This window comes from Rhinolophus sinicus, linkage group LG01, assembly GCF_036562045.2.
Source record: "Rhinolophus sinicus isolate RSC01 linkage group LG01, ASM3656204v1, whole genome shotgun sequence".
Taxonomy (NCBI): Eukaryota; Metazoa; Chordata; class Mammalia; order Chiroptera; family Rhinolophidae; genus Rhinolophus; species Rhinolophus sinicus.
Window position 1 is genome coordinate 44,300,248 of NC_133751.1, and position 144,179 is coordinate 44,444,426.

A 144,179-nucleotide genomic window follows, 5' to 3' on the forward strand; every position below is an offset into this window, starting at 1 on the left:
TCAGAAAAAGCAGTGGACGTGGATAAAAAGACACGGATTACAGCCCTGATTATCCGAGTCACCGTGGGCAGGTGATAATCCCAAGTAAACGGGAGTCATTCATTCACTTAATCTCTTTTTTTACAAAAAAGAGTAAAACCTTGTCTTCAGCCCCTCACAAACTCACTTCTCTAATATGTAAATTGGGACTAACAACCTCAATTCGTTGTCAAAAAGATTAAACATATGACCACTCTTGAATTTTCATTTCTGAAACCGTGCCCACCGTTTGTTTGTGCTTCTTTATACATTTAATCCTTTCTACATCTGCTCATAGAAACTCAAGGTCGGAAAAGGAATTAAACCATCTAATCCAATCCCATATAATTTCACATTAATTCCGCCAAGATTTCTTGAGTCAAGGAATCCAGCTGAAGCCTAATAATGACTCACGATGTTCAAGAGTCCGCCCTCCTGCCCGGTGGACTGCATCCCAGCCCTGCGTGGTTCTTTGGCGAACGTCAGTAAAACCATGACGCGGTTGTTGCCCTTTTAGTTGTCCCCAGCAGGCTGCTGCCACTCGTTAAGGTCTGAAATGCCATCAGCCTGGCCCAGCCCTGCAAGACCGTTCTCGCACGTCCCCTGAAGGAGCGGGGTGGGAAAGCGGCTGTTGGCGCGAGCGCTTCTCCCCCTTCTTCGGGGCAGGAGAAGGGCTGCGAGCGGGCGGGGTAAATTCCCAGCGCGGCCCCGCCTGGAGCGGTTCTAGGGCTGGAATCACCCGCTGGTCGCGGGAGGAGCGTTACCCAGCGCGGAAAGGGCCTGCGGCGGCGCAGAGGTGCCGGCAGGGGGCGCGGGCTGCCGGACCACCCCCGGGGTTAAAGGCCGGTGGTCCCTCCCAGGCCTGGTGTGAGGCCCGGCCTCGCTGTCAGGTCCCCTGCCCCCACTCTCACCTCGTCACCTCCCCGCCCTCCCAGCGGGACCCTGAGGTGCGCGGCGCAGGCGCAGAGCGAGGCGGTGAGTGCGGCCGCGGAGCCTGGGCTTGGGGCCTGGCGGGCAAGGCGTGGGGCGCGCGGGAGGGAGCGGGGCCTGCCCGGCCGAGTGCTCGCGAGCGCGAGGGCCGGAGCTGCCGCACGCCGCCCGCCGCCCTGAGCCCGCGGGTAGGGCGGCGCGGCCCCTCCGCCCGCGCTCGGCCGCCGCCGCCTTGGAGCTACGCCTGGGCTGGCCCGGCGGCCCCGGGGGACCTGGTGAGTGTGACGGAGGGGCGGGCCAGCGGGGCGCTGGGCTGCTGCAGGAGACGCGGGCGTGCGGGCGCAGCTTCCAGCGGGAGAAGGCAGGAAAGACCGGATGGCGTCTTTTAAACCGAAACGCTGCCTTCGTGTTCTGGCGGGATTGCGGTCGCCCTCCCCCATCGCGAAGGCTGTTCCACCCCCTGCTGAGGACGCTGCCACCCTGGCTTTCCTCGGCCCCCTACGGCTTCTTTCCTTAAGCGCTTTAATGTCGGTGCTTGGGAGTCCCCGCTAGTCGCTGGGCCTAGGTGTGGCGCTGCGAGGCGCGAGGGTGGAGGGCTGAGGCCCGGTGGCTCCTCCTGCCCGGCCCCACCGACGGGCACGTCCTGCGACGTCTGGGCTCCAGACGCCCGTCGGTGCCACGCTGGCCCGCGGGCCCCTCCAGGTGGCATGGTGACCCTCCGGCGGCGCATCCGCGTGCTCGTGCCCCGAGCCTCAGCCGCAGCAGGAAGCCGTCGGTACAGGCGCTCAGGACTCCAAACTCTAGTCTAAGCAAGCCGCTCTTTAGGGTGCTTATACACCCCTTTTGGTTTTGTTTTTTAGTACAATTTAGGGAGACGAGGAATTTGAAGCCGTTTATCTCTTTGTGAAGAGCTAAAGAGTGGTACTTCAGCAAAGACAATAAGTTGGACATAAAAGTGGGTTCTAGTTCAAGCTCTCCTGCAACATTTTTGTGTTTATATTTTTCTAAAATCTGGAAAACATGCTTATTTTAAAATGAGGGTGTAAAGAACGTGCTTTCAAAACTCTTTAATATAAAAATGTAGCTTTTTATTGTAAATGCTTGTCTTATTTTTAAGAGAATATTTACATTGCAAGAAAGTCCTTAAAAAAAGATTGTTCTATTTCATGTCAGTGCTGACTGCCTATTATGTGTAGTCTGTTTTGTACACAGACATTCTTATTGTTGAAAAAGAAACAAGTGGAAAGTTGCTGACATGAGTTTTGTAAATTTTTTTTTAAATTAATGTTTTGTGTGGCATGATCTCATTTTTGTAAATGTAAAATGTATATTCATATCTTAGCATACGATAATGTCTAGTAGTCTGTACTTCAAAATGTTAACTCTGATTTTTCAGGGTGAATAGATTCTACATGATTTAATTTATTTATTTTTCTAATTTTCTAATAGTTTTTTCTTATAGTTTGCTTTTAAGTGGGGAAGGAGGAGTGAATGATAAGCTGCATGGGATTCAGAATCTTCCCCAAGAGAGGAGAACTAGTGAACAAATGCTTAGATGACATCTCTAAGTAAAAAGTCAAACTTCTTCATCGCGGTATTTATGCATCCAAAAGCACATAAAAACATTTGCTGAAATGAAGTGTGGGTAGCACTTTTGGTCTTGAGGAGGCATTTTCCCATCTTGTTGAAAGGAGGTCTAATAAGCCTTGGGGATTGTTCAGCCCTAAATAGGAGTCAAATCTTGACTGATCAAGGTGATCCTATTCCTTTCACCTGACAGTCTGAATCCTGGCCAGCTTGCAACATTAATTTTAATGCCATGCTTGGTTTCCTTTTCTTACTTTTTTATTCTTCATGTTTGAAAGAATTTGAAATGTCTTCTGAAATAACAAGAGGCTACTTTAACATGCTCAGCTGCCAGTTTTCAGTATTCTCCCTGAAACTTGTAGAGCATTTAAAACGTGAAGTGTAAAGTTTTTAGCTATATAAATTCTGGAAGTGTACAAAAGAAGGATTAGGAATAAGTCTTGAAATTTTAGTTTATTACATAAAATATGAAAACAGCTTTTGTTTTTTGTTTTTAATTTTTGAATGCACTTGATTGGGATGGGCTCAAGAAATGCTATTTGTTTTGTTAAGTAAGGCATTATTTATGTTGATATCATTTCCGTAAATCTCCTGGTTTTCAGTTCTTTGGATGGTTCCCTTCTCCTCCTCCCAATTAGTGGCTGAGTAAGAAGTGGAAGCAAGATGTAACTTGCTTGTAGCAGTGATTAGCGATAAAGGTTTACTCACAGTTGTTCAAAATCCAGGAGTCAGAAACATGCTTTTTCATCTCTGGTTCTGGCACTTAGTTGATCTGACTTTCACTGACTCTCTTTCCTCATCAGTAAAATTGGGGCACGTTTGATAGTAGCCCTTCTGTGTACCTCACATGATTGTTATGATAGTAGCCTCACTATATACGTCACAAAATAGTTGTGAAGACCAAATAAAATAAGGGTTAAAAAGATGTTCAATAAACTAAAAAAGATCTATCTTAGTACCATATGATCACATCACCTGTAGTGCTGATATACCCAAAACTTAATGAAGCAGCAAAAATAGTATGTGCACCTCAAATTCCTCACCACTAGAAATGAGATGGTCTTAGTAATGATGCCAAGTTTTATCTGCTTTGTATATCACCTTATTGGTAAGAAAAGCAGCATATAAAACTGATGGAGAAAACCACTTTTTCTAACATTCCTTCTGACATTCCTCACTGCTACAGAGGAAAGAACACTAACTGAAATGGAAGAGGTAGTTCTGATTCTGACAATCTGTTACTTGAACTGGGGTGATCACTTTATCTCCCTGTTTGTTTCCAAAACTTGGGCTTTAAAATTGATTAGATATTTGTTCAAATCCCAACCCTACCACTTATTAAGTTTCCCCTTGACTTTATTATGCCTCAGTTTCTGTGTCAATAACAAAATATTTTGAGGGTTGTGGATTTTGTATATCATAGGATTAAATAAGATAATGTGCACAGCCTAGTACATAACTGGTGATCAATAAGTGATCGTTTTTATTATTCTACTGTTAAATAGTCTATAAGGACTTAAACAGTTAAAAGTCTGTGGGTTGGTGTTTGCTTTCATTATATTGGCTTTCATCATGACTGAATAAATTAATGTAGATTTATATACTTTGGTGTTAAGATACAGCTTTAGAAAGTAAATTCATTTCAAAGAAATATGACATATTTACATATACTCACATATTTGTCAATATAAGTAATTTTTAGTATTTAATACAGTGTGTTCAAAAGAATATTATACGTGAATTAATTTTTGTATAACTTTCTAATTGAGTAAAGATCTTGGTAACATTGTATTCTTGAATCTCAGAAATGAACTACATTTTTGCTGATAGGACTTCTGTCATGTTTTTCCTGTAGGCATTTTTTACCACCTATGAAAACTTCAGTGTAATTCATTTTTCCTCACTGCCATATTAAGAATTTATACCAAGTAAGTAGAATGTGGTAAAACGAATGAGTCAATTTTATAACAGTCCATGAGAATTTAATTGTACAATGGTTGCCGTACCTGTTTTGTTCTCAGTAGAATGTTGAATGTGACCTAATAAGTAAGAAAGTGATTTTTTTCTTGAAAATTGTATTTTGATGCAATTTGGTAAGTATCTATGTGATAGGTATCTGTGTGATAAGTATTTTTTCTGGAAGCCAGGGGATCGATACAGATTTGCAAAAATACTTTTTTAAGGGATCATATCCACCTTTTGCTTGAAAACTATCAAAATACTCCCAATTATAAGAAATGTAACTATTTTATTCTTAATATGTTGCCATAGGCTCAATTTACTTTTTATAAAAAAAATAATTTAAGCATAAGGCTTATTGTAATTATCCAGTTCTCACAATTACATCAACATTTGAAAAAGAGTTCTTAATATCACTAAGAAAGAAAACAGAAATTGGTGCCCTGCCTTTAAACTTGATCAGAAAAATCCAAAATATAAACAGAAGCTTTTTTTTTAACATTTTAACATTTCTCTTATGAAGTAGATTTTCACGTGACACACAAATTTCTTATTGCCTATAAATTCTTAGGTTAGAAGGAATTTTTTATAACAGTATTAACAACAGTTATTTGCGACATATTTTAAATTTTTTTTCATTTTTAGATTGAAAAGATATGAATGAATATCCTAAAAAGAGAAAAAGGAAGACTTTACACCCTTCTCGTTATTCAGGTCAGTGAATGATTTTAAAGTTGGGCTGTGGATTAATTTCCATGCAATTGTATTCCCATCTGTTTTCTCATAAATGATCAGATAAGAGTTAAATACCTGGGTCAATTATTAGGTATAAGAAAACTTTAAATAAATTCTCTGAATATGTATTTTTCATTATCTACCATGTGCTGGGCACACATCAGAACTGACAGACATTATTTAATTCCATACAACTTCATGGTTTATAGATACTTGAAAGTAGATATCCAAGGCTGCATACTTACACAACGTAATTGGGATTTGCCTATGTGCTTCCCAAGCTTGTGCTTAATGCACAACCATAACCTTGTTGGAAGATATTTTGCATCATTGTGGAAAAATATCTTTATCCTATACATTACTTTCAGGAATAAAAACTTTTATTTTGATTGTGTGATTTTATATCTTTTGGTTGAGGTTGTCTGTGCTATCTTGGCAGTACTAAGAAGAGAGGTCTCTCTGGCTATCTCTAACTCATATACCTCTCATACATAGACTTGGGATGGTCCCAGTCATACCTACTAGCCCAGCCAACCTACACATGCTTCACATTTGAGGAAATTAAGCCTGGCTTACTGCTTACTGGCCCCTACCAGGCAAGACTTGAAATGACTATGTTCAGAAGCTCTAACTGGCCCTCAGACCACTGTCCCTGTGCATTATGCTTTCTCTGCATCACGTGGCATATCTTCTTGGTAGTTAATTCAGTGTTTTTTGCAGTTAACACATTTATATTTTGTGGTATTCTGACAGTAAGTGAAATGTATCTGTGTGTATCGCAGTTTTAAAGTTTATATTGTATAATTTGCGATTCTTTCAAAGCTCTATGTTAATATCATCTGAAATATAAAAGCTATCAGAATTGAGGGAAATATTAATACTTTATTGCAAATACTATGAAAATTTATATGTTAGATAAAGGAGTGATTGTCATTTAATGTATGTATGTATGTTTACTGTGCTTGAAAATTCTTAAATTTTGTTTTATGTTCAGATTCCTCTGGAATAAGCAGAATTGCAGATGGATTCAATGGAATTTTTTCTGACCATTGTTATAGTGTCTGTTCTATGAGACAACCAGATTTAAAATATTTTGACAACAAAGGTATATCTTATATTTTCCAAGATATTTTTCTTTAAATTGCTTTTATATATTATCATTTCTTCCGTATTTGAAAATGTGGGTGAGTTACAATTTCAAAATGGGCAAGTGTTTAAATTTGTTTAAATGCAAGAAAACAAGAATTTTTTTTGTAAGAAAGCAACTAAGTGAATTTTAATTTTTAGAGTTATTTCAGATATATAAATAAAAAGTACATTTTCCTAAATACATTTTAGTTGGCTAGGAATTGATGGCAAAGCAGAAGTGACCCAGAATTGGGAGCATTTATAATGAAAAGTTAAGAATGTTACACACAGTTCATCCACTCAGCTATATCTTTCACCTTGCAGTCTGGAGCGCTAATGGAAAGAAAGAATAGAGGATGAAGGATTTGGTCTTTTTCAATCGTTCATTTTGTACTGACTTCTCTTTTCTCCAGTATTGGGTGAATGATAACAACTTGCATTTGTTTTCTTCTCCTCTGAAATCATCAAAATTCCCATTTCCCTTGAGCTCCTGTTACAGATACAGAAACAGAAATTATTTTTTTTAAAAGAGAGAGACATCAGTATGAACTCATGTTTGGCCTAATATAGACACATATGGTTACATACAAAAATATTTGTAGGTATGTCTATCAATACATGGCAGTGTACACAAGTATTTTTTGCTCTGTTACCTGAAAAAAATGACACCCCTAAAAAAAAAAAGACATCCAGTAGCAGTGAGCACATCTAGTGCCCAGATCTTGGTTTCTAATACCATTCTCCAATAAAAGGAACTAGGGCTTCTTGGAGAAATGACTGGTTCTAGTTCTGGGGCAGAAAATATACAAGATGAGCCTGAAGCATCCTATAGTGCCAGAAAATAAGGAAGTACTCAAAACTCTCACACACAAACACTACAGATATGCCAAAGGAGCACAGGAGCCAACTAAAAGAACTCCCAATAGCCAAAGCTGAAACAATTTGAGGAGAAAAAAATTGAGTTATAACCCAAAACATAAAATAAATAGCCATGAGTCCATACTGATATAAATAAATGATTGAATAAATAAATGAGAAAAAACAAATCTCTTGTACAGAAGAATCCCAAATTATAAGTCTATTAAAACAACAACGACATGATGTTGAAGCCCAGTTTTCTATACGGACCTTATTTCAGCTTCTCCATGCTAACTTGACAATACTGTGTCTGGGCTGAGAGAATAAAGGCTCATTCAAATTCAATAATTTAAACTTAAAATTCCTAAGTAATTTTGAAAAGTGTGTTCTAGTCCAACTGGGGCATGAAAGCAAAAACAGTTACTTGTTTGGACAGATTTTCTGTGTCTGTGATATATGTAACCTCTTTTCATGGCTAAATCTAAGTCCTTAGTTCCTGTTGAAATTCAAAATTATACTTAAAATACTTGGTGCTTTGTGTTATAACAATTAATGTTTAATGCTTTGATATAAATGTTTTTCAAAATCCCTTTTTACAGATGATGATTCTGATACAGAGACATCGAATGACTTGCCAAAATTTACAGATGGAATCAAGACCAGAAACAGAAATCAGAACTATCTGGTTCCCAGTCCCGTACTTAGAATTCTAGATCACACTGCCTTTTCTACAGGTTAGGGAAACTAAGTAATAGCATTTGCATATTTTGTATAGATCAATCAAGAAATAATGCATAAAGTAATTTTTTTTGCCAGTTATTTAATAGGTCTTAACAATAATAGGCTTGTTTTATTTTTCAGAAAAATCTACTGATATTGAAATTTGTGATGAAGAATGTGATTCACCTGAATCAGTCCACCAACAAACTCAAGAAAGCCCTATAGAAGTTCACACTGCTGAAGATGTTCCAATTGCTGCAGAAGTGCATGCAATTTCTGAAGATTATGATATAGAGACAGAAAACAATTCCTCTGAGAGTCTCCAAGACCAAACTGAGGAAGAGCCGCCAGCTAAACTTTGCAAGATCCTTGACAAGAGCCAAGCTTTGAATGTGACTGCCCAGCAGAAATGGCCCTTACTGAGAGCTAATAGCAGTGGCCTCTACAAATGTGAACTTTGCGAGTTCAACAGCAAATATTTTTCAGATTTAAAGCAGCATATGATCCTGAAGCATAAGCGTACTGATTCAAATGTGTGTCGAGTATGCAAGGAAAGTTTCTCTACCAACATGCTTCTGATCGAACACGCCAAACTGCATGAAGAGGATCCCTACATTTGTAAATACTGTGATTATAAGACAGTAATTTTTGAGAACCTCAGCCAGCACATTGCAGACACCCATTTTAGTGATCACCTTTATTGGTGTGAGCAGTGTGATGTGCAGTTCTCCTCAAGCAGTGAACTCTATCTACATTTCCAGGAGCACAGCTGTGATGAGCAGTACTTGTGTCAGTTCTGTGAACATGAGACTAATGACCCAGAAGACTTGCATAGCCATGTGGTAAATGAACACGCATGTAAACTAATAGAGTTAAGTGACAAGTATAACAATGGAGAACATGGACAGTACAGCCTCTTGAGCAAAATTACCTTTGACAAATGTAAAAACTTCTTTGTGTGCCAAGTATGTGGTTTTCGGAGTAGACTTCACACAAATGTTAACAGGCATGTTGCTATTGAACATACTAAAATTTTTCCTCATGTTTGTGATGACTGTGGGAAAGGCTTTTCAAGTATGCTGGAATATTGCAAGCATTTAAATTCACATTTATCTGAAGGGATTTATTTATGTCAATACTGTGAATATTCAACAGGACAAATAGAAGATCTTAAAATTCATCTAGACTTCAAGCATTCAGCTGACTTACCTCATAAATGTAGTGACTGCTTGATGAGGTTTGGAAATGAAAGGGAATTATTAAGTCACCTTCCAGTCCATGAGACAACTTGATTATTCTCTTTAACTTCCATAATGTTAATGTAAAATAATAAATATGACTTTTTTTGGAGATGTTAAAATGAATTATTTTAAACACAATTTATGAGAATTGCCTTAAACAAAATTCTTTAATTGTCCAATTTTCTTGGCATTGCTACATTTTTCAGTATATAATTGTATACTAAATGTGGTGTTTTCAGTGTATAGTAGTTCATAGTTTTAACCCCTCTTGGTGACTGTCATCCTGTTTCTTGCATGTGCTCTGATTTAATGAATTGATAGGAAACAGATGTACTAAAAAAATGACTAGTTTTCCTTTTGTAACCATAGGTGCTATTAACTTTTTTAAACTCAAAACAAGCTCAGTTTTTCATATAGAAAGTCATTAAACTGCTGCACTACCAGCACTAAAGTGCAGTATAATGTACAATTAAGTCCACTGATACTCCCATTAATAACCCAGACCCTCCTTTTGCATTCCCCATCAGTAATTATCCCCAAGTCAATCACTGGACTCTCCATCTGTGTGATTCTTTTAATAACACTAGAAGGTCAGTGTAATAGTAGAAAAGATCTGGTTTTGGTTTTCTTGGTAGTCTTATTTTTTTATTTTTTTTACTCATCACTTTATTTTAGCCCCGATATATGTTAAGTAATGTAAGATGTGGGTGGCGAGGAACTGGTAAGGGATTAGACAATGAGAAAGCAACATTTCATAACTCAACCTGTTCACGTTTCATTTCCAGTTATGTAACTACAAAGTCATGCCCAAACTGTTGGTGTCAAATCATTTATTGACCTGAAGTATTAATACTGAATTGGGAAGATGTGGGAGCTAAGGGGTTGCTGGCGTGATAATGTATAAATTACATTTGATCATGGTAAAATCATCTTAGCTTCTATATTAATGTGCTGTGGCTGCCATAAAGTACCACAAACTGAGTGGCTTAAACAACAGAAATTTATTGTCTCACGGTTCTGGAGGTTAGAAGTTCAAAACCAAAATGTTGGCACAGTTTGTTCCTACTGACGGTTGAGAGACAAGGATCTGTTCCCTGCCTTCCTCCTCGGCTGATATACATGGCCGTCTTCATGTCCATGTGGTGGTGGTCCCTCTGTATGCAAGTCGGGCTCCATATTTCCCTTTTTACAAGGAACCAGTCATATGGAGTAGGACTCCCCCCAGTGACCCCATTTTAACTTAGTGAAGACAACATCCCCAAATAAGGTCACATTTTGAGGTACGGGGGCCCAGGACTTCAATATATGTATTGGGAGGGAAAGAGAGACAACCACAAAAAGCAGCTTCTAAATAGCAGCCTCAAAAAAATAAAACTTTGTGTATCAGCGGCCTCAAACTTAAAAAACACTACAGCTCACAAAAATATTGTTCGGGAATATTGATAAAGTTGAAACCAATTTATGACCTATGATTTTCCCACTTCAAAAACCATGGGAATATAGGCTATTTTGAGAATGGCAGAAAAAAAGTTTTTACCACCAATCACTTTTATCTACTATTTTGTCATACTTGTATATGCATACCTGTATTCCTAGAAACTACCATTCCATCTGATTGTAACTCCAGGTAGGGAGGGCTATCTGATACAAATGTTTCCTAGAAGACTTAAAATTACAATTGTTTAAATTAGAAGAAAACCTTAGAAACCATCTGGTCTAAAACTAGTTTTCTAAGTTTCTTGTAGAAATAGAAACTTAGGTTGTTTTTAGGTCAAGGTCACAAAACCACTGTAGCAGACAGAAGTGAATCCAAGTTATTTGGCTTCCTGTCTAGTGATGTTTCCATTACGCCATGTTACATAAATATGTAAGTGTCGTCCTTGAGATATTTTTCATGACTACTTAACCTAGCCCTCCAGCTGCTTTTTTGGTAATTGTTACACTTTTTTGATATACATCCATCTCCAGGAACTTGATTTTCAGCAAACAAACCTTAAGTAATGCCTTGGTGTTTTGTTTTTTAATTCTGTATTTTATTGCTTTACATTTGATTAGGTGTTGGTAATTAAATTAACAGTACTATAATGAAACTAAAAAGATACTAAATCCAAGTTTTAGAAACATAATTTTGTATTTTTTGAAGAATCTGCAGCTTGAGGCAACATCCCACTGACAGCTTGTTCAATAAAAACTTGTGACTGACTCAGCTTTCAAATGTCTGACTGACCAAATTGCTGAGGTAACTGGTCTATTTTTAGCTTAATGAACTTCTTTGGAGAAACAAACCTACCTAGAGAGAAATTTTCTAATTCTTTTTTTCTCTCAAAGACAGGCATTTCCACTATATTCTTTGTGACTTGAACCACAATTCAAGTGTGAGAAAACATAAGTGATAAAGAGGTTTATTAGCACTACAATAGAATTCTTGGCAGCAGTAAACGTAGTGACAGGTCATTTTTTTCTTGCTATTTTTGTCTTCACCTTGGAATGAGTTACTGCTTTTGAAATTCCAAAGCATTTCCCCTGCACTCCATCATTTCAAAGTGATTGTGCACTACTCAAAAGCCTTTCCTCTTCCTACTTGTTCATTTGCCAGCTTTACCATTTTAAATCACTTTTCTTAGATTTCTCTGAATGTATGATATCACACATTAACCAGTTCCTTAGTTTCACTGGACCTATAGTGTGTTGGTAGGTGATTGCTGAATTGTTGGCAGATAAAGTATATAGGCTTTTTTTTCCCAATAGCTTACACTATTCCTAATTTTTGAATCCGACTTACAAAGCATTGAATTACTTAATTCCTGGCACTTTACCATTAACCTTAACTTTCCTTGTTTTGCCAATCATACTATCTTTTGCAACTAGTTTAATATAATGCCCCAACTATTGTGATTAATTTTTAATAGAATTGTAATGCCTTAAAAGCACTATGTTATGTAAATTTGAGAAAGCTAATAAAAATCAAATGGCTATAATCCTCTTGGGAAGCAGATTGGCTCACCAAAAAAAATCAGTACTCATTAAGAATTTAAGTGAAAATAAATAGTTAAGGCTAATGTTAATCCCAATGGAGAAGCAAATTTGGTTAGGTTACCCTACAACTGAGCCTCATCGTTATAAATTAAAAATAAAATTTTGCCTCTCACTTTCAGTTCTGATGACTGAAGATGCAGAGGATCTAAAGAGAATTTTCATTAATGGCATTGAGTTTATTGATCGACAAAAACGCTTTATATTGGTTTAGCTTTCCAAAAAATTCTTTTAAGACATTAAAATCTAAGAAAAAATTATGTACGTTTGTGGTGTAAAATATAAATTCACAAAGCTAAAAGTCACGTAGTTTTCATGTTTATATGAAGTTAAATGTTCAATTTGGAAGTTGAAAAACTAAAAATTTTAAGAGCCTATCAGAATTGTTTGGAGTCTACTTCATACTAGTGATTTAAAAAATTTTTTCTAGATAAAGACTTTCCATATTAAAGCATGAATCACCACAACTTCCTTGTTAAGTTCATTCTCCTTAGTAACACTGGTAATTACCTGAACCCAAAACAAATCACATTTGTGAAAAGCAATTCACTCATTTTAAAAAGAAACAATTTTCTCACACTGCTAAATAGGAATATTGTATTATCTACTAGTCTTATTCCATACTTGAAGAGAAATGATTATTTAGACAGCTTTGAAAAGGAATTTTTGTTATCACAACCATTAAAAGTTTGTTGTTTATTTGTGGCTTTAAATAGGCAAATGAATATAACCTGCATAACCTTGCTAAAAATATTGAGCTGAATGAATTATATCCTGAAAATTTTAATGAAAAGTATGTTTTGAATGAAAACTCAAAAATTCGGTATTTTTAATATCTGATCCAGATAATGTCCACTACTGAAAAACATTACAGTTGGAAATAATTGAAACTTTTGCCCTTACTCTTCAGAATAAGCTGATATCAGGAATTGGAAACATACCCATCAAAAGTAATTTCTGGTGGGTAATTCCTTTTTTCTCTTTTTCAATCCTCTGCCTACTGGGCATTCACCATGCTGTTCTGAATTTTGGTTGGCTGAAACTGAGAAGATTGAATTCTCTTTTCCTATCTACCTGGTTCACTTTATTCAGGTTTACTTCTTTACGGCATTCTTCATGTTTCTAAAACATAGGCCTCAAACTATATTCTATGGCTAATTGCCCTCATCTTTGCAACTCTTCCTCACCTCATGTGGGTTTTCAGAAAGTCTCAAGAGATTAAAGGTTTTCCAATTAACAAGGTGAGAGTAGATTTTCAATAAAAATTCTTCCCTCTATGAACTGTGTTACGTGATTCCCTTTATACCATATACCATATCACTTGCTTTTATAGCCTATAAATATGTATTCCTGTCTAACAACAATTTGGTTGTGCTGAATTTATAGATTTCAATGCGTCTTTTAAGCAGAATATCATGGCACATCTTACTAAGCAGTTCTTTATGGTTACAAGAGGATGGTTAAGTTCTTTATGGCACTGATCCAATGGTCTTTGGTGAACAACTAAAATGCTGAAGTAAAACTAACCTAGAATGACAGAATGTTAGTTTGGGAGCTACCGCAGAGATCATCTAATCCAGATTCATTAAACTACACAACATATAAAAATAATTGTATATAGTACCTAGTTTTATTTTCATGGTTGTAAATTGTATGTTGTAAAATACAACTAGCACCTCAAATATGATTCATGTATCATTTTACTCAGGACAAAACTAATTTATTAAGAAAAAAGCAAATTGATTTAAAGAAAAACAAAGTAAATAATGATACATGGACATGGAAAAAAATTGGGTAGGTGATACATGAATGACTGAAATTTGAGAAAACAAAATTCTGATCTAAACTTTTTTATAGTTTAGAAAAATGGTTCTATAACATCATTAGTCAAATACTTTTTAAACTAGAATAAACACCTCCCCACCACTTTTCAAAGAATTTTCTTTAGAAAAAAGTTAAAATGTGCCCTATTTTGTTTTCATGGAATGTCCTACCAGACACCTGAAGGGTAAATGATGTATTAGAGAGTACTGGACCAAAGCATATATGACTTTGATTTCTAATCCCTGTTTGTTAATTGTGTGACTGTACCCAAGGACAATGGGTGTAATGTCACTAAATTCTTCTCCAATAGTCCATGGATTCTTTGCAACTCTTTAAAAACTTCTATTACACTACTCTTCAATTTAACAGCTATGGGATATCTACTGTCAAGCCATATATTTAGAGATACAAGGATAAAATAAACTATGGTTCTTGTCCTCAAGGAGATTTACCATATAAGGCAGGAAACCTCCCTGTCACCTTTCTGAACTCCAATTCAGAATTGAGTGCCTTTTTCTGTTTCTAAGTATTTGCTAGTGTACAATGCTACCATAAACATTTCTGTATGTGTTGAAATATTTTGGGGTTTTGGTTGTTTTCTTGGGGAGAGGGGAATTTTTTTTTTGTATACTTGTGATTAAATACTTCCAAATTATTATCCAATACAGCTAAAGTTTATACTCCTACCGCAGATCACGTTTTCCTACATCTTCATCAACAATGTCATACAATTTAATTTTCTGGAAATCTGGGAGGCATAAAATAGTATATTAGTGTTTAAATTTGCATTATCTGATTACTAACAACCATGTTTCCCCAAAAATAAGACCAGGTCTTATATTAATCTTTGCTCCAAAAGACACATTAGGGCTTATGTTCAGGGGGTGTCTTATTTTTTCATGTGCAACAATCTACATTTATTCAAATACAGTCATGTCATCTTCTGGAACATCATCATAATGTACTAAATGCGTCCATCTGGCTGACGATCTTAACTGGGGATTATTTTCGGGGTAGGTCTTATTTTAGGGGAAACACAGAAGGTTGAAAATAGCTTGATATGTTTATGAATCATTTTGGTTTCTCACTTTGTGAAGTGCGTCTCCATATCATTTGTTTACTTTTCTATTGGGTTTTCTGGTTAGTTTTCAGAAGTTCTTCACAAATTTTAAATGTTGCTCCTTTGTTGATTATATACACTGCAAAAAATAGTTTCTCATATTGTCATCTACCTGTTACTGATGTTTTTGGTTGAGCAGAAATCTTTTAATTTTAATGTAGAAAAATCATCATATTTTTCCTTTACAAGTTGTGCTTTCCGCATCTTATTTACAGAATCCTCTCTAACCCCAATGTCACAAATTATTTTCCTACATTTTCTCCCAATAAGTTTCTGGTTGTAACTTTCATGTTTAGGTCTGAGTTTTTTTTTTGTTGTTGTTTTTTTTTATTACATTTATTGGGGGTGACATTGGTTAGTAAAATTATATAAGTTTCAAGTGTATAATTCTATAATATATCATCTATCCATTGCATTGTGTGATCACCACCCAGTCAGTTCTCCTTCCCTCACCATATATTTCACCCCCTTTTCCCTCTTTTACAACCCTTTCTCCCCCGTTTCCTTTGGTATTAACTAAACTGTTGTCTGGGTGTATGAGTTTTGTTTTGTTCATTTGTTGCTTTCAGTTTTATATCCCACATGAGTGAAATCATATGGTTCTCGACTTTTTCTGACTTGTATTTTGCTTAGCATGATAATCTCAAGATCCATCCATCCATGTTGTAGGTCTGGATTTCTTTGTGTGTTGGTATGATTCAAGTTTTATTTTTATTCTTTCAAGTGAGCCAGTTTCCCCCAGTACTCTTTGTTAAATAATGCATCTTTACCCAGTGATTCATACTAATTTTATGACATATCAACCTTCCCCGGGCATAATTGGGATATGGGTCTCTATCTGTACCCATAGGCTCGTCTGTTCCTGCAACGGTATCACATGCTTTGACAATAACATTATGCTTTGAATATTATGGTTTTGCAATTGTCTTAATATCAGGTTGTGTGAATTTATCCTCTCTGCTCTTCTTTTTGAGAACTGTTTTAGCTATAGGTGGACTTTTTCTTCCATGCTAATTTAGAATTAGTTCCAATTCCATCTAAAGTCTTATTGGAATTACATTAAAATTATTGGTAATTTTAGAGGTAATTGACATCTTTACAATGTTTCATCTTTCCTTTTATAAACACTGTATATTTCTCCATTTACTGAGGTCTCTTGTTAATGTTTTAAATTTTTTCCATAAAAGTCATATGCAATTTTTAAGTTAATTCCTAGATTCTTTAGAATTTTGGTTGCTTTGGCGTGCTATCTTCTTTTCTAATTGGTTATTATAGGTATATAGGAAGGCTTCTGATTTTTTTAAAACATTGCTTTTGTGTACAGAAATCTTGTTCAGATTTTAGCCTTTTTAGTTCAAATATCTTTGTTCAATTTTTAATGTAAATAATCATATGATCTGCCATAAATGACATATTTGTCTCTACTTCCATTTACCAGTCCTTAATAGCTCTTTTTCTTTCTACAGAATTTGTCAGTATTTTCACTAATATAATGAGCAGAAGTAGCAAGAGCAGGCATTCCTTTTTTGTTCTTAGTCTTAGATATAAGACTCCTAAAGTTTCCCCAATAAGTGTATTTACTGCAGGTTTTGGTAGATAGCCTTTGTCACGTTTCTTAGTATTCTAAGAATTTTTATTATATGTAGGTAGTAAACTTGAGCAATGAGTATTTCAGCACCTATTGAGATAAACATGTGAATTTTCTCCTTTAGTCTACTAATATTATAAATTACATTGAATGATTTTTATGTTATTTTTGTATCCCTAGGAAAACCCTATTTGGACAAAAAAAAAGTTTTTTAATACAATGTTGGCTTCAATTAGCCAATATTTCATAAAGGATGTTTGCCTCTATATTCATAAGTGTGATTTTCTTTATTTACAGCTCCTATCCAATGTAGAATCAAGGTTATTCTAGTCTTATAAATGAGTTGGGGTGTTTCTTCTCTTATTCTATACTCAGCAAAAACCTGTGTGAGATAAGATTAATCTTTTCTTTAAAGATTTGATAAAAAGTTACTTTTAAAATCATCTAGGCTTGGCTTTTCTTTTTCTTTTTCTTTCTTCGTTCTTCTTTTTTTGTATATGTGGGAAATTGCCATTTCAATTTTTTAAATACTTAATAGCTGTTTTTTCTTGGGCTAATTTTGGTATTTGATGGTTTCTCAGAAATTTTACACTTCATAAAAGTTTTCATATGTATTGGCATCTATATTATATGTCTAGTTATTTCCCCCTTGGTTTGTATCTCCCTTATTTTTGACATTCAAGAACAGAGTTGGAAGTAATATGTCAAATATATAAGTTTTTAAAATAAATTTTAGTTTTTGTTAACTTCTATTTGTTCCAGCTTTTATATTTTAATTTTTTTCTTCTTTCTTTGTTTACTTTGCTAGTTTTTGCCTATGAGTCTATTCCATAAAAAGAAAAGCAGTGGATTAATTACTTATATCAAAACACTTATTTTTATAATTCATAACATGCAATGTCACCTTTACTTTAAAACACAGTAATTATATCAAACATTATTATTTACAGAACTAATAAAGGGATACCATCATGATTTTCAAAATTCAAACAATGTAAATAAAACAAGAGATCCCTTTGAGATCCCCTATGCTCAAAACTGATATAAGTAGTTAAGGGTTTCACATAGCTCTTAAGTGGCATAGTATAGAGTTAAACTCAGGTCTTCAGATTTCAAGTTCTGTAGTTTTCCATTAAAATGTTTCTTCTTCAATATATTTGTTGAACAGACCTGTGAATGATCTCAAGGGTGGTGAATGCTTTCACCTTCTACATGCTGGTTGATGCTTGAAATTCATCCTTAAAATCTGATTTCTTTTTGCTAAATGCCTTAACTCCATTGTAAATTATAGTGCTTATCAAATATATTATTGTTATTAGTTTTATATATATATGTTTTATTAAGCATTAAAAATATAAACTATTAGATTTTTCTCATTATAGGAATACATGCCCAATGCAGAAAACAAACAAGTACAAAGAAAAAAACAGTAATGTATCACCACCCAGAAATAAAATATATGTATTACATATGATTTAGAAAAATATCTTATTTTTATATACTGTGGCAATATGGTGAACATTTCTCTATGTCATGTACTTTTTCAAAACAAACTTTAATGATTACATCATATTCCATCCTATGCATGTACCATAATTTATTTAACCCATTTCCTACAGGGGAACACTTGGATTGTTTCCAATTTTTCATGATTTTAAATAATATTTTGATTATTATATATTTATTTGTATTTTTGAATATATTGCATTTTGAATTTATTTGATTATGTATTTACAGCTAAAGCGATTCTTTTCCTAAGGTTGCTGAGTCAAAAGGCCTACACATTATAAATTTTGCCAAATAGCTCATAACAATGTGACAATTTTATGTGTCATCTTGGAGAGTCTGTAGTACCTAGTTATTCAACCAAACACTACTCTAGGTGTTGCTGGGAAAGTATTTGTGATTAATATCTACAATCAGTTGACTTTATGTAAAGGATATTATTTTGGGTAATCTGGGTGGGCTGATCCAATCAGTTAACAGGCTTTAAGAGCAGAACTGAGGTGCCCACTAAAAAGGAATGCTGCCTATAGGTTGCAGTGTGAGCTCCTGCCCAAGAATTTCCATTCTGCCCTTAATGGGATGGCAAGCCCTACATACATATTTTGCCTAGCCAGCCCTCACAATCCCATAAGCCAATTTCTTCCAGTAAGTTTCTTACCCTATAAAACCTGACTGATACACACTGTAACCCTCCTGCCAGCAAAGTATGAGACTGCCCTGGGTCATTGGCATCACAATGTTTTTAGATAAATACACACATTTTGATAATTATAATTCCAAGAATTCCTAGCAGAAATGATTAGCATACTGTGCTTATGTATGTGTTTTTATGGAGAGGGTAGGGAAAGGAGATAAGGGATTAAAAAACATAAAATAATTGTGAAGTCAAATGATTCCAGCTTATTTTGCAATTATGCTCAGGGACTTCGTATATTGCTAATATTAAAAGCCATTTTCTTTTAATGGAATGCCTGCAATTCCAGCCAATGGACTGGGCCCTTTAATAAACATTGTATGGAATATCTGTACAGTCCAACACCCACAGAGCAACCAAAAAGACCTTTTAAAACGTAAATTAGATCATATTACTCCCCAAGCTTAAAACAGCAAGCCATTGCACTTAGAATAAAATGTAAATTTCTGATCTTGGCCTATATGATTTTACACCTGCCTACCTCTCTAAACTTATTTCCCCCAATCTCTGTTTCTCTCCCTTCATCCTAGACATATTGGTCGTCTTTCTTTTCATTCACCATAACACTTTTTCCTGTGGACCTCTGGACTTCCCTGTTTCCCATTTTGGGCACTCTTCCTCCAGTTATTCCAAGGACTGGCTTCCTGGGAAAAGCAAGTTAATATTACCTCCTTAGAAAGGACCATCCTGTGAGGCTCACTCTTTCTTATTTTCCTTCAGATAGTCTATCCCATTGCCATTTTTCTTCTTCAGAATACCTGATTTATTGCATTTGCTTATTGATATTCACCTGTTGCAACAGAACAATATTTATCCAGCTCTTACTATGTGTGAAGCAGTGATCTAAGCACTTTACATGCTATCAACCCATTTCATTTTCAGAACAATCCACAAGGTAGGTACTACTAGTACTCCAATTTTATAGATGAAGTACCTCAGGCTCAGGAAGATGAAGTGGCTTCACTTGCAAAACTGCATCTCACTTGCCAGCTCTAGAAAGAAATCCCAGGACATTTTGTTGAGCCATGTACAAACCAGCTGCAGCAGCTTCCCAAGCATGTTAGAAATTCACACTCTCAGGCCTCATCTCTAACCCAATGAATCAGAATGGGCAATTTAACAAGTTTCCCAGATGACGCCTAAGTACAAAGTTTGAGAAAAACTAGTCAAAGATGATACATCAATTTCCTAATTTCTTCTCACCTCTAAAGTAATTCAACACACACACACATACACTCACTGCTCCAAGTCCAGAAAGCCAATCTTACAGAACAGAGTAGTGGAGAGGTCAAATGGGTTTTCCATTATTGCTGCTGGCCCAGCAAGTCCGCACCCTCCTGTCTGGTAGCCCCAACCCCCACCTCACCCCACCTCCTTTTAGCTCTCCCTGACTAAACTAGCCATTGGCACCTACCTATGACTAGGCTGGTCAGAGCTTTGGAAACATTGCAAGGAGAAGGGAGGGGAAGCAGAAGTTGGCAGGGGGTGGGGAGTGAACAGCAAAACATTCCCTTGCTGCATTCCCTGCCCGCACAAACCTTGCCTTCTGCCCTTAACAAAAATGGCGCTCGACATAAGTGCACTTCCGGCCACTGAGCCAAACAAAATCGGGCACAGCAAGAGACCGGAAGTGACCGCCCTTTTGGCACGCCTCCCACCTCTTCCCAGCTTGCCAGCCTCCCTTAAGAGGATGAAGCGGCCTGAGGGCTGCGGCTGACCTGTGAATGCTGAGTGACAAGTCGGAACCAGGACAGTGTGAGTGCCCTCTGTCTTGGCCGCTGGCCGTTTTACTTCTCTAGGGGTGACCTTCGTGCGGCCCGGGACGAAGTCGGAGAGTCGTGCGCCGGGTGCTCTGTGTCGAGACGCCGCCACAGCCCTGCGAGAAAGGAGCGAGCGAGCCGGGCTGGCGGCCGGGTCCGGCCCGCGGAGCTCGCGAGGCCGGAACCTGGGCGAGGGGAACTGGGTCTGGGCCGGCGCACGCGGGGCGGCGGTGGGGTCTGGCCCCTGCCCTGCGGGCGGGGCTCCCGTGCCTGGTGTGGAAGGCCTGGATTTCCCGAGGTAGGTGATTCTCACCGGCTGAACCGGGTCGTTGCCGTCACCCCGCCTTTCCCACGGAGCTCCTTCGCCCCGATGATTCCTGACCCTCTGGTATGCTCGCCTTCCTTATGGCCACTCTGCTACATTCCACACATACACCCCAGGATTTGATTGGTGTTTAATTGTTTTTGTTTGGTGTCTTTTTCATGAGAAGCTGCCCCCCCCCAGTTTTTTTTGTTTTTTTTTTTCTGTTCCTTGAAAGTCTTGGTACTTTGGCTGGAAAACTCAATGCTCACTTTAAGCCTTGCCTCCTTACTTGTTGTGATGAGAATTCCTTCTTTACATAATTCAAAACGTCAGTATTGAATTATGATCTTGGAATTGTATTTCCTCACTTTGCACATCCACTGCCATCCACCTAGAGCTCCAGGTTGAGAAACTTAATCACTTACTGTTTGTGAACTTGGCTTCTCACTAATTCTGTTCCGTGATATATATACTTAAGAGTCACATGTAGTCACAATTTAGCCACAGTTAGTTTCATCTTCACCAAAGGGAAATAAATTAGAAATTGTAACTAAGATTTTGGCTAGTGGAGTTCACTTATTTTAGTGGAGTATCACTCAAAAGAAGGCTTTGTCTGACTAAAACTTCTCCCCCCAAAATAATTATCTAAAAGCATTTTGACAGTTTAATTTATTTCATTGGGGAGTTAGTGTCGCTGGAAAGTATCATTAATTTGCAGGTGATTGTGATCCAATTTAATCTGTGCATTTCTAACTTTTTGTTTTCATCTCCCAGTAGCATAATGGCAGAAACTGCTTCTCCGCTGAAGCACTTTGTGCTGGCGAAGAAGGCAATTACTGAAATCTTTGACCAGTTACTGGAGTTTGTTACTGAAGGATCACATTTTGTTGAAGGTGAGTTTCTCTATAAAGTTTTTAAAATAATTACTGTTGAAAATATACAAAGGTGCATTATTCTTTCAACCTTAGTTACTGAAAACTTATATAGGGCATTGTGCTATATGAGTGATGAGTGATGATATTACAAATAAAACCCATTTCTGCCCTCCAAAGGAAGATTAAATAGTAGTAATAAGAACTAAGAAATAAGTGTTTGTACTATTCTAAGTATATTGTTATATTAATAACTCATTTAAAAACCATTAACTCATTTATTATACATGATATAAATTAAATCTAAGCGTTTAATTATAATTAAATTGAATAAATTTCATTTGAATTATATAATTAACTTGAATGAATTTCATTTGAATTATATAATTAACTGTGAAGTGAATTATGTATTAACTCATTTCAGTAATAGTTATAGCTCATTTAATCCTCATCAACATTGAGGCACAATTTTAATCACTCCTTTTAAAAATAACACCAATGTACAGAAAAGTCAAGCAGCTTGCCCAGGATCACAGAGCTAGTGAATGCCCAGACTAAAAATGAGGCAGCGCACATTTAGCCATTATACTTATCTCCTCCCCAACTCAGCTGTTAAGCCAAGATCTCAGACCTATTTTATGCTTTCAAATGAGGCTGGTATGCTGTGGGAAAGGGCAAGAACAGTTTTCCTAAAATGAGTGTAACTGTTTAAACAAAGGTGGTGAGGAATGTCTTACTAGGGAATACTGCTTTGGAGATAACTGTTGAAAACTTTTCTGTTTCTTAAGATTATCTGGCCTTCAGGGGTCCAATGAAAAGGGAGGGATTCTGTAAACTTTCTACAGTGACAGTGGGGAAACATTTGGTAGGTTGGTAGAATCAAACTTTTCCTTGTCCCGCCTTACCCTTCCTCACTTAAGGGTAAGGATCATGCCTTATTATTGTGTCTCTATCACTAAATCTGACACAATTCAAGTCTTGTTGGAGTGAGAATAAAAATACTGGTGTAGAATCTTTATGTTTCCAATTTGGAAAGAACTTGAGCTGGCACAGTGACTGAATAGTATTTTATTCTAAAAGAGTTGATAGGAAGTGAAAATGAAGTTAAATATAACATCTTTTGTGTATTGAGCCAGTTATAGATTGAGCGTTATGCTTTAGAATCGGTATTTGATTTTATTAGTTGTAGAACCTCAGAAAAAATGTTGCAGGAAAACCCAAAAAAAACAAATAAATCAGGAAGACCAAGAATAAAATGAAAAACAAAGGTGAATGTAATGATACTTAAGCCAGTCTTAACTTTTTTTTACCAAGTTACACATATTTTATTAATTCACTTGAAAAGTATGATGAGCTATGTAAAGCTTAATTGAATTAGATGACCACTGGGTAAGCTGTATCAGTGTTTGTGTCTTAATTAGAACCACTCAGATAACCAAATGAATCACTATATTTTTACCTGCAGAATCAGATGATAAAAATATAACTGCGCATGTGTATTCCTGAAATAGAAACAAAGCTGAAAGGCTTTTCTACTTTTCAAACTCAGGCTTTCGCAGTTATCCCTGTCCTTGGAAGAGGGGAGTTTGGAGCTGGGGTGGGATTCAGTCTGCAAGTTCTCTTTTTATGTGAAATGAGCTGTTTAGCTCCATCCCTGTGGGAAGCAGACAAGAGGCGATTAAGGTAGCAAAGTCTTACTTAGCTTGGAGACCTTGAATCATAGCTTTACTTTGGAGGGCCCCATTCAAACTCCACTCTTTCTTGCCATGTGGATCTTCTCAGCTCAAGATTTGACAATCCAATCAGGATGAGGACAATAATAGGTGAATATTAGGCTCTAGTTTCTCTGTTCAGAAACATTTTTGTCTTAGTTGGATATTTTGTATTTTTGAAACCAGATGAAAAATAAATACCTTTTGAGTGGGCTCCTGAAATTCTTAATAATTTTGAAATTCTTTTGGGCAGGATTCTTATGACCCATTGGCAAGGGGCACTCACCTTTTACCAAATATTCAAATGCTATGGGCATTTTTACTTTTCAGATGGCATGTTAATATAGAACAAAGCCAAAATATATGCGCATCGTAGGTATCCCATTGTATAATTAACTTAGTATTCACTTATATCATTTTTTTCTAATACCATTTCAATGTTGTAGCAACATACAAGAATCCAGAACTTAATCAAATAGCTACTGAGGATGATCTGGTAGAAATCCATGGGTATAAAAACAAGCTTTCCATCATTGGCGAGGTGCTGTCTCGGAGACTCATGAAAGTGGCCTTTTTTGGCAGGTAATTCTTTATTATTTCTTCTCGAGGGTAGTTTCCAGAAATCAGTTTTCCCTGTCATTTCTCCATCTTTGTTTCTGATGTTTCAACAAGTGCTGCTCCTCCCCCTTCTCTCCACAACAGTTTCTGCCTGTGTTAATTGTTAAAGTCATTAGCATGTAAGAGAATTTGTTCATTTTAGCTCCTGGTATGAAATGAGTCTTTATGAAGGTCAATCATATTTTTATTTTTTAAGGATGCTCATCTCTAAGAATTGGCTTCTTAGCTAGTTATAAGAGTATAAATACAGATAATACGCATAATATGTCACTTAAACTCCTTTAAGCTTCTGTTGATTATCAGGTGTGTCTTACAAAAGATTCTCAGCCTCATGATTCCCAGGGGGACAGTAGGAAGTGCCATTCGTTAATGTTACTGTTTGGAGTGACAGAGTGATCTCTGCCACAGCTTCTCCATACGTTTAAGGATCATTTGTTAACTACCTATGTACCATGCACTTTCAGGCAATACGGATGCAAAGACAGAATACTAGGCTCATACTTGGTCGCTCAGGTATCATGTGCTATGTACCAATAGAGGTATTTATTTACTCACTAAACTGACCTGATTGGCCTTCTAAGCTGTTTTCCTACTTAGGGCTTTAGCACTTGCAATTTCGTATGCCTAGAATTCTCTTTGCCTTGTTCTGTCTGGCTGGCTCCTTTTCAGTCTTCAGATCTCATCCTAAGTGTTACTACCTCAGAAACCTTCCCTTATCACTCACTCTATTTAAGTATTCCTTCTCAGTTATTCTGTACTAAAGTACCTGTTTATGACTTTAAAACATTTTCACAGAGTTCTGTTGTTTTGTTTCTGTTTTTATTGTCTGCTTCTCCCACTTGACCATATACTCAGGGCCTTAGAATCTAGTATGAGGTAAGTCTATTAAAGAGCCCCTGCCTCAGATTAGGGTGGAGTAGGAGTGGGAGGGAAGAGGCCTCCTGGAAAGGTGATGACTCAGTTGTCCTACTTGAGAAGGAGAAATAGGTATTTAGCTGTGGATGTGCAAAAGGTCCAGCCTAGATTTAAGAAGATGGAACATTAGACCACATCTTGTGATTGGTCAAGTAGCACAGAATTTGGGGTTGTGTTTTCAAATTGCCCCAAAAAGAAAGTTACAAAAGGCAACAATAGCTTTATGGAAAAGGTAGGATTTGCTTTCTGCTATTTTCTGAAGTGTATATTGCTAATATTTGTGTAAATTAAGTTGTCATCTCTTTCATGAAAAACTCAGTCTGATGAAATTTTAACAAAATTTCAATTCTAGAAAAGTCAGCCTTAGACCCAGTGAAAAAAGAAAGTTTTTTACTGTTGTATTTTGTTTTTCATGATTTTGTATGTTCATTCTTCAGGACAAGCAGTGGGAAGAGCTCTGTTATCAATGCAATGTTGTGGGATAAAGTCCTCCCTAGTGGGATTGGCCATACAACCAATTGCTTACTGAGTGTTGAAGGAACTGATGGAGATAAAGCTTACCTTATGACAGAAGGATCAGATGAAAAAAAGAGTGTGAAGGTATTATATTTGACCTTAGCAATATAATGTATCTGAAACAGTGTCCTATTCTTTAAAAAATATGTAAGATATTTGCAGTCCTGGAGATGGAAGACCCATTAATATGTAGTCATAGTTTTTTAAGCCATTACTTATATTTTTAATTCTCTAAAATTCTTTTGCTTCAGAGCTAAATTACTAGGTGACAAAATCCTGTCCTTAACTTAAAATATAAGTAAATTATAGTTAAAAGCGTATTACATTTTAAAAATAAACTTTCCAATGAAAACATTGAGGTTTCCCAATGAAAACATTGAAGTGTGTTATTTCTATTTAATCTCAAATCTTGCCTTTTCAAAGAAAACTGTGTAAAAAATTGGGCCCTTGGAATCTGTTTTTGACACATTTGTGCCTTTAGAAACTGTTTTACCTTTGGAGTACTCAGTAAGTATATTTATGAATAAACGTTATGTTATACCTTTATCAGTTAAGGGCCAATGACAGTTCTCTACCTTTCATAAATGTCTTAAGGAATTCAGTGCCACCAAACTCCTTCAGCAAAAAAAAAAAAGAAATATTAGATGTAAGATGTTGACTGGAATGAAAGCAATTGGTAAAGACACTGTTTCTCACTATGGTCACTTTCTCTTAAGTCTTAACTTCTCTCCCACAAATACAGAAGATCAATGTTTGAAGTTCCATGCCATTTTAGTTTTTGGTAAACTAGCTGAATGCATGGATCCGGCTCTTGTGTTGTGAGTTTGCTTTTTGATCTAGATCAGGTAACAATCTGTGTAATATACCCTTCAGTTTAGTTATGAGGAATAAATTAGATGATGTGTATGAAAATATATTTCACACTTTTAACCCATACAAATGAAGGAATCACTTATTTTGTAATAAAAAATTTTAGCAAATTACAATTCAACCTATGGCATTAGATCCTCAAAGTCAAGTGTGCTGTGGTATTTTAAGGAAATCATTCATTTTTTCTGATCTGTGCTCTCTACTTCCAGTCCTCTTCCTTCTTGCTCTTTTATTCCTCTCCCCTACTCCAGAATTTACATTTGTTTACCTCAATTGGTGGCTTGCTTTAAGGTGTAAACAGACTTTGAATCTTGTGCTCTAATAGTTTACTTAGTGAAAGAAATGTAACAGTAACAGCTAATATTTCATTACATATTTGCTATGTACCAGGCACTGTTCTAAATACTTGTAATAACTCAAACCTCACCACAGTTCTGCCTGATAGGTGCTTTTGTTAAAATCTTAATTTTATAGGTGAGGCATCAAGATTTTAGTACGAGTTTATGATTCCATCATAAAGTTTATGAAAGCAAGCCAAAAAAAAAAAAAAAAAACCTACTTAACATGGTCATTATGAAGATTCACTTCAACCCTGATCAGGAGTATTGTGCTCATTTGAAAATAGATATTTCTCTTTAAAATCTGATACACATCAAATGAACTGTAGAGGTATGCGTGCTGATGCCCTTTCCTTGATTGATGTTTCTTCTATTCCCTTTTATTGCTAAGCAATACATATTCATTTTAGAAGAGACAGAAAGTACAAATAGATAAAAAGAAAAACTCCAAAACTCACATACTTCCCCTGTCCAATGGAAACCCTTTGGTATAGAATTAAATTTGTATTTCTCTGTATTTTTTAAACAAAGTGGTTTTATATCATGTGCTATATTCTGATTTGCTTTTTTTCTCTTGATATATTACACATTTCTTTTCCTACATACATTATCAATTTTAGGGGTTACATAGGACTCCATTGCCACCGTTCCATTTTGGGGGGCATTTAGAATGTAGCCCTGATTATTTTTGCAGAATGATATGAGTAAACTGTTTTAAGAGTACCAGTTATTTTTTCTAGTTGATAATTTTAAAACTGAAGTTTCTCAAGATTGCTCAAATGGTTTTATTTTAAATTATTTAAAGTTCTGCTTTTTGTACATGTTTTACAAAAATAAATGTTGCACCAAACCATAGTATTTTACGTCTTTATTAAATTTTATTACAAGTAGAGTTCTGTTTTTTCTTTTCCATGCTTTAGACAGTTAATCAGCTGGCCCACGCCCTTCATATGGACAAAGACTTGAAAGCTGGCTCTCTCGTGCATGTGTTTTGGCCAAAGGCAAAATGTGCCCTCTTGAGAGATGACCTGGTTTTAGTGGACAGGTAAAATTACGTATGAATTGCGTTTTGTCCTTGTAAAGGTGTTTTTAATAATATAATGCTGCTTGCTTTAGCGTGTAGTACATACAAATTTTAAATGTTCAATTGCTGCTTTACTTTCATTTTCTATATTGTTAAGGAACAGTTAAGGTGTTGGTTTTTGTATTTTAATGATATTATAAAAGTGCTAATTTATCAGTCTAGTTCTATTACAAGAGATTTCAAGGGTGGCCACTTTTGTTTCTCTGTTTATCTAGACTGTTTCTTTGTTTATCTGATTTTGTAGTTTGTGTGAGTAGCTGGGCCTTAGAGAATGTCTAATTCTAGATACCTAAGTAAGTAATTCTAAATAGGTAATTTTTTAAACTAGTAATGAATTTATTCTTGAGAGGAAGTTTCCCAAAATAATTTTGCTGGACAGTTTATATAGCTTTTCATTGTTCAAGAATTAATCCAGTACTCTTGGAATTTGTTTTCCAACTCTTCTACTTAATCTGCATTTATTATGTATCTTTAAAATCATCCTGCTACACTGGTGCTTAATAAAATGGTAATGCATACCTATTAAGCAATGTCGTTAACCAAAAAAGGTAGTTAAATGACTTTTTTTTGTTTTTGTTTTTAATTTTGGTGTGTTCATTTTCTTCAGTTAAAATTTCAGTGTTCTATGGAAACTATTTTGTTTTTTGATGCTGGGCTCTCCATTTAATTGGAAGAGTGTTTCAAGTAATCAACAGAAATAGATCAGATGAGAGGGAAATTGCTTGTGAAATAAAAATATTTGGTTTAACTATAAGCTAATTAATTTTGCTTTATTTCCTGGCCAGACTGTGTCCATGGCACCAACCTTTCAACTTGCCACAGGATACATCAAACCAACCTGTAGATAATTGCACTATAATTTTTATAACAGATTATATGTTAAATTTATGTCTAGCAGACAGTCTTATTTTTCATTACTTATAAGCACTTAGTCTTTTCTGAACTGTACTGGACATAGCTGCTTATACCTTCATTTTTGATTGTGTATTAGCCTAGTTTAGGGTTTTTGTACTTATATTTTAGTCTTCCAAAGCATTAAGACTTAAAAGGTTAAAATATTGACCATATTACTTGCTTTGTTAAAAGCCATGAGGTTATTTGTTTTTAGTAAATAAACCTTTTTTTAGCATTTATTGTCAACTGGGTAGGCTCTGGGAGTTCCTTGTCAGCAAAATAAATATATAGAATTATATAAAGCACACACTCTAAACTTGCCACAACGACTGTCTTATAGGTGAGAAAATAATTTAAATCTCCTAGGCTTCATACTGATGATTGGTAGAAATCTGTCCTTAAACATTAAACAATTTATAAAAGTTTAAAAAATTGTCTTTCTGTAATCGAAATTTTCTTTTTAAAAAATATTATATAATTTTTATTTTGTTTCCATTAGTCCAGGTACAGATGTCACTACAGAGCTGGATAGCTGGATTGATAAGTTTTGCTTAGATGCTGATGTCTTCGTTTTGGTTGCAAACTCTGAATCAACACTAATGAACACGGTAGGACTTAATCATATTATTATGTTTGAGTGGTAGGAAATGAAATGGTATGTGTTTTAATTCCAAAAAGTGAGAGAAATCCAAATTTCGACTAGAAAGAACTTCTGATATCAAGGATGAATGAAGGGGTTTGTGTTTCCATGGGACCTGAAGTGCTGATTCTGGTCTTGCGTGTTCCCAGGGTTTGAATAGCAATCTAGGGTTTGATGGCAGTAGCTTCTTGTGAATCTTGGAGTTCAAGGTATGATACGTGTGTGTTGTTGACATTCACTGTGGTTATTTGCCTGTTTCAGAAGGAATGGGCACCAGAATTGTTAGGATGCTGACTTAAGTCTCTCTTGAATAAAATATAACACCAACACCTCACATCCCTGTATGACAGGCAAGACTTCTGTTTTGAGTTTTGTCAACATTTTCCAGCCTTCCCTGTGTACACTCTAAACCACTGTCAAGCTTAGAAGTTTATTTATCCAGAATGTCTAGAACCAGACTCATCTCAAATAAACTTTCCAGATTTTAGATAATCTTGTATCTCAAACTATACTGCAATATTTTCAAATTGTTATTTATCAAAAGCATATAAATGGCCAAACACCTATGTAACCTTGGTGTTATCAGCAGTCACTGTGTTATTGGTGTTTGTATGATCCAGTGGCCCCATCCATATCATGTACCCAGGCTGCTTTGACAACACTGATAGTTGTTTATAACCTGATGCTATAACAGATGATCAGTGTTTAAAATCTGTTAGAATAGCTTCATTATTTGGATGTTGGATAAACAAACTTTGATATACATTCTGATTTTGATGCCTTTGTTTATGCTGTGCATTGCCCACAATTCTTTCCCCCTCCCAACTTTTCATCATGTTAAAAAGCCCTGTTATCTATACTTTCAAGCTCATCTTTATCACTACTTCCTTCTTTGTGGAGCTTTTCATAATTTCAACTAGATATGGTGTCTTCTTCCTTTGAATAGTTCCAGCATTTATTTATAGTATTTATGGCACATACCTTTCTCTGTTGTTTATTATGATTTGTTGTACATATGTCTTACATTGTTACTAATTTACTTAGTCTAAATCTTAAAAACAATTTGAGGTAGCTTTTTGAAAATATGGATGGTTATAGCCAGCAGTTCCTTTTATGTCCTTCATATAGCAGAAACAGATAAAATATTTTTAAAATTCAGTTTCAAAAAAGACACATGGCAGGAGCAGGAATAGCTCCACTTTTCCCTTTCTTTTATTTTAATTTTCTCATATTTGAAAAGTTTAATGCTCAGAGTGCTTTGGGATACTTTATCAACGAGAGTTAATCACTGTTATCTAAATGGTACAAATTTTTATGTTAAAGTAAAGCTTTATATAAAAATGTAAATATAGCTTTTAAAAATGAACATATTGTTGGGCATTTGATGTTTTTCAGGAAAAACATTTTTTTCACAAGGTAAATGAGCGACTTTCCAAGCCTAATATTTTCATTCTGAATAATCGTTGGGATGCCTCTGCCTCAGAGCCAGAATATATGGAAGACGTAAGTTATTTTTTTCCTGTAAGTTTTGAAATATACTCAGGTACATTGTTATTCAAGAAAACTACCTATAGACTAGAACATCATAAGCAGCTATTCTCTTACTTGAGAAAAGAGTATAATTACAGAAAATCTGAAGTCAATATGTGATAGACAAGTATTAAGCTACTGTGAAGGAAAATTGTGTTATAAAAGCGTTATTCATTTTCGATCTTGACACTTCATTTTTGTTTGTTTTGTTTTAATTTTTTATTGAAGTATAACAGAAAAGTGTACAAATCATAAGTGTCCAGCTCAGTGCTGTTTATAAATTTAACACACTTTTGTCAGGATCCACATCAAGAAGCAGAGCATTCCCAGCAGCCCAGGATCCCCCTGTTCCATCCTCTATTCTCCCTCCCAAGGATAACCACTTACCATGACTTCTAACATCCTAGATTAATTTTTCAAGTTGTTAACCTTTGTGTAATAGAATCATTTTGCATCTACTTTTTTGTGTCAAGTTTCTCTTGCTCACCATTACGTTTGGGATAGGCATCCATACTTTTGTGCTTAGTTGAAGTGCATTTCTCACTATTGCATAATATTACATCCTGCGATTAACTGCAGTTGATTTATTTGTACTGTTAGTGATGTGCATATGGGTGATTTTCCTGTATTTAGTTATTAGGAATTATGGTGCTATCACTATTCTTACATGTCTTTTGGTGACCATAGGAATGTATTTCTGTCAGATATATATACCAGTATTCTCAGTACGAGGGGTTGGACAGCTTTAACCCCAGGGAATACTTGGCCATGTCTGAAGATGTTTTTGTTGTCACTACTGGGGGAATGTGCTACTGGCATCTAGTGGGTAGAGGCCAGAGAAATGGTAAACATCCTATATCACAGAACAGCCCGTCCCCCAATGATTTATCTGACTCAATATCAATAATGCAGAGATCAGTAATCTATAGGTATATATCTAGAATTGCTAGATTGCAGGTTAAGGATATGCTGTTTTCGTAAACAGCCCAAGAATTTTCTAAAGTGCTTGAACCAGTTTATATTCCCACCAGCTGATTGAAAGTTTCAGGTGATTTATATCCTCGCCAACACTTGGTATTATTGTTTTTTATATTAATCATACTGGTGACTTTAGAAACTTCTTTTTAAAAAGAATAGAATATCTGGCATTTGGTCTATAAATAATGTTAGCTTGGTACTACTTTTATGATTTTAATAGTAGTATCTGTTTATTGTAAAAAAAAATTTAGAAAATGCATTAAAAAATTAAAATTCACACTATCCCATCACTGTTCACATGTTAGATTATTTGCTTTCATTGTTCCCCCCACACTCAAAATTAGAATTTTGCTTACTATGAAGCTTTATATCTTGCTATTATTAACTCTTGTTTTATAATCATACCCTTTCAAATTGGGGTCTCATTTAGCCATCAGATAATTAGGAAGTGTCACCCATAAATGGTTCTTCCCCATTCTTATTTTGCTTAATTGTATTAAGTGTTAACATAGAGATTTCTTTTTTTTTTTTTTAATTTTATTTTATTAAATTTATTGGGGTGACAATTGTTAGTAAAATTACATAGATTTCAGGTGTACAATTCTGTATTACATCATCTATAAATCCCATTGTGTGTTCATCACTCAGAGTCAGTTCTCCTTCCATCACCATATATTCGATCTCCCTTACCCTCATCTCCCACCCCCCACCCCACACCCCCCTTACCCTCTGGCAACCACTAAACTATTATCTGTGTCTATAAGTTTACATAGAGATTTCTTATCATGCCCTAATGCTAAAGGCGAGTACTAAACCCTAACTAATTTTAACCCTAATTTTAATACCCATGTGCTCATCTTAAACCTAACATTGCACCTCTAATCCCTGGCTAGTGCATTCTCCCCAACTTTAATTTCAGTGTTTTAAAGAAGAGAAATATATTATTTATGTCCTGATTTCAAAATAAAAATAGCTTCATTGTAGAAAATTTGGAAAATAAAAGCATAAAGATATAAAAATGCGACCCATTTTTGTGGGTGTTGCTTGCATACCACCTATTAACTTACATAAATACACACACACACACATACACACACACACACACACACACTTCATTTCTTTGTTGTTATATAATTATGTACGTCCTTAATACAGAATTAGCAACCTCTTCCCATGCCATTAAGTCCTAATATTTGTCTACAATATGTTTTATGACTGTAGTATTTTTGGTCCATAAGAATTTTAAATTAAGTGTTCAAAGAAGAATCACTACTTTAAGTTAAGAGACAGGTTTTCTGTCAGCAAGTATCAAAGTTTTTATATTTGAATTATAATTAGGATTTGTTAAGTATATGGGAGCTATTGTTATGATATCACTGTAAATGGAGTTTAGTGTAGGCCTGGAGTTTAGCTGTCTGTTGTAATTATATTTGTTTAACTATTAAAATTCTTTTAATATCCTGTTTTTCTCTAGGTACGCAGACAGCACATGGAAAGATGCCTACATTTCTTGGTGGAAGAGCTCAAAGTTGTGGATCGTTTAGAAGCACGGAATCGTATCTTCTTTATTTCTGCAAAGGAAGTTCTTAATGCTAGAATGCACAAAGCACAGGGGATGCCAGAAGGTGGTATGTATTTATTAAACATTTCCTTTTGACACACAAGTGTAGGTTATAAAAACGGCTAGAAATCCTACTTTGCTATATTATACTAGGTTTTTAAATCTTCACCTAACTATTACAGGTGGGGCACTTGCAGAAGGATTTCAGTCAAGATTACAAGAGTTTCAGAATTTTGAACAAATCTTTGAGGTAGGGATTTTGTGAATGTATTGGCTAATGTAAAACCCTAGCATTGGTTGGAGAGTGATCATAATGTTCTATTTTCACTATTTATCTTTGTCAATAACTTTACTGTTATTTAGTGTAGTTACTGACACAGCAAGTGAAGCAAGGAAAGTTTGAAGAAAGGAAGTCCCTGCAAAATGGATGATCCGTAAGAATTGAGAATTAAAGATTGTAATTTCTTTCTTAATCATTTTCCTTACGTATTTGTATTTAAATGAGAAGTTACTTTCTAATATTGCTTGTGTTTTGCATTGAGGGAAGTTCTATATGTAATTTGGGGCAAGACTAAACAAATGTAATGGCTGTTGGGTTGGAATAGAGCAAAGTGAAGATTATCTTTTTTTCTTTTGTACCATAGTATTTATAGAGAGAAACATAACATAGTTAATGTCATTTGACAAAAGTTTATTACATTTCTAAAACTGTTGTTACCTGTTACTCTCCACATTTTATGCCAAATGTCCTGAACACATGAGTGAATACAAAAATAACTAAGAAACAGGTCCTGTACTTTAGGGATCTGGTAGGAATTACTGAGGCATAGGAATAGCTAATGTTTGTGAAGCATTGGGGAGGGAGGATACTTCTTTATGTTTTGATATAGGTGTTTTATTTAAAGACATTAAAACTCATCCTTCATTTGACTGGAAAGTTTTTCAGATGTTAAAAGACATCTGAATTCTTACTTAGCCTTATTTAATCTAGGTCTGCTTAGATTGCATATCCTCTTCTCACCCACAAGTGAACACAAAGATTGCAGACCTGAAAAAACTTCCACCTATAATTATTCTTCCTTATAAACAGTAACTGCTTTAATAGTAAGGACATGAATGTTGAATGTACTAGGCAGAATTTTTTAAAATTAAACATTTGTTCACTATCCCCTGTCTTTAATTTGGTGAGAGGCAGAAAGATTGTTAGGTAGGTGAAGACAAAGTGTTTAAGAAAGAAAATCCACTACCAGCTATCTTGGTAAGATCTCTAATTATTTAGAGGCAGATGTTCTCTCTAGCTAGGCTATAGGATACATGAAGTCCCAGTTACTCAAAGATCATTTTGTTTATTTTCTTTCCCTTTTGTTTTGACAAGGGATTTAATTCTCTCCTCTCTCTCATCAGTTATTTCATCCATGGGGAAAATATTGGGGAAAGGATCTATTGTTCTGTTTCCTTTGTCTTTCCTTACTTACTGACCTTTTCTTCCTTCTTTTCCTTCTTTTCTCCCTCCCCTTCCCTTCCCTCACTTTCTCTTTCCCTCCCTGTTTGCCATTGATTTCTCCTACCAAATAATAATACTATTTTGTTATACCCTTCTTCATATTGGTTCCTGGTGCAGCTTTTTCTTTCCCAGAATATCTCCTTGAAGAGGTAGGAATGAAAAGAATAAACTACGTGCCTGTGGAGCACTGGTTCCCAAACCTGGCTGGTCTTGGAAAACCCATGAGGTGCTTTAGAGATCTGCAGATTCCTGACCTGTGCCAGGGACAGATGCAGTTGGGCTACGATGGACCTAGGAATCTGTACATATTCAAAGCTTTCCAAGTGATTGCAGTAATCAGGCAGACTTAGGAACTATTCTTTTTAATGTTTGTAGAAGAGAATTGGCAGTTTACTTTTTTTATTGTCAACGTTCATTTTGGGAATCTAAAAGTTATATATGGAAAAAAACTTTATGAGCAAGAGCTTTTAAATAAACTCATAGAGAATGTCAGGATTTAGAATTTGGAACTTTTAATTGAAACTATTATAGATCTAAGATGAGAGTCAGCTAAAATTATTTGAATTTACCTAAAGAAATAATCAGCTAGGCCAAAAGTTCTGTCTGAATGTCCAAAGCATTTTCAGTGGAATTGCTTTTTGTTGTTTAAGGAAGAATTTAGGGCTATGAATTTGTCTTTGAATGTAGCTTTGGACGTATTTCGTGGGTTTTAGTATCTAGCTTAGTTTTCATTGTTTATTTTTAATTGTAGTTTTGGAATTGCCCATTCCAGTAGTTCAAATTCAGGTGTTTTGATCCTTTTCATCCAACTTTTGGTTATTTCTTGAACTTTTTGTATTGTGATCACAGAATACGGACTTTATACACATTTTCTTTTCATTTTTAGAATTCTCTTTTTTTGTAGTCTCATAAAATGATTTTTGCGAAAATAAAAACTATACCAAGTTCATTATTATCAAACAGTCTGATTTTTGCCGTGGGCTTCTTTAAGAATCATTTGTTCAAAAGAATTAAATATTAATGAACAGAATAGAGTACAAAGTCCAAAGCTTGGAAATTAAATCAAGTAAAATCAATCAAGAAAATCAACATTAATATGTTTTCTTGTTGTTTTCAACCTGTATGTGGACAGGTATATATTCTAAAGGCCATTTACAAATGTAAATTTCTTTGCTCAAATGTTTGGCCATTAACTATTTTTAATAGTTTTGGTTATGTGATGGAAAAGAGATATAAAGTAACTCTTTGGTAATATATCAGTGAGTTTGTTGTAAAGAACATTCCTGGGACAGCTGGTAAAGTTTGAAAATGAACTCTGTTAGGTTGATAGTATTATCCCAGTGATAAATGTTCTCAATACAGTGATTGGTTCTTGGTTCTGTAGGCACATGTCCCCGTTCTTAGGAGACACATGTTAATATATTTAGTAGTAAGGTGGTGGCAGCTGCAATGAACTGTCAAATTGTTTAGCGGGAATATGTATACATATATATGTAAAAATATAGGTATATCTTTATGTATAGACATACCTATCTGAATGGAGCATCAGAGAAGGAAAGGTAAACAAATGAGGCTGAATATTAACATTTGGTATATTTACTTGAAAGGTATATTATATATTGGTGTTCTTTCTTGTACTTCTTCATTTTAAAATATTTCAAAATAATAAGTTAAGAGTGGTGGATGTTATTGAGTTATCAAAGAGCCTTAACAACTTTGTTTTGTTTTAATTACACATAAATATTAATATTTACATATGTGTAGCTATGTATGATTAATTACTAGCTGGCTTCTTTAGATGTTAAACTTCTCCATGGAAAGTTAGAGTTCCTGATAAAATAAGTCTGGGAACTGCTGCACAGTATATATATTCCCCATGGAGATTCATAAACATATTAGTCTATTGAGGGCTCAGAAATAATTAAATAATGAAACTTTAAATTAGCATTTCCTGTGCTTATTTCAGAATAGAGTATTTCTTTTGCAGGTTGACTCTTGATTTTTTCTGATCAGTGAGAACATCATTGTGGGATACTTTTTAATTAGAAGAATATTGTGTGTTTTCTTCTTTATACTTATCATTGTATATTTTTGAATCAATGAGTAACATATTGCCTAATAACTTTTGGAGATCTTTTCTTTTCTGTCTAGTCTAGCTCTAATACTGTGCTGTTATCTACAAATTCGGGGTCTTCATTGCTGATATCTAGATCTGCTTCATCGAGGAACATAGAATTTCTTTTAACCTTTTTTTTTTTCTTTAAAATATTTTTATGCGTTATAGTTTTTGTGGAGATTAATTTGGCAATTTATGAGATACAGATATTTAAAATAAAACTTAAGTTTTGTTTTGGTTGTTAAAAAACCTGCAGTTTACACTTTAAATGTTTAATGTTATGTAGATCTTGGTTTTTGCTTTGGCATGTGCAGAACAGAAATGCTGTAACTTCCCACTACTAGTTTCCTCATGATTAGTGATATACAGTGCTGAATGAATGAGCTTACCCACAAGCAAAAGTGAGACTATACAATGGAAGGAAGTAATAGTCTCTGAGTTAAGTCTTTATAAGCTGTTAACTAAATGACTTACCCTCATGTGCTCTATAGCTACAGAAATGAATTTGTTTTGTGTTCTACACCTCAAAAAAAAAAAAAAAAATGCTGAAGAGGGCAGCTACAATGGCAAAAAGATTTTAAAAGTCTTTTCTATTTTAGGGAAGTGAACAGATGATCATTTTAGAGATTGTAGAGACATGAAGGCTAAGCATAGGTTATAAATAGTATATTGAATGAATATGTAACATACAGATTTCAAGATAATAAATACAGGACTAGAATACTAAGTGAATACCTTTTAAAATCTGTAAGCTATTTAATGAAGGATAGTAATTAGTTTAGGAAGTAATGACTACAACTTTGTACTACTGATATATAAAAAGAGGTTCAAGAAGATGAATTCAAAGAAATATTGGAGTTGGGGTATACCCCAAATTTTAAACAGTTTATCATAGAAAATAAACATGGCCTCTTAACAAAACATCTGTTATAGTTACTGATGTTGTGACCCAGGTGAACATTTCTTGATTGTTCAAAGACCTGATAGTATCCCTCTGTCAACATTTGTAGTTGTTTTCAAATGTGATGTCAGTACAGAGTTTCACTTTCTGTGAAGTAAAACTGAAAGGCTGATTTTAATTTAATAATTTTGTAAACATTCAATGATGAATTACCATAAATATTTTAAATAACATGTAGCTTGCACATATATAGAAATTGAAACCAAAATTTCGCAAAATAAACATCCATCACTATATGTGATGCATTCTGATACATTCTCTTCTATTTAAAAAAAGCACTGGTCATGAAATTCTAATTGTTTTGTATGAGTATTAACAGATTGTGAGTTGCATTTATCTTGAAAGTGAAACAAATGAGATAGGGTATCATTGGGACCTGTAGGCACACACAAACCAATGCCAGTAACAGGATTATCTTTGAAATAGCTGTAGTTATATTTCTATCAGCAAAGTAATACGTAGGTTATTTGTTGTTAAAGAATAGTTTTCAAATTGTTCAAGTTTTAATCTGTAAAAGTCCTTTTTAATAACCTATGTGAATCATATCATTCAACTAATTTTTTTTAATATGATAGAATTCTGTAATTCAGTAAAGAGCTTTGTTAGGTTATCTATTGCAAATATGAGAAAAATCAAGATAGATTAGAAGTAGATTAAATGCGATACAAATAAAATTAATTCTAAAGGAAAAACCTTTTTTAACATTGAAAATAGTATCCTATTTATTTATTTTTTAAAATAAATACAGTAAAAAAACCATTGCACATTACTGTGTGAAATTACACAAAGATTTGGACTTGCTGTTTTAAAGCCCTTTTTACTTTTGAATCTTTGTAATTTCTTTAACGTTTGTAATTTTAAGTTGTGTTTATCATGCATTTATTTTCTATCCTTATTTCTGTTTTGGTTAAAGTTATAAACAGCAAGTTTTTGTGTTTAAATTCCTAAAAATGTTGGGGTGGAATTACAGTAATGTGTTATGGCTTGGGCCCCTCGCAGGAGTGTATCTCGCAGTCAGCAGTGAAAACAAAGTTTGAACAGCACACTATCAGAGCTAAACAGATACTAGATACTGTGAAAAACATAATGGATTCAATAAACGTGGCAGCAGCAGAGAAAAGGTATGAATACATTTTATTGCAAAATAAAAATGTAATTTTTTGTGTGTCAATATGAATTCCTTAGACTAAGGTTTTAAGTTGTTATAAATACTTTTCCTACTAAAATCAGCCTTGTGGGTGTAACTGGTGCCCACTTGCATGTTTTTAAGTGAAGAAACTGTAAATATTATTCTACAGCCTTGCATACATCATTTACATTCCCTGGATCTTGGTATTGTCCTGTATGAGTTGTGGTTTTAAAATGTTTGGTGGCTTTAAAATATCTTTAAAGCAGAGGAAGAACCATTTCTTCAGGCTGAATTTCTTGAAGAAGTCCAAAACAGGTGACCCTCTTTTTTACATTCAACCCATGAGTCATCTTTTATAAATTCATACATTGATAACCTTGAAATCACTCTTTTATGCCAATGTGGTTTTTATCAGCTGGTAAAACAAACAGAGTGATTTTACCTGCCAGCTGGAAAGTCAGTTTGGTAAGCACTACCCTGTATATCATACTGTACTGCACCATTTTATTCATTTATTACTTTATAAAGGTGAAAATGAATATATGAAAGTGTCAACACTTTTGAAGAAAAGGGTAGTTCTCACAACCTTGGTACACTTGAAAGAAAGACCAGGATGTTATTAGATGTGACAAACATAATGATGTTAAGCCTCAGTTGAACCTTTTAGCAGAACTTAAACCAATCAAAAGAAAGATATGAAACATTAAAGATTAAGTCCAAGATGACATTTAATTGTGAATTTTAAATGTATTTGATAATGCTGGAAACAAAACTCCATTCATATCTAAATCTGTTGCCTAATTGCAACACTTTTGCAAGAATGTTATCTACAAAATTCAAGAATTTCTAGCTTATAAAACAAAACAGAATCCCGTCTGACCTCAGCCCCTTATGCATTATTTCTGTATAATGAGATTGTGTTGCCATTTATGTCCTTTTCAGCTCAATTGCTTTATTACAGTAGCCAAAGTGAGTATTTGGTCTGCTGGATTGAGCTTCTTAATTTTTAAAAATACAGGACATTGAACTAAACATGGCACAAAGAAGATGTGATTTGAGGATGGTTTGTATAATCATAATGTCTTGGGAGTTCAGTTCATGTCTATGAAGTGTTTGGAAACTTAGAGTCCTCATTAATCCTTTGTGGGATTCAGGTGCCACATGAGCGAGAAAGTAGTTCATGTCCAACCAGCTATAAAACATAAGTAAAATATTATTTGAATCCTTTTTGATGTTGAAATAGGAGTTTTTTTCCTTGTATAATGCTAACAGATGGTTCGATACATAATTAAGTGCCCTTGTTTAATTGTTTTGGGATTTTTAATATACCCTGAATATTAATTACTCTTCATACTATAATAGGGTTTATTCAATGGAAGAGAGGGAAGATCAAATTGACAGACTGGACTTTATCCGAAACCAAATGAACCTTTTAACACTGGATGTTAAGAAAAAAATCAAGGCGGTTACAGAGGAGGTGGCAAACAAGGTGGGTAACAGTACCTTTATGATTAAAACTGGGAATGGAAATATTTTTGATGATGCTAAAAACGTTATCCCTGTTGCTTTAAAGGACTGTTTTAAGTTTTTTCAGTTTGATTTTTTTGAGTGGTTGATAATCTTGTTTCATATTTTTACTTTTGATTTTCATATTTCAGGTTTCATGTGCAATGACAGATGAAATTTGTCGACTCTCTGTTTTGGTTGATGAATTTTGTTCTGAGTTTCATCCTACTCCAAGTGTACTGAAAGTATATAAAAATGTAAGAAAGTTAAATTGTAGTTAAAAGTTTTTCAGGTAGTTTCCTTACCTTGTTCTATACTCTTATATAGTGGTTTGTCCATTTTAGTGTCTTTATGGCCATCAGTATGTGACTGAACTGTTAATATCACCTGTGCACTCTTATAATAAATGGAAACTATTTTGTATATAAAGTGCACAGAAAAGTTATCTTCTTAGGATAAGAATAAGATCATTTTAGTGCTTACTACATGTTTAGAGTTTTATAAAATCTGCTTATATTGTGAAAGAGAAAAATAATGTAGACATTTACTGTTTTTAACAGGAGTTAAATAAGCACATAGAAGATGGTATGGGAAGAAATTTGGCTGATCGGTGCACCAATGAAGTCAACACTTCAATGCTTCAGTCCCAGCAAGAAATTATTGGTAATATATCGACAAGTTCATGTGTAGTTTTTTTCTTTATTTTGTTGGTAAAGGATTCATTTTCCTTTAGGTGTTTTATAAAGTGTAGAACATTATTTATTGTTTCTTAAAGTAAATGTCATAATTTTGTTCTTTCTAGAAAATTTGAAGCCATTACTTCCAGCTGGTGTACAGAATAAACTACACACACTGATTCCTTGCAAGAAATTTGATCTAAGCTATGACCTAAATTGCCACAAGTTATGTTCAGATTTTCAAGAGGATATTGTATTTCGTTTTTCCTTGGGCTGGTCTTCCCTTGTTCAGCGTTTCTTGGGCCCTACGAATGCTCAGAGGGTGCTTCTAGGATTATCAGAGCCTATCTTTCAGGTATGGTTTTTTTTTGGTTTTTTTGTTTGTTTAAAGTAGGCTTTTTATCAGGTGTTTATTGCTGTACTACTACACAGGTATGTGTCTTTGATTCTACCAGTTGAGATTCTCCTTTTTCATTTTGCTTATGTGATTTTTCTCTAATCGAACTAGTTGTGTCAAATTTGCATATTTGTGAGTTAGTATCTGTCACAGAGCCATTTCTGAATTAGGTATACTATGCATAAGGGAAAGCCAATTCCAAAAGTTTTTGTCCTGTACTGTTTCAGGTCATTCATCATTCATTTTTGAAACTTTTTTTATTTTCTTCAAAGTTTTTGCTTTCAGATTTAAAATAAATTGGAATGAATATAAATGTTTTTAAAAACTTTTTTGAATTTATCAATTAATTTTTTAGAAAATTTATGGAGTTGTAAAACCATCACCACAATCCAGTTTTAGAACATTACTATTAACCCCAGAAGATATTTTGTGCCCCTTTGCAGTCCGTCATTATTCCCACCTCCAGCCCTACTGCTAATCAGCTTTCTGTAGCCATCATTTTGCCCTTTCTGAATGTTGCCTATAAAAGGAATGAAAAAAATGTGTCCTTTTTTTGACTGGCTTATTTCACTTGGCATAATGTTTTCAAGGTTCATCATTGTACACAAGTGTTGTAGCCTATATTAGTACTTCATTCCTTTTAAAAAAAATTTTGTTTTTTTAATTGGGGATTATTGGGGGACAGTGTGTTTCTCCAGGGCCCATCAGCTCCAAGTTGTTGTCTTTCAGTCTAGTTGTAGAGGGCACAGCTCAGCTCCAAGTCCAGTCACCATTTTCAATCTTAGTTGCAGGGGGCACAGCCCACCATTCCATGCGGGAATTGAACCAGCAACCTTGTTGTTAGGAGCTCGCACTCTAACCAACTGAGCCATCCGGTCGTCCCCCTAGAAGCTCAGGGGCAGCTCATTGTCTTCAAGCTAGTTGTGGAGGGCACAGCCCACTGGCCCATGTGGGAACCAAATCGGCAACCCTGTTGTTAAGAGCTTGCGCTCTAACCAACTGAGCCATCCAGCTGCCCCAGTACTTTGTTCCTTTTTATATTGAATAATATTTCATTCCTGAATAATATTCCATTATACATATCACACATTTTGTTTATCCGTGCATCAGTTGATGGACATTTGAGTTGTTTGTACTTTTTGATTATGAAAAATGATGTACAGTTTTTTGTGTGGACATCTGTTTTCATTGTCTTGAGTACTTACTTAGGAATGAAATTGCTGGACCATTTGGCAAATCCATGTTTCACTTTCTGAAGAACTGCCAAACTGTTTTCCAAAGTAGCTGCACTACTTTACATTCCTACCAGCAATGTATTAAGGTTCTGTTTCTCAACATGCTCATTTAGACTTGTTATTGTCTGTCTTTTTTATTCTGTTGGATGTGAAGTGTTACCTCATTGTAGTTTTGATTGTATTTCCCTAATGACTAATGATTTTGAACATCTTTTCTTGTGCTTTTAGCTATCCATGTATCTTGTTTTATGAAACATCTATTCAAATCATTTGCCCAAGTTTTAGTTGGGTTATTTGGCTTCTTACTGACTTGTAGTTCTTTATATATTCTAGGTAAAAGTCCTTTATCAGGTATATGGTTTCAAAATATGTTTTTATAGTCTGTGGTTTGTCTTTTAATTTTCTTATGATGTATTTTTTAAGTGTGAAACTTTAATTGTGAAGTCCAATTTTATTTTAAAGGATTGTGTCTCTGGTGAAAACATTTTTTAAATACAGTTTTAATGTAAGAGTTGAGGGCCTACTGTTACAGATAGACTCATTATATACTATGAAAATTCATTATTCTTGACGATATTGATATAGAAAATAATTTGTCATAGAAAATAAGTTTCAGACCATTTCTATTTTCTTCCTATGTTTATGGTAAATTCATTAATTGGAGTCTTTCTTTTCATTGATTTACTACTATAATTTTAAAAGAAATGGAACAGAATTTTATAAATGTAACTATTGCATTTGTATTTGTTTAATTGTAATGATTATTTTTTTCCCAATCCTATTAGCTCCCCAGATCTTTAGCTTCTACTCCTACTGCTCCTACCAATCCAGCAACGCCAGATAATGCATCACAGGAAGAACTCATGATTACATTAATAACAGGATTAGCTTCTCTTACATCTCGAACGTCTATGGGCATCATCGTTGTTGGAGGAGTGGTAAGAAGCAATACTTTTTAGTATAATGGAAATTGAAATTTTTGCAGAGCTGTCTGCTAGATCACAAAGAGAAAGGTATATTTATTTCTATTTACAGGATCTGTAAAATAACATGCAAAGTTGTAGGTTAAAATTAGTGAATGAAGAAGTTTCACAAGCTTAGTCTTAAATTTTTAAAAAATGTTTATTTTTAAATTGAAATATAATTGACATAACGTATTATTATGTATCATTAGGTGTACAAACTAATGATTTAATAAAAATATGTGTGTTGTGAAATAATTACAACATACATTTTTAAAAAATACATCTTTAGGAAAGAAACACCAACTAGCTGGTCCTTAATGCTTTCTATTTCCCATCACAACACATAAAGAAATGATATTTGTACATGGAGTTACAAGAGTGATCCAGGTTTCTTATGTAGCATTCTCAGAATGCCAAAGGGATCTGCCTTAAAGTATTGATGATTACAAAGTAGTTCTTACATATTCAATTTTCATATCATTAACAGTGTATACTTACATGTTTTGGTTTTTGAAACCTCTGATCGAAAAGAAATTAACCTCCCTTTGTGAGAAACATTGAATTAACTTACCAAATGTCTGGCATGTTACAAAAGTTCTTGCCTGATATTTATGTGCTGTTTCCTTTTTTAGCTTGTTTGATTTCTGATTACTTCAGATTTTCATAGAGAAGGAAGATACGTTTTTTAAAAATGGAACTGACTCAAAGATCTGTAGGGAACTGATGAGTTTTCTAAAATGCCTTTTAGTACAATCTCCCTGGTAGTGTTTTTCTTTCTCGAAGTATGTTGCAAATTTATCTTACAGATTTGGAAAACTGTAGGCTGGAAACTTATATCGGTTTCATTAAGTATGTATGGAGCTTTGTATCTTTACGAAAGGCTGAGCTGGACCACCCGTGCTAAGGAGAGAGCCTTTAAACAACAGTTTGTGAACTACGCAACTGAAAAACTGCAGATGATTGTTAGCTTCACGAGTGCAAACTGCAGCCATCAAGTACAACAGTAAGTTGAACGCTTCGTATTTGGTTTAAAAAAAAAAAAAAAAAAAAGGTTTATTGAAGTATGACATACATGCAGAAAATGTACAGATAAGAGAATAGCTCAAAAGTATACCACAATATGAACACATTTTGTTATTATAATAAATACCTGGGTCCACTGAGTGTCTTCTTTCATGTATCTTAAATATTTGTTTCATTGATTTAGTAAAAATATGTAGACCTCCAGTTAAATCAATGCATAATATTCTGTATTTGGATGCTACTGAGAGGTGAATTAAAAAGTTCTCTGAGCTAAAGGCAATTGCAATTTAATAGAAGAAATAATGTAAATATTTATAATAAAATGTGAAATGTGATAAGGAATATGATAACCTCATAATATGAGACTCTAGAATCAGATCATAAAGGATAGTGGATCAATAAAGGTTTCCTAAAGGAGTAGTAGAATGTGCAGAATAGCATGGTCTAGGCAGAGAAAACCGCTCAAACAGAAAGCAAGAAGGTAGGGGAAAAGGAATGTGTTGAGAAACATGAGAGAATTTCAGTGAGAGCTGCTGTACATAAGAGGGTACATTTGAGTATAAACCTAACACTAGGACAGGGGTTGGCTAATTAGGACTCCTGGGAGTGATATCATTAATATTTAGCTCTAGAACAAATAACTTTGCAATGGTGTGTGTATTGAATGGTTTAGATTAAGGAGACAAGAATTTGCAGGGAGATTATACTGTTTCAGACACAACATGAAAGCCTGTTCTAACATAGAGCTTATAGAGAATGGAAACAATGAGGGCATGGATTTGAGACCACTGATTTAGTTCATTCATTTATTCATCTACCAAAAATTTATTGAGCTATTTTATATAATTTTAGTATTAAGGAAGATCTTTCATCTAAGGAAGATACCTGGACCTCCAGCAGAAAGCAGCTGAGGTTCACATATGTAGAAACAACATTAATGAAATTCTCCATTCATCTGATCATCAAATATTTGTTAATTGCCTACCATGTGACAAAAACTATGTTCGACGTATGGGAAATAAAAAGTTAAAGATAATTTGATCCTTTTCTTTAGAGGACTTCACACTCTAATGGAGGCAACCTGAACTAATTACTCAGTTAAAATAATACTGATAAAATATTAATTTAATAAAATATTAAAATAATGAAAGATGCTTCATTTGTCTAATATTGGTAGTTGGTGGGATGTGGCGAGAAGGGAGAGGAAAAAGACCAGGGCAAAGATGAAGATGCATAGGAGAATAGTTGCAGAGAAAGATGAGAAAGTTGTTTAATCATAGTCCAGAGATAGATTATCTACCAGGCATGCTCCCAGTTGCAAAATATAAACATAACGTTTGGCAATGCTAACATATTAAACCTAGTATACAAAATAAATGTAACCTATTGGTTCTAGAAATATGGTTAAATGTTGCCATAATTTAAAGTATTTTTGTCTACGTCATAGGAGTTTGTGAAATTTTTATGGGTAGGAGACAAGAATAAGGCTTCTGAAGAAATATACCCATCTTTTGCCTTTTTATAGCTTATTCATATTCACAACCATATATCAGAGGTAATATCACCTGTTGAGCATTGTCTTGAGGCCAGATGAAGTTAAGCCCACAGTCATTAAGCTCACAAGTGCCATACCCTCCCCGTACCATTCTTAGCACCTTGTTCTTATTCTTTGATACCTTATGTTTTAAATGTTTTTTACCGTGTGATCTCCTTTTTGTAAGCTTTAAATGAAAGCCTATTCATTTTAAAGGACATAAGGACATTCATGACTGCTGATAAAATATTTTTTATTTTAAGGGAAATGGCAACCACTTTTGCTCGCCTGTGCCAACAAGTTGATATTACACAAAAACATCTAGAAGAAGAAATTGCTAGATTTTCCAAAGAGATAGATGAATTGGAGGAAATACAAAACAATTCAAAGCTTTTAAGGTATTTGAACCATTTTTTCTCAATATGAATATTTTCTGATAAAGTCACTAGTGCATTTGTGTTAAAACTTTTAGCTTTCTGTGTTGGTTTAAATTATAATTTTCTGTATTTAATTCCATAGTTTTGCAATTTCAATGAAGGCTAATTTCAACAAGAAAAAACATCAAAGTAAATGGAATTTTTTAGATCTAAATTTACAACTCTTAAGCTATGTTTAGTCCCTTTTGAAAGCATAAGTTCTGCAATTCAAAGTACAAGTTTTTACTCATGTGTATCTAAGACCCATGACTTCCATTCTCATTGGGGATTATTGAATATACTTAAATTTGAAACAACAAAAGTAAATAAAGTATCCTATTATAATGTAGAATTCTGGTTTAATGTAATTTATCATGGACTCTTTGGGGTATAAATAAATTATGCTTTTGGGGACAAGATCAGAAGTACACATGGTCTGTATTTCTTGGCAGTTTTTTTTTTTTAATTTATTGGGGTGACAATTGTTAAAAATTACATAGATTTCAGGTGTACAATTCTGTATTACATCATCTATAAATCCCATTGTGTGTTTGCCACCCAGAGTCAGTTCTCCTTCCATCACCATATATTTGATCCCCCTTACCCTCATCTCCCACCCCCTACCCCCTTTACCCTCTGGTAACTACTAATCTATTGTATGTGTCTATGAATTTTTGTTTCTCATTTGTTTGTCTTGGCAGTTCTTAACTGTCAGCTTTATTAACCCATTTGCTGGCTCATGAGTCTGGGAGAATCCTTAAGCATCATTTAATCCCTGCTGCTATTTACCAGAGCACATGCTACATACAAACCCCCATATAAGAGCAGATTGCATTGTCTGCAAATTGGAGAGACTGTCCTTGTAACCTGAATTTGGGGACATATTTAAAACACTGTGGTAGTATCTCTCTAGGGTTTCTTAATCTGATCAGCACTCACATTCTCATTGAACCTCAGTTTCAGAATCTCTCGAGATGACCCAGCCTCTTTTCACACACCACAAACATACCCAAGTGAATTTCAAGTACTCCATTGCTCTTTTAAGTTAGATCATTCCAAATACAGCCTTTGAAATTTGGTGAAACTACATCCAGTAGAAGTTATTTTGTTAACCTAGGTAGGTTTTTAAATGTGTTTCATCTTGTTATAGTAAAACATAAATGATAACAGATTATTGGCACTTATGTAGCTCTCTGATTTGGGCAGGACTGAGTTGATAAGTATGAATATTTTTGATCTGCAAATTGACCTTTTTCTAACAGGAAAATTTTCAATAACAAATTCCATAATATTTGCAATCTCAACTGTTACTAGCTAAGGCTCAGCCATTCAGATAGAATTTAAATTACCTAGTACTTCAGGAGACTTGCCTGAAGAAATATACAGTGAAGTTCATATGTACATTTAACTTACATGACCTCGAGCATATGCACTCAACAAAACAAGCCCAAGGAAAAAAGAGAGGGAGAAGCTCATTCAAGTATGTGTGTGTGTCCTGGCAGTTTGAGAATGGGACACACAAATCTGTGTTCTCTGTCAGTTTTGGTTCCTTTTTTCCTCTTTTTATGGGCATTTGTCTGCATCAAGTATGATTCTAGTATTGTATGTGACTTAGGCTGTAAGTCCCATGTTAAGGTGATAGGTCTGACTCCACTGCCTCCTACGCTTTTCATTCTTTTGTGTCCTGGACGTTGGAATCTGTGTTTACTGAAAAGCTATAGTAGCACATATAATAAATACTCTAAAAAGGGGTTGTTAATAGTTTAATCTGAGTTCAGATAAATGTTTACAGCAGCTACCTAGTGGTTTTTTATTTTTAAGATTGGGTGGAATGCATTTTTTTCTCATTGACCTTTATAATTAGATGGTTTTGTTCTTTTTTTTTTTAATTAGAAATAAAGCCGTTCAACTTAAAAGTCAGCTGGAGAATTTTACTAAACAGTTTCTACATTCAAGCAATGAAGAAGAATCTTAACCATAGAGATGGCTTTGGTGATCATCATAGGAGAAAATGGAACTTGGATAATTTGGGGCAGTTATTTTCATGAAATGACTTTAAATATGAATTGTGCTCACTGTACCTAAATAGCAAATTCTTGTGTAGATTCTGGTAATGATCTATCTCAGGGTGTTTGCATTTCTGAGGAGTGTTACGTCTCTTTAGTTTAAATTTTGGGTAAAGAAAAGGCTAAATTGTTGGATGTGTTAAAATAATGAATTAGTTAAAAGCAGCAGAACCAACTATGTGACCCCTGAGGGGTGGGGCCTTGCTCTTAATTAGGGCTTTCTTCGTTTCTGATTCTGAAAAACTCTGCTTCCTGGCATCCAGGAGTTAGAGGTACTCCTTTCATCTTCTTTCTCAAAACTAATTTTTGACGTCTAATGGGAATAGTCACTTTTTTGTTTTATAAACTGCACTGTGTGCTCTAACCAGCAGGAGGGAATGTGGAATGTTCTTGTGTGTATTATTTATGCAACTTACAGTCACTTGCTATTTTGGCAAGTATATGTAAGCCACTAATATGCTGTTTTTACTCCTTTTATTCCCATTAAAACCGATGTAAAGCAGTATAAAGTTATTCTAAATAGTGTCTACTAAAAGTATGTGGGTCTAAATAGCTTCCTGATATGTTTCTCAAGAAACATTTTCAGCTTTAGCTGTGACGACAGTAAAGAAAGCTTCCTATCTCAGTATTAGGAGTCAAGTTTGAAGTGATAAAAAAAAGCCAAAGATAAGGGAGGTCTGAGTTTTGGGTGGTTACAGTCGTGTACAGACTCTGTTCTTAAGGTATTTGCTGAGCACACTGCTGGATTCCCCTCACACCCTCACCCCGGTGGGTTTACTTTTAATTGTATGAATTTGCCAGGGCACTGTTAAAAATTGTCATTGTATTTTTTAGCTTAATGAAATGTTTATGGATTCAAGTATTGTGTCTTTGTGTTGAAAACTAATTGAAACTTAATGTGGAAACATTAGAAAATGACATTCTAGGGCTTTGCTATGCAAAATGTAATCTTGAGGACCGCCCAGTCTGCATCACCTACCGTGTTTCCCCGAAAATAAGATCGGGTCTTATATTAATTTTTGCTCCAAAAGACGCATTAGGGCGTATTTTTCAGGGGATGTCTTATTTTTTCATATACAAAAATCTGCATTTATCCAAATACCTGTACAGTCAGGTCATCTTTTTTCTGGAACATCGTAACGTGCTAAATGCATCCATCTGGCTGATGATCTTAACTGGGGTTTATTTTCGGGGCAGGTTTTATTTTCAGGGAAACACGGTACGTAATTGCTAGAAATGCACAATCACAGAGGACACAGTGCATTTGGCCAAGTGTTTTCATGCTTCTTTTCCATGGAGGGATAGCATTTCAGGCTCTTTTCTTCTTTTAATACTCAGTACTTCCTTTTCTGTGCCTTCAAGGCTCCTGGATGCTGTTCTGTCTTTTCACAGCAGGTGCAACACACTTTTTCAGGATATTTTAAGTAGAATATAACACTATTAAGAACATAAAAGCCTTTCAAAAATATATTTTTATGCCAGTCAGATACTAGGATGCAGTGTCAAATAAATATTAATTTATAGCTGTTGTTGCTTTATAACCAAAAGATGGTACAAGCCACCAAGTGGGATCACGTAACACCTGCAATATGAAACTGATGCCTAAAACTGCTTACTGCTAATTTAGGTTCCAAGTTCAGGGCCTTAACCTTTATACAAAGTATTTGAACTTAACAGCATAATGGTTTGGTCTCACCTCATTAGCATACTTAAGTGGTTCTCAAAGTTTGGTCCCTGGATCAACAGTAAACTTTTAAGAAATGCACATTGTTGGGTCCCACCGCAAACCAACTGAATCAAACACTAGGTTTGGGGACCAGGAATCGATATTGTAACAAGTCCTCTGGGTCATCCTGATGCATGCTAAAGTTCGTGAACTACTGGAATTGTGGTCCCGGTATAGTAAATTTGTAGTAAGTTTTCCATCACTAGTTTGAATGACGTTCCACCTGGTCAAGTTTGAAAATGTATGAATGTTGGAAATGGAACACTAAAATAATGAAACCCAACCTTTATGCCTAGAAGTAAGTGTACCTATGGCCAAGCCCGTGAATTCTACAGAAATTATGTAATTTACAGCTGATGTAGTTCAGAGTTATTGTTCACTATGTGTGTTTGCAGGATTATTTATAAACTTTGTATAACCTCAAACTTTTTACAAAACTACATTTTTTATAAGTATGCAAGCTTGCAAGGTGAAAATAAAACCTGTTTGCCTGATAGTTGACAAATGTAGCATTTATACTGGCATTTAGTGAGTTTTAATTTTTATGGGAGGTGTATAAGCTACCTTGGGTAGACTGGCTCATCATCTTTTGATTTTATTAAATCATTTAGTACACCTGGCCTAGTGTTGAAAGTTTTACTCATTCATCCTCCCACAAGGTTGTGGTGATGAAAGTAAAAACTTTTAATCAATAGTATAAGCAATAGAATTGTTTATTTAAAAATTACACAGAAGGAAACTAAATTATCCTAAGGGAGCTCCAGGGAAAGAATGACTTAATTTTGCCTTGTAATGAAAATCTGTGGCCCTTGAAGAGTAAGCTAACATAGTACTTCAAGTACAAGTCAGAAGCATTCCAATCTCTGCTCTGGTATCCCAGGGCCAATGTTTAGATAAAGAAATCAGGCTGAGCATGAAATATTAGGCTTGGAGTTTAGTTCTGACACTTAATGATTCAGTCTACTAAAATTAAAACATGCTACCTGAAATCGGGTTAAAGAACTTTATTGATTACATTATGAATTCACAGCAGTATTATTTCACAGAGCTACTGTACATAAAGGAATGAATCACTGTGCAAGAAAGATCAAAGAACACTGTTAAATCATGGTACAAATCCATCATTTGTTTGGTTTAAAGCTTTTATAAGAGCTTTAATCTAGTAGGTTCACCTGCCCCACAGTCATACTACTGATATTCTGAGTCTGTTGGCCACAAGTGTATAGAAACCATTCTAGGTGAAGAAAAACATCTTATTAACTTTAAAAACCCACTTAGATGTGGGTGCCTTTGGATAAGAATATGCAAATACAAGTGTTCAGACGCTTCTTTGAAAAGAAAACAAGATAGAGCACCATTGTATAAAAGACAGAAAGGCTTCAAATATCTACCAGGTATATTGTTGAAGTGTTCTATTAAGAAAAATACTATATGGTGTAAGATTTTGTGGGGCACATTGAACACCAGTTAAAACAACTTTTTTCATAATGCTGCATCATCATAACTTATAGGATCAACAATTGGATTTAAAGAAAAAACTTAAGAATTTTATTAATGTGCAAACAAATTTGCTAAATACAAGGTGTACCATCAGTCTGATTAATAAATTACTTTTTAAAACAGTGCTAGCTTAGACATTCAACTACAAACCATTTTCATGAGTACCTATGGTAACCAATATTTTAAATACAGCACTGAATTTAAGGCAACTCAACATGAACAGTGGGAGAAAAACTAGTAAATATGAAGTGTACTTTACATTCTGTCTAATCTCATTTAAAATACCAATTTTATTCTTTTTGCTACCCTTTCTCACAAGAAAGATGGTCTAGCTTGTGGGTCTTTTAAAAATTCTAACAGGAGGTGAGAAATGGTTTAAAATATTGTTTTCCACAATGGCAAAGGAGAAACTACAAGTTGAGCATAGTACTTAAATTTTTTAGCCTGACTCACACACTAAAGATTCTAGAAAGGACATCATTATTAAAATGATAGGCCCACTGGTAAATTGTTTAATCAGTTTCCAGAAGTTTAAACACAACTAAGCTGTTAAGTATTCAATTGTGTTACAATTTTAAATGTGAGACATTCATCAGTAATCAAAGCATAAATTTCCCTGAAGGTTTTCACTTTTAAAGCAGGTAAAGTCTTAATTTATTATTAAATCTAAGACCTCAAAAGTGCTGGAAAAGGGCAGTTATATAATATTGGCACAGTATTTTTTAACACTAAAAATTTCATTTTGTCACTTGGAGACGTCAAGATCCATTTCTCTTTAAACAGGTTAACGTTAAAACTGCTTACCCCATATTCCAGAAGCACCTACATCCATCATGTCTAGGACTCTGGTGCTATCTTTGCCTGTGTGAAGGTGGAGCTCAACATGGTGTGTATAACCACGGAATGATAGCTATAAAAAGATGAGCTAGGGAGGGACCTAGCTTACGGTGCTTTCTTGAGCAGGTTTTTGGGATGACTTGTGAACCACAATGGCAGGTCTCTATTACCTTGTTTTAGAAAAGACTATATGCCTTTTATTCTTGCCAGATCTCTAAAAACTACTCTTTATGAAGTGATTAATACAAATAAACCTGCTGAGGCACGTAATTGTATCTTTTAAAGTAAAAAAAAAAAATTAATAGACATCAGATAACTGCAATATTCTTGATGATGCGAATTCCCTAAAGGTATATTTGGCCATATTTTTAACTATGAAAAAACTAAGATTCAAACCACATTTTTTCAAATTATATACATTTGTTGATTTCAGGAAGTCTTCTGAACAACAGAATTAGACAACCAGCTGAACTGAAACTGCAAGTAAATATATTTAGCAACTAGAACCCATAGCACTCGAAAGCAAACTAGTAAGTTAATGTGGCAATGAGGTCACCATTTGGTCATATGTATAATTAGCCACAACCTTGGTAGTTTTCAGTTGCCTCATACATATTTAATTATGGGAATTGCTTTTAAAACTATAGAAACTTTAACAACATTAAATCATTTTTATCAACATATTTAAGAACAGAATTCTTGTAGTCTGTGCCTCTGACTAAAGCATCTTTTTCCTAGAATAACTTTCAAAGCAGAGGAGCTACTCTGTATAAAGCTATTTTCCACATGGCAGAAGTGCTTTCTTGAACAGGATTTTGGAATGAATTGCTGAACTACATGGCAAAGCCTCACCCCCTCCCTTTCTTTTGGAAATGAGTATGTTCCTTCTAAATATTCTTGCCTTATCTCAAAGAGCTGCCTTTATGAAGTAATATAAATAGTCTACAAACATTAACAGCAAAAAGTTCATAGAAATCTGTGTATAAATATACATTCTTGCCTGCCACCTACAACTTTTTATGGCTCTGTATCTTAATCTTCCTTTATTCATTTTATTCTTTTTACTATCACTGGTGTTAAACAAAACTGACAATGACTTCATTATAATTGGTACACTTATTAGCATATTCACAATATAAAAATGAAAATTGACATGTAAAATTTGGGAGTATTTAGGGTTACAGGTGATCAAAAGTTAATAGAAACATATCTCACCAGTAACTAACAGTTTACTGAGTTAACAACACACAATGCACTTCTGTATATCAGAATAACTCATGACTTCACCATCAAGCAAGACTAACAATCTTCCATTGTCAATCATTTAGATTTATTTGTAGGAGAAAATCCAAGGGGAAAAGTATTTTTGTTTAAATCTAGGAGGGCCCTTTCTAGTAATAGACACTTTAGTATACCATTGACAAACACGGAAATGAATTGCTTAGTATTTTCCTCTGACTCCTTGAAGAACTGCTTTTGGACTTTTTCTTGTGGCTTAAAATGGAGTTGCTTGGGTGTAGCTATTCTTTGAAGTAAAGTCATGCCACTTAGAAACCAGTATTTTGTGCTAAGGGAAGAACTATTACAGAAGAGCAAAGAACTTGAATATTTCCTTTGTAAAAGGTTTCCTTTTGAAGTCACAGTTTACACCAATTCAGATTTTATATTATATGAACATAAATTCACATAATATAAACCAATCAGGTCTAATGACTGGTCAGATTTTACATTTTGAAAAATACAACGCTGTCATATTTCCTATCTCGATACATCCTGATGGAGAACATTGGGGAAAATTCTTCTGATGCATGGACAATCCAAATGTTCATCAACGTTATTAAATAATGAATACAATCTACAAACTCAGTTCTAGAATCTGAAATCAATAGGAAAGTCTCACTATTTAGAGGGCTACTTAAATGTCATTTGATCATAATCTGCTTTTTAAAATGCCAAGAACCATTTATATGTGATTACTGCTATCTACTATTCATAAAATAAGAGTTTCTTACATATGACTAAAATTTCAGAATGAAATCTCTATTCCCTAGCCTTCTGATTATCTCCCCCTCAAAGAACTGAAATTGAGCGCTTATTTAAATTGATAGAATGGCAAAGGATGCACCAGAAACTAATGATAATCAAAAGGACTCCCCTCAGAGGTACCAAGCTGTTAGCATTCTTAAACATTAAGCAACCAGGATCTCTTAGATTAAAAAGGAAGGTCAGAATTCAAGGAGACCTTCTTGAAACATGAGGACACACGTGGTGTTACCTCCATCTATTACTGTGCCCGGTTCCTTCATTACAAAACTCAAAAATGTGACAGTTCTTATGTATACAAAGTTAAAAATGTAGTTCTTGAAAAATGCAAACACAAACGACAGGTTGCTATAATGTGTACATTTTGTTCCACACAAAGAAAATAAAGACTTAGATTTAGAAAAGCAAAAATTCATCAGGGTTAAATTAGCTCAACTCCTCAAATTAATACATTGGTCCTTTTGATCTCAGCAAGCACCTTTGCCTTGTTTGCTATATCTTTTTTTTTTTTTTTTTTGTAGTTTACTGAAAGCTTCTTTTTCTATATAATAATCTCAATAGAAAATCTTCACCTGCAAATATAAGGTAGAATTTTTTTTCACAGCTATGGGCTGTAGCACTGATTTCTCCAGGTATCAACGGAGAACAGAAAACTTGTATGCACTGTTAATTCCAGATTCTAAGAAAACTGTCCCAAGAGCCTGTTGCCACAGCCATACCATCATCAGTTACACCCAAACAGCTGACACGGTTATCATGACCAGCAAGAACACCTGAAAAACAAAAGTTAAAAAAAAAGTTAACAATGGGCAAGTTTTAGAATTAAACAAGTGTATGTGCAAAAAATCAGGAAGAGCACTTAAAAGCGAACAGATTCCTCTGAGTGGGGAGACTGAGGTCCGGGGATAAGCTGGACATCTAAGTAAAATACAATTCTTTGCACTACATGAATTTTTGACATACGCATCAAATTGTGTTACTCATTTTTGAAAAACTATTTCATAATTATGTTTTCTCATATGTAGGAAAATAGATATAGGCTATTATTCTACACCTCTAGTAAGTTCATGATACTCCATATTTTGTCACTGAGCTATGCTATTTTCAACAAAATTTTAAATGAAGTTCAATGAAGTAGTCTATTACCACAAGAACAACAAAAACGAAAGAACGAAGTTGCCTTATATCACCACTGGAAAAATACCTACATAATTGACTTGCGTCTGTTAACCACCAAATGCTGGAATGTTTTGATTATAACTTTCTGAAACCACCAAACTCATCTAGTTTTAGTTTCTTTTGTATATTAATCTCAACATTCTGATTACCACACAGCATAAAATGAAATATTCCCAAATATTTGGAAGGAAAATGAGAAATGTAAAGATTTTAAAAAATAGAATATATCAAATTCTCACAAGAATTTTTGATTTAATACTGTGTTTGAATTTGTGTTCTTGCTATATGTAATTAAGCATTTTCATCCGATCTCAGGAACAGAAGTTCATCTTGTCTAAGTCTTAATATTCTCTAGCACGTTCAGCATGGTAACATTCGGCAATGGGCAAATTTACCATTATGTGTTGAAATAACGAAAAATGAAAACTGTGGCTAACTACTCCAAGACACATTGGAAAGGACTATGCATTAGTATGAGAATAAGCAATGGTTCAATTTTAAGATGAAAGTATCCAGTTGAGACATGTTGAAACTAACCAGTAAGCAAAGCAAAAGTAAAACTCAAGTATATGTTAAAACTAAGGAAAACAAACACATTTTCGTTTTATGGATACTAATTGACTTAATCCAAGCAAAACGCTTAATACCTTAAAAAAGTAATTGGCTTTGGACAATGGAATATCTCTGAAAGTATACTTGCAAAATGCAAACTGAACTTTTCTACACTCTATTTAAAGAGGTTGTGGAAAATTATTCCTGGGAATGTTGATATCCCCTCTACTCCCTTGGAAACCTCAACAACTGTATAGGAGTTTAAATGGGTAAGGACAAAAACCCACCAGTACAGTGAGGATATGGGAGCAGGCAATGGCAACAAAACTTTATAAGCTGGATGGTAGGAGTGGTTTTAGTGGACCGCAAAATGCCGAGTTCATAGCAAATGCTCTGGTAAGCCGAGAAACAAAACTACACGCAGAACCTTCAAAAGGATCAGATGCGAGTGGTATGATCCTCTCTGGAACCAGGTGGGGGCAAAGCTGGGACAAACTAGGACTGCGATACAAAGTGTCCAGGGACAGACTCCCCAGGTCTCTCTCCACTCTTCAGTTAAGTGAGTGATCTCCTGCAACTGGAGACTGGAGACTTATTTGCTAAAGAGAGTAAAAAAGGATCTCTTAACTGGGAGAAAATTGGCATAGTTGAGATTGATGAAACTGTGCTGAAAATGGGGACTAAAGAAAATTTACTTGCTAATTGTTTTGCCCCACAGCTTTCCTGCTGAAGTCAGCCCCAAACTGGCAGCGAGCTTATACATGTCAGGTAGAAAAATGGAAAATCCATCTCAAGAGAACTTGGCTAGCCCAAGAGAAAAAAAAGTCCATAAGATCTATAATATCAGCGGTTCCCCAATGAAAGCCTGGCGAGATTATCCTTCAGTGAGGCCAACAGGCAGTACACACCACCCATGTGCACAGGGCTTTCAAACAGTGCCAGGCACTAAACAAGCTAAGAGTAACCAAAGTTTTAAGGAAATACTCTAAAAATAAGGACAGGGCTGAGAAATAAGAAGAAAAGGGGAAACAAAGCAACTTGGAACACACAAAAGATTATGCTTGAAGAGGAAAACTTCAAAAAAGGCTTTCATTGTGGTATATTTATACAATGGAGTATTACTCAGCCATAAAGAATGAAATCTTACCATTTGCAACAATATGGATGGACCTAGAGAACATTATGCTAAATGAAATAAGTCAGACAGAGAAGACAAATACCGTATGATCTCACCTATATGTGGAATCTAAAAAATAGAATACATGAACAAACTAATCAGAAACAGTCTCAGAGACATAGAGAAAAAACTGAGGGTTGCTAGATGGGAGGCGGGTGGGGATGAAGGAGAAGGTGAGGGGATTAGAAAGCACAATTGGTAACTATAAAATTGCCATGGGGACACGAAAGACGGTTTGGGGAATATAAGCAATAATGTTGTAAAGATTTTGTAGGGTATTCAATAGACACATGTCCCATTAGGGAGACCACCTCAGGGATGATGTAGATGCCTGATCACTGCACTGTACACCTGAAGCTGAACAATAATGAATGTCAACTACAATTATATATATATACACACACACACACACACACACATATATATACGTATGTATACATATATATGATACGTATATATATGTATATATATATAGTCATAGGATGTGAAGCACAGCATTAGGAATAGAATCAATGGAACTATAACAGCTATATATGATGTCAGAGTGGTAGTAGATTGGGGGACAGCGGTTATCACTTTGAGGGGTATAAATGTCTATTACATTGTTTTCTACACCTGAAACTAATAATAATAATAAAAAAAGGGTTTCATTTGTAACCTCAGAGAAACGAGACTTTATTCATGAAAAAAAGAATGGATACCTTAACAAAAATATCTCAAAAAGATGGTAGCAAAAATGAAAAATCAAAACTTAACAGAAAGGTCATTGAATAAAAAGGTAAGGATTTCTTCTAGAACATAAAGGGAAAAAAAGACATGGAAAATAGGAGAAAATGTAATCAAGTCTAAAGAAAGTCCAAGGAAGTCAGACATCGGAATCATGGGAGTTCTAGAAAGAATGATAATGGATAAGAAATGCTGGCAATTAAATAAACCTCCAACATCCTAGTACTACAGGGTGTAAGTTTCCAGATTGAAAAGGTCCACTGAATACTCAGCACAATGGATGAAAATGGATCCACTCCAAGACATATCAAAACTGGCAGAAAGGTTGAAGAATAATTAGTGAGAAGTACATCAAAACTACGATTATAAGCCAAAAAATTATATTAACCCTAGAGAATATAAGTAAGGGCTGCATAGCAAAAGAAATAACAGTACAGACCTCATTGCTCAGCAGTAAGTACTGTTAAAAAGTTCTAATTATGTAAACACTGACTGATGTGTTAATCAAAATTCACAAAATGGGAAAAATTGGAAGATGGGTCTGGGTGGGATGAGGTGGGAGAAGCGGTGTTAAAGCCAAACTCTCAACAGAGAATGCCTAAGCGTCAAGCTACTTTCGGAAGCAAAAAATATGGATTGGGGGTCAGAGAACGCCTATGTTTTGGTGACAATCTACCGTGTTTCCCTGAAAATAAGATCGGGTCTTATATTAATTTTGGTCCAAAAGATGCATCAGGGCGTATTTTCAGGGGATGTGTTAGTCTTTTCACGTCCAACAATCTACACTTATTCAAATACAGTCATGTCATCATCTGGAACTTTGTCATCACGTACTAAATGCTTCCATCTGGTGACGATCTTAACAGGCTTATTTTTGGAATAGGTCTTATTTTCGGGGAAACACAGTATGTAGAATTATTTGATTCTTTAATTTGAAAAAAAAATCACTCTGTGTAATTTGTTATTGACTGTTCTCAATATGACTTGATGTATATACTAATATTTTATAATTATAGTATAGAAGCTGCAAAGGACGACAGTGAGTATATGTCCTGTCCCAGATAAGATCTGTTCTAGAAGGAAGATGATCCATAGCACTTAAGCTATGTTTCCTGTCAGGTTATAAGAAAGTTTTAATTTGGAAAAGACCACACTGAATTATATTCACTATTCACATTTATATCAAAATTTACCAAACAAGAAAATAGGACAGAACTAGATGTTAACTCTTCAAAAAACAGGAAAGTAACTGGTTTATGCACCATAACTGCACTCAAAGGGCAACAGTGACTATGAGTAAGAATTGCTAGGTTGCCAATTCCTCAGCTCCAGGGTCTCCAGGAGCCTCAAACAACTGATGGGAACTCTTCATATTTCCTACCCAAACCACAACCTAATGCGGCTTGTTACTAACCTGCACGATCTCCTTTCAGTGTGTCCCATACGTTACAATTAAAGTCATCATAACCAGCTAACAGGAGGCGCCCACTTTTTGAGAAGGCTACAGAGGTGATTCCACAGATGATATTGTCATGAGAATACAATAATAACTCTTGGTCTGCACGAAGGTCAAAGAGACGGCAAGTGGCATCATCAGAGCCAGTGGCAAAGGCATATCCATTTGGAAAAAACTAGAAAGAAAAGCAACAAACATTTATTTCATAGACATGTACAAAAATCATGTGAGGCAGTATAATAATAGGCTTGGGGGTAAAATAAACCTAGAATCAAATTCCACCTTGACTTCTTAGCAGGTACTAAAGATTTTTAACTGGTACTAAAGATTCTTAACTACTTTGGGCCTTAGTTTCAGTTTTAGAATGTTGGTTAGGATTGAATAGAATAACATGCCAAGTACACAGCCCATTGTTTAGCACATAGCAAGTATTCAATAAATATTGGCTCTGGTCCTCCATATGTCTTATTAAAACAGATAAATATGACATTTAGGGATTCCACGTTACAAGAGCATATTATTTATAAGAATTTTCCTTAGAAATGCTATTCACTTACACTGACGGCATTGATATCTGACACATGTCCAGTGAAAGACTGTCTACACATTCCATCTCGGATATCCCATAACTTGGAAGAGGCATCGCAAGCACCAGAAACAAAAGTCCTCATGTCAGGACTCAGAGAAAGACTCATCACATCTCCAGAATGCCCAGTGAACGTGGTAGTCTGCTGGGCTGTTTCGATGTCCCATAAAGCACTGTAATGAAAAGTAAATAAAAACAATGACTATTGTCTCCTTATGTTAGTTCCTACTACCACTCTCAACCCCCAAATCAGTGTTCTTCTGGAATAAACTTACCAATTTGTATCTCCTGAGCTTGTAACAATCTGGCTGTCATCTACAAAACGACAACAGGACAAGTAGCCTACAGCAGAGAGGAACACAGCAACGATTTAGTAACTCAATTAGCGTATGAAATATTACTATATATTCTTAAAAATAGAATACCTGGGCACATGTGTTTGTCAGTGTAATCTGTCGTTCTACCTTAATTACTTCACCTAACTATTAGGTAATTACTGTTTCAACGGTATCATGTTGGGCACTCTGAAAGTTACAAACTTGAGTCAGACACAGACCCTTCCACCTACTACAATTACCTAAGAGAAAGAGACTCCTTTACACAAATGCTTATGATCTATGGCAGACAGGATTAAGTACCTTGGAGAAAGATTAGAAGTATGGTGAGAGATTAGAGCCACCACCTCAGTGACAGCTTCATGAAAAAGGTGACATTTGAATGCTCAGAATTCACCAGTGTTTCAAAATATGGAAACGGCAGGGAAATGCCATTATAGAGGTTTTGTAAAAAGCATGGTCAAATAGTATTGCCAAGAATTAGAAGAGGCAGAAACCTGATAAGTGGCAACATTTCCTAATTAATGCTGCTAACCAAATACTATACCAGAAAATATTTGCTTGCTTTTGTATTTTTCATTATTATTTGAATAGTTTGCAATAAACTTATCCTCTTTACAAAAATAATACCGTTTTAAGAAAAATAGAATTGTGGTCATCATTTATATTAAAAAGTTAGTTAATAGTAAGTTCTACTGTCACTTGATTAGTACTCATCCTTTAGCCAGCTGAGCACAATTTGTCACTCATTCACCTTGATCAGCTCCATTCTTCAGGAGGAGTCAAGTTTGGTAGGAAAGGATAATATTGAATGGAGCTCACCTATGTGACCTGGTAATTCTCGGCTCACTCTCACATTTCCCTCTCTGGTTTTTAAGTTATATATAGAGCAGATGTTGTCCAGTCCTCCACAAGCAACATAATTACCAGAGGGAGCATAAGCACAGGTCATCACCCAGGAGGACCTCAAAGGAATAGCATGCATCTGTAGAACAAATACAATGCACAAAAACTATTACTAAGTAAAGATTACAAAAATAGTCACCCTCCTAACTTATTTACAATGAAGCAAATACTACTAAAAATTAAATGCATCCAAAAAATTAAAGCAAAAATATAAAAAATGCAATGGATTGAAAAAGTGAACAATGAAAAATAAAATACTAACGCATACTAAAATACCTATTATGTTTTCTATATTATTCAATAATTTGGATTTAAGTGCTCTTCAGAAATTATTCTTTTAAGAGAAGCAAGAACATAGGATGTTTCAATGCTAATACAGCAATTTGAAATCTTAACTGTAAAATATTAAAGAATTTGATAAAAATTCTTTGTTTTTGCAGTAGTGCTCAAAATTCCTCCAACATAACACCGAATAATACTAGTATCAGAGTCGATTAAAATGGTTCCTTCATGAAGAGATGGTTCTTCCAATAACAGGTCCCACACTCTGGGCTCAAATTTAAACAATAGTAATAGTTTACACTGATCTACTCACACCATTGCCTGGTACCTTGTTACCCAACACCAATCATTTGCAGGTCAGGCAGCAAGATTTAAGGAATAGCAAGGTGAAATAAAGGTCCATACAAAGAACTTTAAAAGTATGGAAAATGTAGTTGAAAGACACGCTCAATGCCAATTAATATAGAAAAACTGTTAAAATACAAATATGTCTTAGCTACCTTTAAAATCTAAATCAGGCTGAAGATACTATTTACTTCACAAAACAGCACTTTTAAAACTTTAATAAAAATAGTGATGTAAGTGTACACAGAATTTGAGGTATTTGACCTGTACAAGTTTTCCTAAGGCTTTTCCACTACCACTCAACACCTTTACATCAGGGATTCCTTCAGGGACATTAGGGGATCCACTGGCTTTCACTAAGAGATCCAAACAAGTTGTAATTTGCCTCCAATCTGCTGTCTCTTCTGAGCAGTCTAGAAACACAAATTAATGCTTAGAGTAAACCAAAGAAAAGTTTCATACTAGCATTCTAGCTTGCCCACAACTAGAAATAAAAATCTCCAGATCATTGTCACATTAGGCAATGGGAATTTTTGAAAAATTGTTTATGTGTAAAATTGATGCACATTCTTTTCTAAATACGAAAATATGAGACTCCAGTAAAACACACTGAATAATATCCCGGCAGTCGTCCTTGGGAATAAAAAATGAGGCTACATATCAAAAGCAAACACGAAGACTCAAGAGAAGATCTAGATTAAAATAAATGAAATAGATTAATCTTAGAAGGAAATTAAAGTTGGAAATAACAGAATAAAGGAATGAATTGGTGGATATTAAACCAAATAAACAGTTATTTAAAAGAATAATTAAGAAATTCTACCTTATTTGTTGTATAGCTATCCCAAATAATTAATTTTCCATCTTGGGAAGCACTGACTAGTAGCCTAGAAGAAGAAATAAAAATAATTTCACACTTAGAGGAAAAAAAGAAATTTAAATTAGTTATGAATTGTATTAATGTAGATAGTTCAGAAAAGAAAATTATAATTTTTCTCATTAAAAACCTGATACCAGAAAATAGTGTCCCGACTTTTAAAAAATTTATTCTGCATGTCAAAATTTTCAACATAATGTAGAATTTAGCAAAATGGAGACATATCACTAAAAATGTCTCTGGTTATGATTCAACACTTTCATAATGACAATATTCTAGTTCTTATTCAAGATTCTGGTAGATATAGGGGACTGGTTTAGTATTTACTGATTTAAATTTAATGACAATAAGAGTGCACATAAGCCTAACAACCATATTTCATTCAATCTAAAAGCATCAACAGAGCTTGTGAATGTGAGGCAGTGTTATGGGTACGACACAAGAAATACCTCCTAGCCTTGGCCTTTACCATGTGGGGGAGATTGGAGATATTTTACACATATTTATAAGAAATCAAGTAAGTGAAAATTGTCAGAGGAGTGGTATAAAATAATGTCATAGGAAAGTAAAATAGAGACAAATAACTGCTAGTTGAGTTAATCCAATAGTCGAGCAAAAGAGAATGCATCTTGAAAAGTGGAATTTTGAGTACTAAAGATATGTGCTTCTATCCTTTGTGAATTTAGATAACAAATAACTATAGTAATATCTAGTAACTTGTCCATAGCAACATTCAAGAAATGTTTGCTTATTAACTAAAATTTCAAGGTTAATATACAATAGAACTGCTTTTCGCATATCAAAAAACAAAGTATAATACCCCACTGCAAAGAAAAGAAATCCTAAACAGTTTACCTGAATAACTTGATAATGGATATTTTTGAGAAAGGAAATTTATTTGTCATAGTTAAGGTTTCTAAACTTTTAAAGGGTCAAAGAACATTTTAGTGAAAGCAAAGTGTTCATACTGGATGCATTTTCTGCAAATATTTCATAAATATGGTTTGTTTTTTACTATAAAAAATGTTTGTTTGAAAAGAAATGTAAACGATGATTCATAACAAAAATAATTCTGCTGATAGTTTGAAAATGACAGGTACAAACCTTGAATCATATCCCCAATGCATAGCATAGATTTTAGCCAGGTGACCTCTCAGTGTACGTCTTGTTCGCATTTGTATCCGACCCACAGAATCCATATTTGATGTGATCTTTAGAAAATGACATGAATGTTATTTGTTAGCTTAGATATATAGCTCAGAAAATAAAGTAGAAACAATTCATAGGCAAAAAAGCAAACAAAGAACAAATTTGTAGCAATTGAAGGTAATTTAATATAAATACGTGTAATTACACAGTCATTTCTAGGATCAATGTGTTGTTCAAGAAAAAGTATGATTAATTTAAAATTATGCTATTTGCATACCTTCCAGTGAGAAAATCTTCTGTAGACTATTAACTAAAAAGAAAGGACAACCCCTGCCCAACTTTGGTTTAAAAAAAAAAAAAGGCCCAAATAAAAATCTAATAATAGATGATCAAAGAATAAAACATTTAGAATTTAACTGTCTGTAAGAAAATCAGTTTTATATTTATAAAGCACATAAAGCTTTCCTTCATGAAAAGTATGAATGTTAAACTTCCTAAGAGTTTATATAAGAAAAAAAAACTTAATCAGGGCATTTCAAAAAGAATTAGAAGCTACCTAAAAAGAAACATGTAAGAATCTACATATTTTATAGTATTTCTTTTTCTACAGACTTCTATTTTAACAAGTATGCTTTAAAAAGCACTTGCATGGCATCTTACAAATTACAAAGTGTTTTTAAATAGAGATCTCATTTTTCTTTCAATTAAATACTAATAAGAAGAATCTGAATGTCATTTGCATCAGTGTCAAGCTGTTTCATGTAAATTATTAAAATGCAAAAAAAAATCCTTTTACCTGAACAAGCGTTGCATCATTACATGCTTTCCTAGCATCCTGAAGTAAAGAAAGATGGTTATAATACATTTAGACATGGAAATCACTAGACAGAATTTTAAATATTTTCATTGAAAAATGTAGATTTGCAAATATACTTTCTACTGTACGACATAATCTTTATTTTAAAAAACTTTTATTGAATTAAAATTCACATAACATAAAATTAACCATTTAAATCATTTTAAGGTGTATAATTCAGTGGTTAGTATATTCACAATGTTGTACAACTGTCACCACTATCTAATTCCAGAACATTTCCATCACTCCAAAAAAAGAAACACTGTACCTCCCAATTCTCTCTTCCCTCATCCCCGGGTATTCACTAATTTATTTTCTATCTCTATGGATTTGCCTATTCCGGACATTTCACATAAATGAAATCATACAATACTTTTTGTGTCTCGCTTCTTTCACTTAGTATAATGTTTTCCAGGTTCATCCATATTGTAGCATGTATCAGCATTTCATTTATTTTTATGCCAAGTAATATTCCATTATATGGATATATCACATTTTGTTTATCCATTAATTAATTGATGGACATTTAAGTTGTTTCCACTTTTTAGCTTTTATGAATAATGATGCTTTGAACATTCACGTACAAATTTTTGTGTGTACTTATGTTTTCAATTTTCCTGGGAATATACTATGAGTGGAACTGATGGTTGATATGGTAACTCAATGTTTAACTTAAGAAACTGTCAAATTGGTCTTCACAGCAGTTGTACTGTTTTACGTTCCCACCAAAAATGTATGAGGGTTCTAATCAAGAATTTCTTCACATCCCAAAAAACACTGTTCTTGTTTTCTTTTTATCATTACTATTATTACAGCCATCTTAGTGGATGTGAAGTGGTATCTAGTGGTTTTGATTTGCATTTCCCTAACGATTAGTGATGTTGAGCATCTTTTCATGTATGAGTATCTTTGCATGTTCTTATTGGCCATTTATATATCTTCTTTGGAGAAATGTTTATTCAAATCCTTTGCCCATTTTTAAATTGGGTTATTTATTGTTGAGATATAGGAGTTCTTAGACATTACCCGAGTAAGATTTTTACTGATATATCCCCTCGCGCAAGGGAAGAGAAAAAATAAACATGTGGGATTACATCAAACTAAAAAGTTTTTTCACAGCAAAGGAAACCATCAATAAAACAAAAAGGGATCCTACTGAATGGGAAAAGATATTTGTCTATGATATATCTGATAAGGGGTTAATATCACAAATTTATAAAAAACTCACTCAACTCAACTCCAAAAAAACAAACAACCCAATTAAAAAACGGGCAGAGGACATGAAGAGACGTTTTTCTAAAAAAGACATACAGATGGCAAACAGACATATGAAAAAACACTCAACCTCACTAACCATCAGAGAAATGCAAATAAAACCACAATGAGATACCACCTCACCCCAGTCAGAATGGCTATCATCAATAAATCAACAAACAACAAGTGCTGGCGAGGATGTGGAGAAAAGGGAACCCTTGTGCACTGCTGGTGGGATTGCAGATTGGTGCAGCCACTATGGAAATCAGTATGGAGGTATCTCAAAAATCTGAAAATGAAACTACCTTATGATCTGGCAATTCCACTCCTAGGTATCTATCTGGAGAAATCCAAAACTCTAATTCAAAAAAATTTATGCACACCTATGTTTATTGCAGCACTATACACAATAGCCAAGACATGGAAACAACCAAAATGCCCATCGGTAGACGACTGGATTGAGACAGAAGAGTTCTTATATATTCAGGATACTAGACCCTTATCAGATGTATAATTTGCAAATGTTTTTTCCCATCCTATAGATTGTCTTTTGATTTTCTTGATAGGATCCTATGACACGCAAGTTTTTAATTTTGATGAAGTCCAATTTACCTATTTTTTTCTTTTGTTGCTGTGCTTTTAGTGTCATATTAAACTGTTGCCTAATTCAATGTCACAAAGATTAAAAACTATATTTATTTCTAAGAATTTTACACTTTTAGCTGTTACAATTAGGTACCATTTTGAGTTTATGTATATAAGATGTGAGGAAGGAGTCAAAATTCATTCTTCTGCATGTGGATATCCAGTTGTCGCAGCACCATTTGCTGAAAAGATTATTTTTTCCCTATTGAATTGCCTTAGTAACCTTGTTGAAAACTCATCTGCCTATGACCAAGTGATTTATTTATGGACTCTCAATTGTACTCTATTGTGCAAATATACTTTGGGTTTATGATTAAAAGATTTTTAATTGCATCCCCTGAGTAAAAATGAACTAAGTTGATTTAATAAGGCTGCAGTAACCACAGTTATATTTGTTACTAAGCTTCAGAAAAAGAAAGAGTTCTGAGTTCTGTTCTACTTGTTCTGGCATCTAGAAGTTGAGGTGATAGGAAAGATATTTATAGTTAACTCAGGTCACTTCAGAAACTTTTTTTAAATACATAACACTTCTTTAAAATGCTTTCCAAGTACACTGGATACAGATGACATTAGAAATAAAATAGTTTAGATCTAATATGAGAAAAAGACATGGCATCACAGGAAAACAATTTTTTTATGTAATAGCAACTGTTTATACTGAGTCACATCTATGTTTTTATATTAATAGCATTTATATTAATAGCATTAATTCATAACATGTAAGCTGGTGTTTATGCCTAAGCTATAGCTGTTCAAAGAGACCTTAAATTTCTACACAACTAGAGGCAATTACCAAAAGGAACATAATGAAACAGAAATCAATGTAACAACATAAATAAAGGCAAGGGAAGAACATATTTAATAAGGAACAAATTGTTTAAAACCAAATTTATCGGTTAATAATATGTTAGAGGATTCATATACATCAGAAAATCATATGCTAATTAATTCTCCCTACTAGACTTGAAACAAAAATGATCCCCCTCAAAGGTTAGCATGGTATCCTCTTCAACTTTGGTTTTCCCTATTGTGCTTAGCATGCTCCTGTGCAAAGAGGAGGCACACAGTAACTTGTGAATATAAGTCCCAAATGAACAATGTGTTCCAGTCAGCCAAAGGCAAAATGCCTGCCTCCACTCGCAGCAAAGATGGAATGCACAATCCTTTGGCTGCCCTTTCAACCTATTTATAAACACTTAGGATATTTCTATGTAAGGATGTTCATAAGTAGTTACACAAACATACGATTTGAGTCTCTCATTCTAGGCAAATTATGGGTTGAGAAATCTCATTTGGCAAGGAATGATTTAGCCTACTTTCCTACAATGAAAAGAATTTCTAGAAATGACAGTGATGGCCTGAGCCATGTTCCAAAAATGAAGAAGTTGAAGACTAAATTCTAAAAAAAGAATTCTCTGATTTTAAGCTTTATGAAAATAAACTATCATTTAGGTCACCTTTCTTAATTCAGTCATTAAAAAAAAAAATCTGTTGAACACTATTTGTCAGATACTATTCTAGGTACCATGGATACAGCAGTGGACAAACCTAAAATCCCTATCCTCATTGTTAATGTTACTTTAACATTAACAAGGCAATTAACAAACTACACGTGAAAATTATTGAATAGTGCAAATCTGTAGCAAAAATTAAACATCATGTTGGAATATAATAAATCTACAAATATCTTCACAGAAATTACTTGCAAATGTACATTATGCAAAGATTCTCTTTACATTGAGGAGAATTTACTCTTATGAACACTATTACCCATTGGTAATTATCTGAAGAAAATGAAAATATTAACTTGAAAAGCTATAGACACCCCACGTTCATTGCAACAGTATTTACAATGGCCAAATAAGGAGACAACATAAGTGTCCATCAATGGATGAATGGATAAAGAAAATATGGTACATACGGGGGGGGGGGGTGTGCCAACAAAAGTACACATTTTAAGAGATGTTATCTATGCATTACTTTTTGAAGTTGAATTGAATTACAGTAGCAATGTGTAGTACAACATTTGCTCAAAAGATGGTGTTAGTCAAATGAATACTAGTGTCATTCATTGTATTATAATTTTAACAGTTCTTTCCTTTTTAAAATGTGTATATATATTTTTTGGCACCCTTTGTATATACAATGGAACACTATTCAGCCATAAAAAAGAAAAAAATGTTGCCATTTGTAACAACATGGATGGATCTTGAGGGCATTGTTAAAATGTCAGACAGAGAAAGACAAATACTACATATCTCACTTATTTGTGGAATCAAAAAATAATAATAAAACAAGCTCATAAATACAGAGAACAGATTTTTCAAAAATGAGATGGGCAAATGCCCATGTGCTTGGCCAATCAGTACGTCCTGCTCAGCATCTGGAGCAAATCACCCAAAGTGGAGATGGGGGAGAATCCTTTCTGGTGGTGGTAGCAACATTTAATTCAGAGATTAACTCACGAAGCTGCCTCTGTTCATCCCAGGTTAAATAAATCCTTCCTTTGTTTTGACAGCTTTGTTCTGACACCTAAGGTATCAACTCAAGAGTTCTTATTCACATCTAAATCATTAACTTCTTTAAATTCCTGGCAATGAAAACGGTCAGGACTTCAATCTACTCAGAATCAACATTTTTGGGGGTGAGTGTTCTTCATCCATACCATTTGTCCTGCTCCCTTCCCTCTCTTTTCTTGTAATATCCTTGTATAGAGCCTGTGCTTATTCCTTTTTTCTTATTCCTCACTTTCAAATTAGATGAGTCCTTCTGAAATATCTATTGCAAAAGGATCATATTGGGGAGGGCAACAGCAGTGTTTCAAGTTATTAGGGATTCTCCCTGCTTTGTGCGGAAGGTCTTCATTTATATTTGTAAGGTGTTTTAGCTCTTACTTTTCCCTGAGAAAAAGAGAAAGTAGTGCCAGACTACACGAGATTCTTTCCTCCACCCTGTCAACAAGAGGCTTCCTAAAAGATAGCATGTCTGTATTACTTCATTTTTTTTCTCTGCCTTCCTTGATACTCCTCAGTCCATGGAAGCACCTGTTTCCATTGTTTCAAAGAAAGGATTATTGCAGTTGTTCCTGTGAGAGTGCGACGTACTCTGTATGAGAAGCCTTCCCACACCCTAAAGCATCACTGTGTCTCACAACTCTCCCTCATCCTATTATGTAGTTCGGAGTGTCTTTTAGTTTTGTTAAAGATGGAGCTTGTGTTTCGTTTCTTATGCTCTTTACTGTTTTGAGTTGATTTGTTACTAATGATTTTTGAAGCGTTCTTTAGCGGCATAATAAAAAAAAAAGACCATTTCTAGCCTCATAAGTTATTTAACATATGTAGAATGATGACTAATGAACAATTTTTGTCATTGCTGGTACTGAATAAAAGTGTTAAAATTTCAAAATGAAGAAGTTTGCTCTTACCTGGATCTGATTCCGCAGTTGTTCAGCTTCCTGCCTTAACTGTTCCAGTTCACTCATTTTTCAATGTGTTTACTCCAAAATTAGCAACGCAAAGCAACTATAAAAAATAAAGACAGACTGATTCAGTTCTCCATTTACATATCAATCCACTTTGAAAATATTGATATATAACTTTTTGGTCTTTCTGAAACTCAATTGAAATAGTCAATTATTCCTAGAACTTGAAATTATTTAGTAAATATAGATTATTTACTAAAGGATTTTATTGTGGAATGTGATTGGAGGATGGAATAGAAACCTTGAGCTATAGCATTCGAGACTAAATTACAGAGAATTAGTACTGGAATGGAGTCCAGTGAGAAATACTTCACCATAGTTCCGAGGGCACCAATACACATCCCTACCTGGACGTCTAACAGGCACCTCAAACTTAATGCTTCAAAACTGAACCCCTCAGGTCTTCTGCATCTCAGTAAATGGTAATTCCATCCTTCCAATTGTTTAAGCCAAAAACCTGAGGGTCATCCTTAACTTCTCTTTCTTTTCATCTCCTACATCTGTACCATCAACAAAGCATATCAGTTAGTCCTTCAAAAAAATCCAGTGGGGGAGGGGCGTTATCACTTTGTGAGGGGTGTAAATGTCTATTACATTGTTCTGTACACCTTAAACTAAAAAAAAAGAAAAAATCCAGGATTTGACTGTGTTCACTTTGACTACCTTGGTCCAAGCCACCATCTCTCTCACCTTTCTACTGCGTTTGACCACTCTCCAGTCTATTCTATACATAGCAATTAGTGATAGTTTTTATTAAAACACACATCACTCTTCTGCTTTCAATCCTACAACGGTGTTCCACTCCACTCCGAGGAAAGCCTAACTCTTTATTTTGACCTACAAAGTCCCACAGAACCTCTTACACACACCCCTCTGACCTCATCTATCAGTCTCTCTCTCACTCACTCTGCTCCCACCACTCAAAAGCTTTCTTAATGTTCCTTGAACACACTAAGTAGCCTCCAGCCTCAGGATCTTTACCCTTGCTCTTCCCTCTGCCTGAAATGCTCTTACCCTGGATGTTTTCATCACTTGCTCCCTTACTTCTGCTCAAATGATATTTCCTCAGAGGGACCTTCGCTGATAGCACATATGAACCCACTTAAGCACTTTACCCTGTCTATATATAAAGTCACTAAAAGGCCCAACCATCCAGCATGTATTTGCTTATTTGTTGTCTATTTCCTCCTAGTAGAATGTAAGCTCTAAATGGGCCGACCCGGTGGCTCAGGCGGTTAGAGCTACATGCTCCTAACTCCGAAGGCTGCCGGTTTGATTCCCACATGGGCCAGTGGGCTCTCAACCACAAGGTTGCCAGTTCAATTCCTCGAGTCCCGCAAGGGATGGTGGGCTGTGCCCCCTGCAACTAGAAAACGGCAACTGGACCTGGAGCTGAGCTGTGCCCTCCACAACTAAGACTGAAAGGACAACAACTTGAAGCTGAATGGCAACCTCCACAACTAAGATTGAAAGGACAACAACTTGACTTGGAAAAAAGGCCTGGAAATACACACTGTTCCCCAATAAAGTCCTGTTCCCCTTCCCCAATAAAATCTTTAAAAAAAAAAGAAAATGATTCTCCTTTGAAAGTCATACTCTAACAAGCCTTCCTTTCTCTCCCTCCTTCTTAAACCTCCCGCCCTCTATTCCTCCCATCCTTCCTTCTTCCCTCCTTTCCCTTCTCCCTCTCTTCCTTCTCTCCTTCCTTTCTCTCTTCTAAAAAAAAAAAAAAAGAATGTAAGCTCTAAAGGCAGGGAATTTTTTTCACTCTATCCTTTGCTATATCCCTAGCACCTACAATACTTCATTCTCCAGTAAATAAATTCACCTGAAATAGCTTAATAAAGAAAAATTTGTTCTAAGGATTTAGGATGAATCACACCACCAAAAGGCATGACTATTACCACCACAGTAAGAGATGAGAGGATAAAAACCAGTAGCATTCTTTCTCTAGCTGTCCTTTTTTTTCTCTTCATATCTTTGTTTTTCCTCTTTCCACAGAGTAACTTACTCTGCTTCTCTAAGCATAAGACCCAGAGAAAGTACAATCAGGGCAGGATTGGCTGCTCATGGAGAAAGTGCCTCCAGCATTGGGGAGCTGTGTGGGGCAGGGTCCCGGTGAGTCAGCAGGGCAGAACAACGGAGCTCACCAGGCCAATCAGATTCACATTTGGCCGTGGTGGGGGCGGGCTCAATGCAAGAAAGATGGCGCCCTCCTGTCAGTTGCACAGGCAAAGGACCTCACACAGGGAAAATGCCGACTGTCCTCCACTCCTCCCCTGGCAGCCACACACCTCAGCCTGTCTCCCCGTTTGTCTCTGAGGACCCCAAGTCACCGTGCTTCCGCCAGAGCCCAAGGTGAGTGCTGGCGAGCACGTCAGTCTGCATGCAGGCTGTTAGGAGGATGTTTGGGTTTCCCACAGCCTTCTGTCCTACCTGGACGGTCGGAATCCCCACTGTTTCTCAAAACTATATGCTGTGGAGGCTTCTCTTCCCGGCACCAGTACTCTGGGCTGGGGAGCTTGGTGTGGAGGGCTGGCGTCCCTCGCTCCTCCTGGAGTAACCTCTGTGGCCAAGATATCCCTCCTGATTCTCAACCACCACACGCTGGTGTGGGGCCTGTTCTGCGTCTCTATCCCTCCTACCAGTCTCGGTGTGGCTGCTTCTTTATATTTAGTCATAGGACTTCTGTTTGGCTAGACTTCAGGTGGTTTTCCAGGTTGATTGTTCTATAATTTAGTTGTAATTTCAACGTGTTCACGGAAGGAAGCGGGCACAGTGTTTATCTACTCCACCATTGTGGATCTCTTATGACTAAGTTCTTTTTCAGCATGAATATTTGATTCATTTAACACATTTTAAATAACTATCATATAGTGAAAGTATTGTAAGTTGAGTAGAATGCAGCATATCAGTTATCTTTTAAAAGTTCAGCTGTACCAGTTACAAATATCAAAAAATACCAATGAGCCATTGCATCCAAGCCAATTTATTAAACAAAACAGAAAAAAATAGTTGTATAATTCTAACTGCTGTCCCCTCCACTTCTTAAAATGTCCACAGAATTTTTATTAAAGTAAGGCATTATGTCGACACAATTATACTGCTCTTAGCGAACAGCTATTTTCATCTATATGAGACAAGGAAATACAAGTATCTTAGCTACTAATAATTTTCATACTAATCATGAAAGCATATTAAGAGAGGAAAGAATATTTTAAATTGCACTTTAAAAATGTAAGCAAAAACTACTTTTTCTTACTAAGTATTTATCAGAAAAGTTCATTTCAAGTTTATTATAATTAAATTATCTAATATTCTACTTTTCTCTTTGCAAACCTAATTTATAATTTTCATACTTTGTAAAATTAAAAAACAAAAAAACCTAAACCCATAATAAATTAGGTAAGGCAATTAAAGCTTTTATGATCATTCTTACCAAGGAATTTAAATACACCCTTGCCTACCCACCCCAAGTATTCAATATATACAGATATTCCCTTACGACTTTCTTTCTCAAGAAGTTAGCTAAAAACCTATAGCTGCATGGGCGAATAGATAAGAGAGGAAAATAGAAGCTAGAGATGCTGAAAATGTAGCGTAAGCATTAGGTCCTGTTTTTTGTGTTTTTTTTTTTATTTTGCTACCAAATTTCTCATTACAGTCAACATTTTTAAGTGCCCCAAAAGTAAAACAATTCAGCCTTGTAAACTAAAGCAGTCTATTTTATCTGTGTTCCAGAAAATAAATAACGTGCTGTTCTCAGGTCTGTTTCCCTTCACCTCACTGGTGTGTTCTGGCATAGTTCATTCTTTCACCAAACATTTACTGAATGCTTATTATGTGCCAAGAATTGGGACTACACATGAATAAGACATAGGCCCAGCTCTCTAGGAGTTTATAGTCTAAGAAGAAAAACATTTAGGTCCATAATCCATGACCCTAAGCCCTAGGACCAGATGCATTTCCAAATTCAGAATTCAGGTTTTTAAAAATTGTGCTCATCATATATCACGTAACACCCCAACTGGACCCTGGAGAAGCACCCCACATAATCAAGGAGTACTCCCGCAGCAAAATCTAAGTATATCCACAACCAGGCGGGAAAAAATAGACTAGCAAGTTTCATGTTAGTATAGGTCAGGTTGTAGCTCCAAATGAGTTCAAATCACATAAGGTTTTGCCATTAAATGATTTCTGAAAACAACTATAGTTTTCAAAGCATTCTAGAGCTCCAAACTATGAATAAGAGATTGTTGACCTGTAATACATAAAAAGGATTCCTTGGTACAGAGGCATGATGAGCCCTGAACTTAAAAGATACCAAGTAGGAGTTAGCCACCCAAGAGATGACATTGACTGAGCACTTATTATGCACCATGCACTGTTCAAAACTCTTCATAGTAACTCATTTAACAACCTCAGAAGGCAGGAGCTAATACCGTCCTCATGCTACAGATGAGGAAACTATATTTTAGGGAGGTTATGGGCCTTACCCAAGTTCACACAACCTAACAGAGTTGGAATATGACAATACTTACTGTGTGATCCCAGAAACTGTTTAACCTCTCTGAGTCTCACTCCTCTCATGTGTACAGTGGAGACACAAATATCTACCCCATGGGATTGTTTTGGGGATTAAATAATACACATTTATAAAATGTCCTTAGAACTTTAAGTCAGAGCTAATTTGGCCCAACAAGGGCAATATATGAAGAAGCTATAACCATAAACACTACTCAGGCTAATATCTATATAGCTATCGGTGGATCAATAGATATAATACAACCGCCATACTTTAAACAAAAAAGGAAAACAAAATGATTACCAAGAAAGAATTCTCTTCATGGTCTCAGCATTCTAGTTGTGCTGCAACGTAACCACATTTTCCTGTCCTTAACTCCCTGAGAAGCACTGAGGCTTCTTCCCTGACTCTGGGGAAGAGTGCTCTTCTGTTTGCTGGGAGAGGACATAAACCATCCCTATCCCATATGGACCCCTTCATACAAACCAGGATTTCTACGAATGAGGGGACTGGGGAAGGAAGAAAGACTCCAAAGGGTAGACAGGACAGGAGGAAAAATAGCCAATTATTTGAAGGGCTTTCTCACACTACACCCACCTTCTGAAGATTTCAACACCTGACCCCCCCCCCCCAACAGCACCTTGCCCATCCCCCCTACAATGTCTAGATTGAGGCACTATTATTAATGTTAAGTCATGCGGGTGTGTAAGGGAAGAAACAGTGCTAACCATTCAATTAACCAAATAGCTAATCAAAGGGTGGCAACCAGCAACAGCAGCATCACTTAGGAACTTGCTGGAAACACACGTTTTTAGGCCCTTTCTCAGGCCTGAAAAATAAGAAATTCTGAGGGTGGAGCCCAGCAATCTACGTTTAACAAACACTCCAGGTGATTCTGCTGATGCCTCCTGGAGTTTGAGAACTTCAGGCCTAAACTCTGGTTTACACAAGGAAACAATTCTAAAACTATTCCATTGGAGGAAAGTTCTTTATCCTGTTATCACAGATGAATCCATTTAGGTTGAACACTTTGAATAATAATTAGGGGTTTTATCATTGACTAGGATATGTCACTGTTGCTGAAATCTAACCTGAGATGGTAAATTCCATAATCCATGATGGATGGTAAATGTCATGCATAAAAATAAAAAATGAATAGGAATTCATGGAATTAAAAGCAAATGGATTTCTAAAAGCTTTTTTATTAAAATACAACTAACATACTATATTATATTAGTTTCAAGTGTACATCATAGTTATTCAACAGTACCCACGGGGCACTATACATAGTTATTACCATATTGGTGATTATACGGTAAAGAAGTGATCATCATGATAAATCCAGCAACCATCTGATACTGTCCCACGCTATCACAACATTATTGACTGTATTCCCTATGCTGTACATTACATCCCCATGACTTATTTGTTTTATACCTGGAAATTTGGACCTCTTATTTCCTTCACCTTCCCCCCCACTTTTTAAATGTTTCAGTTACAGCTGACATTCAATATTATTTTATATTAATTTCAGGTGTACAGCATAGTGGTTTGACTTTTATATAATTTAAGAAGTGATCCCCCTGACCCACCTGGCACTATTAAAAGCAAATGGATTTTGTATCATTCCTACACAATTTTTACATTTGTATTATAAATGAAATGTGTGTGCTAGCTGTGATGTTTTAGATTATTTGCCATTTATAAAAACTAAGTGTTTAATCACAAGGTCTTTAAATCAGTAATTTTCATATTAAATTTTTTTTAAATTATCCTTTAAATCAAGTAAAGAGAAAAGGGGAAGAAGTCTTTGAGGTAAAGCTGACAAAACCTAAAATTACAGTAACATCAAGTGCTGCCTGATGCCGAGTGCATTCTTTAAATATAGAATGGCTATATTTCTATTTTTCAGTGTATCCTGTTTAAATTCCTACATACAGATATACAGAGATATTTTTATCTATAGTCCTAAAGTACATAGCAATGACACGATCTCGACCTATTGTCAATCCAAATTATCATGTGACCTGTTCTTCCACTCAACGAACATGTATATAACACCTCCCCTGCACTAAGCACAGAAAAACACCGGCCCCAATCAGAAAAGATAAGTAATAATAAGTACATGAGGATGTAAGTGCTAGAATAGAGCACACATTTCAACTATGTCACCAAAACCAAATGCTTCATGAGAATGTCGCTGAAGTCAGAAGACTAAGGATTTCCCTGAAACTTTAAGCAATACACTTGAAATTACTGTCTGTGAATCCACTGAAATCATTTTCAGTGTGCTTGTATCTTTAGCTGTACTACCTCTTAAAGTGACAAGTTCTATAAATTTACTGTCAGCTATGTGAAACAGCAGCGTAATTCCTTTTACTTAGTCCTAAAACTACCTTCTCTAAGTCAAGATCCCTCTAATTTTAGGATTTCTAAGACTTTGTGAACCAAACATTAGGAAAATAAATTATGATTATGTAAATTACAAATCCTAACCGTGTCAGCCTGTCTTTTCTCATATAACTCCTCTCAAGTATTATCACCTCTTGGATTTTTTTGATAGGATCATGTGAGGTTCATCCTGTATCACGAAGTCACAGTCTTTTTTTTTAAGTCACAGTTTTGTATCACCTTAAAGTCACATTATTTGCTTTTGTTTTACCAGAAGTAACCCCTTAAATTTATCAGACTTGGTTACATACTACACTCAGTCATATCTTTAAATGAATCCCATTGCTAAAGGATGAAAATACGGCAACTGAGGATATCAGAATTTCATTTAACAAATATTTATGAATGCCTAACAGGCATCACAATCTAGTTTATTTGCTGACTTGGCTTCATAGGAAAATGTGACCTGTGCAATTAACATATTCATGACAAGATAGCTACAATTCCATGTGTTCACAGCTTTAATAAAAGTAAAATATCTCAAAGTTACCAATAATAAGTAGAAGGTACCAATTATACTTAGCACTCAGTGTCTTTCTCCCACTGCAGATTTCCTTCTCTCTAACATAAAGCCATAATGCCTAGACACGAGATAAAACTTTGGAGGTTTTACTAATTAAAAAGCAAGTGTACCTATGTGATCTTGGTCTGAGATGAACAGATATCCACCACTGCTACTTCAGGATCACACTTTATTTAACAAAATACCATACAATTGCTATCTTGGGTTTAGACCAACAGCTAATTAATAACCAAGACTAGCTCTTTGGGATTCCACTTCACACCCCACTCCCTACCCCCACCACTAATCTTCTCAAAATCCATCAATCAAAGGGGGCTTATCTCTACCAGATGGCTTGAACAGTGTATTCATTTTGAATTACACGTAGTCACATTTAGTTTTATTCTACTGCTCCGATTTTCCTACTGATGTTTTCATCCTGCAACACTCAGTAGCACATACACCAGCCTTAAGTGAACACACATTTCCCTTCTTGCTTTACCCTCCCTTCCTACCGTCTCCTTATCACCTCTAACAACTTCACAAACATGTTCCCTCACTAAAAGATTAGTTAGCACAGAACCCTGGGTGAAAAAATACATACCAACATTTCTCTACTTCTTTATATATTAAGGCATGGAGTAATCTTTGTGTGTTTTTAAATGTTTTTCCCCCCAAAAGCTTCCCTAGTGGCACATGAATAATTAATAAATATAATGAAATCCCTTGTTGGTATATTTTAATTCCCATAAAGGTTAACATATAACCATGAAAACTAATATCTAACTTAAAAATTTTTTTTAAATACAAATTGCTTTTGCTTTTTATACCATATGACAGGAGACAGCATTTTTCAAAAAGTTTATCCCCACCCCCTCAACAGCTTCCCTAGAGGCCCATTTAATAAGCAATGCACACAATGAAGATCCCTTATTGACAAAATTTCCATTTCCTTAAGTAATTAGCTGTCTACCATTTTCCATTTAAAAACATAATTTATAGAAGTCGAGGAAGTAAAAAAATGTTTTAAATTACTTCTTTATAAAAACTGGTCACTATAATAAGCCTTGTTAAGTATGCTAAATATACTGTATAATCTATGTTACATGCCAGATAGACAACTTCATTCAGCTTAAGCTGCATTACTGAGTTTTAATTTCACATTACCAATTAGTTAAAGCCCAATTTTTGTATTGGAAACAATTCCTAAGTAAAGGTGTCTAGGTGGAGAACTCATAAAAATTGAAGGGAAGAAAAACTGAGCCGAGCCATTGCTAAATGTTACCATAACAAGAACATCAGAAATTCCCAGGTAAAGAACCCAGAGATGATTAGCTCTTTGAGCACAGGGACCACTGTCTTCATCTTTGTCCCTCCCAAGGTACTGTTCTCACTTTATGCTACAGATGCTATCAATTTCTCTATAGTTAAAATTTATTACAAGTTAGATAATAAAGAAGAAACAGTAAGGCATCTAAAAATATGGCATTTTTGAATAGGTAAGAATGAATGTTTAAAGACAGTCATTACCCAATTGTTTATATAAAAAAAATTACAAATATAAATCAATAGGAGAATAGGTATGGTACACCCATACAATGAAATGTTATGTAGCTATAAGGAAGAGAACAGCAGAGCTCTAAGTACTTGCAAAGATGCCAACACTAATGATACCCCCTAAACAGATGCTCCCTTTGGGGTTCCAACTGTAGGATAAGCAGCCCGGTGGGAGTTGACCCTTACCCAGCAAAGTATATACTAAGTTTCCTTGGTAAAAATTGTAAGGTACAGGAACCAACCCTGCTAAAACCAAACTTGGGAAAACATTTTTAAGCTGTATACTGCTTTAAATATAAATGTGGACATAAGAGAAACTTTAACATTATTTTAACAAGCCAGTAGTACACGAGTGTTGAAATCATTTAACGTGATTTCCAGTTCAAAGCAGATTAAATAAGAGACAGTTCTCAGCAATTCGGGAAGAAAAAGCTCTCCATAATGCATACTGGAAAAGTGGTACTGGGGAACACCCAGTATTGAGGAACTTAAAAGCATTTCTTGCCCGTAACTATTGCACCAAAGGAAATTCTCTGGTACCTATACTATCCAGGAGCATTAGCAGGAAGGTGGTGAGGCATGATAACTAAGAGTGCTGCCTTTGCTACCCAACTGTTGGGCTTTGAATACTGGCATCTCCACTGGCATGTTAACTGACGTGTAGAAAATCAACAAACATTAACTGAAATTATTACAGTTATGAAAAATATGTCTTTGAACTAAAGATGAAAAATATTTAAAATATTTTAATAGAAAGAAGTATATTTAAACAGGAATTATTTTAAGTAATCAAAACATTTTGGAACTAGTCTTACTTTTTTTATCCTAAGCTACGTACCTCTTTAAATCTAACTTTTGCCCTTTTGCTTTTCCTTTTTTCCAATCGTACTATGTTTAACATAGAAGCTCACCGAAAAGTAAAAATTTCAAATCCTTGTAATTTACAAATTAATAATCCAGTTTGTGATCAAGGTTCTTTCATTTTTTCTTCCTGTTGACCTACTCTATTCATTTGCTGCTTATTAGTATTCCTCCACTAGAGGGCAGACAAAAGAAAGATGAAGTTAGGGAAAACAAAGTTGGTTAACTTGTTAGCTTCCAGAGAAGCTTTAGCAATGTCACCAAAAAACTTTAAACAGCACTAACGTTATAAGATTTTCTGAAACAGTCTTCTCCATTTGAAATAGGAGTAGGCAAAACACAGCAAAAATGTTGGCAAACATTGATTCCTGTATCCATTCATTCATTCAACAAATATCTGAGTTCCAAACACATGCCAGGCACATTCCAGGCTCTAGGGGTTCAGCAGTAAACAAAACAAACAAAAGTTCCTGTTGTCATGGAGCTTTATTCTATATCTGTCTAAGAGAAAGATAATGAAGCACATAAGTAAATAATAATTTCAAGTACAGATAAACACTATACAGAAAAAATACTGCCAAAAGTCAGAGGGTGACACGGAAGGCTATTTTTAAATAAATTAATCTAAGAACTGAATGAAATGGATGAAGGAGTCATGCCTTAAATGGGGGAAGAGCACTCCAGGCAGAAGAAACAGTAAATGCAAAGGCCACCAGGCAGAAACGAACCCAGCATGCTGCATCAACAGCAGAGAGGGTGGTGAGGCGGGAGGGAAGTGAGCAACCACAGGATCATGTAAGCTCCTGACCTTAGTAAAGGCCTCCTATTTTATATCCCAGTATTGGGTTTGGATGACTCAGTGATATCATCTGATTTGACTTACATCTTTTAAAGTTCATGCTGGCTGCTGTGGGACAGTAGCTGGAAGTTGAAACACTAGTCGTTCAAACCAGGAGAGATGATAATTTGACACAAGAGTAGTGGCCGTGGAGGTCATAAGAAATAGCCACATTTGGACTAATTTTTAAGTTAGAGCCCCTAGTGCTTGCCAATAGAGGAATAGATATAGGATGAGTGAAACAGGAATTAAGGATAACTCGTAGGATTTTTAGCATGAGCAACTGATGGATGGTGGTACCCTTTGCTGACGTGCAGAACAGTAAATAACCACAGCCAGTGAGGCAGGATGAAAATAGGAGTCAGTGTCCCAGAAGCCAAGGTGGGGAAATGCTTCAATAAGGAAGCAGTTATCTGTCACATATCTATCAATCAAAAATGAGGCTGGGGGATCTAATTTGACAAGACTGACATCTCTGGTGACCTTGAGAAAAATGGTTTCATGGTATATAGAAGGGATGAAGTCTCTCTGGAGGGGGTTCTGGAGAAAATGGGAGACGATGAGTTGGGGAGTAGACAGTGTACGTGAAACCTTTCAAAGATTTTTTGTTTTGTTTTGGACACATTTAAAATTTTATTTTTAACTTTTCATTTTTTTAAATTTCAAACTTAAAGTTGGAAAAAGTAGTATAGTAAACACTCTTGCACCCTTCACCTAGAATCACCAATTTGCTTTATTACTCTCTCTATATATGTAATAACTATTATTGTGTATCCATTTAAGAGTAAATTGAAGATATTTTGACCCTTTACTCCTAAATACTTTATTGAGTATCTTCTAAGAGCAAGGGAATTCTCTCACATAACCACAGTACAATGATCAAATTCAGGGAACTGAACACTGATTCAAGACTATTATTTAATATCCAGTATATACTAAAATTTTACCCATGTCCCAGTAATGTTCTTGAGCAATTGAACTTTTCAATCCAATATGCAATCCAGGATTATGCGCTGCACTTCATGGTCAGGTCTCTTGCACTTCCCTCTAATCAGGAATAGTTCCTTTGCCTTTCTTTGTCTTTCAGGACGTTCACATATTGGAAGACTACTGACCAGTTACTTTGTAGAACTATCCTCAGTGAAAGCCCCTCAATTGTTTCCTCATGATTAGATTTTGTTATGCGCTGTAGAAATACCACAGAAAAGTAACGCTGTCCCTAGTTCAAGCACATCAGGAGGAACGTGTTTACCCTTGTTGGTGATGCTAACTTTGATCACTTGGTTGAGGTGATTTCCTCACTGTAAAGTCACTGTTTCCCCTTGGTCATTCATTGGAAACTATATTATTAATATTGTTTTCCCCATAAAACTCTCTATTACATGGTAGCATTTGCCTGAGTTAATATTACCATGATAGTTGCAAACCGGTAACTTTTCTATCATTCCTTCTGCATTTTTTATTGGCAGTCTATTCGACAGTTTCCCCTTTTCCTTATTTTATTTACTATGGACTTGTGGATTCTTACTTTATTCAGTGAGTTATAATCCATTATTAACATAATTCATATTTATTCTCAAATTTTCCCAGATTTGGCCATTCAAGCTAGTTCCTATTTCCTTTTCATATGCTCCCATCAAGTTTTTTTTTTTGAACAGTTCCTTATTTTGTGTCCTAGGCTGCTCTTTTTATTTTCCTTAAAAATTTTTATTAAAATATAGTTAATATACAATATTATATTAGTTTCAGGTGTACAGAATAGTTATGCAACATTTATATACCTAAAGAAGTGATCACCATAAGTCCAGCAACCATCTGACACTGTACTATACTATCACAATATTATTGACTATATTCCCTATGCTGTACATCACATCCCCATGACTTATTTTCTACCTGGAAATTTGGACCCCTTATTCTCCTTCACCTTCTGCCCCCCACCCCTTTTAGATGTTTCAGTTACAGCTGACATTCAATATTATTTTATATTAATTTCAGGTGTATAGCACAGTGGTTTGACTTTTATATAATTTAAGAAATGATCCCTGTGACTAGTCTAGTACCCACCTGTCATTATATATAGTTGTTACCATTTTACTAACTGTATTCCCTACGCTTTACATTACATCCCCGTGACTATTTTGTAACTATGAATTTGTACTTCTTAATGCCTTCACCTTTTTTACCGCTCCCCAGCCCTCCTCCCATCTATAACCCCAATAAACCTAGTATCCATCTGACACGTACATAGTTTACTACAATATTAATGACTATAGTCCTTATGCTATATCCTACATCACCATGACTACTTTATAACAACCAATTTGTACTTCTTAATCCCTTTTGCACCCATTCCCAACCTCCCTCCTGTCTGGCAACCATCAAAATGTTCTCTGTATCTATGAGTTTGTTTCTGTTTCGTTTGTTTATTTTGTTCTTTAGATTCCACATATAAGCGAAATCACATTGTATCTCTCTTTCTCTGTCTGACATACTCCACTCAGCACAATATCCTTTACGTTCATCCATACCACGCATATGCAAGAACCCATTCCCTTTCATGGCCAAGCAGTATTCCACTGTATATATGTACACCTCCTCTTTATCCATTCATCCCATCGACGGACACCAGGCAGCCTGCCCATCTTGGCCATTGTAAACAGTGTTGCAATGAACATATGGATGCTCTCGTCCCCTTGAAGTAGCATTTGGGTTTCTTCGGATGATAACCCAGAATTGGGATAACTGGGTTCTTCTTTGTCATTTGTTATAGCCTTCCTTTTGAAGTTTATTTCATCTGGTATAAGTTTTCCTACCCCAGCTTTTTATTCTTTTCTTTTCCATTTCATGAAATATCTTTTCCCATCCCTTTACTTTCTGTTTGTGTGTCTTTTGATCTAAAGTGAGTCTCTTGTAGGCAACATGTGTAAGGATCTTTTTTCTTATCCATTCAGCCACCCTATCTTTTGACTGAAGCATTTAATCCATTTTCATTTAAAGTAATTGTTGATAGGTATGTAATTATTGCCATTTTATTATTCATATTTTTTATTTTTATTATTTTTTTTGTCTTAAAGTAGTCCCTCTAACATTCCTTGTAATACTGGTTTGGTGGTGATGAGCTCCTTTACCTTTTTCTTATCTGGGAAGCTCTTTATCTGTCCTTCAAATCTAAATGATAGCTTTGATGGGTAGAACAGGCTTGGTTGGGTCCTTGTTTTTCATCACTGAATATTTCTTGCCAGTCCCTTCTGGCCTGCAAAGTTTCTGTTGACATAACAGCTGACAGCTTTATGGGTCCTCCCTTGTAGATAACTACTTGTTTTTCTCTTGCTGCTTTTAAGATTCTCTCCTTGTCTTTAACCTTTGGAATTTTAATTATGATTTGTCTTGATGTGGACCTCTTTGGGTTCATCTTGTTTGGGACTCTATGCATTTCTTGGGCTTATTTATATATTTCCTCTGCCAGGTTAGGAAAGTTTTGCCATTATTTCTTCAAATAGGTTTTCAATTCCTTGCTCTCTCTCTCTCTCTTCTCTTTCTGGTACCTCTATGATGCAAATGTTGGTATGCTTGATGTTATCCTGGAGGCCCCTTAAACTCTACTCATTCTTTTGGATTCCTTTTTCTTTTTGCTGTTCTGTTTGTGTGTTTTCTGCTACCTTATCATCTAAGTCATTGATTTCATTCTCTGCATCATCTAATCTACTGTTGATTCCCTGTAATATATTCTTCATTTCCATTATTCTATTCTTTATTTCGGACTGGTTCTTTTTCATGTTTTCTATCTCCATTTTTATGTTTCCTATCTCTTTGTTCTCCCTGAGATGACTGAGCATCTTTATAACCAGTGTTTGGAACTCTACATCTGGTAAATTGCTTGTCTCTATTTTGTTTAGTTCATTTTCTAGAGCTTTGTTGTGTTCTTTTATTTGGGAAATGTTTCTTTGTCTCCCCATTTTGGCTGCCTCCCTGCATTTGTTTCTACGTAGAGCTGCTATGCCTCTTGGTTTTAGCAGAGTGGCTTATGTAGTAGATGTCCTGTGGGACTCAGTGGTACAGTCTCCCTGGTCACCAGAGTCAGGTATCTGGTGGGTTGTATGTGCCCTTCTGTTGTAGTTAAGACTTTATTGCTATTTGCACATCAATGGAAGGGACTGACCCTCAGTCTGATTGGTTGTGAGGACTGGCTGTGACTATAATGAAGGAGCTGCTGTGCAGGGGCTGACCCTACAGAGCAGGGTTCACTTTAACAGGGCTCTGGTGAATGTCCAGTCTTTCCTTTGGGTGTGTCGTCCTTGGAGGTGGCTGGGTGATGGTCTGCCCAATCTGAAGCTGGCAGACCTGGGGCCTCCAGGAAGGGGGCCCACTGCAGGCCAAATTCAGCCACAGTCTGTGGTCTGCCCAGGGCCACCTGGCATGAGCCACAAAGCAATCCAGAGATGGCTGCCACCCGCACTGTATTTGGAGGTGCCTTTGGAAGCCAAGCCATGAAACAAGGACAGTTGTCACTAGTGCCGGGCTTAGGGCTTCTCACCTAGAGTTACAGGACATGCTGAAGCCAGATGCTGTTTGTTTGGGTTTTGAACCTCTGTGAGATTTTAGGAAATTCTGAAGCATGAGCCTAGGCAGGCCGTTTATACAGAAAAGCCACTGGAAGCAGTGTGGGTATGCCTGAAAGTTGGGTGAGGTGTGGTCTCAGGGAGTCACTAGGGCAGAGCAGATGAAAGGTGACAGCCACTTTGATGGAGATGCAGATGTGGCATCTGTCTGCATCTGCACACAGGCAGGAGGAGGGCTTAACAAAGAAACAATGGCTTCCACCAGCTCCTCCGTCCGGAGCTGCCGCTCCAGCCCTCACCCTGAAGCTAGACAACTCAGTTCTTCCTCGTATGTCCCTGGCGCCTTTTGAGCTGCTGCCCCAGCAGCTGTAGCTCAGAGTGAATAAGTCCACCAGCGAGTAAGTCCATGCATTGGGCCCTTTAAGAGGAGAGCTTGGGAGTGCAGCTGCCCTCTGTTTCACTCAGCCATAATCTCTGTTGGTTTTCACAGCCAGAAATTATGGGGATTTCTCTCTCCAGCACTGAAACTGTGGGCTGGGGAGGGGCTGGGACCCCTCGCTCCTCAAGGGGGGACCTCCACAGCTGAGATATCCCTCCCTATTTTTAACGATCACATGCAGGTGTGGTACCAGCCTGTTCTGCGTCTCTGACCCTCCTACCAGTCTCAAGGTGGCTTCTTCTGTATGTCCGTAGTTGTAGGACTTCAGTTCAGCTCGACTTCAGATGATTCTCAGTAATGGTTGTTCTGTGGTTTAGTTGTAATTGATGTGGTCCTGAGAGAAAGTGAGCAGTGTTTACCTACTCTACCATCTTGACCAGAAATCAAGATGGTAGGCTCATCTTATACTTTCCTTGCCCCAGCTCTGGAACCAGCCATTTAGATCTGGGCTCTACCGTGTTTTCCCGAAAATAAGACCTAGTCGGACAATCAGCTCTAATGCATCTTTTGGAGCAAAAATAAATATAAGACCCAATCTTATATAAGACCCGGGCTTATATTATAGTAAAATAAGACTGGGTCTTATATTAGTTTTTGCTCCAAAAGACGCATCAGAGCTGATTGTCCAGCTAGGTCTTATTTTCAGGGAAACATGGTAGTTATGCTCACTGTTACTAGGGTGTCATTGTTTCTAGGCCCTTCCATTAGGAGCTAGGAAATATATGTTTATTTGTATGTATATGTATGTATGTATATGTTTAGCACAAGTTCATATTGATAACTCTAATTCCAGTCCAACACCAGGGAGTTCTTCAATGTCTTCTTCCATTTCATAATTTTATTTCCCTTCTCCCACAGTAAAAACTCCAGCTCCAAAAATATCAATAAATTTACTTATTTGCTGAATCCTACAATATACACAAAAGAGTTTAAGAACTGCTATGTCTCTACCACTATAAATAACAGCCTACTACAGGGTTCAAGATTTTTTTGGCAGCCCTTTTTATCTTTAGATTAAAGGTATATAGTAAAAGTCCTAAAACATACTTAATTCTTTTTTTTTCCCCCTCAGAGAGTTGATGTTATTCATTGAAATATAGTTGGTTCATTTGTTTCTTGTATTCAATTTTGGAGGCTTTTTTTTTCTCCCAACCTTGTTAATTTTATTTTTGAATATGTAAAACATTAACAAGTTTCCAAAACTCAAAACTATACAAAAAGGTATAATCAGAACAGTGTCATTCCTTCCATCATCCCTTTTACTCTGTTCCTACCCAGCCCTGTAGGTAACTAGTTTCTAGTTATCTCTCCTGTATTTATTTTTGTTCTGTCAAAAAATTATACTTTCTACAAGTGGAGCAGAGAAATGGGGCAGAATACTGGATCAAGGGAGAACTTTAAGATGGGAGACATCACAGAATGTTTGTGTAATAATGTAAATAATTCCACAGAAACTGAAATTGAAGCTGTGGGAGGGACAGAAAAATTACAAGGGAAATAACTGTCAAAATATTTTCTGGTTTAATTTTAGGGATATCTAAGGGTTCCCATAATCCAAAATAAATTGCCTTCCTGTTTGTAACCTTCCACATTAATGACAGTTATATCTATGACTCTAGAGAACCCACATTACAATGGGGTTATTATTTTGCAAGAATAATTAAGCTTTCACTACCTATTAATGTCAATGGAAGAAATTCTGCCCTAGCAATAGGGAGGTTTTGAACTCTGAGCTAGACATTTAACCAGGAAAAGAGAGGCAAGAGAAGAATGGCTTATGTGAGGATCTGTATAACAACACAGATGAATAGTAATGATCACCCTGGAAAAACAAAGCCATGTCTCGAGCATGTACTAGAAAATGTACAAATATGCTAATAATGTATGTGAATAACTGAGGATCATGCCTCATGCCCTGGCTCTAAGTCAATGTGGCACAGAGGACAGAACATGGACTTTAGAGACAGACAGGTCTGACCTTGAATCCCAATTGAGTTACTTAACAGCTACATAACCACTGGCATTCTCAACGGCAGTTTCCTTACCTGTAAAACTGGATAATGCCTCCTTTGCCAAATTACTGTGCGATATAAATAGAACAATGTATCACCCCTGATGCAGAACAGTTGTTCAATAAACAGATGTTCCTATAATAAATGCAGATTAAACCAGTCAGCAAAGGTAAAGAAATTATTCAGTCACTCTACTTCAATAACGTGCCGGAGAGAAATCAGAGAAATCACAACATCTCAGGCAGTATTTGGTAAGGACAGAAAAATGTCCAACACTTACTTCCAATTCTCAATTTTCAAAATGTCCCAGAGTCTATTTTTAAAGCATAAAAATATGTACTGGCGTACTGAAGCACCAATGATTTCAAAGAAACAATCCTGGGGAGATGTTGATCAAATGCTACAAACTTCCAGTTATAAGATGAATAAGTTCTGAGGATCTAACGTACACCATAGTGACTATAGTTAACAGTACAGCATTATATACTTGGGAGTTGCAAAGAAAGTAGATCTTAAATGCCCTCACCCTCCACATCCACACAAAAGTAATAATGTGAGGTGATGGATGTGTTAACTAACCTTATTGTAGTAATCATTTTGCAATATATACATGTATCAAGTCATCAAGTTGTATACCTTAAACTTACACAATGTTATATGTCACTTATATCTCAATAAAGCTGGAAAAAATACTACAAGAAGCAATTCTACAGGTTAACAAAGAAAAATGACTCAGACTAATCTCCTAAATAATGCCTATGGCTCACAAATAGATGAACCTAAATAGATCACAAGCCATATTGACTAATTTTATAATTTTATAAATGTGTACACACAAGAGAGTTAACCACGTTTAATAAAATAACATGTTAAGTTCTATTTCAGTTTCAAATTCATCTACAAACCAAAATGCAACAAGGAAAATCTTAAAGTGATCTTTAACCAAATGCTGAGATATACAATAAACTTTCAGGGCTGTGGACAAAAAAAAGAGCTCTGTAATAAATTTAAACAAGAGTAACCTCACAGGGTGATCTGATCAGAAATTCCTAACTAGGCAGGTCATGGTGGGTAGTTACACCTCAGGCCTCTAACTTACCTAGTAAAAGGTTATCTTTGTCTTCAGCAAGCCCTGTCCATTGTTTTTGTGCGTTTAGGTATCACACCTTTGAAATGCCTCTTTTTCAGACCCTCTCAATAGAGCACACAATCTTGTTAACTACCCTTAATCCAATTAGAGATTTCCCTGCCTTGCTTTCTCCCACAGGTTCACATAATATGTTCCCTCCTTAATCCCAAATATATAAAAGAAACTATAAAACTGTCATTCTCCAGGGCATTTGAGATCTTGCTTCCCAGCATGTCACCAGTTTGGCTCAAATAAGCTCAAATAAACTCTTATAAAAATTCTCTAAAGCTTTGGCTGTTCTTACATCAACAGAGCCTAGGATCAGTAATAATCCAAAAGCCCCATACTGAAATCTTGAAATGTGCAATGTCAAAGAGACTCAAAGCCTGCAATTTGGGGTATACCGAGCATCGTTTTCCTTGCAGACTAGATATGACTTCTCTTTCATCTTAAATAAGCAGTGTGTGCTCTATCTCTATTCTACAAGATGTACTTAAAGGTCACAGTCTTAGTTTGCAACACTGAGATGGGCTGATAACAAAGCGATCTCATCAACAATTAAATTCGAAAACCTCCCAATAGGGTGCTAATCCACATGCCAAGCTATTCTGCCAGTGGTGGAGAGGCAGAGGGATGCATCCACATCCTTTACTAAAAGAGAAAAGGAAGGAGTGGGAGAATGGGGAAGAGACTGAGATGCAAATAACAAAGCATTGCTTCTATAAACAAATGAAAGGCTGTTTTAAAACTTTTAGAAATTCAATCTTCCCTTACTGAACAGCAATAAACATCGAAATACAAGACAGTCATTTGTGTTTTGAAGCAGAAATGTGGAGAGAAATGGAAAACATTTTGTCATGTACTGAACTTACAAGTATTCAAAATCTAGTAATCTGCCCACCCTACCCCCAAAATGCTGGGCATCATATCATTTCCAAAACAAATTTAACACGAAACCACTGGATCATTTTTAGTACCCAGTGGAGAACTTTTATGAACTTTCCCAGAGCTGTCCAGGCAACAACCCTTCTGGGCAGTCCCGAATAACTGCTACATTCGGTGTAAACACGAGCTCCCTCTCCGTCCCCCAGAGGGGGTTAGGGGCGTAGAGAGGAGGAACCTGGGGGTCCTGAGACCAGGGATATTGACCGCCCCCTTGCTTCCCAGAGCCAGTGGACCGAGGGGCCCAGGAAGTGGTGGAGGCGGCGGCCGAGTGACCAGTCCCGCGCGGGAGCAGAGCGCGACCAAGGCGCGGGAGCCCCGTCTCTCCCTGGCAGGGTCTGCTGCTCGGAGCCCTCTGTCCCCGAACCAGGAGGGATCCAGCCAGTCCTGCGCCACCACCGGGCCGGGTTCCGCGGGGCCTCACGCCCCCTGCGGGACGCCGGGGATCCCCTGCGGGACGCACCCACCAGCCTCAGCTTGCGCGACCATCGCCTACCTGGCGTGAGCTCCGGCCCAGGTCGACCCGACGCTGCCTGAGTCCGCTGGGCACTCTGCAGCCCCTGGCGTTCGGAGCGGGCGCGCGGAGTTCAGCGCACCGCCGAGATCCGCCGGCCACACCCAGCAGCCAACTCCGCAGCGCGCAGGGGCTGGGGCGGGGACGTGGCTCGAGGCGCGAGGCACGAGGCACGAGGCGCGCGGGCCGGGCGAGGACGCGCCGCGGGCGCGCGCAATGGAGCGCGCTTGGCCTGGGCGAGGGGCGAAGGGAGCCTGCACCGAGAGCAGCTTCTGCTTCCTATTTCTCTCTGGTTTCCTGCTAAAGAAGAAAAACATGAATTCCCGGCAGTTTCGTTTTCTTGTCGGCGTGGCGCCTGGACGCCGGTTCATACTTCTGAGTAGCGCCCAAGTGGTGCGGCCAGTTTCCTTCCTGGTACCGCATAAGCCTCAGGAGGCATAATAAGGGGTCTGAGTTAGAAGACCCCAGGGCCCCGTTTGGATTTAATATTGTGGAATGCTAAATATAAGAAAGTAAACTGAAGCCCAGAGTCATAACAAAATTGCATTGAGGTCCCAGTTCTATCATGGCTAGCTGTGCGGCTGCATCCCGTCTCAGCGCCTCAATTTCGTCGTTGGAAAATAGGGATAATGATACTTGCCTCATAAAGGTGCTAAAATATTAAGTGAGATGATGTCCACACCGAGCCTGCCTGTAAATAAGTGATCAATACTTGGAAGTTATTGTTACTATTGTCACTGATGAAACCAGGCCTTCCAGATAACACTGTCAAGTCGCTCTTCTCTGCATGAGTTAAACATCATATGCATCTCAACCAACTTTTTTCATATTTCTCTGGATGTATTATGTTTAAAATGTCATTAAGTGAATGCCTCTACCCAATTTGCTTCCTCTGAAGTCAGTACCCGCCGGGAGCAGTTTTCCTCTCTCCACCCCCATCTTTCTTCTGAGTTAATTCCAGTTTGACAGACTGTTGCTATAGCATTCCTTCTCTGACGTCAAAGGATTTAAAGAAATAGCCCTGGGTAACGAAAACTGCAGAGGAGTTCTTTGTGGAGTTTCTGTGCTGCAGAAAGATTTGAACAATATCATAAGAGAACTTCAACACCTCCGCAGTCGTCTATTCCGTCTTCTTCAGCAGCTTCCCATTATCCCGGGGAATAAATCTCTTAGTACCTGAAAAGAGATGATGCCATGATAAGCACACCCTGATGGCGACTGTGAAAAAATGTGACCGTTTTGTATAAAGCCAGACCATAACAAAAATGGAAAACAGTCGTGAGGCTGTGATGATGAGGGCTGTCCCCCAAATTTTCATTTTTCCTAATGTAGCCTGCTTTTTTTCCATTGGGAAGAAAGGAAAGAAATGTCAAATCGTCTACGTATCAAAGTGTCAGAAAAATTGATTGGGATATGAGCATCTGTAACTGTTTATATGTTTTAATGATTAAATCCTCACCTTATTATTGTCTTTTTTAGGAGGAAACAAAGGGAAATTGTTATTTGAGGAGTGCCTATTAAGTACCAGGCTCTCTGCTTTCTTATATCCTACTTAATTCTCATAATGACCTTACAATATGTGTTGTATCCCCATTTTACAGATAAGGAAACAGAGGCTTAGTGAGATTAAGTAATGTATCTAGAGTCCCATAGGGAGTGGCAGAGCCTTATGTGGAACCCAGATTGGATTGACTCCAAAGCCCACTTTAGATTTGTTTCTGTCTTGTTCTTGGGCACTACCACTTAACAGATATTATGGGGCTTCCAGAGGTGGTTGGGTTAAGATTATTAGTTGAAGAACAAGTGACTGGTATGTAAGAAAACCCAGTGGAGAGTACTAAAACATTCTATTCCAGAAAAGGTTGCGGGAAATATAAATCAGCAGCTTCTAAGCACAAAAATCTGAAAAGATGTAACAAGAATTGTACTGACCTTTGAAGATTTGAGAATAAATTACACAAAATGATGGCTTTAACCTTCTTGAAAATTCGATGTGGACAGAAAAATTACTAGAAGAATAAAGTTCCCAGAACAATAAAGGAAAGTTCGATCATTATCCAAATTAGTTCACTTCTAAGAATATTATATTTCTGTTTTGCCACATCTGCTGCATATTTTTCTGAAAAGAACAGTTACTTGTTAAAGGATAAGCCTGTATTGCAAATCTGAAAGTGGAGCTGATGAAAAGAATTTCATTAACAACAATAATTACCTAAGAGTACAGTAATGCATCTAAGTGATCCAGCAATTAGTAATTTTTCAAGTGATAATGTAATCCATGTAGAAAAAAGGAGCGACAGAGAGAGAGAGAGGTACTGTTAATATTTTTTGAAGACTGCTGATTTGTGTAGACAATTGTAGTGATATATTCTGCTTCTAGTGAATAAACCCAATGTTCTTATGTTTAGGTGCCACTGGACGATATTTAGATATCATCCCATGTTCCCAAATTAGGCCCATGTTCTCAAATTCTAGTTTGTTAAGAGAGGATGGTGGAATTCCTGCTAGAGAAACTTTGAAAACAAAATCCCTGACCGTTTCATCCTTGCATTCCCTATAATGTATAACAGAATACCTTGTACATACTAGGTACTCAGTGAATGAACGAACAAATGAATGAATGAATGCACATGGCTACTTATTTTACTCAAATTATCTTTATGCCTAACCCCACGCTCATTCCCTACTTAGAATCATAGAAAGAGGAGAGTGATCATTATTTTTCTGAAAGTTTAGTTGCAGTTGTTTTTGTAGGGTGTTTGCTCTCCTGTGATCAAGTTCGGAGAAGCTTTGCTCTCGGTCCTGTATTATGTACATAGATGAATCTGAATCCTGGTCTCGGTGAGTTATGCTGAAATCCACAATGCTATAAATTCGTAATCCCTGCTTTTGAATCATACCCTAGAAATGGTCTGTTTCTTTCTGAGCCTACTTTGTTCTCAGAGAATGCCAAGTGTATTATGAAGAGCAGAACCATTAAAGTGTACAGTTTTCCAGTATTGCCTTGTTATACATGTTGTATGCATTTCAATTCTATTTTATTCAGGACAAGGCCAAATTATATATATATATGTATATATATATATATATATATATATATATATATATATATATATATATATATATATATATATATAATATTAGAACTAAAGTAGCAAGTTTTCTCCAAACTACAACAAAATACGTTTTAAAGTATTAAATGGAAATTGTCTAATAGGATCTACAGTAGATTTCTCCAAGGACGTGGGAAGCGATCCCTAAGTAGATTCAGTAAATAGTAAGTTTATGGGTCTTTTCAGGCATCCTTGATGCCCAGCAGTCATGTCGAAAGCCTTCCTTGTACTCCCACACAATATATTTTGATAATTAACCATTTTACAGCTTATATTTGAGCCCACCTTTGTTGTCTTCTATTGACACTCCTGACAACAAATCAGTGATAGCATCTTTCTTGTATCTTTCTACTCAGGGGAACTAATGGCAATTTGGGTCTCTCGTCTACATGCACATCAGTGAGCTTAGGAAATTGCTGTATTTGAGTAATGATGTCTGTTACAATCATGGGAGAGGGAAGTAGAAGCACCCAGTTGTAGATTTGCTGCTCTAGGTCCTGTGATTCAGGTCTCTGGAACCTGTTACTGGTAAGGGACAGGCAAAGTGAAAAGACTACTAAACTGCATGTCAGAAGATCTGATTTAGAGCTTTGGCTCTGGTACTAAATAGCTGGGATCTTGAGCAGATCACAACCCGTCTGCATTCTGTCTTATTCAATATATGAAATGAGAGTTCTGGATTCTAACGGGATTGGCAACTGTCAATGATGACATCACTCAGTACTATGCCCGATGTATAACTTCACTAATCAGTCCTGCACTCTTTCCCTTTAAGCCTCATCCCCTCACAAGAATTCTTGTGAACACCACATGCCAGGAAAGCACTCTGATGTTGGTGTTGATAAGTGAATGAAAACATTACCTATTGCTGTGTAATGTACCGCCCCAAAATGCAGTACATTAGAACAATAGCAATCATTTCTTTTGCTCATTAATATTCAAGTTGGGCAGGGTTTGGCAGACACATGCTTGTCTGCTCTGGGCACTGTCACTTCATTTGACTCTACTTTCGAGATGGCTCGCTCATATGGCTGGCAAGTTGGTGCTGGCTGTTAACTGGAAGATCAGCCAGGGCTGTGGACAGAGACCTCCATTCCTCTTCACATAGGCCTTTCCATGGGTTACTTGGAATGCCTCATGCTACAGTGGCTGGCTTCCAAGAGCACATGCTCTAAAGGCACAAGGAGGAAGTACATTGCATGTTTATGACGTAGCCTCAGGAAGCACATATTACAACTTCCACCATATTCTCTTGGTCTAGGCAGTCACAAATTCAAATGATAGGGACATAAACCTCTTGATGGAGGAGTAGCAAGGTTCTAAAAGAGCATGTAGGCTGACAAATGTTTTTACAGCCATTTTGGAAATACAATCTGCCACAAGCGTATTCGCTAACACTGAATTAATCGATGAATGTAACAATATAAGATTCTGTTTTTCCATTCCTTCCTTCCATTTAGCATTGACTTTTTTTTTCATTTATGCTACTGTGCTCTGTCCAATAGATATTTCAAACAATGGAAAATATCTTGTTTTCCATCCTAATTTGTTTTTTTGTTTTTTTTGGCTTTGCTTTCTTTTTTAATTTTAATGTTTTTAATTAGCATACTATAAAATTGACCTTTTTCTTTGGTATGCAATTCTATGATTTTAAACACATATATAGATTCGTGTAACCACCACTACAATCAGGGTACAGAACAGTTTCATCACCCCCAAAAAACTTCCTCATGCCATTTTATTGTTACTATTACTACTACTACTACTACTACTACCTCACTTCCCTCCCCTAAACCCTAGCAATTGTTCATCTGTCCTCCATCTCTATAGCTTTGTCATTTTGAAACTTGTATAAGTGAAATAATACCCTATGAAACCTTTTGAGACTGGTTTATTTCACTCAGCATAATACCTTGTTCCTTCTTATTGCTGAGTAGTATTCATGATACAGAGATACCGTAGTTTGTTTATCCATTCACCCACTCAAGGATTTTCAGGGTGTTTTCCATTTGGGGGCAATTGTGAACAGAGTTTCTATAAAGGCTCATGTACAGGGTTGTTGTTTTTTTATGTTAACATATGTTTTCATTTCTCTAGGGTAGATAATCATGAGGGGGATTGTTGGGTTCTATGGATAGTGTATGTTTAACCTTATGAGAAACTGCCAAATCATTTTCCAGAGTGACTGGTCCCTGTTTCATTCTCACCAGTAACGTGTGGGAGTTCTAGTTGCTCTGAGTCCTTGTCAGCTCTTGATATTGTCAGTATACACATGTTTTAATTTTAGTCATTCAGATAAGTGTGTTGTGGTATTTCATAATGGTGCTTAATTTTTTAAATCTTCTGTAGCACCACACGTGCATGTTACCTCTTGTCTTTCCCTGTCCTGATCCAGTCCACGCATTTCTGTCAAACTGATTTTCCTTAAATATAGCACTAATTAGATTCTTTTTTTGGCTCAAAAAAACCTACAGTGGTTCCCAATCATTTACTGAATTGAAGATACATGCCTTGCCCTGACATGCATGGCCTTACATAATCTGGCTCCAACCTACCTTTCCAGGTTCATCTTTTACTATTTTACTCTATTTTTCACTCCACCTAGTTCTTTTGCTCTCTAAGAGTGGCTTCTTTGCCTTCTCATCTCTGTCAGTGCGGTTCCCAAAACTGGCTCTTCTGTCTTTCCTTCTGTGTCTCTGAAAAACCAAGAACTTGAGCGGACTGTCCTTGCCCCTCTGTGCCTGGAATATCACACGAAATACTATGCAATGTATCCCAGATACTCTCCCACACTTTTAGAGCACCCATTTCTCCTTCAACCAGTGTCTGAACACTAGAAGGCAAAGAGTGAATATATAGTAATATTATATTATACCTGTCTTAGGTGTTCTCTGAGAGATTTTTGAAACGTTTTTGAAATTTGATTTTAATGATATGGCAACTTTTCAAATGATTTTCTAATAAAGCATAAAGGGCTCTGATAGCTGTAAACAATATGTCACTTCCCTTCAGCAATGAAAGCTGAGAGAGAATAATGTAATAACATTAATAATTTCCTGATGGAAACAATTGCTTTGGTCTGATACCAAGCCACTTAGCCTGGTCTTCAGACTCTACTTAGAAGGTTAAAAAAAAAAAAAAAAGATGAAAAGGAGATATATAAATTAACTATTTTTCTACACATTTTTATTTGGTGGTAGAAACACTATTGTCAGTATCAGTAACAACAAACATTAACGAACCTGTTTTTTAGTACAAATCTCTAAGATTAAGGGTATGACTTTAAATGCCTCTGCTTGCTCCAAAGAATATTTAGGGGAAAAAGGAGTTATGAGTTCAGACTTCCTTAGCCATCTTCTCGAAGTAGACCAGGATATCCAAATCATGTTTCCAAAAGCCCATATAAATTCTAAGATAGTCAAATGAAGTTGTTAATGATAACAAATTCAGTTCTGGTCAAGTGTATGATGTACTCAAGTTACATTCTGCATAGCTTCCCTCTTATATAATTATGCCCATAATTACAGTGTCTGGAGCATAATATATAATTTTGTATGATCTAGAGGTTTACAATTGCATAATATTTTATGCCAAAATTTCACTGCTGGGGGACTCATGTCTTATCACTATATCTATAGTCCTAGGACAGCATCAGCACAAGTAGGGACCTATCAGTGTTTGTTTAATGAATGAATGGATGATGAATGAATGACTGACTGACTGAATGAATGAATGAATGAATGAATGAATGCAGAATTCTAAGGCGAGGTCACTGGGAACTCCATTTATTCATTCATTCATTTATAAGTATTTAATGGGTTCACACACAAAAAACACGGTTTCTTCATTGCTATTTAGGAATGCATAGAATCAGGCTAACACAATGCTTGATTCAGCATTAATGCGTCTACGAATGGTGGTTTTTGGCAGGTGAGGTTGTCAAGCTGGGGTGGAAGGAGGGCACAGGTTCTAAGGGTTGGAATGGTTTTTACTTTTCCTTCGCTCTAAGGTAACACACGAGCCTTGAACTACTTCAACAGTTTACATTCCCTTTTGTTGTCATTTTGGTTCTTAATGTGATGTGGGGAGGGCCAAGGGGGCTGCTGTAACATTTTGCCATCCACAGGACAGCAGAGAATAAGGGCTTTTAGAGCAATTCACTCTCCTTAGGGACCAAGGATGGAGGAAAACTATTGGGCAGAACCCAGCTTCTGTTCTCATAGTGTGTGCTGAGTGCACTAACGGGCGTAATATCATTACCTGTTTTTAAGTCCTCTGTGGGAAGACCTAGCTTTTTGCATTTGAACCAGAAATATAAGCAGGGTGATGATGGTCTAAATAAGAGCTGCTGTGCTCTTCTCTAAAGTACCTGGAGGGGGGGAAAAAACAACACTTAGGACTAAATATCTAAAAATGTGTATCTAAAATGCTCTAAGAACAAAGCAGATTTAAGACTTTCTCTAATTGTACAAAGGAGGAGATTTAGGCTTAGAAAGAGGAAAATCTTGTTCAAGGTCCTGAGTCGGTGTGAGGGGTGGGCCTGCGGGGTTCAGATCCCCATCTTTCTTACCCCCGCCCCCATCTCCAACAGCTCTCCCAACTACCACGTCACTATACAACCTAAGGAAAAGGTTATGCAAATGGTATACAAATGGAGGTTAAAACATGCCCCTCCTTCAGTAATACCCTAGCCTCTGAGACTCTCCAATATCCATCAAACGCCTAATGAATGGTGGAGTTGACATAAAGAGCCAGAACTTTCTGACTGGATGCTCAGGTGTATTCCTGTCCCTGATCTTAGGAGTTTACCCCCCAACACCCCTACCCCCCACCCCCACCCCCCCGGGTAGTAACACAACTGCTTTCTCTTAGGTTTCAATCTGAATATTGTGTTTCCTTCTAAATAAATCAGGGCAAAGCCTCCAGTTAACGAGTGCCTCAGAAGGTTTTCTATCACTTCAGTCGTGTCACATCAATACAAATCTGGCAGGTGGTGAATTTAACCACTCTGCCCTTACCCAACTTGCCCCAGCACTGACCAACTCCTGGAGACTTCACAAATTCTTTCAGTCTGGGAACAGCAACTTCTTTGCTGCTCCTTTTTGGCCCTCCCTTATCAGGATTAGCTGCTTACTGCTCTTCCTGTTTTGATTTGACTGAAAAGAACTTGAGCTCCTATCCCTCTGTCAGATGGATTTCTTAGCTTAAAAGCTTTGAATCAGAATGACATTAATCCTAGTTTTTCCACATGTGGCGTTATTGCTCATTACAGACATTTTGTACCACACTATCTTACTTTCTGAGAAATTCATGGACTTGCTCATTGCAAAAATGAGTCAGTGTTTTGGAATTTACATCTTCTCAAGTGACAAGTAGGTTGCCACATTTTTAAATGTCACTGTTTTCAAAGAAAATTCTAGTCCAATTTATCAATTTTTTTGAAAAAAATCTGATTTAGTTACAATCAAACCCAGAATTCAATTAAGTAGCATTTATATTATTATTATTGTTCAAAGAAGTATGTATTATGTAGAAATTGATCCCGGGGCAGCTGCACAAGTCTCTGCAAGAAGGTTCCTCTTCTTTGGTGACAATGAGTCAGATTTGTATTAACTCAGAAATGAATTTAAGGAGAAAAAAACAACAACTTTGTCATCTAATGAGTAACTGTTTCATCTGGGTTAAGTTGATAAAGCAGCAATTCTAAAAATAAAACTTACTGTAGATTTGTTCTTTCTTTTATTTTAAAAACCAAACTCTTATTTTGCCTCCGCGCATCTAAATAATATATAATTTTTAAATGACTTCCAGTAATAGTATTTGAAGGAATTGCTTGATTTGGGGATGGTGTACTCATTGTTTGGATCCACATATGAGCTGAAATATAAATTTCAAGGAAATTTAAATGTCCCCAATTTAATTCATTTTCGTGAAATCATACCTGTTTTTTTTCTGCATTGACGATGATTGCCTAATAAATCTATCCTAGACCAACTAAAAACGGAACAACTTTCCAGATGTTTTTCTTCCTCAACGTAAAACTACGATAGCATTTTGTACATTTCAGTGACAATTATTACAATTTGCCTTTTATTGAAGTTATTCTCCTAAAGTTCAGCTATGCTTAAGTAACTTCTTGGATAAGAATCTGCAACAGTTTCTAGTTGTGCACTGAATGACAGGCTCTTGCCTCACCTGGCATGCATCACCGTCCATGATGTGGCCCTAACCTGTCCTTTCCAGTTTTATCTCTATGGTTTTTTTCCACTGAAACCTGCTCTTCCTACTTCTGAGAAGTCCGGGGATTTCCCATTTTTTCTCATGTTATTCTCACAAACCAAGTGCCTCATAGAAATACCCATCCACAAAGCCACGTCTGAGCCTCTCAGTTAAACACCTCTCCTTGTTTCTGATCTTTGCAGCACAATACCACTGTTCTGTATTCATGTCACTGCTATCCACTTTGGCTTAAATTATAACAATCCATGTGCTTGTTTTATCTCCCAGATTTGCAAGGAAGCATGGCATGCTTGAAAGAACATGAGGTTGGAAAAATCTAAGTTCATATTAGAGCCTCTGTCACTTATGAGCTGTGTGACTATGGACAAGTAACAACCTACCTTTCTGAGCTCTTTTTTTTCAATCTGTTGAACACTCATTGAATCACTTCCCCTCTCTCGCATGCTTTGAGTTATCACAAAATCATTTTAAGTACAAAAAAGATTCTTTCCGAAAAAGATTCTTAGCTCAACCCTATTTGTAAACATCAAAAAGAAAGAAAGAAAAAAAAAAAAGATAGAAGGGAGTACACAGAGGCCAATGAAGGAAAAAGGACAGAAAGCTTGTACTGAAAGCCTAAGAAAGTTTGAAGAAAAATAAGTTAAATGTGTTTAGCTAAGAAAAGAAAGAGCAGAAGAATAGATTCCCACCCCCCCAACTTTTCAAAGGAGTTTTGTTACTGGTCTGTATATTCACTGAGTCTGGAAACAATATCTGTAGTCACACAAAGCAATGAAAACCCTGGAAAGTAAAAAGGAATCAAACTCACTTCTTTCTGAATCCATTCCTCCTCTACTATATCTTTCACAAATAAGAGACAGAAAATAAACAGTGCCATCCGGCATATGTTGGGAGAATAGCTATTTTGTCTCATAAAACAGAAGAAATTTACCATATTTTTCCAAGGAAAATTTCCTGAATTAAATTTGCCATTGCTTCTGCAGGAGCAGAAAATAATTAATATGCACATTAATAATAATATTGAAAATAACCTTAGACATTTGTTAAGTGTTTATGAGGAGCCTGTTAAGTAATTGGTACCCAAAACTTTCATCTTTCTTAATAATCAAATAATTTTGCTACTCAAAGAGTGGTCCTTGGAGCTTGTTATAAATGCAGAATTATAGCCCTGTCCCCTTCAATCTATATAATAGAATCTACTTTTTAAAAAGATCCTCAGGAAATCATCAACAAAATGAAAAGGCAACTTACTGAATGGTAGAAAATATTAGCAAATCACATATCTGATAAGTGGTTAATATCCAAAACATATAAAGAACTTATACAATTCAGTAGCAAAAAAAAACCCCAAACAATCCAATTAAAAAATCGGCAGAGATCTGAATAGACATTTCTGTGAAGAAGACATACAGATGGCCAACAGGTACATGAAAATGTGTTCAACATCATCAGGGAAATGCAAATCGAAACTACAATGAGACACCAACTCACAACTCTTAGAATGGCTATCATCAAAAAGACAAAAAACAAGTGCTGGCAAGGATGTGAAGAAAAGGAGACCCTTGTGTACTGTTGGTGGGAATGTAAATTGGTGCAGCCACTATGGAAAACAGTATGGAGTTTCCTCAAAAATGTAAAAATAGAACTACCATATGATCCAGCAATGCCACTTCTAGGTATTTATCAGAAGAAAAAGAAAACAGTAACTCAAAAAGATTTTTGTACCCCCATGTTCATTGTAGCATTATTTACCATAGCCAAGATATGGACACAACTTAGGTGTCCGTCAATGGATGAATGGATAAAGAAAATGTGGTATACATACACTATGGAATATTATTCAGCCATAAAAGAGAATAAAATCCTGCCAATTGCAACAAATGGGTGGACCTTGAGGGCATTATCTAAGTGAAAGAAGTCAGACAAAGACAAATACTGTATCATCTCCCTTATGTGTGGAATCTTAAAAACAAACAAACAAAGAATTCATAGACACAAAGAACAGATTGGTGGTTGCTAGAGGCATGGGGTAGTGGGGAGTAGATGAAGGGAATCAAAAGGTACAAACTTCCAATTATAAAATAAGTAAGTCATGGGGATGTAATGTACAGCACAGCAACTATAATACTGTATTTATATTTGAAAGTTGCTAAGAGAATAAATCTTAAAAGTTCTCATCACAAGAAAAAATACTGTAACTGTCTATGTATGATGACAGATATTAACTAGATTTATTGTAGTGATCACTTTGCAATATATGCAAATATTGAATCATTATGTTGTACACCTGAAACTAATGTAATGTTGTATGTCAATTATACCTCAATTTAAAAAAAGATTGCTAGGTAATGAAATAAATACATTGAAGTTTGAGAAACACCGATGAATAAAGTCGTTTCCATGAGGATTCTAGGATCCTTAATATTAGGAAATCACCTTTTTTTCTCTCTTTCTGTCTTAGTCTTAGTCACTTGGGGTTCTTTAGTGTCCAGTAAGTATTAGGACTAATATGGGTTTGAAAAATGCAAAAGCATCTAATGTTAATATGGTTGCAAGAATGTTCTGAAAGTGATGACATCTTTTCCACTTTTACTGTACTGAGGCCTATAGTTAAAAGTTTTTTCTTTAACCTATACATGACCTTTTGGAGTCGATTAGAATTAGCCTCATATAAAAGAGCTGTGGGTTGGACAGGTGAAAATAGACTATAAGAAAGTCAAATGGAGAGACCTTTGCTAGAATTTCAAATTCAGGTGGGTACTTGTTAGTAAACCCTTTCTGTAGGACAATTTGGCAATATGTGTGAAGAACACTAAAACTCTTTGGCCCAATCATGCCATTTGTAAGAATTTATCTAAAATACATAATCAAAGATGCACACAAAGTTTAATGAATAAAAATTTGTTATGAGCCATGATTTTACTGGTGGGTGAAAAATTATAAATAAAATATTCAACACAATAATGAAATAATTAACTAGATTATGATGGAACTACATAATGGAATAATATGCAGCCAATAAAACCTTATTTCTGGTTTGGGAAAAAGCTCACAATATGCTAAATGTGAAGGTAAGCTCACCAAATAAAAATAAAGTATGATACAAATTTTATGCAATAATATTTACACATAGAAAAATGGAAAGAAATAAAATGTCAACAGTAATTATTGCTTAGTTTTAAATTGTGGGAAATTTTAACTTATTTATTTATGATTTTCAATACTTAGCAAATTTTTTAAAGTGAACATGTATTATTTCTATTATAAGGAAAATATTTTAAATTGTTAAGCAAAACAAATACGTACTAACAAAATGTATAGTTGGTATTCCTTAATTACTGCTTCTGATTTCAATTCTTGAATTGGAAAAGGAAGGGTGTTTTTGATAGAACATTCTATCACGTTTTTCTACTTGCTGCCACTGATTTGGAAGAAAGGACCCTCCATGGACACCAAATATACTCTTTGAAAATGACAAAGGTCTGAGTGCAGACATCCCTTTCCTTATTCTTCTGCTAAATTCAAGGATATAACAGGAATTGTTTCCACGGTTAAAAATCAATTTCCCATACAGAGGCAACTTTAGAAAAAGTTTTATTTTGGAGTAACTATGATTCACAGAAAGTAGCAAAGATAATGCAGAGAGACCCATTATGGCCTTCACATAATTTCCTCTTGAAGCAACTTTTAAACATGAATTTTTTTGATGGGTTTAATTTTTTTATTCTTATAGTACAAGATGAGAACTGAGCAGCGGTATCATCAGTTCTAGAGGCAAGTCCAGTCCGTTCAGTTTCTCTATTTTGAAAATGAGAAAATTACGTTTTTCTTAACTTCCCATGGTTAACCTGGAGTCACAGATATTTGAAAAGAAGTTTCAGCCTGTTATATTGTAGAATTTCTTCTGCTTTATCAGGGTGTACATATGACCACTTAGTTGAAGTTTCAGTTCAAGAGTACTTCTCCCTTTATATGGAATTGCAGTACCAGGTTCTGGCAATTACTCTGCTCTGCTTAGTTGATATAAGGAGGGAGGAGAAAGTGGGCAGAAAAGTTAGTCTTGACTGATACAAACTTCTCCGTCATTTTTAATGTGTTGAGGCTTCAATATCACTTACATTTAAAACATTGAGGATTGAAAAAACAATACTTGGGGCAGCTGGATATCTCACTTGGTTAGAGCACAGTGCTCCTAACAAGTGTCTGTCCAATGGAAGGAGTGCCTAAACTGGAAAAAAAGCAAAAACAGAACAAAAAAGCCCCTGTCATTTTGCCAAGCTATTGGAGGATAATGGAGGAACAATGTCCTAGTCCATATAAAGGCATACTATGAATTAATTAATTAGTTCAATTAAAATTAGAAAAAGCAGGGGGCCAGCCCGATGGCTCAGGCGGTTAGAGCTCCATGCTCCTAACTCTGAAGGCTGCCGGTTCGATTCCTACATGGGCCAGTGGGCTCTCAACCACGAAGTTGCCAGTTCAATTCCTCGAGTCCCACAAGGGATGGTGGGCTCCACCCCCTGCAACTAAGATTGAACACTGCACCTTGAGCTGAGCTGCCGCTGAGCTCCCAGGTGGCTCAGTTGGTTGGAGTGCGTCCCTCTCAACGACAAGGTTGCTGGTTCAACTCCCGCAAGGGATGGTGGGCTGTGCCGCCTGCAACTAGAAAACAGCAACTGGACCTGGAGCTGAGCTGCGCCCTCCACAACTAAGACTGAAAGGACAACAACTTGAAGCTGAACGGCACCCTCCACAACTAAGATTGAAAGGACAACACCTTGATGTGGAAAAAAGTCCTGGAAGTACACACTGTTCCCCAATAAAGTCCTGTTCCCGTTCCCCAATAAAATCTTTAAAAATAAAAAAAGTAGAAAAATCATTTAAGAGCAAAATGTATAAGAGCACATATTAGGAAAAATATACTCAGCTGCAAACTCTTCTTAAATAGCAAATACCAGGAATATTACAGTGTTCAAATGTTTTTAAGGGCTTCAGCATCCCTTAGAAATATTGCATATTCTCAGGTCACACAATTACAGAATTTTAGAAACAGAAGAAATCCTAAGGATGGTGAAGCCCATTTGACAAAGGAATCATAGCAAGTACCTCCCATGGAAGTGACTTGCTTAAAGGCACTAGACACATTTGGTAGCTGAACCCAGATATTCTGACCCCGTCTCATAGCAGCAACAACAACTTTAACGTGCATAACTCTGAACACCTTTTCATGTGCTGCCTCTTTTTAATGCTCACTGTCTCTATTTTTCCTTCTCTTCACCAAAAACCAGCTTCTGTCATTCCCAAAGTTCCAGCTTCCTCTAGGAGGAGACTGGGAAACAATTTGTGTTCTGCAAAGTTCTTATCTCATAGCGTGCACATCTCCACCCACTACTTGATACTGTTATCGAGTACAGAGGGGTTTGTGTTTATCCTCCAAGTTCACACAGATAAGAAATTGTGTAAAGCATCAACATTTATTATTATATGTGTAGACAAAAAAGGGATTTTATGGATGGAACCTCACAGGCTGATCTGATCATAAATTCCTAACTGGGCAGGTCACGGTGAGCAGTCATGCCCAGACCTATAACTTCCCTAGTAAAAGGGTTTTCTTTGCCTTAAGCAAGCCTTGTCCACTGTTTCTAGGTTAACACAGCTTTCAAATGCCAGAGTAATCTTTTTCCAGACCGCTGGGAGGTAACCACCCTCAAGGGAGCACATAATCTTGTTAATAATCCTGTAAACCAGGGACATGTGAGTCCAAGTTTCTGGTGATAATACCATGAAGAAAACTGCAGTGTACAAGTGGATTCAATGTTTTTCTGAGGGGAGAGAATGCGTCACTGATAAAGAGAGGTCAGGGTGGCCAATAATGAGCAGAACTGACAAAAGCATTGCAAAAATTCATCGAACTGTGCATCAAAATCGTCAGCTGACTGTGAGAAGCATAGCAGACCAAGTAAACATCGATAGAGAAATGGTTAGGAAAATCTTAACTGAAAATTTTGGCATGAGAAAGGTGTGTGCAAAAATGGTCCTGAAGGAGCTCACAGATGAACAAAAGCAAAGGAGAGTCGAAGTTTGCCAAGACCTTTTGGAGAGCCAAGACAATGTTTTAGGCTGTGTTATCACTGGTGATGAAACATGACCCTGAAACAAAGCATCAAAGTGCACAATGGAAGTCAGCCAATTCTCCATGACCAAAAAAGTTCCAAATCAGTCCAAATCAAGAGTCAAAACGATGTTGCTAACAATTTTTGATATCAGAGGGATTATTCATTATGAATTTGTACCAACTGGACAAACAGTTAACCAAGTTTCTAATTGGAAGTGCTGAAAAGGCTGCATGAAAAAGTTAGATGAGAATGACCTGAACGTTTCTCCAACAATTCATGGCTCTTGCATCACGACAATGTACCAGCTCACACAGCACTGTCTGTGAGGGAGTTTTTAGCCTGTAAACAAATAACTATAGGAACACCATCCCTACTCACCTGATCTGTCCCCCAATAACTTCTTTCTTTATCCCAAAATAAAGGAAACATTGAAAGGAAGATATTTTGATGACATTCAGGACGTCAAGGCTAATACAACGACAGCTCTGATGGCCATTCCAGAAAAAAAGTTCCAAAATTGCTTTGAAGGGTGGACTAGGCACTTGGTGCATAGCTTCCCAAGGGGAGTATTTTGAAGGTGACCATTGCTATATTCAGCAAATGAGGTATGTAGCACTTTTTCTAGGATGAGTTTGTGAACATAATTGTCATATCTCATATGTACACATGGGAACCCCACATATATGAGCGATTCAAAGACAGAAAGAGAAAACTGGGTATATATGACATTCTGAGTTAAAGGTGAGGGGCTTTAAAGGGTCATTGCAGGATGACAAGAAGAGCAATTGTTTAGTAATTACAAAGTTTGCCCTGCCATATAAATAGGTTTAAAAAAAGTTTATCTCTGATAATCTCTTATTGTGGGCATGTTCCATAATTCAAATTCTTTTAGGTAGTTAGGTGGTAGCAGAAGTTTCTCTTGAGCCCATAGGGTCTTGGTTGCCTCTAGCTCAAAACAACCCACATATCACAGAGGTACATCTTGGGGTGACTCGCTCTGAACCCCCAGAGTAACATCTGGCAGGTGGAAAACTTTAAAATTTTTTTGTATGACTTTTCTGTCTTCAGGGTGTGAAGTTATTCCTGAGAAACAAAAGTATTTTACCTTCCTCTCCCTAAAAGATAGTGAGCCCTTTTATGATTTCTATCCTTGATCAAATTGGAGAAGTCTTTGGCCTGAAGCCCTTCTTCCAGCAATAATCAGCTAGTGGGCCAATTGTGTATGAAGGCCACCCTGGTTCCTGATAATAAACCACGATGATATAAGAAGCCATCGACGCAGTTCTGCCTGCAGGAAAGCAATGGCTCATTCTCTTTCTATCCAAAGGACAATTTAATGTTTTCTTTTATTATCTGTTTTCCTATGCAGACTCTACCTCCTTTCACAAAGCATACCTTTTCCCTTCTAATTTCAGAAGTGTATGACTGACAACAAAAGACATATAAAATAAAAGAGGAAAATGGAAAGAGGACTTAAAAAAATCAAGAATGAGAAAATTATAACTACTATTAAATTTGCAGTTAGTTAATATGTACTATATTATAAGTAAATTTATATTAGTCAGTTCATAAGTAAGTAGTATAAATTATAAATAAGATTAAGGAAGAGGAAAGGCTTACAAAGGCACAGGTCTTGAAAAACTATATATTTATAGTTGAGCTTCAAATTTCACTCTAAGCTACCTGATAAGTAAAGGTAAAATAAAGAAACATCAGCATAACTTCATTTTCCTTCATTAATTCACTGGGGGCTATATAGTAGATTTATATGATGAAGCAATTATTGAAATCATAAATAGAAGAAAACCTGTGATAAATAGGCAATTGTTTCTCATTACATTAAATATAACCTCTATTATTAAGACTGAAAAAATTACCTTCTGACAGATAATAGTTTAAGCGATCTTTTCCAGCTTTCTGTATATTCAGTTGGCTTATTTCCATTGTGACTTTAAGAGAATGTTTTCTTTTCTGATTGCATCCTAGTAAAGATTGGGGTTAGCAAATGCTAATTAAAGGAAAAATATTTGGGGCCGGCCTGATGGCTCAGGCGGTTGGAGCTCCAGGCTCCTAACTCCGAAGGCTGCCGGTTCGATTCCCACATGGGCCAGTGGGCTCTCAACCACAAGGTTGCCAGTTCAATTCCTCAACTCCCACAAGGGATGGTGGGCAGCACGCCCTGCAACTAAAATGGAATACGGCACCTTGAGCTGAGCTCCCAAGTGGTTGTTGGTTGGAGTGCATCCTCTCAACCACAAGGTTGCTGGTTCGACTCCCGCAAGGGATGGTGGGCTGCGACCCCTGCAACTAGCAACGTGATGGACCTGGAGCTGAGCTGCGCCCTCCACAACTAAGAATGAAAGGACAACTTGAAGCTGAACGGCACCCTCCACAACTAAGATTGAAAGGACAACAACTTGACTTGGAAAAAAGGCCTGGAAGTACACACTGTTTCCCAATCAAGTCCTGTACCCCTTCCCCCATAAAATCTTTAAAAAAAAAAAAAAAAAAAAGGAAAAATATTTAACAAATTTTATTACAATCAATGTAGTTTAAATAATTTTGAATTATATCTCACCCATTCCTTTTCAAAGCTGTTTAATCTCTTAAAAGTGAAGAATTTAGATCTGAAAAAAAGAGCCTTAGAACTTTTCTAGTTCAACCTCCTCATTTCTTATGATTATATTTTCTTATGAGTATATTTTCTCAGTGTCTTAGTCTTTGAAAATTTATAAGGTACAATTTTCAAATTAAAAAAATGACAGGTAAGTAAAAAATGAACATGTGTCAAATATTTTATTCAACTTGTTAATTAATGAGGGAACCAGTAGGATATTAAAAATGATTCAAAGAGCAATTGAGAAACTAGATTTATAAAGGCACTCTAATTGATTTCTGTCATAGGCTCAAAATTGGTTAACCGTCTAGCAGGCCCACACGCTATATAACCTATGGGGTTCTGTTCCGCTGGATAGAAATTATTTGCATCTCTATTGGACGAATAAAGTCAATTTTCATTATTTGTGGATTCCATATCTGCGAATTCATCTACTCATTAAAATTTATTTGTAATCCCAAAGTCAATACTCACCACGGTTTCATGGTCATTAGAGAACATAAACAAAGCAGCAAAAAATTTGAGTTGCCTGACCTGCGTGTTTTCCACTGAGGCCAAACAAAGTGGCACTCTGCCTTCTTGTTTCAGCTGTCAAGTTGTAAACAAGTGTTCTTTTTGTGGTCTATTTGGTGCTATGTTTTTTGCATTTTTGTGTTTGTTTTTTTTTTTGGTTGGTGATTTCACTGTGTAAAATGGCCCTCAATCACAGTGTTGAAGTGCTGTCTAGTGTTTCTAAGGCAAGAAATCAGTGATGTGTCTTAGGTGCATGTTACCTACGTTTTGTTCAGGCATGAGTTAGAGTGCGGTTGGCCACAAGTTCAATGTTAATGAATTAACTATATAGCTGTATGTAATAGGGTGTTTTTAAACAGAAACACATGTCAAACAAGGTTATATACTGATCAGTTAATGAAAATGCTGGGACCAGAGGATCTTGGGAACATAACCCTGTATTTCCCATAGAAGCAATGGTCAGTATTTGAGAACTCAAGTGTTCATGGCAACTATATAGAACATCACTACAGAAATAATGAGACTTGACTGTATCTACAAGTTAACTCTGTCTCTGCAGAGTTATAACATACGCCTTTAAATAGAAAGTCAAGCCTAGCTCTGCACTGTAAGATCACCTCGTATCTCTTTTGCCGATTTCCGAATTTTAGATAATATTTCTAGTAATATTTAATTAACTTTGTAAAATGCTTTGACTCCGCTAAAGTTCTCTGCTGTGAAACATAAAGCAGGATATACTTCTCCTGAAGTACATTTTTTTCCTCTTCTAACTCTAGAATTGTGTTGTGTTCTAACATATAAACTTCAGTCGCTTGTGGTTTAAACATCATCACTTAAAATACATATTTAAGCTGTTATTCACTGACTCTTAAATCTCTTCATGCTATTTCTACTCTTTGAAAAAAACCTGTGTTTTGGTTATACAGTTATGACAACATATTTTGCTCCTAACCTAAATATAAAATGGTGATTCAAACTATTACAATCCCCTTAGATTTGTTTCGGGAAGTTTAGAGGACCTTATTTAGGAAATATTGTAAGAGCCATTTGGCTAATTTAAAAGACTTGCTGTAGTAGCATCAGAAGACATTTCGTCAAGTTTTGTCACTCACTAGGTGTGTGATCTCAGGTAAATCATCTAACTGCGCTGTGCCTCAGTTTCCTTACCTATAGTTGTCATCTCTAAAATGAAGTTGATAACCTATCTTGCTTACCTCCCACTATTGTTTTAGAGGCCAACTAAAGGTGTATAAGGTGAACAAGTTCCAACCTATTCGCAGGGATCAGGAGGTAATGTTTAAGCTGAAACTTAAAAAAAATAAGAGGAAATGAGGACTAGCTTGTAGGAAGGCCCATCTGGACGACAGTGTGTTAGTCTCAGGAAACTAAACCCTGTGTGACTGAAGATGCCAAGGGGACCCTGGTGACGCTGGACTGGGATGTGGGTTCTGGAACTGCCTTCTTTCCACTAATTGTGAACATTCTGCAAGCCATTCTTCTGTTAACAATTTTAAAACCATCATATGTTTATTTACGTAATAAATCCCCTATTATGTGAACATTTCTCTGCATATTTTGCAGTCTCTCCATCTTAAAATTGTGATATTAATTTGAGGAGCTCTTAAACAAGCTTTTCTAATTCCCAGCTACAGTCGTTGATGTATGCCTAAAGTTGAAGAGTATTTGTATATTTCTCAGCAAAACAAAAGTAAGAAAATATAACGAGAAAACAAGAGTATCCCTGACATCTGCAATAAGTCAGTGAGCTATTGCAAGATTCCAACTGAATTTCGAAAGGAATTCCTGGTGATGGAGGACAGGTTTTGATCCTATTTCACTTGATGTGGCAAATTATAAGCACATCGAAGCCCAAAGGAGATCTGAGCAGGCTGAAACTGGCCCACCCATTTTATAAAGCAAAGTTTTGCCTCAAATTCAGTAACCTGGATGCATAAGCATACTGTTACACGGCCATAAACTGAATTACTAGAGAAAATCTAAGGCTTCAGAAACAGCTCTCAATCAATAATTAGGAAGTTGTGTTATCCTGTGAAAAGTGAGCATGTGTGTGCAAACTTAAAAAAACTTTATACATCTGGCCTCACAACACAATCATACAACTCTTTTGAAAACATATTGACATACATCAAGCTGGAGAAACTAGGCCTGTAGTTAGAAAACAGTTCTATTTAAAAATAGCTCCTTCTAAGGAAAGTCTGAAAGAAAAAAAGAAAGCTTTCATCAGATGCATGAGACACTTCATTATTTCAAAATCTAACCAAATCTATTTTAAATAAGAGTCATTTAATGCAACATGTGCTTACTATGAATGAATGTCTTCAGACTATAAACTAATTCCTACAGTGTTTAACAAAGAAAAGCATACTGTTAACTGTGATGAATATGTTAATAACATTTGAAGGAAGGAAGATTATACAACCACATCTTATCCCATCAACTTATTTTGTGAGAAAAATTTTCTTCACGTGTCAGCAACACCTTATATAAAATGTTTTTAAAATGGGTCATATATGAGAGCAATGACAGCTTTGAGACCTAACGTGCTCGCTCTAATTGTAAAATATAAATCTCAATGATAAGATATGACTAGCCTATGACCAAGTTTTCATGACTCTGAAATAACTATTTTAATTCGAAATGATTTATTTTACAAGGAAGTAACTGCAAACTTTCAATTAAGGAACATAAAACATTTAGCAATACCATATAAATTAAAAGGCGCAGGGTACGCTAACATTTTTATGGCTATGTTCTACCTACATCCAAAATGCTTAAAATATTTTACCATGAAAGTCACATTATACAATTTGGCTATTGCAATAAAAAATGGAAAATAAAAATGCCATGTTATTCTACAGAGAGAAATATACCAATTCCACAAATAAACATACTGATTCTCATTACACTTAGCTCTGAGCCTCCTGTCAGCCAAAGCATAAAGAAAAAAACAAGTTACATAATTCTTACCATATGACCAGAAGAAGTATACTATTTCTTCAGGCAAATTTTCTCTGAAACTAAATTCTAAAAGGAAGTGGAATTAACATTTATTTTCTATTTTATGTATGCTTGGAAATTTACATACATGATATGATTTAATCTTCTCAGTGAGCTTTATATTAATCCACTTTCCATTCTATGAAATGCAGATTCAAATCTAGGACTGCTTAATTCCTAGGTTTATGCTTTTGTCACATTTCCAACAGCTTAGCACAAAGCACTTTAAACTTTATAATGGATCATTTGTTAAAGAACAAAATCCAAACAAGTAAATTTAACGTTCTAATTGACTTTATTAAAGTGATTCATGAATTGGTCAGCATCCCAAGCAAAGACTAAAAGGGCGCTCTAATGAGTTGTACAAAATTGAAGGTTTCTACAGGCAGTAGAGGGTGGGACTAAGAAATTAGAAGAGTGGATTCTTTTAGGCAAGGACACTGTCCCTTAAGGGAAAGCCGGGGTCTTATCTAGCTGATGAGCAGGAAATTCCAGCCTGGTTGGTTTAAAATTCCAGTCCTGGGAGAGGCTGAAATTGTAATGAGGTTAGTTATTAAGTTTTGGTTTGGTGACCGTGGCTTAGCAAAAGTGATTCCATTGTTGATGTAAGAGCATCCAAACCTGTACATTTTTTTTATAAGAGTTTATATAAGAGTTTGAGCTAAACAGGAGATATTCCTAGAAACAAAATTTCAACAGACTGAGAAAAATGCTTCCAAGAATGATAATTTGTACTTTCTTTTACACGTTTGAAATTGAGGGATTACAGAATAGTTAACAAGCTTATGTGCTCTCTCGGGGGTGGTTATGCTTCCAAGAGGTCTGAAAAAAAAAAGGCATTTCAAAGGTGTGTTAACTTAGATGCACAAAAACAGTGGACAGGTCTTAAGACAAAGATAACCTTTTACTAGGGAAGTTATAAGCCTTAGGTGTAACTACCTACCATGACCCGCCTGCCCTGTTAGGAATTTCTGATCAGATCACCCTGTGAGATTACTTTTGTCCACTGATTTATTTCAGAGTCCCTTTGTTCATCATATCATTTTGGCCTGTTGTTTCTTTCTTTTCTTTCTTTCTCTCTTCCTTCCTTCCTTCCTTCCTTCCTTCCTTCCTTCCTTCCTTCCTTCCTTCCCTCCCTCCTGCCCTCCCTCTCTCTCTCTCTCTCTCTCTCTCTCTCTCTGTCCTTTCTTTCATTTTGGCCTGTTGTTTGTTTGTTTGCTTCTTTCTTTCTTTTTTCTTTTCAACACATTGAAAGGAATTTACTAGAAACTCATAACCAGTCTTTGTATAGTCATTTCTTCTATTTAACCTCTATAGAAATTGAAGACACATGTTTAAAAAGCGATTTAGTGGGGCCGGCCCGGTGGCTCAGGCGGTTAGAGCTCTGTGCTCCTAACTCCGAAGGCTGCCGGTTCGATTCCCACATGGGCCAGTGGGCTCTCAACCACAAGGTTGCCAGTTCAATTCCTTGAGTCCCGCAAGGGATGGTGGGCTCTGCCCCCTGCAACTAAGATTGAACACGGCACCTTGAGCTGAGCTGCCTCCCGGATGGCTCAGTTGTTGGTTGGAGCGCGGGCTCTCAACCACAAGGTTGCCAGTTCAATTCCTCGACTCCCGCAAGGGATGGTGGGCAGCGCCCCCTGCAACTAAAATTGAACACGGCACCTTGAGCTGAGCTGCCGCTGAGCTCCCGGATGGCTCAGTTGGTTGGAGCCTGTCCTCTCAACCACAAGGTTGCCGGTTCGACTCCCGCAAGGGATGGTGGGCTGTGCCCCCTGCAACTAGCAACGGCAACTGGACCTGGTGCTGAGCTATGCCCTCCACAACTAAGCAGAACAACAACTTGAAGCTGAACAGAACCCTCCACAACTAGGATTGAAAGGACAACAATTTGACCATTGTTTCCCAATAAAGTCCTGTTCCCCTTCCCCAATAAAAAAAAAAATTAAAAAAAAAAAAAAAAAAGCGATTTAGTTAGGTTTTGTTCTGGGTAAGATAGAATAAGCACAATTCATTTTTTTCACTCATTGCATACAACTATAAAATCTAGACAGAATGCATGGAACAGCTATTTTAGGACTCTGAAAAGTAAATAGTAGCAGATGGATTGGAGAAGAAGATCAGAATTTGAAGTATCACTGAACTAGTGGTGACTTTCCAATCTTTATCACTCCAATGTCCTCTAGCCTGAACTGAAGGCAGCCACAGACACAGAAGTGTAGTTTCATAACCTGAACCCAACCAGTTCAACTACCTGCTAAAACAAAAATATCAACATTCTCTACAGGATTTCAATAAGATCTAGAGCCCTATAATATTTAAAAGATCCAGAACACAATCCAAAATTACTTAGCATTGAAAGAACTGGTAAAGTCTCAATTCACATGGAAAAAGACAATCAATAGATGCCAACACCAAAATGACACATACATTAGAATTATATGACAAAGTATTTGAAATAGCTATTATAAAAATGCTCCAAGAAAGGATGAACACTCTTGAAACAAATAGAAAGATGAAAATTCTCAGCAAAGAAATAGAAAATATAAAGAATCAAATGTAAAATTTACAAATATGAATAAAAAAGGATCCCTGGGCTCAAAGTGTTTGCAATCTAATTGGAAGGATAATAATTTTTTAAATTGCAATAATACATAAAAGACTAAAGATCCAAATTAATGGATTGAAATCCATTCACAGATTTCAACAAATGAGAACACCTACTAAGACACCTAAAGGATGACAATACATTACGGAAAATGCTTTGACAGAGACATGAACAAAGCAGCAGGGCAAGAAAGAGGGAGTGGTCAACCCTAGGTCGGTGGAGAGTAAAGAAGGATCAGGGTAGATACGTTATTTAGGATTAAATCAGTTCAAGACTGATAGAGACTCAAAAAATCATATATATAATATATATATATATATATATATATATATAAATATATATATATATATATATTATGTAATATATATAAAAGCAAATATATATGTATATACATATATATTTGCTTTTATGAAAGTCTTGATGGAAGCACTTCAGAGCTGGTGTAGAAGTTCTACCATCCACCATCTGGATCTCAGTCTGACTGCCCAGCTTTCTGCTCCACCATTCCTAAGGTCTAGCCCTGTCGTCCCTATTCAGGATGGAGTTTTAGCCATTCCAGACATGTCCCAAGCAGCGGAAAGGAAGGGACACGAAAGGACAAAGTTTTTGCCCAGCTGTTTTTCATTGTTATTGTTTTTAAGTAAGGTCCCCTGAAGCAGCCAGCAGTATTGTTTTATCATTGGCTTAAATTTGGTCACGCCTATCTTTAAGGGAAATCGTGAAATTTTGTCTTTATTTTGGACAACAAGGTGTCCATCTGAAATCTGGGCATTCTAAAACTAAGGAAGAGGGTGAGAACAGATATCAAGGGGCACCCAGAAATCTCTGATACAATAGGCTTCATGGAGGAACTCTTTGAACTTCTCCTGGCTTCTAAACCACCTCTTTTTCTTAGTTGTTCTCCTGCTTCAAAGACCTTTCTTTGTCTTCTAGCTGGTTTCTCCTTATCTTTCTGTTATAGGTTTAGTTCTGTGAAAACAGATGCTGAGACACAGTTTGGTGTATAAGATGTATCTGAGGGATCAATACAGGTGAAAGGAAGGAAGAGAAAGCAGGAACGGGCAGAGAGCGAAGATGAACAGTAGCACAGGCCTAACAAAGCTGTGATCTGACCTGGAACAAATATTATTGATCAGAGTTGTCCTGCAATTGGCCAAAAATGGTCGAGCTTTTATACCTCGGCCTTGCTCAGTCAGTGGATTTGGGCTGCCTGGGAAAGGCGGGACCTTGGGTGAGGGGACTCAGCTGAGGAAACTCTGAAAGAGCTGAGAGCTGGAGGCTACCTGCTGACTGGCCTCCCTACAGCTGGGTCACAAGTCTCCTCTTGAAGGGGAATCTGGGCAACTTCTTTTTGTCTACCAAGCTCTCAGTCTTCAGACCTCTTCTCTTTTTCCTTACTTCTTCTCACTCCCTAGGTGATCTGATCTTGTATTTATAACTCCAGCCTAGCCATGTACGTCTTCACTCCTCTGAACTCTAGACCCAAATATCCAATTGCCTACTTCATATTTCCTCCTGGATGCATAACAGGCATCTAAATCTTAACATTGAAAACTTAAAATCGAACTCCTAATTCCCTTCTTTTACATCCTAATATTTTATTCCTATTTTCCACAGCTCAGTAAATAATTCAGGTATCAAACTTGGCACCTTTGAATTCTTTGTTTTTCTCATGACGAATATCCGATTCATCATCAAAATCTGTTTTCTGTATCTTAAAATGTCCAGAATCTGACCACTTCTCACCACTTCCATTATTTCCTGTTTATCCCAAGTACCATCATCTTCCGCTGTGATTATTGATTATTGCACATATATTTATTTCAGGTTAGGTCACCTTTTAGTCTTTTATTTTAGACATTTCCATCATAAATTTTATAATCATTTTGTTATAGAGATAAAGTCCTGTTGCTATTACAATTCTAATGTTCTTAAGCCTCTAAACGAAACTAGGTAGAACCGACAGTATTACAATCTTTAATTGCTCCACTCAGAAATATAGTATTTTTTTCTTCATATTGTTAAAACCTTCTTTTATCTTTCAGTAGATTTATAGCTTCCTTTATTTTTTTATTTTTTATTTTTTTAAAGATTTTATTGGGGAAGGGGAGCAGTACTTTATTGGGGAACAGTGTGTACTTCCAGGACTTTTTTCCAAGTCAAGTTGTTGTCCTTTCAGTCTTAGTTGTGGAGGGTGCAGCTCAGCTCCAGGTCCATCACGTTGCTAGTTGCAGGGGGCACAGTCCACCATCCCTTGCGGGAGTCGAAGCGGCAACCTTGTGGTTGAGAGGACACACTCCAACCAACAGCAATTTGGGAGCTCAGCGGCAGCTCAGTGGCAGCTCAGCTCAAGGTGCCGTATTCAATCTTAGTTGCAGGGGGTGCTGCCCACCATCCCTTCTGGGAGTCGAGGAATTGAACTGGCAACCTTGTGGTTGAGAGCCCACTGGCCCATGTGGGAATCTCACCAGCAGCCTTCGGAGTTAGGAGCACGGAGCTCTAAACGCCTGAGCCACCGGGCCGGCCCTATAGCTTCCTTTATTTATGTTACACATTTCTCTTGTAAACTTATCCTGAGGTATTTTTATATTTTGCATACCATTGTAACGTGCATCATTTTTATCATCATATTCTCCAGTCTGCTATTTTGGTATATTTGTTAAATGACTGGAGGAAATAATTTGGGTAGGTGTTGGTAGTCTGTAATTTATCCTTCTGGTAGTCTTTGAAACTTAAGCATATGAAAAAAGAAAAACACACTGAATTTCAGCAAAATCTTCTGATGAGATCGAATATGCAACCCTGAAAGAAAAACATATAGTCATATCTCCAATTAAAATTCAATGTTTTACAGCCTTAAATGACACATTGGACCACTTGGATTTAATCGATATTTTCAGAGCATTCCACCCCAATGCTGCAAAATACACGTTCTTCTCAAGCGCACATGGAACATTCTCCAAGATAGACCATATGTTAGGTCACAAAGCAAGTCTGGATAAATTTAAGAAAATTGAAATCATACCAATTGTCTTCTCTGACCACAGTGCTATGAAATTAGAAATGAACTACAGGAAAAAGACTGGAAGACACACAAATTCATGGAGGCTGAATAATATGTTACTAAATAATGAATGGGTCAAGCAGGAGATCAAGGAAGAAATCAAAAGATATCTCGAGACAAATGAAAATGAAAATACAACGACCCAAAATCTATGGGATGCCGCGAAAGCAGTCCTAAGAGGGAAGTTCATAGCACTGCAGGCCTACCTAAAGAAACAAGAAACATCACTAATCAACAGTTTATCTTCACACTTAAGGGATCTGGAAAAGAACAACAAAATAAGCCCAAAGGAGTACAAGGAAGGAGATAATAAAGATCAGAGCGGAAATAAATGAAATAGAAACCAGAAAAACAATACAAAAGATCAATGAATCCAAGAGTTGGTTCTTAGAGAAGATAAACAAAATTGACAAACCTTTAGCCAGACTCATTAAAAAAGAGAGAGGACCCAAATTAATAAAATCAGTAATGAAAGAGGAGAAGTGACAACAGACACCGCAGAGATACAAAAAATCCTAAGAAATTACTATGAGCAACTGTATGCCAACAAATTTGACAACCTGGAAGAAATGGACAATTTCCTAGATGCATACAACCTTCCAAGGCTAACTCAAGAGGAGACAGAAAACCTGAATAGACTGATTACCACCAAGGAAATTGAAGCAGTAATCAACAATCTCCCAACAAACAAAAGCCCTGGACCAGATGGCTTTACAGGTGAATTTTACCGAACGTTCAAAAAAGAATTGTCACCTATTCTCCTCAAACTCTTCCAAAAAATCCAGAGGGAGGGAAGACTCCCAAACACTTTTACGAAGCCACTATCACCCTGATCCCAAAATCAGACAAAGACACCACAAAAAAGAAAACTACAGGCCGATATCGCTAATGAACATAGATGCAAAAATCCTCAACAAAATACTAGCAAACAGAATTAAGCAATACATTAAAAACATTATACACCATGATCAAGGGGGATTCATTCCTGGTATGCAAGGATGGTTCAACATCTGCAAATCAATTAATGTGATACACCACATTAACAAAATGAAAAATAAAAATCATATGATCATATCAATTGACGAAAAAGCATTTGATAAAATTCAGCAGCCATTCATGATAAAAACCCTTAAGAAAGTGGGAATAGAGGATCATATCTCAACATAATAAAGGCCATATATGATAGACCCACAGCTAACATCATACTCAATGGGGAAAAACTAAAACCATTCCCTTAAAATCAGGAACAAGGCAAGGCTGCCCACTTTCTCCACTTCTATTCAACATAGTGCTGGAAGTTCTAGCCACAGCAATCAGACAAGAAAAAGAAATAAAAGGCATCCAAATCGGTAAGGAGGAAGTAAAACTGTCATTATATGCAGATGATATGATACTATATTTAGAGAACCCTAAAGACTCCACCAAGAAACTATTAGAGCTGATAGATGAATTTAGTAAAGTAGCAGGATACAAAATTAATATTCAGAAATCAGTTGCATTTGTATATACCAATAATAAAACATCAGAAGGAGAAATTAAAAAGCAATTCCATTTACAATTGCTCCAAAGACTATAAAATACCTGGGAATAAATTTAACCAAAGAAGTAAAAGATCTGTACTCAGAAAATTATAAGACACTGAAGAAAGAAATGAAAGAAGATACAAATAGATGGAAACACATACCATGTTCATGGATAGGAAGAATTAATATAGTTAAAATGTCCATACTGCCTAAGGCAATATATATATTCAACGCAATTCCTATCAAACTACCAACGACATTTTTCACAGAAATAGAACATATAATCCTAAAATTTATATGGGATAACAAAAGACCCCGGATATCTTCAACAATCTTGAGAAATAAGAACAAAGTGGGAGGTATAACAATACCTGACTTCAAATTATACTACAAGGCTACAGTAATCAAAACAGCATGGTACTGGCATAAAAACAGACCCATAGATCAATGGAACAGAATAGAGAGTCCAGAAATAAATCCATGCCTATATGGCCATTTAATCTATGACAATGGAAGCAAGAATGTACGGTGGGGTAAAGACAGTCTATTCAATAAATGGTGCTGGGAAACTTGGACAGACACATGCAAAAAGATGAAGCTGGATCACCTCCTTACACCACATACAAAAATAAATTCAAAATGGCTTAAAGATTTAAATGTAAGATCTGAAACCATAAAATTCCTAGAAGAAAATATAGGAAGAAACTTCACAGACATTACCCGGAGTAAGATTTTTACTGATATATCCCCTCGCGCGAGGGAAGTAAGAGAAAAATAAACATGTGGGATTACATCAAACTAAAAAGCTTTTTCACAGCAAAGGAAACCATCAATAAAACAAAAAGGGATCCTACTGATTGGGAAAAGATATTTGCCAATGATATATCTGATAAGGGGTTAATATCACAAATTTATAAAAAACTCACTCAACTCAACTCCAAAAAAACAAACAACCCAATTAAAAAATGGGCAGAGGACATGAAGAGACATTTTTCTAAAAAGGACACACAGATGGCAAACAGACATATGAAGAAATGTTCAACCTCACTAACCATTAGAGAAATGCAAATAAAAACCACAATGAGATACCACCTCACCCCAGTCAGGATGGCTATCATCAATAAATCAACAAACAACAAGTGCTGGCGTGGATGCGGAGAAAAGGGAACGCTGGTGCACTGTTGGTGGGAATGCAGATTGGTGCAGCCACTATGGAAAACAGTTTGGAGGTATCTCAAAAATCTGAAAATGGCACATTTAAGATTTGTGCGTTTCATTCATTCAATTTTACACCAAAAAAACCCCCCAAAAATATTGAACTCTAGTTAATAATAGGCATGCTGGAATATTTAGAAATGGAGTGTACTGATGTCTGCAACTTATACTGAAATGCATAAAAAAATAAGAAGGACTGGTGGATGGATAGAAAGATAGGTAAATATATGATAAAGCAAATATACCACAATGTTAATTATTGAGTCTAGGTGATAAATATGGGAGAGGTTACTACAATTTTATAAAATTTTGGTATGTTTGTATTTACCAGATGGTAAGGGGGGTGGTAGAAGAGGGTAAAGGGGGTCATATACATGGTGATGGAAAGAGAACTGACTGGGTGGTGAGCACACAATGTGATGTATAAATAAAATATTACAGAAATGTACACTTGAAACCTATGTAATTTTACCATTGTCACCCTAATAAATTTAATTTTAAAAAAAGAAAAAAATTTCTATCAACTTAAAAAGTACATTTTTTGTTATGTTTGAAAATTTTGATAAACTGTTGGAAAACATTTCTATTATCAACTACATAATCCATTCAAGTGTCCTGGGCTTCAATAGCTCTTCTCATCTCAATAGTTTTTACCCCCAACAAAAAGAGCCTTTGCCATACCTGGCCTGCCCTTTGTTTACTAGTGGTGAACTAAGAACATCTTTAATTTTCTGTTCTATGTTTCTATTCTAAAACACTTATAATTAACACTGTTGGGAGCATAATATCATAGGACCCAGAGTTATCTAGTGCCAGCAAACAGCCTCAGAAATATCCTTCAGCCTTCATGGTGGGTTGGCTCATTATCCAAGTACATGAATGCAAACCTACCATAGTTGTATTCAAGAGATTAAATTAAAGGGCAGTGGCTTTAATTGTGGAATAAATCACAAGCCAAATTTATTCAATCTGTTTTTCATATGCTAGCAGCCAAAATTTGAAGTATTACTCTTGGGTCTCTGCATTGCTTTCTATTGCTAGTAAGATTAAAATTAATAACAAATAAAGCTAAATAGAACTAAATTGGGGAATGGCTCTGAGTTCTGAGCTCACAGATCTTTCTAAGTGTACCTGTTCCTCAACTGTTCAGTTTCCAGGGATGAATGGGACACGTACGTTTTCACAACTGCTTTCCTTTGATGAATGAATCCTTTTCACTCATACTAATCATAATTCTAAACTTTCTAGTCTCGTTTGCTATTTCACAAATCTGTGCTTTTTTTTAATGTGAAATTCTTTTGTGCATCTATCTTAGATATAAGAGGTAAATTTTTATAAAAATAACTAGTTATCTTGTGAAAACATACGAGGTCTGACAATTAAGTTTGTAAATTTGTTGCAATGATGTTTCTAACCTTTTTTTATATCAGAGGGATTATTCATTATGAATTTGTACCAACTGGACAAACAGTTAACCAAATTTACTATTTGGAAAAGTGTTAGATGAGCTGAACTTTTTGCCAACAATTCATGGCTCTTGCATCATGACAATGTACCAGCTCACACAACACTCTCTGTGAGGGAGTTTTTAGCCAATACATAACTATATTGGAACACCCTCCTTACTCACCTGATCTGGCCCCCAATGACTTCTTTCTTCACCCAAAGATAAAGGAAATATTGAAAGGAAGACATTTTGATGACATTCAGGACATCAAGATTAAGACAATGACAGCTCTGATGGCCATTCCAGAAAAAGAGTTTTACAATTGCTCTGAAGAGTGGACTAGTCCCTGGCATCAGTGCATAGCTTCCCAAGGGGAGTACTTCGAAGGTGACCATAGTGATATTCAGCAATGAGGTATGTAGCTCTTTTTCTAGGATGAGTTTGCGAACTTAATTGTCTGAACTCATATGTGAAATAATGACTATATACAGTGAAGCAGAAATCTTATGACTCCTGATGTTTTCAGGCCACTGAATACTTGTGCTAGCAAATACTTTTGTCTTAAATTAACAAATTTATCACCTTGAAGTTGCTTATGTACATGTGGCTGTGTAATGAAATTGATGATACATACTAAAGTTTATGTGATAGACGTATATGGAAATTTTGGGTTCACTTCTGAAAAATAAGTATTTTGGAAGGAACAAAAAAAGAAACAAAACTTATGTGAATTATAGTGTTGTTAACCTAGGTAATATATTTTCAAAAACAGTCATTAAATTTCTTACATTTGTCAACTCTACACTGACAAAAAACTTTCATTCCTACACACTAATAAAGTCTATGGACTTTTAAAAGAAAAACAACAACAATTAGATATCACCTCCCATCTCTCATTCAACCTGTTGTTAACCAGTTTAGGTGTAAAATACGTCACACATAGAAAATATACGAGGATTTATTTTCGTCTTAGTTTTGGCTATTGCCTCAAAGTAGTAAACAAAAGGAGGTGCTGACCTAGCTTTTAGGACCTGCTAATAGGTTGTTAAACTCACTTTGTAATTCTAAACCCATCTCCCACCCCTCAGTGTGCAGATGAGATGAGGATTGTTGGAGGGGAGAATCTCTTTGGGAAACAGTTATTGGGGTTCTATGCATTTAAATCTTCCCATCTCACCCCCACCTTAAGTGGGATAAGGAGCCCTAAGAGAACATCTCAGAGAACTTGCTGTATGTCTTCAGGAGTTTGCAGGACCCAGAGACTGACTTACACCTGGAAAAGTCCACAGACAAGGGCTGCCCATGATGACAGAGTGAGGAGTGAAGGCTATAGTGGGATTAGCCAGCACATTCAGAATTTGATAGAATAAGAATATGAATATTTCCAGTGAATCTGAGTGGACACTGCAGTAGGTGGCCAGCATTAGTTGTCTTACAGCATCAGCTATGTCTGCCTGACAAGCTAGCCCTAAGAGAAAGACTGTAAAGCCAGAAGCAGGAGCTATGGGAACAGTTGTGGGGGTCAGCTGAAAGATGCTTGCCCACATCAGAAAACAGTGCAGTGGGTAGCTCTAGCAAGGAGTCTTCAAAAAACCCACACATCCTCCCATGAGAGAGAGAGCCAGCGACTCTGTTCCTGTTAGACAGAGGGCTTGACACCAGTCAAGCAGCGTGATTAACGGGAGATAGAACAATAGAGAAAAGCAGACCTTCTCACTGCAAGTGTCCAAACCTAGATCTGATTAAGAGTTGTAGAAAAGAAGGTGATTTAAACTGAATGAGGGATTAACGTTTTTTATTGTGACCAAATTAAACTTTTTAAATCATGAAGAAAAGACTGTGATAATACCTCAAAGTTTTAAGAAAAGCTTTCTGATCTACTCCCAGATAACATTCATAGTTGGGGAAAAGGATGCCATTCAGGCTTATTTGAAAGACAGAAAGAAAAATAAAGCTATTTAAATGTTTTGCATCACAAAACCTAGTTAGTTCATAAAGAAGGACGATACATAGGGAACAAACAAAATATATGTATCCAGAGGAATTTAGAGCTGAAGTGGATTGTATTACTTTTCCAGAGATTTGCTGTCTCTTCATGTGAGAGGATTATATCTCCCCATCCACTGGCATCAGGCTTAACCGTGTGACTTGCTTAGGCCAATAAAATATGAGTGGGAGTGACGTACAACACTTTTAAGCAAGAGCTTTAAGAGTCATCACACGATTCCACCATCATTCTTTGCCCCCTGCCACAACAATGGCATGTCCTAGATAGAGGCTGCTCCTTCAGCTCAGGTCCTAAAGTGAAGAGGATATGACTCTGATCCATAGCTAACCTGTAACCAACATGAAATATGAGTGAGAAATAAATACTTTTTGTTGTTGTTGTAATCCACTGAGATTTGGGGGTTGTTTGTTACTACAGCATAACTAACCTAAGCTGACTAATGCACACAATGTTAGGTAAACCAAAATACAAGCTTATAAAAAGTTTTTTAAAAATAATATAAAGTATAATAAAACAGTTTGTGATAAGAGATAAAATACATGGCACTGACAATAAATGGTATGAATTTGGAGAAGGAAAAGATGGCATAATGTTGAAATGGACAGGGTTACTCTTAATACCAAAAATTAGAAACAACTTAATAGGATACAATGTAATATTATGAGGTCATTAAAAATGATGTCATTGAAGAATCTTTAAGGGCAGAGAAAGAGGCCTATATCATACTGTTTAAGTTTTTTAAAGCACGTTAAAAATCAAAATATACAATATGATCCTGTTTAAAAATATAAATTAAAAGTATGGTTTTTCTCTTCCCCCCTTCATTAGGAGAAAAAGAAAAATTACCCTAAAATATTAACCATATTTATCTTTGAGCAATAGGAGTATACTTTGTTTAATATTTCTCCTTTTTGCTTTATGATGTAAAGAAGGAAACATATTTTAGCATAAAAATACAAACAAAAAGGATGAGAAATACACAAATTAAAGGAACAGGAAGATAGTGTCTGAGTTCTGGTTGTAGCAATAAGAACAAAAAGGAAGGCACAAGAAGCTTTACAGAAGAAGAATTGATAGGAACTTAGTTCACCAATCTCTGAAACTCTCTGGGGCTTCAGCATGCATTCATACTGAAGCAATTTTAGCTCAATGTGCTGTTAAGATTTTTAGATCAGTTACTTTCTTCATGCTTCTCAAATGCAAACCCCGTTCTGTTGTTCCCATTAATACTTATCCCTCAGCTCTTTTCTGTCTCGTTTTTCCTAAGTCGCCCTCTCTAACCCTGTCTCTATTGTCAATAAACTCCTGCACATCCTCCCCCTTATCTTACAGTCTGTTGCTCACTCCTTAGAAAACACTGTACCTTTCACATAGTAGATGCTCAGTAGATGTTTGTTGAATGAATACTCTTTTCATGGTGTTATTCCACTGGGAAACCCTCCTCATTGCTCCTCATCCTCCCACCTGTTGCTTCTCCTCTTGTGCTCCTATTCTAAGTGAACAGTGCCACCACCGACTTAGGTGGCCAAACCAGAAGACTAAGGGTATCCTAAGAGTCACCATCCACTTGCTAAGTCTCATTGGTTCTGTCTCCTTCACGTCTCTCAAGACAGTTTTTTTCCCACCATCTTTTCTGCCACTGCCCTTAGTTCAGGCACTCATCATTTCTCCCCTGAATTATTGCATTAGTCTTGCCTCCAGATTGTTCCTCTTTCATTCCGTTGTCATTCTTTGGCCAGCATCCAGGGTGATCTTTTTAAGATGAAATCCTGATTACATCACTACGCAATTTTAAATCCTTTGAGGCCTTCCCAGAGAATTCAGGTAAAAAAACAAAATTGTTCATGATGAGGAGACAAAATTCTTCAACATCGGGTCACTAGCTTTCTTCTTTTGCCAAACTATGACATGCCAAGAATGTTGAAAAAATATGTCGTGCTTGGAACACATCCTGCTCTCATTTACCTCTGAGCTCTCTCTGCCTGCTCTTTCTTCCATCATTATTCTCTTTCTCTCATGATTAAATCCTATTCCCACTTTCCCTCAAAGTTCGGCTCAGACACTCCTCCTCTGTGAAGTCCTCCTCAGTGAGAATTTTCCTTATTCCTTTGTTCTCTCAAACCACCTCCTGCCTACTTTGATTACAGCACTTTACAACATACTGGGGTCATTTCTTTATTGTCTTCCCCACTGCAGTGTAAGCTCCTTGGAATCACCAATCGTGTCCTGTTCATGTTTGCCATATAGTCGATGCTCAAGAAATATTGATGTTGAATGTCTTGGTGATCGATAAGAGTATGAAGACTAAACAGAACAGAGAAGCCTAAGGTGACCATAGTGTTGGTACTGGGTGGGGAACAGAATTGAGAACAGATCTTGCTGAGAACAGATACTGGAAAGTTTGGAGGCAGAGTTCATTCAAAGAGAAGGCTGATGCTTTGGCTCTATGCGTGCTGAATTTGAAATGACAGTATGTAAACTTGGACATTTTCTTATGTAACCACAATGCTCTCCCCCACACAGACCCATGGCAGACGCAACATGGGGACTGGGAGCACACGGGACCGCTCACTGGAGTGGCAGCATCCAGGGCAGGGAGAGGCTCCCGTGGTCACCCCTCCTCTAGCTATTATTGTGTGAGAAGGGGATAGGGTTAACATACATACCTATCAGCTTATGTTTGCAAGGATGAATCAAAGCTAAGGAGATGCAGATGGAAGTCATTCTTTCTTGAGTACACAGTATTATGTAGTTATAGATTTGGTATATTGTTAACATGTTACATAGCCAAAAGATAAATCAAAAAGAAAAAGCAATCCCTAAACATTTTTTAAAAATTAAAATGAATGTTTCATCATTTTCAAATCTATACCAAGCTTGTGATATAACTACACAGAGAAAATAATTCAAGTTATTAGCACAGTATTTTAACTATATAGCCTCAGTGGAATATATTATAAGAACAAATAGAGTTGCAGAGAAATCATAAATTTCATACATTAAATAGTTTTATTGTTAATAGTTATGTTAGCATTATTTTGAATCTATTTATTTCTGTTGCAGGATAAAGCAAATAACTGTGTTGTTAAAAATCAAGATTTTCCACAGTAGCATACATATATATATATCTCCCCTGTAATGTTAAATTTGAATTGCCCACATGGGCCAGTGGGCTCTCAACCACAAGGTTGCCAGTTCAATTCCTCGAGTCCCGCAGGGATGGTGGGCTCTGCCCCTGCAACTAAGATTGAACACGGCACCTTGAGCTGAGCTGCCTCCCGGATGGCTCAGTTGTTGGTTGGAGCATGGGGTCTCAACCACAAGGTTGCCAGTTCAATTCCTCGAGTCCCGCAAGGGATGGTGGGGTCTGCCCCCTGCAACTAAGATTGAACACGGCACCTTGAGCTGAGCTGCCGCTGAGCTCCCGGATGGCTCAGTTGTTGGTTGGAGTGCGTCCTCTCAACCACAAGGTTGCCGGTTCGACTCCCGCAAGGGATGGTGGGCTGTGCCCCCTGCAACTAGCAACGGCAACTGGACCTGGAGCTGAGCTGCGCCCTCCACAACTAAGACTGAAAGAACAACAACTTGAGGCTGAACGGAACCCTCCACGGCTAGGATTGAAAGGACAACAATTTGACCATTGTTCCCCAATAAAGTCCTGTTCCCCTTCCCCAATAAAATCTTTAAAAAAAAAAAAAAAAAAAAAAAAAAAAAAAAAATCAAGATTTTCCACAGTAGCATACATATATATATATATATCTCCCCTGTAATGTTAAATTTGAATTGGAAATATGGGTATGAGCCTGTGATTTTTTTAAATGTCCAGAAATATGTATTTCCTAGCTCTGACCACTGCAAAGGCCTAGATGCAATGACAGCACAGACTGTGGCCTTTAAATACCAGCTCCCACTCCCGAAGCCAAGGTTTCTTGGAGGGATGAGTGATTCCAGATCTAGGACGTGATTACACGCACACACACACACACACACACACACACACACACGTGTATATAATCATCACACAGAAATTTAATTTGCAAGCATGTCTTAGAGGAGGAGGTCCTGAGGGACACACTTGGTTTAACAAAAAGAGATGAATTTGTAAAACCAGAGTGCCCATTTATTATTTTAGAAGGTGAAGTAAAACTCCGAAATAAAGTGGATATTTGTATTTGTGTTCTCTCTTTGTGGACAGATCTTGGGAAACCAAATTATAAGCAGAAGTAGCATGGTGAGCACCAAGCCAGAAGGGCTAGAGTTAGCTGGTTAACCCTCGTGGTTGATGTTATCACGCCACTATCACCTGAGACAGATCCCTCCACACAGGTGACTCAGTTATGCACCTGCTCCCTGCTGTGGTTTCCTCTGCCCTTCTCACTTGGCATAGCAGAATGAGAGACGCTTTGCCTCTGTTTACTCTTGTTCATCTTCCCTTCATCATGCCTTTCTTCTGGCCACTCTCCTCCCCATAGACAGCCTCTTTCTTTAGATATAGGAAGAGTAGCAAGTCTTAGGAGCAAAAGACCACATCTGTCCCTGCAGACATTGTTGTGCCACTTAACGTACAATGTTCGTTGCCCACATTTCACATGAAAATTCAGATTTCTGACCTCTCTTAAAAAAAAAAAAAAAAAAAAAGAATTGGGCAATAATTAGGTGGAGTAGTAATAACAGCATATAATCCTCTGTTCACCATGGACTCTGCCCAGCTCGTGTCACTTGTTTCTGTCACCTGTCTAGCCACTGTAGGTACTGAGTTTGCAGCCCTGATTTTAAGGTACCTCTGTAGGATCAATCACCTTTCTGAGCCACTGCTCTTGCTCAGTGGTTAACTCTCAGTGGGCAATCCTTCTTCTTAGTATTCATGTTCAAGACCAGAGTCAGACCTCTCCCTGTTGGCCCTCCATTTTGCATTTGCACTACCTACTGAGGAGCTGGGTAAAGCCATGAAATAGAATGAGTTTGCTGAAGTGAAAGACACTGAGTCCTGAACCTTGGGGGAAAATCTACAACAGAAAAATGAGAGGAAGAAAAAAGCCTCTTTGGAATGGGGATCCTATTTGCTCTTTTCTTTCTTTGAATTTTTTTTTTTCCTTAACAAAATTTCCTACCCAAGAGTTGTGAATCAGTGCTCTTTCTAGAGCAATGTCTCTGTAGTCAGAAGCCCTGAAGCAAGTCACTCTCTAACCTGAAGTTTCCTGACTCCATTCCCTGGTTGAGTTTCTGCACACATTTCCCTCGTCACACACTGACAGGCATGTGCTCAACTCTCCCCTGTATGTATGCTGTGCACAGACTGAAACCCAAATTATTTTTGGTCCCCATTACAGATGTTAGCCTGCGTTCCATTTTTAACTCTGACGTAGGCACAGGCACTGGTTGCCCAGGAGACATGAATCTGGGCAAACCAGGGAGAAGAGTGCCCTGAGAGAGGGCAAATTTTGTTTCTCTGTGGTCCTGCTCACCCACAGCCTCCAACCTCACCCTGCCACTCCTGCCCCCCACCCACAGAGCCCCATGGTAAACCCACCACCATGGGGCATGTGGGCACCACTGACCCATACTGGGTGGCAACAGCCAGGACGCTGGAGGCTCCCTGATCGCCCCTCCTCTTGGCTGCACTGCTCAAGGTTTGCGTGCTCAACAGAGCCACACCTGGCCTCTCTGAATGGGTCAAATCTCATTCAACACTTGGTACCAAAAGCCAATCCTTTGTCACACTGCTTCCCATTGCAATTGTCCATGTCTTTATGTGCTTGATTAATGTCTGCTTGTCTCGCTGTGAGGGCAAGGACCACATCTGCTTTGTTTGTAGTGTATATCCAGCATCTAATATACTCCCTACCCAGAATAGGCACTCGACAACAATTGTGTGAGTGAATAAATCCTACACCATTTGCAGTGGAAAGGACCTAAGATGGCATTTGGTTTGCTTTCCTCATTAGATGAGTGAGGTGAAGCAATTCTCCCACACCACATGGCTTTTCAGAAAGGCAGCATTAAGCATGGATAGGACCAGAGATGCTAGAGGCAGAATGCCTGGGTGCATATCCAGGCTCAACCACTTACTGGCTCAGTAAGTGACTTAATGTCTCTGTGCCTCAGTCTCCTCATCTGGAAAATGGGGATAATTGTACCAGCTCGTAGAGTTATTATGAAGATGAGATGATATTTATAAACTGCTTAAAATAGTATTTGATACACAGTAAGTACTTTGTGTTTGTCAAAACAAAATCGATCACATGAGACAAACATCTATTTTTTTACCTAAATTAACAGCCAAAAAAAGACTTTTCTGTAAACAGCCCCTGTAATAAATATCATGACAAAAAAATAAAATAAAATAAAATAAAATAAAATAGAGGCTGGAATAAGACTAAATTCTGAGTCTCTTATCTCCTTATTGAGCGCTTTTCACAACACTGCATAATGTTATTTTGTCATCGGTGTAGACTAGTGGTGTCCAATGAAAGTTTTTGTCTTGATGGAAAGGCACTGTCCATTATAGAAGCCCGCTAGCCACATGTGACTACTGAGCCCTTGAAATGTGGTGAGTGGGACTGATTAAATTAATTTTTTATTTTCTTTTATTAGAATTTGAATTTAGACTAGCCTAACAGACAGTGAAGAGCAGGGATCCTTGCAGCAGATATTCATCGTGTCTGATAGAATAGATGTCTGGCTACCCTTTAAGCCCAGGGAGATCCTTCTGAGCATGAGCAGTGTGGTCTCCTGAAGCCAAGGAACTCCCCACATCCTTATTTTGGTCCGGCCTCCCGGGCCAGACAACTGGCATCAAGGCAGTCTGGTTATTCTGTCAGATAGCTGTGCAGGTTGGCATACCCCACCCCCAGAACTGTGGTTGAATAAACCAATTAAGAGCATCTTTCTTTTTTTTTTTTTTAGGGTCATACAGTGAATTTAAAAACAACAACAGTCTACAGATAAACAAAAACTTTCAAAGCTCTACCATGAACAATTTTTTTCAGCCAGTTTTAGAATATTTATTCTCCAAGAACAGTTGAAATGTTACTTTTAGAAAACTCTTTCTCCGTATGTATAGATATCCATTGCCATTAAAAAGAATCAATCCCAGAAAAAGGCAAGACCTCAACTGGTTGGATTCCAAATTAAGCTACAGCTTGAGATAAAAATAGCTTGCCAGTGTTAAGACTCTGTTCTCTGAATTTAAATGGCTTGCCTCTCTCCCAGAGGACAGCATTCACTGTGTTCTGTGGCAGGAATGGACTCTGGGAAAGCACACTTCGTGTTTTCTCTGCACTCATTTCTACTTTGTATTCAAAGCAGAGTAAAGGTAACCAACCATAGTTTTAAGTTCTCCACATATGTGTTGTTAAGTGTAATGAGCATAAATATCTATAGCTTTTCTTAGCATGAGATGCGTGTGTGTGTGTGTGTGTGTGTGCATAATTCAGCTTTGTTTAGATAATCCTAAAGGTATACATAAGAGCCTAAAGGTATGTTCTGAAATAGATTTAACCCTCTTTTTTTTTTCCCAACCATGTTATCATTTACTCTGCTGAAATCTATTTTCTCATGATTATCACTGAAAGACTCTATGCTTTTTAATTTCAGAAACAATCTCTGTTTTTTCTCTGGAACTCTGGGATAGATTTCCATGTAGTAGTAAAGACCTTTCCATGTAGAAGAAAAAAATACAACATGATAAGTTGCAGGCTCAATATGTGGTAAAAATTATATTTGAAAATGGATTGTATTACACATATTTAAAAAATTTTTACAAACAAGCAAAACAAATACTGACTCATAGAAAGAGAGACCCAAAGGATGGTTACCAGAAGGGAGGGGGTGGGAGGATGGGTGAAAAGGGGAACGGGAATATAGGCAATAATATTGTGATATGTTTGCATGGTGACAGATGATCACTAGAATTAGGGGGGTGATCTCCTTGTAAGATGTAAAAATGTCAAATCACTATACTGTACACCTGAAATTAATATAACCCATATAAGGTTGTATACCAACTACACTTAAATAAAAGAATGAATTTAAAAAACGTTTTCAATACAGCAGAAAGTAAGTATAAGGCATTTATATGCATAACATTTTTTTCAAGTTCTAATTTTCATCCATTAGACATGCACATATTTTAAGTAATCGAATAATTCTACAAACCTTATAAATTATTTTTTTAGGATGGGCACTTCAGCGTATGTACATACCCTTGTCAGGTGCCTCCAAAGCCCTCCTCCTTCACCACATGGACAATGCACTTTAGGAATAATAGCCACATATCCTGACATTACCTTCTCCTTCCACACACCTCTTTTAAAAAATATTTGAAACTTTTGATACTTTTTCTTATTAAAAAAGAAATGCATATATATATTATAAATATTCAAACAATTCAGAAATACAGAACATATAAAATGAAAGCCCTCTGAAATCTCACCCCTCTGTAGATAAGCATAGCTAAAGTTTAGTGTTTGTCCTTCCTGATCCCTCACACTGTCTATCCCTACCCGGTTTTCACTGTCACGCAATTGACATTTCATTCAACACATTTTTCTGGTGCATTATGTAGAATAAGTCTCTATACTAGGGAAGGGTTCTCACCGGTGAATTAGAACTAGTCATCACCCAAGGAACTCATAGAGGCGCTGAGGCATGGGCTGATCTAGAACGGAGAAAACAAACGGTTCTGAACAGTAGACACTGTGCTTTGGGAGCTCAGCTGAGAGGAGAGGGCTTCCATTAGGGAGGATTGGGACAGGTTTCCTGGAGGAAGTTGTATCCAAACTGAATTCTGAGATGTAGGTATGACGTGGACCTATAGATATGGTGAAAGGCATTCTAGGAGTAGGGAAGAGAATGACTACAAAGAGGAACATACCTCAAGCAAAACAACGTATGATGAACTTTGCTTAAGCCATAGAAGGAGCCTGTGGGGAAGTGTGGTGGGAAATAACCCTTAGTCATCATGACTTAGGTTGGACCTTCCCTGAAACCAGTAAGGAGACCTTAAAAGTCTGAAGGCAAGGGAGTGAGGCAGAGTGGGGTTTTTTGTTGTTGTTGTTTTTAGTTTTGTTTTTCTTTTTCTTTTTCTTTTTTTAATTGGGGAATAGTGCGTTTTTCCAGGACCCATCAGCTCCAAGTCAAGTCATTGTTTTTTTCAATCTGGTTGTGGAGGGTGCAGCTCACTGGCCCAGGTGGGAATTGAACCAGCGACCTGGGTGTTATGAGCACTGCGCTCTAACCCACTGAGCCAACAGACTGGCTGAGGCAGAGTGTTAGGGACTAAATTCTGTCTTAACCCCCACCCCCAAAAATTCATATGTTGAAGCCCTAACCCCCAATGTGGCTATATTTGTAGATATCATCTACAAAGGAGATAATTAAGGTTAAATGAGGTCATAAGGGTGGGGCCCTAATCCAATAGGGTTGGTGTCTTTATAAGAAGAGAAACAGACACGTGCACAGGGAAAAGGCCAGCTCAGGACATAGCAAGGACGTGGCCATCTGCATGCCAAAGAGAGTGGCCTTACTAGAAACCAACCTTGCTAGCACCTTGATCTTGGACTTCCACTCTCCAGAACTGTGGGGAAAAAAAAGAAATAAAGAAATTTTGTTGTTTAAGGCACCCAGTCTGTGGTATTATGTTGAGGCAGCCCTGGCAGACTAATAATACACAGAGTTCAGCATTTGGTTTAGAACATTTCTTAGTTCTTACTAAAGAATAGACTTTAAAATGGTCACATTTAAAATGATGAAATTGTCCTTACCCTTTCGTGCTTTGCTTCTCCATTTAAAGAAGTGAGACTGTCTCCATTGCTGTGTATTTTTGTTATTTAGTATGACCTCCTGGTATTGAATATCCATTCTTATTTATAGTATGCTAACTTCTATACAAGTATTCAGAAATCATAGTCTTGGTACATTGAGTGATTTCAGGTAAAATGGCTTAATAATAAAAATAAAAGCAATAAAGTTAACATAGCTGTTCATACTGAGTGCTTACAATGTAACAGACACTATTCTAAGTTCTCTTCATGTATCAATTCATTTAATCTTCACAACAATCCTACCAGCTATTTACTACTATTATCCCCATTTCGCAATGAGGAAACCAAGCACAGTAAGGTTAAGTAACTTGCCCCAGGTTTTATAGCTAGAAAATTCAAAACTGAGATTGATCCAACTAGAATTGATCTAATTTACCTAGACATTTGTCCATAGTAACATCCTAGTAGGAAGTACCATTCCATTACCATTTGATAATGTATTGAGGACAATTTGTTTATTTTCAGACGAGCTCGGGAGCATTCAGGTGGTATGGCCATAGACTATTTTCAGATGCAGCTCAAAATTTAAATAGAATATAAGTTCTGTGATGAAGTTAAGTGCTACATGTGACATTGTGAGTCAAAAGCAGGATATGAGTATTTGGCTTGAAACTGATTTCAAGCTTTATTTGCCTCTCTCCATCCCAGGATCACTGAAGATAAAACATATGACACTCCATTTTGCAGATATCTTACCAAATATCACTCACAAGATTCTAGTATCTAAAACAAAAATGGAGTTTCTGGGCCAATAACACTGAGGGCTACCATTTGGTCCCTGGAGAGCCATGCTGTAAAGCTCTGTTGAGGGGTCTGTTGATCTCTCTCCTGGACCATCTCTATTTTATTCTCTCTCTAACTCAGCACTGTCTTTATTATCTTTATTGCAAAAGTCTGAACTGTGCTTCTGTGCCAAGACCCTGTCAAGTTATACTCTAGATTGAATTTTTGTAGGCTTGTTGTATAAACTTTGAAAACCAGAGAACAAAATCTTCCTCTCTCTTTTCCTTGTTGAATAGTTCCTTAGATGATAAATAAATTATAATGTTACACACATAGAAGATCCTTAGTCAACAGTTCTGAGCTATAGAAAAATTATTTTTGGCACCATTCTCAGAATTAACAACAAAAAATTAATTTTATGTGTGAATGGTACAAATGGATGTCTTAGACTAGGGAGCATAAGGGGGCTTCAGGGAAAGGGGAGGAAAATTCTGTGAACAATTCTCCAACCCAGAGGATAAGAATATTGTGTGTGCACTGTTCTGGAAAAGGGGTCTTTAACAATTAAATAGTTAAATCTGGAGTGAATGCAGGCAGCAGCTGGAGGGAGTATTTACAGTGCAAGGCAGGAAGTATGGAGTCAATGACTTCTGCTGGCGGAAGGAGTGGAGGAAAAGGGGGAGGGAGAGGAGAGCAGGGTGCCTGGAGGGAAGGATTCCTAGTTGTTCTCAGACTGGAGACTTTCTTGCACAAACTGAAGCCAGATATTGGTCAGAAAATTTGTCCCACTTGTTGGGGCAGAGCCCCAGAAAGTAGTTTCCAGGCTCTCGGCCTCACATAGACAGGTGCTGGCTCAGGTAGTAAATGGCCAACTGTGATTGCATGGCCATCAGCTGTGGCTAGTTGGCCGTCAGCTGTAACCAGTGAGCCATTGGCCACTAATATAACTGCTGTGGCTACGCTAGAGAGGAGGAAGAGAGGAAGAATGGGGGCTAGCAAGAAGATGGTGGCTGGGCTGGCAAGTGTGGATGGCGGTTTGCGGACAGTGTGGATCCAGCCTCCAGTGAGAGTATAGTGCCGCCAGAGAGAATATAGTGGTATGACTCCCCTACCTATGGCTCCGTGGGTGTTCCTTTTTGGCCTCACCATATCCTGTGTTCTTGTATGGGGAGCGGGAGCAGAGACCCCACCGGACGCCCCGCACGACAAATGGCGCAGCGAGCAGGGTCTCCCGCATGACACCATTGCTGCAGACAGGATGAAAAGTTACTGAGTGCAGACAGGGTGAAGCCAAAAGTGAGAGATACAAGCTTCGTGTCCAGAATACATTTGGAACTTCTAGCTTTGAATGGAGAGACAGGAAAGTAGGGATTGAGAGGCTTGAACGTCTAGAAATACAGTTAATAAAGCCTCCTTAAATAAGAATCATGACATTTGGCAATTTCTACATGCCAAAAGCTGCATTAAACATTATATAATCGTTATCCCATTTAATTCTCAAGAACCCTATGAGGAACGTCATTGTTTCAGAAATTATTTGTTTTACAAATGAGCAAACTGAGGCTTTATAGCTAGTTCGCCCAAAATATAAATTTAAATAGTTTGGCCCTGTCAAAGCACACATTTGAAAACTTAGAAACATGAACTTCACACACATACATAATGTCCAAGGTTTGCTTGCCTCATTTATGAGGCAACAAGCTGGCTTGAAGGGAGAGCGAGGAGATTGTGTGTGTATGTCTTACCAGAGGAAGAGAAGAATGCTGAGTAAGATTGCAACGTAAGATACAGAATAGAAAACTGCCTTGCCCTACAGAGCAATAAAACCAAAACCTTCAGGGTTCTTTTCTATCAGGCACAAATCATTTGTATCTCTATAAGATAAAAATAATTTGCAATTTAATCTGCTAGACATGAACCTTTGCTTTTAAAGACTTGGAACCCTCATCAATAAAACACAGTAGATCAAACAAAATGACATCCCCCAGATAGTCAGGTGATCGCAGGTGGACTTACACAACGCTGTGTACAGCACTAGCTAAAAGAATTTTCCATGATGATAATGGGAATGTTTCGCAACTGCATTGTCCAGTAAGGTTGCCACATGCCACACTGAACATTTATCAAGCACTTGAAATGTGACCAGTGTGACTGAGGACCTGAATTTTAATTAATTTCAATTTTAACAGTCACACATGACTAGTGACTACTGTATTGTGTTGTGTTAGATGGCACAATGCTATGACTTTGAAAGAGTACAGGCTACAGGTGGTTCATATGTGCAGTAAATGTTGAGAAGCGCTGTTGTGGACGATGCTGACAAAAGTGGTTTGTTGACCATATTCTGAGAAGTGCTGCTCCAATCCATGGTCTTCTAGCATCTACTTTTTAAAAAAAGGCAAAGGTGGTAGTATCGATACCATGTGCTGAAGGTAAGTGAGGGTCAGTTGCTGAAGGCAATACAGATAGTCAGTGGTAAAAGTTGGATTTGGACCCATGTGTTTGCTTGAGAGGTTGAAATCTCAAATACCCACAGAGGCTAGGTAAGCCAAACAGGTGGATCAAGTGCTTTGATTATAAAACAAATTGAAAGCAGCTAGTCTAGATCCAGTTGATTATAGTCCAGAATTGCCAGATCCTGTCTTTTTTTTTTCCCCAGGAAAATCCATAAGTCTGGACTTTTATGTAAGATATTCTTGATTTTTAAAACCCTGTGCTATAGACCAAACAAAACAAGTATGCAGTCCTGTTATGGCCCATGGGCCACCAGTGTTTAACCCTGGCTTGCTCAGCAGTGTAAAAAGCTTTCTTCTTTCCCCGGCCGCTTCTACAGGGAACTGGAAATGGGTGTGACCTTTCCAGGCAGGGTCAAGGACTTCTCACAGTAATCTGACCCTTTCAATTTTTGTCACATGTCACTAAATGATTATTTATGTTTGTTTGTCTTCTCAACTAGACTGCAAGTGCCTGGAAAAATAGAATATCTACTCAGCTATCTATTGCCAGCGTCACACCTGACAAATAGGAAGCATTTAATATATGTTAGTTGAATGAGTATGCATAAAAATAAGAGCTTAAATAAATAGAGTGGCTATGGGCCATTTCCTCATTTTTCACTTTAAATTTCTATGTGACAAACTGATTTATTTCCTTGTTGTTGTTTTTAAACGTGGGTTCAGACTTCCACACAATTAGACAATAATTCAGAAATAATTTCTAAGTAATAATGGCTACCATCTTTTTAAAAGCCTGTCATGCATAAGATTCTTTCTGTGCCTTATCTTATTTAATCCCTCCAGTAACCCCAGTAAGTAAACATTATCATCTCTATTTTACTGAAGAGAAAACAGATTCAGAATTAAGTAATTAACCCAAGGCCTCACAGCTCTCACTGATATTACCTCCAGTATTAATGCTGTGTGAGCTCTGCTCAGTAACTTCTCCTGTACTTTTTAAGTCTATCTTGAAAAAAAAAAAAAAATCAATACGTCTAATCCTTTCCTTTGGTGAGAAGCCTGAGAGAGTGCAGGAGGAAGGGGAGCCAGGGCTGGTCCCTGAGGCTGGAGCTAGTGGGGAGAGGCTTTTGTAGTGGGCGCAGCCTGCCAGAATTAAGCAAATCAGGCAGGTGAGAGAGAGGTGGACTGTGAAAGTGCAGAACGGGTGTAAGTGATGCCAGACAGGAGGGGGTCTAAGCAGAAGGAGAGCCAGAAAGTGGAACCCAAAGCCAGAGAACCTGTGAGGAACAGGAGCTTTGGGAGGAACGGACTGTGCCTGCATCAGAGGGGAAATGCTGGTTTCCTTCACCTGGTCTCTGAAGCTTGATACTTTGGAGGGCCACAGGAAGGCACAAATACTGTAATAATCCAGTGCAGAGCCAAGCACCAAAGCAGGGGTTTGATCAATGCTTAGTGACTTATTCACTGTCATAAAGTTGCCCAAAAGGGATTCATTAATAGATGCCTTTTACCCTTAAAATTCAAGCAAAACAGAGATTCAGAAAATTTGGGAAAGCTAACACAACCCAGGGTGTATTTCAAATTGTAGTTTCCCCTCCTCTGCCCTTTATTCACACTAGCGATTTATCCATCCCATGAAGATGTTACCATTCAACATATATTAATCCATTCATGTGTTTTAAGGATCAAACTAAAATCCATTTGCACACTTGCACGACATGCTCATTACACTCAAGGAAGACATAATGGAGCATGGAAGTTCTAAACTAGAAATTCCAAAATAACCAAAGAAGAGAGAATGACCTCCAGGGGTGTAGACTCTGAGACCTGGGCCTGTGCTACAGACTCATGAGAGTGGTATGCTATGAGCCAGTACCGGGAAGTCAAAATAAAGTGGACTGGGTGATTGGACACAGAGTTTTCTACTAAACTCCATACCAAAAGTGCACATGATTTAAATCTTAAAATTTTAAGATGCATAAAAAAGGTATGCTACAATCTTATACGTTTGATACTAAGTTTATGGAATATTTTGTCCAAGAAGTGATTCAGGCTGAAAATAAGAAATTGTCTCAAAAAAAGGGTATATATTCAATCATGAAATTCACAATGGGTTATTAAGAAAATCTAAGGGTGTTTGAGGGCAGATACGTTCCTGACACTCTATAGTTGGCATCCTAGAGAGAAGTGTGCTCAAGAACAAAAAGTTCCTGTATCACAAACAAAACATTTAAAAATATTTATTCAAACGTAAAAAGTATTCTGTATCTTGCAAAGGATTTCTCTAGAAAACAACATTTGTTTCAAGTTTCCAGTTTCATTTGAAAAGTAAATAAATGAATTTCAATAATGCCAAAACATACATACTTCAGAGTATACAACAGTAAGAAATTATTATTATCATTTTTAAAGATTTTATTGGGAAAGGGGGACAGGACTTTATTGGGGAACAGTGTGTACTTCCAGGATTTTTTTCCAAGTCAAGTTGTTGTCCTTTCAATCTTAGTTGTGGAGGGTGCCGTTCAGCTTCAAGTTGTTGTCCTTTCAGTCTTAGTTGTGGAGGGTGCAGCTCAGCTCCAGGTCCAGTTGAACTTGCTAGTTGCAGGGGGCACAGCCCACCGTCCCTTGTGGGACTTGAGGAATCGAACTGGTAACCCTGTGGTTGAGAGGATGTGCTCCAACCAACTGAGCCATTCGTGAGCCAGCTCAGCTCAAGGTGCTGTGTTCAATCTTAGTTGCAGGAGGCGCTGCCCACCATCCCTTGCAGGACTCGAGGAATCGAACTGGCAACCTTGTGGTTGAGAGCCCACTGGCCCTTATGAGAATCGAACCAGCAGCCTTCGGAGGTAGGGGCATGGAGCTCTAACTGCCTGAGCCACCGGGCCGGCCCCAAGAAATTATTTTTAAATAGAAGAGCGATCAACAGAAATAAAATATCTGCGATACATGCCAGAATTTAATTTTCTAATATTAGGTTGAGTTTATTTCAAAACAGAATGAAATCCAATTTAACTGTAATGGGGTACCTCTTCAAACCACAATGGTTTATTCATTGCTGCCACAAAATAAAAACATATTTGTTAATATGTAAAGTTGTAAAACTTACACTTTTATGGATATAAAACTTGGAATTAGTATAATGTGGCAGATCTGTCTTTTTAGAAACATACCAGTTAAACATGTTGATTGATACCCCCAGTATTAGTTATTAATTAATTTTTTTTAATAACATACTTTCTCAGGAATATTAAATATTCCTTTTTGAACAGATCTCAACTTTTCTCATGCATGTATTTGAGATAAGCTAGGTCTTTCTATTGACTTTACCAAGATGATTTAATGAAATATAACCAGTACCTCCTCACAATATTTTTTTCCAGGAAAAAACTGTAGCATGTATAAAAGTCTATACACAGTTTTGTTGTTTTTTTTGTTGTTTTTTTTTAAATGCAGTAATTAAAAGCAGGGCTGCAAAGACAACAGGAGGTTCCTTTCTGGGAGTTCCTTTCTGTACTGTGAAGTTTGGTTCTCTGTGAAGTAGAATTTTATCAAACTGAATGTGTTATGAATTTTAAATATATTTGATGGTAAGAGAGAAAAAATAAGTATGCTGTCCTTTCTTGTAGGCTTGTCTTTAGATGGTCTGGTCATTACCTTGGCAACCCTTAGAAATGGCAACTGACGTCAAGAAAAGAGGAAAAACACTGCTGAGAGCATACACTCCATGCATTATATATCATTCTGAGGACTTAGAATTCTTAGGCACATGCAAGCATTAAATGGCTTTAAGATGAGCATGAGCAATCTTCCATTTTACAAACATTCTTCATAAACTTTTTAAGGACTTGCAGACCTGAAAAGAGCATCTTCGAGTTTTAAAGCAAAATATAATTCAGCTATTAGCTTAGTTGTTCTGTCTCACAACAACTGCCAAGTCCACTAAACTGTTGGCATCAGGAAATCTCAAAAATAAATGGAAACTGCCCTTTTCTTCGGAAAGTATATTTTCCCAATGATTCATTATGAAAATTTGCAGTCATAGGAAATTGAAAGAATTTTATAGTGAGCACTTATATACTCGTCACCCAGAGTCTTCCATTACTATTTATTCTACTGACCTTATCATACATCTGTCTATCTGTCTGTCTGTCTATCAATCATCATCTATCCATTCCTTAATCCATCTAATTTTTGATGCATTTCAGACATCAAAATTGCAGACATGAATATACTTCCTAACTATTTTAGCATACATATCATTAACTAGAGTTCAAAATTTGGTTTTAGATTTTCTTTTGATATAACATTTACAAACAATGAAATGCACAAATCTTAAATGTGCATTTGCAGAGTTTTGAAAAATGCATATTAACTTCTATACAGATATAAAAGATTACTATCATCCGAGACAGTCGCCATATGCCTCATCCCATTCAACACCCACCCCACCCACTCTCCATAGGAAACCACTCTTGGTTTCTGAAAGCATTTTTAAGAGGCTTGTATTAGGGTTGATTACTTCTAAGAGCCTCCTGTCTTGAATTGTCCCCAGGACTTCACTCATCCTTCAAATTATAGGTGTACATGTTCAGTAGTATCAGTGTGTCCAGCATTTACTTTTCCTGTTATAGCTTTTCCCCAATTTCAACTATGTAATCACAATACCCCACCTCCAGGGATGAAAGGCAAAATTAGAACAGGCTACATAATTTTGGAGGCCCAGTGAAAAATGAAGATGCAAGACCCTTATTCAAAATTTATTAAGAATTTCAAGATGGTGACAGTCAAACATTAAACTAAAGTGCAGGGCCCTTCTAAACACGGGGCCTTTTCGATTGCACAGTTTGCACAATGATGAACCTGGCCCCACTCAAAATATTTAACAACTGTTACAGTGTGACCCATTCAATCAAGTTGCAAGTCGGCCAGCCGTAGCAGCCAAGTTGAGTTGTAGAGTCGCTCTTTTAGTGGCTGGATGGTGAGAGGAGTTCCAGGGGACATGGTGAAGGGTCAAGGTAGTGGGCCACAGAGAGGTACTTACTTGGTGGGTTCCAATAGTGGTTACATAACAATTTATCTGGATGTATCAGGATTTCAGCCTCGGGGGTGTCCCTATGGTGTCCACTGGCTGAAATCAGCCCAGTCCCTGGCAGGTGAATCTGGCTCAGCATTTCTCAGTAGCCCAGTCCCTGAGGAAGTCAGGAAGCAGGCTTGTAACCCAAGTTAGATTAATCACAGATCTTCCCTATGATTTTGCTCTTTGAAACCGCAGAAGTGGTACCTCCCCACCTTCCCTTTCATGCTCCCTCCTACTCCATACGTGTTGCTTTCTTGTAAGAGTACCGAGTACCAAAGCAGGATTTTTCAGGGTTCTGATTACTTTCAGAGTTTAGTGGGACAGTTTTTCTAGATTTATGATCCTTTTTTCTTCAGGGTCTCCACACATTCTTTAAAAAAAAAAACACACAAAAATAACTTTTAGAGCAGTTTTAGATTCACAGCAGAACTGAAAAGAAAGTACAGAGGTTTCCCATAGAACTCCTGCCTCCTCTGTCTACTTCACGAACTAGAGGGGTAGGCGTGGTACAGTCAATGGTCCTACATTGACACCTGAAGGCTACAGTTTACAGGAGGGTTTTTTCCGGGTGTTTTATATTCCATGGGTGTTGAAAACTGTTTAATGGCATGTATCTACCATTATAGTACAATACAGAATAGTTTCACTGCCTTAAAAATCCTCTGTTTTCCACCTATTCATCTCTTCCTCTCCCCCACCCCCTGGCAAACACTGATCCTTTCATTATCTCCATAGGTAGCCTTTTCCGGAATGTCATGTAATTGGATTCATACAGTATGTTTTCTTTTCAGATTGGCTTCTTTCACTTAGTAATATGCAGTTAAGTTCCCTTTACATCTTTTCATAGCTTGATAGCTCATTTCTTTCTAACGCTGAATACTAGTTGTCTAGTGGTACTATGTTTATTCACTTATTCAGTAAAGGACATCTTGGTTGCTTCCAAGTTTTTGGTAATGTTGGATAAAGCTGCTGTAAACATCTGTGTGCAGGTTTTTGTCTGCATGGAGCTCATGTGGGTAAATACCAAGGAGTGTGACTGCAGCATCATATAGGAAGAGTAGGCTTAGTTTTGTAAGAAACCATCAAACTGTTTCCCAAAGTGGCCATACCCTTTTGCATCCCCACCAGCAATGACTGAGGTTCCTGTGGCTCCACATTCCTGTCAGCATTTAGTGCTGTCAGTGGCTGGGATTTGGGCCATTCTAATGGGTGTGTAGTGCAACTTATTGTTTTAATTTGAATTTCTTAATGGCATATGATGTTGAGCATCTTTTCATATACTTATTTGTCATCTGTATATCTCCTTTGGTT

The 144,179-nt window shown here is 36.6% G+C and overlaps 3 protein-coding genes and 1 long non-coding RNA gene across 15 annotated transcripts; 2 read left to right on the forward strand and 2 right to left on the reverse strand.

Moving 5' to 3' along the window:
- Window positions 1-544: 544 nt before the first annotated feature.
- On the forward strand, window positions 545-9,285 carry ZNF639 (zinc finger protein 639). 6 transcript variants are annotated; one of them, XM_074328223.1, is made up of 7 exons: window positions 1,000-1,223; window positions 1,809-1,903; window positions 4,391-4,463; window positions 5,140-5,208; window positions 6,224-6,334; window positions 7,815-7,949; window positions 8,077-9,285. In XM_074328223.1, exons 4-7 carry the CDS (start codon window positions 5,151-5,153, stop codon window positions 9,225-9,227), a joined length of 1,455 nt encoding a protein of 484 aa, XP_074184324.1. In that variant the 5' UTR covers window positions 1,000-1,223; window positions 1,809-1,903; window positions 4,391-4,463; window positions 5,140-5,150; the 3' UTR covers window positions 9,228-9,285. The 6 variants fall into 6 exon arrangements, with proteins under 6 accessions (XP_019607625.1, XP_074184324.1, XP_019607607.1 ...); XM_019752066.2 differs by lacking the exons at window positions 1,000-1,223; window positions 1,809-1,903 and adding an exon at window positions 545-993; XM_019752048.2 differs by lacking the exon at window positions 1,809-1,903.
- Window positions 6,328-20,497, reverse strand: LOC109458487 (uncharacterized). Its single transcript, XR_002139235.2, has 3 exons — window positions 20,356-20,497; window positions 19,876-19,933; window positions 6,328-6,847 (listed from the first exon to the last, which is right to left on the reverse strand). It is a non-coding gene; the product is annotated as an uncharacterized LOC109458487 (long non-coding RNA).
- A 63-nt stretch (window positions 20,498-20,560) lies between these two features.
- MFN1 (mitofusin 1) lies at window positions 20,561-51,284 on the forward strand. Of its 6 annotated transcripts, none has more exons than XM_019751911.2 (18): window positions 20,561-20,696; window positions 21,780-21,898; window positions 24,036-24,171; window positions 25,560-25,722; window positions 27,767-27,891; window positions 29,324-29,432; window positions 30,860-30,967; window positions 33,447-33,600; window positions 33,716-33,783; window positions 39,114-39,235; window positions 40,606-40,732; window positions 40,902-41,006; window positions 41,310-41,412; window positions 41,552-41,781; window positions 43,844-43,996; window positions 44,830-45,026; window positions 46,844-46,978; window positions 48,890-51,284. In XM_019751911.2, exons 2-18 carry the CDS (start codon window positions 21,787-21,789, stop codon window positions 48,969-48,971), a joined length of 2,229 nt encoding a protein of 742 aa, XP_019607470.1. In that variant the 5' UTR covers window positions 20,561-20,696; window positions 21,780-21,786; the 3' UTR covers window positions 48,972-51,284. The 6 variants fall into 6 exon arrangements, with proteins under 6 accessions (XP_019607470.1, XP_019607501.1, XP_019607512.1 ...); XM_019751942.2 differs by having other exon boundaries at window positions 20,580-20,696; window positions 21,783-21,898; XM_019751953.2 differs by lacking the exon at window positions 20,561-20,696 and adding an exon at window positions 20,708-21,089.
- Window positions 51,285-51,777: 493 nt separating this feature from the next.
- Window positions 51,778-91,585, reverse strand: GNB4 (G protein subunit beta 4). Of its 2 annotated transcripts, XM_019751977.2 has the most exons (11): window positions 91,289-91,585; window positions 88,755-88,856; window positions 70,918-71,014; window positions 65,535-65,573; window positions 64,694-64,800; window positions 63,536-63,599; window positions 62,002-62,164; window positions 61,120-61,186; window positions 60,816-61,017; window positions 60,217-60,433; window positions 51,778-55,941 (listed from the first exon to the last, which is right to left on the reverse strand). In XM_019751977.2, the coding sequence occupies exons 3-11, from the start codon at window positions 70,972-70,974 to the stop codon at window positions 55,835-55,837; spliced, it is 1,023 nt and encodes a 340-aa protein (XP_019607536.1). In that variant the 5' UTR covers window positions 70,975-71,014; window positions 88,755-88,856; window positions 91,289-91,585; the 3' UTR covers window positions 51,778-55,834. The 2 variants fall into 2 exon arrangements, with proteins under 2 accessions (XP_019607536.1, XP_019607546.1); XM_019751987.2 differs by lacking the exon at window positions 88,755-88,856.
- Between the last annotated feature and the right edge of the window lie 52,594 nt (window positions 91,586-144,179).

What these genes read in the sequence shown, in the direction of transcription:
- ZNF639 (XM_019752066.2), top strand. Translation starts at nt 5,151, where the DNA reads ATGAATGAATATCCTAAAAAGAGAAAAAGGAAGACTTTACACCCTTCT. An exon ending in AAAATATTTTGACAACAAAG is followed by an intron (nt 6,335 to 7,814) that starts GTATATCTTATA and finishes CCCTTTTTACAG; the next exon opens with ATGATGATTCTGATACAGAG. An exon ending in TCACACTGCCTTTTCTACAG is followed by an intron (nt 7,950 to 8,076) that starts GTTAGGGAAACT and finishes TTTATTTTTCAG; the next exon opens with AAAAATCTACTGATATTGAA.
- MFN1 (XM_019751911.2), top strand. Translation starts at nt 21,787, where the DNA reads ATGGCAGAAACTGCTTCTCCGCTGAAGCACTTTGTGCTGGCGAAGAAG. An exon ending in AAAGTGGCCTTTTTTGGCAG is followed by an intron (nt 24,172 to 25,559) that starts GTAATTCTTTAT and finishes TTCATTCTTCAG; the next exon opens with GACAAGCAGTGGGAAGAGCT. An exon ending in GTCCCAGCAAGAAATTATTG is followed by an intron (nt 41,413 to 41,551) that starts GTAATATATCGA and finishes TGTTCTTTCTAG; the next exon opens with AAAATTTGAAGCCATTACTT.
- GNB4 (XM_019751987.2), bottom strand. Translation starts at nt 70,974, where the DNA reads ATGAGTGAACTGGAACAGTTAAGGCAGGAAGCTGAACAACTGCGGAAT. An exon ending in ATGATGCAACGCTTGTTCAG is followed by an intron (nt 64,801 to 65,534) that starts GTAAAAGGATTT and finishes CATTTTCTAAAG; the next exon opens with ATCACATCAAATATGGATTC. An exon ending in ATAGCTATACAACAAATAAG is followed by an intron (nt 62,165 to 63,535) that starts GTAGAATTTCTT and finishes TTTGTTCTACAG; the next exon opens with ATGCATGCTATTCCTTTGAG.